The sequence below is a fragment of the Schistocerca piceifrons genome, chromosome 1 (assembly GCF_021461385.2).
Source record: "Schistocerca piceifrons isolate TAMUIC-IGC-003096 chromosome 1, iqSchPice1.1, whole genome shotgun sequence".
Lineage (NCBI taxonomy): Eukaryota > Metazoa > Arthropoda > Insecta > Orthoptera > Acrididae > Schistocerca > Schistocerca piceifrons.
This window is the reverse complement of record NC_060138.1, coordinates 939694898-939839076: the sequence shown is the minus strand read 5'-3', so window position 1 is coordinate 939839076 and position 144179 is coordinate 939694898. Positions and strand designations below refer to the sequence as shown.

Here is a 144179-nt window from a genome sequence, read left to right as displayed (position 1 = left end):
GACTGCAATGGGCACGTGCACAACGACACTGGCGTACTGAGTGGCAAAATACAGTTTTTTCGGACGAGTCTCGCTTCAACTTGTCTTACAGTGATGACCGCATATGGGTTTGACGCCACCACATTGAACTCAATCGCGCAGATTGTACTGTTGAGCGGCATGGCATAAAACGTCAAGTGTGATGATTTGGGGTGCCTTTTCCAATAACACGCGATCTCACCTCGGAAGTGTTGAGGGCAATCTGAACAGCTACCACTACATCAGGGAGGCGTTATGGTGCGAGGCAATGTCCCTGCACACGCCATTCCACACGCCATATTTCAGTAGGTCAACGCCCGGCCGCATGTGGTGAGGAATGTGCAAACATTCTTCGAAGAACGATTCGCCCCCCCTCGAACATGTCTGCAATACGGTCGGCCAGTATCTTGTTTGTTCAGGTCATCCTGGAACCACTGTTGATGATTTCTGGCAGCGCCTGTAATCCGCGTGGCAGATTATGCCCCCGTAGTACATTCAGATGCTCTTTGAATCGTTACGACGGTCTCTAGCTGCTCTCATTGCAGTATGACGTGACGCTACTTCATAGTGAGTTTCCACAATCGCAGTTCATGTACAGGTCTCTAAATATAGCTATTTTTGTCTCGTCATGTCCATAACCGGGCCGGCCGCGGTGGCCGAGTGGTTCTAGGCACTTCAGTCCGGAACCGCGCTCCTGTTACGGCCGCAGGTTCGAATCCTGCCTCGGGCATGGATGTGTGTGATGTCCTTAGATCAGTTAGGTTTAAGTAGTTCTAAGTCTAGGGGACTGATGACCTCAGATGTTAAATCCAATAGTGCTTAGAGCCATTTGAACCATTTTCTCCGTGACCGGCGGAATAAATTTCATTCTCCCCGTCACGATTTTTTACTTTCTCCGAACAATTTTGTGAACACCATTTCAGGCTGCCGTCCACTTCTGAGATCAGCGCTCTTGTCAGTGCGCTGCACTTTGTTATCCGCCCCTTGCTGCCAAGCGCCGCTGCGCGCTGTCTGTGGCGTCAGGCCTCTTACCCGTCTCAGCACCTGATCACATGTTGAGTATAGGCAACGCCTAAAAAAAGTACACCAACTATACATCTACCTACAGCTCCACTGCAGCCCGGCACAGGATAGTGAGCTACTGACTTCCTGACCACTGACAATCCAGTCAAATCTCTTACAAGGTCATCCACTCCCCTCATCTACAATAATGTCATCAGCGAATCTTATCACTGATATTCTTTCACCCTTAATTTTAATATCCCTCCCGAATTTTTCTTTTATTTCCATTATTGTTTCTTCCACGTTGAGTAGACAAAGATATGACAAATGTCAAGGGATCGCGATTTGCTTGTCCACAGATGGCGGTAATATTGCGAACACAAGGTATAACAAGACAGTGCATTGGTGGAACTGTCATTTGTACTCAGGTGCCTCATGTGACTCTCGTGAGAACTTTTCAGATGGGATTATGGCCGCACGAAGGGAATGAACGGACTCTTGGATATTGGAGCTAGATGCAAGGGACATTCCATTTCAGCAAACGTTAGGGACTTGAAAGTTCTGAGACTCACCGTGGCAAGAGTGTGGTGAGAGGTAATGCCTGAAATTCGGTAGTCTCAGCACAGACAACGTAGTGGCCGACGGCCCTCAGTTAACGATCGAGAGCAACGCCGTTTGCATAGAGTTGTCATAGCCAACAGACAAGCAACACTGCGTGAAATAACCTCAGAAATCAATGCGGGACGTACGATGACCGTATTAGGTAGGACAGTACGGAGAAATTTGGCGGTAATGGGGTATGGCTGCAGACGACCGGCGGGAATGACTTTGCTAACAGCGCCTCACCTGCGCTCGTGACCGTATCGGTTGGAGCCTAGGCGACCATAAAACCATGGCCTGGTCATATTAGTACCAATTTCAGTTGGTAAGAGCTGACGGTATGGTTTGCGTATGGCGCAAACCCACTAAATCATAAATACAAGTTGTCAACAAGGCATTGTGCAAGCTGGTAGTGTTTCCATAATGCTGTGGGTTGTGTTTACATGGAATGTGCCCTCTGGTCGATCTGAACAGATCATTGACTGGAAGTGGTTATATTCGGCTGCTTGGAGACAATTTCTAGCCATTCATGGACTTCATGTTCCCAAACGACGATGGAATTTTTATGGATGATAATGCGCCATGTCACCTGATCGCAATTGTTGGCGATTGACTTGAAGAACATTCTGGATAATTCGAGCGTATGATCTGGCCACCCAGATCCCCCAACATGAGTCCCATCGAACTTTTATGGGGCATAATTGAGAGGTCAAATGGTTCAAATGGCTCTGACCACTATGGGACTAAACTTCTGAGTTCATCAGTCCCCTAGAACGTAGAACTACTTAAACCTAACCTAAGAACACCACAGACATCCATGCCCGAGGCAGGATTCGAACCTGCGACGTAGCGGTCGCGTTGTTCCAGACTGAAGCGCCTGGAACCGCTTGGCCTCACCGGCCGGCAATTGAGAGGTCAGTTCGTGCACAAAATCGCGCACTATCAAAACTTTGCAATTATGGACGACCATAGAGGCAACATGACTCAGTATTTCTGCAGGTGACTTCGAACGGCTTAAGTTCTTTCATCGCCGAGTTGCTGCACTACGCCGGGAAAAAGGAGACCGACACATTATTGAGAGATATTCCATGACTTCTGTCACCTCAATGTAAACTATTGTAATGAGTATTTGTACAGTGTGATGTATGTGTTTGGTGAAGACGAGAGAAGGGAGAGCTTAAAACCCTGTGCCAGGACACACCCCAATCCTCACAAGAAAAACAGAGAACAGAATAAACAGTGTATAAAAACACAAATACTTCTTCACTAGAGAAAACACGTTGACGTTTATTGTGATATAAAAATGAAGAGACATGAGCAACGAAAACAGGACACTCCACCCGTCTCTCCCGCACTTTATTACTCTCGCTAAATCCCCCCATCTCGCTATATGAGTTGCAGCTTGGAGAGTAAGTTCTTCTCTTTCCCTACCGCCCCTGCACTAAACATCATCATACAAAAGATCTCCCACAAGGTTTATGTTTTATAAGAGGTCATCATCAAATTAACTTTCCTAGGACCCGGGCAAAGACAGTTGGGAACTGTTGTAATTCTTCCGTATCCATTACGGCACTAAGGTTTACTGAACAGCTTGAAACTCAGAAAAGCTAAAAAAATCAACTTCAGCTTAAAAACGTAAAACAGCATTGTGAAATTAAACAAGGTGACGTTGTTAAACAAACAAGATAATCTTTCTGTCAAAAAAGAGTACTTAAAGGTGATAACACAAGAATACCACCAGCACCTTAGCGCGGAGTGTCGTGTTACGACTGTATAAAACGAATTAACTCGTAATTATCTATTATTTTCTTGTTCCCACATTTGTGATCCCTTATTTGGTGGTCAACCACAATGTTATAAACGTTAATTTTTCGAGTCTCGGTCCGGCACACAGTTTTACTATGCCAGGAAGTTTCATATCAGCGCACTCCGCTGCAGAGTGAAAATCTCATTCTAGATCTTAGAACCACTTCAGAAATTCTAAACATTTTTGTTAGTTGACTGTTAACAGCAGTCAAGTAATTCTTAAAATGCCTATTTGACCCTCATCCGTTTATTTGAAAACCTTAAGAAACCAGTTTCGGTTTGAGACCATCATCAACGACGGTTATCTATCCAAAGGAACGAATACAGATAAATGTAGTACACAATAATATGTTAAGAAATTAAAAAGAAGTACAAAACGAAGTTCATTACTTACCAGATTGAAAGAAACACAACTCTCATGTCGTTATTTAGTAATGGATACATCTCAGGTGCTATAATATGTAATAAATTCCGGTCTATTAAGTTTCACACAGAACATTTACCGGTGCTTTCAGTACTGCTATCAGTTAACAGGGAAGTGTATACATTATGAAAAGATTAGAGACGTACGATTATAACGATAAAAATGCTGAACATTTGGTCAAAACCCTTTACTCATTTTTTTTTTCATTCTATGATTTGACGTCTATCGATCATAAGTTCACAGATGATAGCAGGAGACAGGATTAATTATCTTTGGCAAACTTCTTTGATATTTACTCAAGTAAACAATTGTGTAAAACGAAGTTGTTGTTACGAATATAGGAAAACACCTACCCCACAGCAAGAAGGTACAAATCTCTGCATCTCCAAATGCCAAACAGTAACATAAACATTGCACAGTAATGTATGAGGTGTGTGAAATCATACAACACTCACAACATAAACATAACGTAAATAATGCTCATAACAGAAAATAGGTTGCAAAATAAAGTCCTTAAAATAGGTACAGATTGTCAACTACCATTCATTTACATGGGATATCTACGAAACTAATAGAAGATTTCATCTAATCCAGGAAGGTAACTGTCGAATAGTATATGTAGTTGTAGGTATGTTGACCCAAAAAACATTACAAGGAGCGTAGACCTCCGGCTGCAGTAGACTTATCCAACAAATTTACATCATATCTAATATTATGTGCCGCGATCAATAACGTCAAAACAATGTCTATGAGGAATAAGAGTCCGAAATTTACACATTGTTTAGAGTAACTATGTGACCACATACTGGCCTGTGTACAAGCAAGTGTCGACAATTCAGTGAAATGATGCACCTAATTATTTGACAGTATAGTTCTTATTAGAAAAATATATGCTACATTTTTAATTGAGATACGAAATAAGTGCACCATGGATGACAGCGGCATACGTCATACAAAAGACAACTTCGTGGTTAGAAGTTTAAATCTGAATAAAGAAGATGAATAATCTTTTTGATAACAGTATTGTCAAGTACACGGTATAATTAATGTAAAACCGAGCGAGGTGGCGCAGTAGTTAGCACACTGGACTCGCATTCTGGAGGACGACGGTTCAGTCCCGCGTTCGGCCATCGTAATTTAGGTTTTCCGTGATTTCCCTAAATCGCTCCAGGCAGATGCCGGGATGGTTCCTTTGAAAGGGCACGGCCGACTTCCTTTCCCGTCCTTCCCTAATCTGATGAGACCGATGACCTCGCTGTTTGGTCTCACTCCCCAAACAACTCAACCCAACCCAATTAATGTAAAATTTTAACATTTGTGTTCATACCACCATATATTAATCACATTTTCTCCTTGGACCTATTTCAGCACATTTTCTGAAATGTGCTCCCTTGTTTTACTCATTAATAACATTATATACGTTTGATGGTCTTCACTCTCACTACACACATTTGTTTGATTTTTGTTATTGCTTAGGTCTCTGGTATATGACAGTAGTGTTGTGTTAGCTTTTTGTGTTTATTGAAGTCTATGTCAAAAGAAGTTGGGGTTTTATTGCATATCTGCTAGCTTGTATTCAAAAATTCCAAGATATCTGCTATGGGGCATGGAATTGATGGTTAAGGTTTCATTTAAGGTATAAGTCCGCAGTAGTTCTTATTACATCATAACTTATTTTAATAAAACATAGGCCACTTTTTCTGTTATTTTACAATAATTTTGCTATTTATTTCACAATGCTGTTAAATTTTTTTTCATCTTCACTATCCAGACGTAAACTTTAGTCAATAAGTATGCCTCTATTATCCATGATGCAGTTTCTTTGTATCTTAATGAGTAATATGCTATGTGTTTCTCTAACAGTGTGCCAATTTTCGGCACAATTGTGTTCCGGCCGCGAGTGTTAAGGTCGATACTGGCCTCGCCAGAGATACTGGGGAGCCGAGTTCGTGGCGAGTGGCCCTCTGGCGACGAGTTTTTTGGGCGAAAATACCTACAAGCACATACATTGTTCGACAGTGTTTGGGACTAAAGCGTTACTTGTCAGGCCGTTACTAGTAACAGTTGCTTTCCAAAGGCAACAGTCGGTAGCGGCATTATTATTTCCATGAAGTAACTATGCTACTTTTATTGGTAACGATTTAATAAAAAGTGTCGCTACTTTATCACACGTAAAATGAGTGAATCTTACATTTTAATGCCGTTAGTGCATTTAATCCTGTTCATTTATTTGAAAATTTTATACGCAACAATGAGCATTTACAGTCACATGACATGTAAGAAGTAAACTTCATCCAATCTCCGATTTTGCATTCATTTTCACATCTTTGCAACATGGAGAAGGAAGGAGACACACGAATGCCTTGGCCAGCTTATGATGAATTGCTTGCAATTTTTATGTCGGACAGATAAAATAATTCTTTTCGCTGCAAATTGTGCGCCAATGGGAAAACAGTACAAAGTAGTCGAGGCTATATAGCGAATTTAAAAGATATACAAAGGTTAGTTTTTTTGCATGCTCTTAGCGTAAGCACGTTTACATTGAGCTCAAAACATGTTTTTCAGCATTGTTCGCGGCTGGTACAAGACTTTGATAATATGTTGGCAACACTACATCCGTGGTGTCGACAAGGGAACATTGTACGTAGCCTGCTACTACTAAATGCTGCTACACAGCCGTAGAGTTTGAATTTGCTCTATCTGTAGTGCTGCGTACTATCTTTCCGTGTGTTCCTTTACAAAATGCAGTGGAAAAAGAAGCAAAATTTACGAAGCAGAGCAGTACCTTTGGAATTTTCGAAGTAATAGTTATAAAAATATGAAACAAAAGCCTGAGTCCATACAAAAATTTCTACGTTGCTTGGAATGAGCGGCAGTGAAAGAGATGAAACAATTCAATCGCTCATTCTCAATATCGCAGCAACAACAACAACAACAGGATTTGTTATCTGACTTTGGAAAATTTGTCGTCATTAAGTCACGTGAGCTGCCGCTCTACGAAAAGGTGGTGACTAAAAAATTAAAAAAACAAATACGACACTTTCTATGAAGGAGAAATGAGTGTGTGTAGGAGATAGGTGTCAGTAGGAAACATGAATGGGAAAAGTGATTCGTCAGCGGAAGATTCCCTGATCCTAGAAAATAAAGCTTATTACATGATATCAAGTAAATATATGTTCCAAGGCTATTAATATAACTTAATTACGTTACATAATTCTTCTTCTAAAGCTTCGCTAACTAAAGGATCTATATGCGATACTGCTTGTTTTATATGTGGAATAGATATGCAAGGCTCTGATAGGAATTCCTGTTGCCAAAATGAACGAAGAGTAGCAACAAGTACTAGCATCACATAAATTTCTTTTCTGAAATTTGTGTATTTCTTTGAAACAACTGGCCATGTAATATTCATTAGAATGTCAAAGTTCACCGGCGACGTTCTGGTGGAGTTACTAAAACCAAAACCGTACTCCAAATTCAGTTCACGCACCCTGTAATTCCTGTAGCGTCTCCCATGGTACGTTCATGTCCTCCAGTGACAACTATGCCTTATTCTTCGTCTGCTTATTTCATCTAGTACCATTAATGCAGCATCACATATAATTCATTCTCCCTCTTCACTTGCCATAGTGTAGCTCTTGTTGTGAATACACAACGTGAAATGTTTGCTGCTAGTTCAGCATAGGACACGATGCGAATATTTACGTAGACTTGTTTGTCGCAAGTTTACATGGGGACGCGAACAACGAACAATGTTGTCAACATGTTACGGAACAAAAATGGTTCAAATGGCTCTGAGCACTATGGGACTTAACTGCTGAGGTCATCAGTCCCCTAGAACTTAGTACTACTTAAACCTAACTAACCCAAGGGCATCACACACATCCATGCCCTAGGCAGGATTCGAACCGGCGACCGTAGCGGTCTCGCAGTTCCAGACTGTCGCGCCTAGAACCGCTCGGCCACCCTAGCCGGCTGTTACGGAACAAGTTGCAAACAATGTTAGGAACAGAAACATATTTTTAAACTAGTTTCAAACGCGGATACATATATTTAAGTAAGAGTGTGATTGATACCACTGTTTTATTTAAATACACTGATGGAAAAAAAATCGCAACACCAAAAACTTATGTAGATTGATGATATTTCTGGACTACCTTTGTCTAGGTAACATGATTAAGTGGTTAACATTGCAAGATCGTACATTAATGTAAGAGCGACATAAGCTGTTGCAAATGTGAAATGCTGGGATATGAGTAACCGGTGTTATCGCCAGAATGGTGAAGGCAAACATACTAAGGTGCAGGCATTATGTGGCACAGGAGCCAGATATCAATTTATGGCACGGAGATCCATGCCTGTTGCACTTGGTAGGTCAATACAAGGACGGTTAATGCAGTTTGTGGATGGCACTGGAGTTGTCGTCCGATGATGCCTCATGTGTGTTCGACTGACGACAGATAAACTGATGGAGTAGGCCAAGGGATATGTCTACACACTGTAGAGCATGTTGGAATACAGTATCGGTATGTGGGCGAGCGTTATCCTGCTGACAAACACAACCTGGAATGCCGTTCATCAAACACAGCACAACAGGTCGAATCACCAGACTGACGTACGGTTTTACGGTCAGGGTACAAGGGATAACCACGAAAGTGTTCCTGCTGGCATACGAAGCTGCGCCCCAGAACGTATCTGCAGGTGTCGGTGCAATAACTCAACTGGCCTCCTGGTAACCAACACGTGGCCATCACTGGCACCAAGACGGAACCATCTTTCATCAGAAAACGCAACACGTCTCCACCCCGCCCACCAATGAGCTTTCGCTTGACACCACTGTAGTCGCAAATGACGGTGTTGGGGTCAGTGGAATGCATGCTACAGGCGTTTGGCTCAGAGCTGTCCTTGAAGTAACCGAAATGTAACAGTTCTCTGTAGCACTGTGCTCCCAACTGCTGCAGATGCAGTACGATGCACCAGAGCCATATGCCGAACATTATGGTCTTCCCTCTCGGTAGTTCCACGGGACCGTCCGGAGCTCGGTCTTATTGTGAGCGTACATTCACGTGACCACAACTGCCAGCAATCATGTATAATGGCTACATTCCTGCCAAGTCTTTCTGCAGAATCTTATATCCCTGTTTAACGACCTCATTCAAACACAGTTTGGTCCTGATAATGGTGTCATTATCGCCTTAAGGGCAGTCTTCATTAACATCAACTCACCATGTCCAGTCTCGATGGTATCTAACACTCTCGGCCGTTAGAGCGTGTATTTATATCACACCTGATTTACACCCTCATAGTGGCGCTACTAGTGCCTCTGTTATGCGGTTGACATGAAACGTGATCAGACATCATCTTTCAGGTGTAGAAACATGCCTACCAACTTTTATTTATGTTACGCAATTCATTTCTGGTGTGGCGAGTTTTCCTCCCGCTAGTATAGGAAATATTCTCAACATTTATAGCTATAGACACAAGAAAGCTAATTTATTCAATTCTCGCTTTCGTTTAGAGCAAACATCCACATTTCCTAAAACAAATTGAGGAAACCAGAGCTTAAGGCTCAAAAGATAGTACAGGAATAGCATTACTTGTTCAGCCTTAAGACAAAAAAACTTCACTCTTGGAGCAGCGCTTCTGCTTCATAATATGTAACCCCAAGTATGGTCGATAACGCAGAAATGAACTTTTCATAGGTACTGCTGCCATTTCGCATCTTGTATGTCTGGTTTTGCCAGTCTCTGACAGTTATTTCAAGAAAAAGTACAAGCAAAAGGTTTGAGTGAGGAATTTGAAGTAAGGAAACATCAAATACAAGGTTAACTTGATAATGTGAATATGGTAGCAACCACCCCCAATGTATGTAGTAAAGGCAAAAGGCACTGTCGTAAATGTCTCTATCTTAGATTACATTACTTTTTATTTCATTTATTTACTTTGTCCATTTTATAGTTTAATGTGGATATTAACAAAGTACCCAGTAGCATTCTTTGTGTTTCAAGGTCTGTTCATTGATTTTTCGACTACACCACATCATTATGTTTTAGGAGCTTCATTGGCGTAACTGATCACCTGCTCGATCTGGTCACATTGAAAAGAAAAACGGCAGTGCTGGCAACACATTTTTAGAGTGTCATATACAAAATAATGTACATAGCACCACAGCAGACAATGGCACAAATTTTTGCAAAACTTTTACATTGTTCCAGAGGCCAAATATTACTAATGAACAGTAATACAAGTATATAAATATATTACAGTATATAAATGCCTTCAATATATTAGAATCAGTAAGTGTAATTGAAAGTATTAAAGAGGAGATACCACAGTCACCTCACCACTGTTCCGCAAGTCACAAGTTAGATTTGATTGCCCTGGAAGATTCTAAACATGCACTTGAAATACAAAATTCAAAAGAGTTCAAGGAATTCCTTTGAAAAGTGCTCCAGTATTTGGAAGAAACAGAAACAATCAATACAAGTTTCCGACCATATCAAAGCTACTTGCGGTGACTATGTGTTAACGCCTGTAATTACTATTTGAAATTCAATGCATAACGCTGTCCAGTGCATCTGCAGATTCATGGATAGTGGAATGAAAAAACCGGCAGTTGTACGGATTTTTGTAATTGCCAAGACTTACCTTGAAGATGTTACTTTCCTGAAAGAAAACTGTGAAGTCATGCGTCCACTGCCACAGGCTGTGTATTTGCTACAAGATGAACACATGTTCATGGATTCTTTCTTCCAACTGAGACTGCGTTGAAAGAAAAGCTGAATACTTTATCCACTAAACTGACACTGTGCGGATCTCTACTTGAGGCAGCCCTTCGGGGACTAAGGAAAGGTTTGAACATGCATTTGGAAATAAAGATTTGATCCTATCTGCATGCTTCGACCCAAAATTTAAAACCAGCTGGATGGATCAGCCACATGCCTGTGTAGCGGAAGGTCATACGGTGGAAGCCATGCAGCAAACCACAGGTGTAAGAGACACTACTACGGAAGAAGTGGAAGTACTTGAGGACGGGAGAGACAAAATACGCTTACCTCATACGCTTGAACTATTTTTATTAGCTTCTTCAACAGACATAAAAATCCTCGACATGTTTCGCAGAATCAACACCGCCTTCGTGAAATGTAATATGGGCATTGCACATAGTGCAACTGGAGAGAAAGTTTTCTGTATAGGGAGCAGTGTGTTGGAACCAATAAGGGCAAAATTGCGAGATTAGATTAGATTAGATTAATACTAGTTCCATGGATCATGAATACGATATTTCGTAATGAGGTGGAACGAGTCGAATTTTCCAATACATGACATAATTAGGTTAATTTAACAACATACTTAAGTTAATATAACAACTTCATTTTTTTGTGTTTTTTGTTTTTCTTTATTTTTTATTTTTATTTTTTTATTTATTTTTTAATATTTTTGTTTTTTTTTCTTTTTTTTCTTAAATTATATCTAAAAATTCCTCTATGGAGTAGAAGGAGTTGTCATTCAGAAATTCTTTTAATTTCTTCTTAAATACTTGTTGGTTATCTGTCAGATTTTTGATACTATTTGGTAAGTGACCAAAGACTTTAGTGCCAGTATAATTCACCCCTTTCTGTGCCAAAGTTAGATTTAATCTTGAATAGTGAAGATCGTCCTTTCTCCTAGTATTGTAGTTATGCACACTGCTATTACTTTTGAATTGGGATTGGTTGTTAATAACAAATTTCATAAGAGAGTATATATACTGAGAAGCTACTGTGAATATCCCTAGATCCTTAAATAAATGTCTGCAGGATGATCTTGAGTGGACTCCAGCTATTATTCTGATTACACGCTTTTGTGCAATAAATACTTTATTCCTTAGTGATGAATTACCCCAAAATATGATGCCATATGAAAGCAATGAGTGAAAATAGGCGTAGTAAGCTAATTTACTAAGATGTTTATCACCAAAATTTGCAATGACCCTTATTGCATAAGTAGCTGAACTCAAATGTTTCAGCAGATCATCAATGTGTTTCTTCCAATTTAATCTCTCATCAATGGACATACCTAAAAATTTGGAATATTCTACCTTAGCTATATGCTTTTGATTAAGGTCTATATTTATTAATGGCGTCATACCATTCACTGTATGGAACTGTATGTACTGTGTCTTATCAAAATTCAGTGAGAGTCCGTTTACAAGGAACCACTTAGTAATTTTCTGAAAGACAGTATTGACAATTTCATCAGTTAATTCTTGTTTCTCAGGTGTGATTACTATACTTGTATCATCAGCGAAGAGAACTAACTTTGCCTCTTCATGAATATAGAATGGCAAGTCATTAATATACAATAAGAACAACAAAGGACCCAAGACTGACCCTTGTGGAACCCCATTCTTGATAGTTCCCCAGTTTGAGGAATGTGCTGATCTTTGCATGTTACGAGAACTACTTATTTCAACTTTCTGCACTCTTCCAGTTAGGTACGAATTAAACCATTTGTGCACTGTCCCACTCATGCCACAATACTTGAGCTTGTCTAGCAGAATTTCATGATTTACACAATCAAAAGCCTTTGAGAGATCACAAAAAATCCCAATGGGTGGTGTTCGGTTATTCAGATCATTCAAAATTTGACTGGTGCAAGCATATATGGCATTTTCTGTTGAAAAACCTTTCTGGAAACCAAACTGACATTTTGTTAGTACTTCATTTTTACAGATATGTGAAGCTGCTCTTGAATACATTACTTTCTCAAAAATTTTGGATAAAGCTGTTAGAAGGGAGATTGGACGGTAATTGTTGACATCAGATCTATCCCTCTTTTTATGCAAAGGTATAACAATAGCATATTTCAGTCTATCAGGGAAAATGCCCTGTTCCAGAGAGCTATTACACAGGTGGCTGAGAATCTTACTTATCTGTTGAGAACAAGCTTTTAGTATTTTGCTGGAAATGCCATCAATTCCATGTGAGTTTTTGCTTTTAAGCAAGTTTATTATTTTCCTAATTTCAGAGGGAGAAGTGGGTGAGATTTCAATTGTATCAAATTGCATAGGTATGGCCTCTTCCATTAACAGCCTAGCATCTTCTAATGAACACCTGGATCCTACTATATCCACAACATTTAGAAAATGATTATTAAAAATATTTTCAACTTCTGACTTTTTGTTCATAAAGTTTTCATTCAATTTGATGGTAATACTGTCTTCCTCTGCTCTTGGTTGACCTGTTTCTCTTTTAATAATATTCCAAATTGTTTTAATTTTATTATCAGAGTTGCTGATTTCAGACATGATACACATACTCCTGGATTTTTTAATAACTTTTCTTAATATAACACAGTAGTCTTTATAATTTTTGATAGTTTCTGGGTCACTACTCTTTCTTGCTGTCAGATACATTTCCCTTTTCCGGTTACAAGATATTTTTATACCCTTAGTAAGCAATGGTTTGTTACAAGGTTTCTTACGAGTATATTTAACTATTTTCTTGGGGAAGCAGTTTTCAAATGCATTTACAAAAATGTCATGAAATAAATTATATTTTAAATTGGCATCAGGTTCACGGTACACCTCATCCCAGTCTAACTGCTGTAGGCTTTCCCTGAAATTTGCAATTGTTAAATTGTTGACTGAACGTACTACTTTGGAGGACTGTTTAGTATTGCTGAATGGAGCTATGTCATATATTGTAACTAGCTGTGCACCATGATCAGAAAGACCATTCTCAACAGGCTGAGCATTTATCTGGTTAAACTTATCTTGGTCTATAAAGAAGTTATCTATCAGTGAGCTGCTATCCTTTACCACCCGAGTAGGAAAATCAATAATGGGTGTCAAATTGAAAGAACCGAGTAATACTTCAAGGTCATTTTTCCTATTACCCTCTTTCAGAGAATCTACATTGAAGTCCCCACAAATAATAATTTGCTTCCCCCTGTCTGACAGGTAGCACAACAAGGAGTCCAAATTTTTCAGAAATAGATAAAAATTTCCTGATGGGGACCTATATACAGTTACAATTATAAATGTGCCTTTATTTAATTTAAGCTCACAGGCACATGCTTCTATATGTTTCTCTACACAAAACTTTTTTGTTTCTATACTTTTTGCACAATGATAACTTTTGACATATATGGAAACTCCTCCTTTCTCCATATTTTCTCTCATTACATGTGCAGAGAGCTTATAACCACTTACATTTACCTTATCCATATCAGTAACAATGTGATGCTCAGACAGGCATAGTATATCTATTTCATTCTCAGCTTCTAAATCTTCCAAACAAACCAGAAGCTCATCTACTTTATTCTTTAAACTCCCAACATATTGATGAAATATACTTACATTATTTTTAATTATACTTTTATGAGAACCTTTCCTTATTCTAACATTTGCAGTACTCTCCTGTCTGAGTTTCTCATTGTGCTTAGGCCTAGTTCCTATACCAGTGGTCACATGGTGTTCAGAGAGGCAGATTATGTCAATTGGGTTGGGTGACTTTAGTTCATCAATGCAATTACCTAGGACTGAGATACAACTTGGTGGAGATAAAATTTCTGGTGATTGGTGAAAATTTATAATTGCTAGCTGTGATTGGTGATCCAATGTGCTAGAATTGTGCTGTTGAATTTCTTTCCTAAACTGAAGATTTGTTTCAATCCTGACCTCTCGTAGAACTTGACATCTTTCTGTCTTACCTATCCTAAAAAAGGTGCTGCTCCATCACCTGTAACCACTGGTATTTTACCATTCATGGCAGTGCCTCCCCCCCCTTAAATTTCCTGCTATTACCCCAGCCAGTTTCCCCTTCCCTTTCCTGTTGAGATGTAGGCCGTGCCTGGTATAGTCCCACCTACTGAGATAATCAATAGGAACCACACCAATATGAGCCCCTGCACCCGACACAAGCAGCCGTTCCAACTCCAAATTAACTCTCCCAACAGAAGAGTTCAAATGAGGCCGGTCATGGCGTCTCAGGACAGATACAAATTCAACATTGGTGTGTCTCGATGCCGACGCAATCTTTACCAGGTCACACTCTATACTGTACCCAGGATCTCTGTCGATGCTGTTCCCTGGCCCTCCCACAATAACCACGGTGTCTTCCCTGGTAAATCCTTTACAGAGTGAACCTAAATCCTCTGTCACCTGATCCAGACTAGCACTTGGTTTGAAAAAAATTGTGACCTGGTATTCTGGTCCTAATTCCTCCTGCAGAAGTTGGCCTACACCTCTGGCATGAGAACTGCCTAACAACAAAACTTTCTTCCTTTTCGATGACTTTCCTACATTCTTTTTCAATTTCCTATTGAAAGTTTGTTGTGTCCTGTCTACACCTACCTCTGCTTGAGGCTCATCAGTTTCTAACTGAAGCAACAGGTCAAACTTATTTTTGACATTCACCACAAAACTGTCAGACTTAGTTCTAGGCCTGTTCCTTCTGCTACCTGTTGCCACTTCCCACCTCTCTTTGCCCTTCTCCCTCCTTAACCTGTCCAGATCTTCCCTAGCCTGATCTAGCTCAGCCTGAAGGGCAGCAATTTTCCCCTCCTGTTCCACTATCTTCCTATCTCTGCTGCAAATCCTACATAACCACTGATGAGCCTGATCCACTTTCCCAACACCCACGCCACTGCAGTCCCCCCAGTGAAAAAAACTACTGCATCCATCACACCAAACCCCGGAACTAACAATTCTACGGCAAGTCAGGCACTTCTCACTCATGGCAATAAAACTCACTCGATGGAATGAAAAAAGGGCAATTAAACGAGATACTTTAACTTTGATTCTCCAAAAACGTTACGAGAATAGGCCTATAAACAAAGGCAAGTTTCTGATATAAAGTTACGCTGTTTTTCTGAAATCTGTATTAAAACAATGAAGTTATACGCTATTTACGGTAGTTTACTTATTTGTTACCGAGAAACTAGAATAAATCAATTAAATTACCGAAAATCAAAAAAGACGTTACAAGAATTAAGCCTATTCACAAATGTATATAAGCAAGTTTCTGATTTAAAATTCCGCTGGTTTTCTGAGATCTGTATTAAAACAACGAAGGTATACGCTATTTATTATATATTTCACTCGATGGAATGAAAAAAGGGCAATTAAACGAGATACTTTAACTTTGATTCTCCAAAAACGTTACGAGAATAGGCCTATAAACAAATGTATATAGGCAAGTTTCTGATATAAAGTTACGCTGTTTTCTGAAATCCGTATTAAAACAATGAAGTTATACGCTATTTACGGTAGTTTACTTATTTGTTACCGAGAAACTAGTTAAAATACCTTGAAACAAGAAACAAACACGTTTACAAAATTTAAGCCTAAGCACGACTTCGCGGAGTTACGATCTTTTCGTGTTTTCTGAAAAAATACGCAAATAAAAGTCAAACCTTTAACGGCAAGACTAAACGATACACTAATGCACGTATTTAATTTGTTGTCAGCGTTAAACTAAATTATATTCCTGTCTAAATCACTTAACTTTCTGGAAATGGTTTCTGGCGTCACTTACTCGGCGGCCATCTTGGACCATGTTATGAGTTATCAATCTTTTGACTGGTAGAACCTGCAACCTACGTCCTCAGTTATTTGCCGAATGTATTCCAATCTCTGTGCTCCTCTTCAATTTTTACCCTGTACAGCTCCTTAAGTACCACGAAACTTATTCCCAGATTTCTTGACAAATAGACTACTGTCCTGTCCCTTCGTCTTGTCAGTGTTTTCCACAGATTCTTTTCCTTTCTTACGTTTTCAATCCACCTGATTTTCAGCATTCTTCTGTAGCTCCATATCTCAAATGCTTTGATTCTCTTCTGGTCCGATTTTTCCACAATCCATGTTTTACAATCGTCTATGCTGTGCTCCAAACCTACATTCTCAAAATTTCTTCCTCAAATTAAGGCCTATGTTTGATAGTAGCAGGCATCTCTTGGCCAGGAATGCTGTTTTTGCAAGTGCTAGACTACTCTCAAAGTACACCTTCCTCCGCCAGACATAGGTTATTTTGCAGGTTAGGTAGTAGAAGTCCTTTACTTCATCTACATCGTAATCATCGATTGTGATGTTAAATTCCTCTCTGTTCTTATTTCTACTACTTCTTATTACTTCGGTCTTTCTTCGATTCACTTTCAGCCCATATTCTGTACTCATTAGACTGTACAACCCATTCAGTAGATTCGGTACTTATTTTTCACTTCCACTGAGAAATGCAATGACATCAAAGAATCTTATCATTCCAGAATGAGATTTTCACTCTGCAGCGTAGTGTGCGCTGATATGAAACTTCCTGGCAGATTAAAACTGTGTGCCGGACCGAGACTCGAATTCGGGACCATTGCCTTTCGCGGGCAAGTGCTCTACCAACTTTTCTTTTCTTTTTTTTTCCTGGACCTCTTCCACTTCAGGCGTTGGCCCCTATCAACCATATCACCCCCAAAATCCTATCTAGCCTAAATTTTTTTTAAAAAGAAAATAATAATAATAATAATAATAATAAAGGAACAACCTGTTGCCACCGCCACTTTCACCCTGACTTAACCTACTTTTTTTATTTATTTTTTTATATTTTTTTAAAATAATATGTAAAGGAACTGACTAAATCTTCTTGTCGTGACAAACTGTCCAATACCCGTGAAACAGAAGAACACGAAATCAATCAAGCACTTCTGATTTGTTTTATGTTACGGCTTCTGGCAAAATTTGTTTTCCTGAGGCACTTTGACTTGCTGCATTATAAAAATAAATAAATGCCAACTTAATTATAATGAAGCACAGTTAGTATCGACTCGCTGTAGTGTTGTGCACCAACCAAAACAAATAATTAGCGCTTCATTATGGCAAAGTGTGAAGTAAGAAATTTTGAAACAAAGCTTTGTATTTCCGACTCGTTTTAAGGTTGTGGTGCTCTTCCATTATATACTGTATGTACTCGTCTATACTCGCATGTGTATTCGTAACTGCAAAATATGCAAACTGGCCGATAATCCAAGTGTAGCTATTGTACTTTGTTGCAGGAAAGAAATGCCAGTCTGGTTGAAGTACATCTTTAAGTGTTATAGCAGAGTCTGTGGTTCTAGTAATTATTGCGAGTTTTTTTCTAGTCCAGTTCCATATGTGGTATTGGTTTCGGCAGATGAGAATGTGTGCCAAGGTATCTACAGTATGGCAATGATCGCAGTACGGACTCGTGACTGCAGTATTTTGCGGATTCGGTCCATGTATACGGCAGTGCATTGGTTGTTGATGTCTTTGACGCCCAAACCACCAGCGGCGCGGGTTAACACTACGGTTGGCATGGCGACTTTAAAGATGTTTCCGCTCCATGTGAACCAATACGCTGCAGCTAAAAGCTTTTGCGCTGTATCCTTGGGTACAGGTAACACTGCTGCGATGTGATATATTTTGCTTAGCGCATAGCTGTTAATCAATAGAGCTCTCTGTATCCGATTGAGCGTTCTAGTTTTGTGTTCACGGAGAGTAGCCCTGAATATATGTAGTTTATGGTCCCAGTTGGCTACTGTCATCTCTCTTGGGTTGGCCATTAGAATCATACCTAAGTGGTTCGTCTTCTCTGTTCTTTGTAGCCATGATCTTTGAATGGTCTCCATATGGGGTCCGACAGGTAAAATTTTCGATTTGTGTTCATTGAGTTTGGCTCCGGAAGAAGTGGCGTAAGCGTGGATTATTTGTTGAACGACTTCCATTTCTGAGTGCGTGTTAACTACTACACTGAAGTCATCAGCATAAGCGTGACACACGGTTTTTGTACCCAACACCTGTAGACCTTGTAACCTGTGATGCAGGTTTAACAGTAACGGTTCTACGGCGAGTGCGTATAGTGCTATAGAAAGGGGGCAGCCTTGTCTCACAGATTGCTTGATCGGGACTGGTGAACTTAGCTGACCATTAGTTTTAATTCGAGAGGAAGTTCCGACTATACATTTGCGTATGGTCTGAATAAAATGAGCACTGAATCCCATCCGTTGCATTACGGTTGGTAGAAAGTGGTTTTTGATGCTGTCAAAAGCCTTATCGAAGCCTAAAAACATGAGACTAACATTGCATTTACATAGCCACGACAAATATATTATGTCTCTATATTGACTTATTCAGTCTACAGTTTATGAGACGGGAGAAGATTTTATAGTCGGAATTGAGGAGTGTTAGTGGTCGAAAATCCTTCAGCGTAGCGCTACGTGGTTTTTCGGGGATCATTACAATCATTCCTTCCATAAACTGAGATGGCATCTGCACGTCTCCCAATAATTCATTGCATATTTTGGTGAATTCCGGTTCTATGATGTGCTAAAAACAAGCATAAAATTCTATGGGTAGGCCATCTAAACCAGCAGATTTCTTTGTAGGCGAGTCTTTGATTATGGCACATACTTCTTCCTCAGTTATGTGGGCTACAAGGTCGGCGTTGTCAGTCGGATGGACCGTGGATTGAATGTTGGATAAAAGCGGTTCACTTGCCGTCGCATCAGTCGCCGATGCGGAGTAAAAAGCTGTATGATGTTTCACCACGTAGTTTTTTACTGAGACTTGTTGATCGTATTCGTTCCCCTGTTCATCACTGAGAGTGTGGATTAACTTTTGTTTACCTCTCTTGGCTTACCGTATCACGTGATATACGGACGTATTCTCCTGCGTCAGTTCAATCGGAGGACGCGATCGAACTTTTTTCCCCTCTAGTGATTGTCCTACCAACGCCGTTATTCTTGCTTTAGTGCGTTTTATTCTAGAACTGTTTGGTACTAATTCCATGGGGTCATCATATAGTTCGCGGAGGCAAAGAAAGTGATACTCCAAGGTGGGTTTTCGCCAGTACATTTTCATGCGACCATATCGTGTAATGCATTTTTTTATCTGCGGTTTCGCAGACTGTAGCCACCACATGATGCGTGTTGGATATCTGGATTGCATCCGAAGACAACGCTGCCATGCATCATGGATCTCCTGTTTCAGTACTGCGTCCTCCAAAAGTGACACATTTAGCTACCATACGCCCCTTCCCAGAAATGTTTTTTGTTTAGTATGCTTCGCGGCTATATAAAAATGCGCAGTGATCCGAGAAGTTAAGAGGCCAAATTTCACAGTCAGTTACATTATGGATAAAACCTTTCGTTACATACAGCCTGTCTAGTCTGCTTGCCGAAGTACTGGATACGTACGTGTATCCACAGGTGTGCGGGTGAAGGTGGCACCAAGCATCTATCATATCTAGTCCGTTAATTATCATCAACAGCTCCTCACAAAAGTTGAAGTTCGGGATTTGATCTTCTGGACGCAATACGCAGTCAAAATCTCCACCCAAAATTATGTGCAGTCGAGGATCCGTTATTAATGGGACAATTTCGTCCCGGAACAGGTTGCCCCTTGCTCATTTTCTTCTGGATCCAGAGGGAGCATATACATTAACAAGAAGCAGATCATATATTTGTGCAGTTATGCCTCGTCCAGATTCAAGTATTGCTTTTGCTGTACATGGTATGCCGTGTTTGAACAATATTCCTGTTCCACATTCATTACCTATGTTTAAGATCGCCTCATATCCGTACACATCCGCTATTTTGGTCGTAACTACATCTTGTAACATCGCCATGTCAATGTCGGCGGCATATAAGTAATCCTTCACCGATTGTAACTTTACGTCCGAAACTATTCTGTTTACATTGAGCGTGGCGATTTTATACGCCTGTGTCATTCGGTAGTCCAACTAAGCGCATTCAGTGTCGTCAGACCATGCTGTCCCCGTATCAGTTCCGCAGCGGTCAACAGTTTCCATTGGTTCTTCAATTGGAGGGGCGAGGTTCATCTGTACGTCCTCATTCGGGTTGGGGATGTCTGGTTTTCCGATGTCTACCACGCCTTGCTTTCCGCTTCGATCTGTTTTAAGAATTTTTTTGGTACGGGAGAGTTTTTTCTCCAGTTCTTGAATCTCTTCGGGACTCTGTTTTCGTGTTTGCCGTTTAGGTTTCACCGGCTGCTGTCTGATGTTGTCTTCCTCAGCATTCTTCAAATCTTCTAAGCGGGTGGTGTTTCGAGCTAAATTTTCGACCGTGCTCTTGGTGGATGATGGTGTCAATAGAGAAATCGGTTCACTATGGGGTTGCTCATTCCGGGATGGTTCTTGCATGTCATTCTCAACAGCGGAGGAATCGGAGAATTTGCTGTGGCTCCCAATATCTTTCGGTGTCTGTTGTGTTGAAACCGTTACAGCTGTCACGATTTCCTTAGGTTCGGGTGGTCTAGCTTCTATTGTGTCAGTGGTGCCAATCTGGGCTTCTTCTCGGGATGAATGGTTCTCCGTGTTCACATCAGGGCATGGGGTCAGGACTTGGCCGCGGGCAGCCGTAGCGGAAGTCGCTGGCAGCGCAGTCATAGCCGGCGGTCGCGGCGCCTCGCCAGCCGGCAGCTGCGGCACTCGCCGCTGTAAACATTCCGCGCGGACGTGGCCGGGAGAGTTGCACGCCGCGCACGTCCTCGGCTGGCCGTGGTATGTAACGATACCTCGGTATCCACAGACGCTGATGTATGACGGTACATGTTTGTGCAAATCGACCTTTAATTGTCTCACTCCGTTGGGAACTTGGAATTTGCGCGCGTTGGACCACCGTTCGGCAACATTGCTGAGAACTTTACCGTACGGCGCTATCACTGCGTTTATTTGTTCCGCCGGTACTTCGAATGGTAGTTCGAATATCCTGATAGTTCGTATTCCAAACCCTGCATGCGTTACGGTGACTTCGCCTACGTTTCCATCACAATGTTTAAACTTCATAATTCCTCCGCAAGACTCAACTATTTTGTCACATAAGTTAGCATTCCTCAATTTCACAAATACAACGCTGCTGACTATCGAAAGATGCATTCCAATGACATCCTCTGAATCAACTTTCACTTCGTATTCCAACCAATCTTCGATTTCGTGTAGTTTAGGTCGGGCGTAATTACGATCAAACGAGAATTTCAAAGTATCTTGTCTGTTCAAGTGGGCCATCACGGATTTATATTTCAAATTTCAATATGCGTAGAAGTTCTGCAACGATGCAAGAAGCACTGCGCCTTACCACGCCGAAGCACAGCAGACCGCGGCGCACGAAACTCAGCACACGTCCGCACAGCACGGCTGACGCGGTGAGACTGACTGAGCTACCCAAGCACGACTCATGACCCGTCCTCACAGCCTCACTTGTGCCAGTACCCCTCGTCTCCTACCTTCCAAACTTAACAGAAGCTCTCCTGCTAACCTTGCAGAACTAGCGCTCCTGAAAGAAAGGATGTTGCAGAGACATGACTTAGCCACAGCCTTGGGGGATGTTTCCAGAATGAGATTTTCACTCTGCAAGTTTCATATCAGCGCACACTAGGCTGCAGAGTGAAAATCTCATTCTGGAAACATCCCCCAGGCTCTGGCTAAGCCATGTCTCTGCTGTATCCTTTCTTTCAGGAGTGCTAATACTGCAAGGTTCGCAGGAGAGCTACTGTAAAGTCTGGAATGTAGGAGGCGAGGTTCTGGCAGAAGTAAAGCTGTGAGGACGGGTCGTGAGTCGTGCTTGGGTACCTCAGTTGGTAGAGCACTTGCCCACGAAAGGCAAAGGTCCCGAGTTTGAGTATCTGTCCGGCAAACAGTTTTAATCTGCCAGGAAGTTACAATCTTATCATTGATTTCCTCTCACCTTGAATTTTAATTCCACTGCTGAAGTTTTCCTTTATTTCTATCATTGCTTCTTCGACGTACACAGTGAACAGTAGGGACGAAAGACTACATCCTTCTCTTACACTCTTTTTAATGCGATCACTTTGTTCATGGTTCTATTGTTGCCTCTTGGCTCTGTACATATTATTACCCGTTTTTCCCTGTAGCTTGCCGCTACCTGTGTCAGAATTTCGAACATCGTGCAATATTTGACATTTTCGAACCTTTTCTTTCGGTACAAGAATCCTAAGAACTAGTCTTGATTTGTGGTTAGTTTTGCTTCAATTATGAGCCGCATCGTCAATTGCCTCTCTGGTGCATTTACCTTTCCTAAAACCAAGCTGGTCTTTCATTCTTCTGTATATTATTCTTGTCAGCAACTTGGACACATGAGCTGTTAAGCTGTTTGTGCAGTAATTCTAACTCTTGTCAGCTCTTGCAATCTTCAGAATTTTGTGGATGATATTTTTCCGAAATTAAGATGGTATATCGCCAGACTCATACATTCTACACATCAACGTGAACAGTCGTTTTGTTGCCGCTTCCCCCAATGATTTTAGAAATTCTGATGGGATGTTATCCACTCCTTCTGCCTTATTTCATCTTAAGTCCTCCAAAGGTCTTTTAAATTCTGATTCTAATACTGGATCCCCTACCTTCTCTAAATCGACTCCTATTTTTTCTTCGATCACATCAGACAATCTTCCTCCTCATAGAGGCCTACAATTTATGCTTTCCAGCTATCCACTCTCTCCTCTGCATTTAACTGTGGAATTCCCATTGCGCTCTTAATGTTACCACCCTCGCTTTTAATGTCACCGAAGGCTGTCTCGACTTTTGCATATGCTGAATCAGTCCTTCCAATAAACATTTCTTTTTCTGTTTCTTTACATTATTCATGTAGTCACTTCATATCCTTGCACATCCTAGTTATTTCGTTCATAAACGACTTGTATTTCTTTATTTTTGTACTTCCTTCTTTCATCGATCAACTGAAACATTTCTTCTGTTACCTTCTTTGTACCTTTGCTTTCCATTCCAACTTCTGTGATTTCCCCTTTTAAATGTGTCCATTCCTCCTCAACTGAACTGCCTACTTAGCTATTCTTCATTGCAGTATCTTTAGCCTCGGAGAAATTCAAGCGTATCTCTTCATGCCGTTGTTGTTGTTGTTGTGGTCTCCAGTCCTGAGACTGGTTTGATGCAGCTCTCCATGCTACTCTATCCTGTGCAAGCTTCTTCATCTCCCAGTACCTACTGCAACCTACATCCTTCTGAATCTGCTTAGTGTATTCATCTCTTGGTCTCCCTCTACGATTTTTACCCTCCACGCTGCCCTCCAATACTAAATTGGTGATCCCTTGATGCCTCAAAACATGTCCTACCAACCGATCCCTTCTTCTAGTCAAGTTGTGCCACAAACTTCTCTTCTCCCCAATCCTATTCAATACCTCCTCATTAGTTACGTGATCTACCCACCTTATCTTCAGCATTCTTCTGTAGCACCACATTTCGAAAGCTTCTATTCTCTTCTTGTCCAAACTACTTATCGTCCATGTTTCACTTCCATACATGGCTACACTCCATACGAATACTTTCAGAAACGACTTCCTGACACTTAAATCTATACTCGATGTTAACAAATTTCTCTTCTTCAGAAACGATTTCCTTGCCATTGCCAGTCTACATTTTATATCCTCTCCTCTTCGACCATCATCAGTTATTTTACTCCCTAAATAGCAAATCTCCATTACTACTTTAAGTGTCTCATTTCCCAATCTAATTCCCTCAGCATCACCCGATTTAATTTGACTACATTCCATAATGTTGATGTTGATGTTCATCTTATATCCTCCTTTCAAGACACTGTCCATTCCGTTGTCCTTCGCTGTCTCTGACAGAATTACAATGTCATCGGCGAACCTCAAAGTTTTTATTTCTTCTCCATGAATTTTAATACCTACTCCGAATTTTTCTTTTGTTTCCTTTACTGCTTGCTCAATATACAGATTGAATAACATCGGGGAGAGGCTAAAACCCTGTCTCACTCCTTTCCCAACCACTGCTTCCCTTTCATGCCCCTCGACTCTTATAACTGCCATCTGGTTTCTGTACAAATTGTAAATAGCCTCTCGCTCCCTGTATTTTACACCTGCCACCTTTAGAATTTGAAAGAGAGTATTCCAGTTAACATTGTCAAAAGCTTTCTCTAAGTCTACAAATGCTAGAAACGTAGGTTTGCCTTTCCTTAATCTTTCTTCTAAGATAAGTCGTAAGGTTAGTATTGCCTCACGTGTTCCAACATTTCTACGGAATCCAAACTGATCTTCCCCGAGGTCGGCTTCTACCAGTTTTTCCATTCGTCTGTAGAGAATTCGCGTTAGTAGTTTGCAGCTGTGACTTATTAAACTGATAGTTCGGTAATTTTCACATCTGTCAACACCTGCTTTCTTTGGGATTGGAATTACTATATTCTTCTTGAAGTCTGAGGGTATTTCACCTGTCTCATACATCTTGCTCACCAGATGGTAGAGTTTTGTCATGACTGGCTCTCCCAAGGCCACCAGTAGTTCTAATGGAATGCTGTCTACTCCCGGGGCCTTGTTTCGACTCAGGTCTTTCAGTGCTCTGTCAAACTCTTCACGCAGTACCATATCTCCCATTTCATCTTCATCTACATCCTCTTCCATTTCCATAATATTGTCCTCAAGTACATCGCCCTTGTATAAACCCTCTATATACTCCTTCCACCTTTCTGCCTTCCCTTCTTTGCTTAGAACTGGGTTGCCATCTGAGCTCTTGATATTCATACAAGTGGTTCTCTTCTCTCCAAAGGTCTCTTTAATTTTCTTGTAGGCAATATCTATCTTACCCCTAGTGAGACAAGCCTCTACATCCTTACATTTGGCCTCCAGCCATCCCTGCTTAGCCATTTTGCACTTCCTGTCGATCTCATTTTTGAGACGTTTGTAATCCTTTTTGCCTGCTTCATTCACTGCGTTTTTATATTTTCTCCTTTCATCAATTCAATTCAATATTTCTTCTGTTACCCAAGAATTTCTATTAGCCCTCGTCTTTTTACCTACTTGATCGCCTGCTGCTTCACTACTTCATCCCTCAGAGCTACCCATTCTTTCTTCTACTGTATTTCTTTCCCCCATTCCTGTCAATTGTTCCCTTATGCTCTCCCTGAAACTCTCTACAACCTCTGGTTCTTTCAGTTTATCCAGGTCCCATCTCATTAAATTCCCACTTTTTTTCAGTTTCTTCAGTTTCAATCTGCAGTTCATAACCAGTAGATTGTGGTCAGATTCCACATCTGCCCCTGGAAATGTCTTACAATTTAAAACCTGGTTCCTAAATCTCTGTCTTACCATTATATAATCTATCTGATACCTTGTAGTATCTCCAGGATTCTTCCAGGTATACGACCTTCTTTTATGATTCTTGAACCAAGTGCAAAATTCTACAAGGCGGCTTCCTCTTTCATTTCTTCCCCCCCAATCCATATGCCCTAGTACTTCCATATCACTCTGTTTTGCACACTGATTCTTCCTGACTAATATCTTAAGCTTCAGCCTACTTAATACTAAATTGTGCTCAGTATCTGTATTTGCTCCTCGGCACGCCTTACAATCCAGTATCTGGTCTAGGAATCTCTGCCTGACCATGATGTAATCTAACTAAAATCTTCCCGTTTCTCCTGACCTTTTCAGGTATGCCTCTTGTGATTCTTGAACAAAGTAATCGCTATCACTCGCTGAAATTTATTGCAGAGCTCAATTAGTCTTTCTCCTCTCTCATTCCTAGTAGCAAGCCTATATTCTCCCGTAATACTTTCTTCTACCCCTTCCCGTACTGCCACATTCCAGCTCCTATGTTTACTAGATTTTCATCTCCCTTTATGTGGCTAATTACCCATTCAATATCCTCATATACTTTCTCCATCTCTCCGTATTCGGCTTGCGACGTTGGCATATACACTTGAACTATCGTTTTCGGTGTTGACTCTGATGTGAAATACCTTATCACTGAACACTTCACAGTAGCACACTCTTTGCCTTACCTTCCTAGTCATACAGAATCCCACTCCCGTTATACCATTTTATCTGTTGTACATTACTTTACTCTCATCTAAGCAAAAATCCTTGTTTTCTTTCCATTTCACTTAACTAACCCCTACTATATTTAGATTGAGCCTTAGCATTTCCCTATTCAGATTTTCTAGCTTCGCTCCCCTATTCCAACATCTGATATTCCACACCACGAGTAGGAGTACGTTATCCTTTCGTTAGTTTTTCAATCTTTCTCGTGGTCACTTCCTCCTTGGCAGTCCCGTCTGAGAGATCCAAAGAGGGGACTAAGAGATCCGAATTGGGGACTATTCCTGAATTTTTGGCAATGGAGATACCATCATGACACTTTTTTCAGTTAAAGGCCACATGTCATATAGATAAACATTATGTATCTTTAATGCAGCGGTTTTCATTGCCTTCTTCATTCTCTTGCCGTTGATTATCGCTGATTCTTCGCTTTTTAGGAGCAGTTTCCTACCCCAAGTGCTAGAGAGTGGCCTGAACCTCTGTCGGTTCCTCCGTCCTCTCTATCGAGACCGTTGGCTGAATGAGGATGGCTTGTTATTCCGGAAGTCTTCTTCCGCCAATGTTGATTATTAATCTAACTTTAAACTGTGCCTGATTTTGAACTCAGAATCTAGGATGTTTTGGTTACCAATTAAAGGCGCTGCCCCTAGAACACGGGTGCAAACTTGTACGTGTATAGGTTTATCATTTATTTACAAATGAGTTAAAATTTTAATTTTTAGAGGTAATTTTCAAAGTAACTATAATGATAGCAGTAACTAATACTGCTACCTTTGATGTATAGCAAATATATCTCTGACTAAGTTACTTTTCCTGTTAAGTAACTTCAAATGCAACTTAGTTATTTTCAAATTGTAACTTTCCCAAATCTGCAATTTGACGATTACCTACCTGGGTTAGACGTAATTTTGTACCAGTTTGTAACATATCCTGTGTAAATGAGTGGGTAGATGCCAGTTTGTATCAATATTGAGCATTATATTTTCTAGCCAATTTCTGTTAAGAACACAATTTACAATACGTTTATGTTGCGACTGATGGTTGTTTTCACACACCTCATAGATTATTTTGTAATGATTATTCTAATTTTTGGCGTTTAGATATTGCAGGGATTTGTGCACCTCTCTGTGGGATAGAAATTTTTCTACGTTTGTATCAAATCCGTTTTCCACTCTTTGTTTACGTGACGAACTCAAAAAATGGTTCAAATGGCTCTGAGCACTATGGGCCTTAACATCTATGGCCATCAGTCACCTAGAACTTAGAACTACTTAAACCTAACTAACCTAAGGACATCACACAACACTCAGTCATCACGAGGCAGTGAAAATCCCTGACCCCGCCGGGAATCGAACCCGGGAACCCGGGCGCGGGAAGCGAGAACGCTACCGCATGACCACGAGCTGTGGACGCATGACGAACTACCAAAGAAGTTCGTCAAAGATAATCTAGTCTACTGCAATCATCAGTCACCTCATGATAGACATGATCGATAGATTTTGTGTCATAGAACGAAGAACATTAGTGAAAGTTTCTGATCAAGTGTTTGTGCCATGACGGTAACTACGTCTCTGGTCTTCTCAAAAGTGCATACACTGTCCTGTTAACTGATGTCACTATTGAGTGCACCCTGTAAGTGTCCTGTGTGGAACTTACTAGACTGTAATTTATTGGATATTAAGCATGAGATGTATCCGTCAAATAATGACGTCAGAGATGTACACTACTGGCCATTAAAATCGCTACACAAAGAAGAAATGCAGATGATAAACGGGTATTCATTGGACAAATATACTAGAACCGACATGTGATTACATTTTCACGCCCTGAGAAATCAGTACCCAGAACAACCACCTCCGGCCGTAATAACGGCCTTGATACGCCAGGGCATTGAGTCAAACAGAGCTTGGTTGCCGTGTACAAGTACAGCTGCCCATGCAGCTTCAACACGATACCGCAGTTCATCATGAGCAGTGACTGGCGTATTGTGACGAGCCAGCTACTCGGCCACCATTAACCAGACGCTTTCAGTTGGTGAGTGATCTGGAGAATGTGCTGGCCAGGGCAGCAGTCGAACATTTTCTGTATCCAGAAAGACCCGTACAGAACCTGCAACATGCGGTCGTTCATTATGCTGCTGAAATGTAGGGTTTCGCAGGGATCGAATGAAGGGTAGAGCCACGGGTCGTAACACATCTGAAATGTAACGTCCACTGCTCAAAGTGCCGTCAATGCGAACAAGAGGTGACCCAGACGTGTAACCAATGGCACCCCATACCATCACGCTGGGTGATACGCCAGTATGGCGATGACGAATACACGCTTCCAATGTGCGTTCACCGCGATGTTGCCAAACACGAATGCGACCATCATGATGCTGTAAACAGAACCTGGATTCATCCGAAAAAAATGACGTTTTGCTATTCGTGCACCCAGGTTCGTCGTTGAGTACACCATCGCAGGCACTCCTGTCTGTGATGCAATGTCAAGGGTAACTGCAACCCATGGTCTCCGAGCTGATAGTCCATGCTGCTGCAAACGTCGTCGAACTGTTCATGCTGATTGTTGTTGTCTTGTAAATGTCCGCATCTGTTGACTCAGTGATCGAGACGTGGCTGCACGATCCGTTACAGCCATGCGGATAAGATGCCTGTCATCTCGACTGCTAGTGATACGAGGCCGTTGGGATCGAGCACGGCGTTCCGTATTACCCTCCAGAACCCACCGATTCCATATTCTGCTAACAGTCATTGGATCTCGACCAACGCGAGCAGCAATGTCGCGATCGGATAAACCACAATCGCGATAGGCTACAATCCAACCTTTATCAAAGTCGGAAACGTGGTGGTACGCATTTCTCCTCCTTACACGAGGCATCACAACAACGTTTCACCAGGCAAACTGCTGTTTGTGTATGAGAAATCGGTTGGAAACTTTCCTCATGTCAGCACGTTGTAGGTGTCGCCACCGGCGCCAACCTTGTGTGAATGCTCTGAAAAGCTAATCATTTGCATATCGCAGCATCTTCTTCCTGTCGGTTAAATTTCGCGTCTGTAGCACGTCATCTTCGTGGTGTAGCAATTTTAATGGACAGTGGCGTATTTATGTAAACTGTTTATAACCTTGTAAGTGGTCACGTTCATTTTTCATACCTATTTGTAATTTCTTAACATATAATCGTGTATTACATTTGTCTTATATACTTGTACCTTTGGATAGATATCCGTTGATGAAAGTTTAAAACTGAACCGACTGGCGCTTAAGGTTTTCAATAAAATAAAAAAAATTATCAAATAAGTATTTCATGACTTGGTAAATTGTCCAGGCATGAGTATCTTATCTCTGTGAAGAGTGCTTGAAGAACAACGTTAGTGTTATCACACACACAGAAATCCATGGAAATAAATATTAGTCACCCCTTTAAAAAGCACGCAGGACACTTCACAGCGTCATAGATGTCCAATTGGTACAAGGCAGTCATCTGACTCTCCATCACTGACGGAAATCATTGCAGTGAAGTATAGTGTACGCGCATGTCGGTTGTGTGGGAGCAGCGTAGTAAGATGGGTGGACGTGTAGACGTGTCAGAATGGCAGAAAGGTGGTATCTTGTTTGGAGTGCGTTTGACGACATCGTGTATCAAATAGGACTGGCAGGTTCTCTACAAAGAACGGTGTACGCCCATAGGCATGTGATATAGCGTAAAAACAACGCTAGTAAACCTATGCTTAGCAACAGGGACCGAGGACCACTTTCACCCTTTTTCGATGACAGTCAATTCTTTGTTAGAGGTAAAAGTGTTTATTTTTTTATAAAATATGCCTCGCCAACATTTGATGATTTAAAACACTGCATAGAGTTGAGAGTCTCTCAGTGGGTTTTGTAGGGTTGAAGGTCTACGATGCTCTCATTGCTTTTCGTGGCACACATTTCACACACCCAGAAGAAGATATCAGTTTGAGTTCTTTCAGTGCTCACTTTTTTCTCGGTTTATGCCTTCTCTGTTAAGTTGATAAATTGACATTAAAGGTCCAGTCTTGTAAACTAGAGGGGCCTGAGAAGGACCTCTTGGGGTATCATTCCTCCGTCGACTCTGCCCGAGGGCCGAAGAGCAGCAAACAGTAAATCACGTAAAATTAGACCGTTCCCTTAGGGCATTTAAAGTCGTAAATATTTGCATCTGTTTCGCTGACATATTACGATAAATAAATAGCCAAAAATTCGACTAAGTTAAAATTCATAATTCAGCCATAGAACCTATGGTTATGATATGATTCATCGTCTGTGATGACTCTTTTCCAGCGGACGGTGTTCCCACCACAGTCGGAATCATTAATTGTTCCTGCAAACGTGCCGGTGATTGATGAAATATCAGAAGTTGTCGTAGTGCATTCGTGCACGTATCTTGCTGAGAGCCCTGTGTTCTGCAGAAGTAGGCGCTGGAGACTTCCTGTGTAGTCTTGTTTGGTGGCAATTATTTTCCCCACGTGTAAGTTGTTAGGCACGCCGTCGAGTGCTGGGGGAAGGTGGTCGGAAGACAAATGGGACGAAAGTACAGCGAGGTGTGTGCCACAACAGGCTCAGCAGACTATGAGGGTACTCAGCCGTGGCAGTTGAAGCAGGCACGTCCCCGGGCAATTTGCGCAACACCTCGGCGCTAAGAAAGTTTCGATGTGAACAACTGAAGTCCACTGTTTTAGCCTTGAAGGTAAAATATTTTGAATCAGGACGCTTCATATTTTTAACTTTTTCAGCGCTATATGCTTCGATCCATCCGCGGCAGCCTCTTCAGGACTCCTAGATGGTCTTTTCTATAGATATGGTCTGCAAGATATCCTGTTCAAGTCAACAGACTAATATATCAAGTAGATGAAAACATGGTTACAACATTTCCGAAAAGTATTCGACACTGAACCACACTGCCTGCTGACGGCCAACACACGGTAAATTGGAGTATCTTAAATCATTTTCAAGTTACTGGAAACAACACGCTATATTTGAAAGCCAATTTTCGGGAAAAACGAAAGTAAAAAATCAAGGAATGTTTCTCAAAAATCGTGAAATGACTGTTAATGTTCACATTGTACGTAAACGGTTCATCTACAGGATAATAGTACTTTTAGTTCTTCGCAGAGAGTGCTGTTGTCTGTAGGATAGTATCATTGTTGAATAACTGAAAGCATAGGCAACGTGATATACTGATAGGATGCGGAATGTGTTCCTCGCTAAATAAAAAAAGAAAAAGAGAGAAATAACATGGTAATAAACGCTTACATCATTAGTAGAAAACATATGGGATTCGTCAGATAGTTTAAATGAAGAAGGCTGTAATAGAAATCAATGTAAAATGCAAATAAAAAGATAAATCAGAGTATCAAATGGAAACAACGCACATTTTTTCGAAGGATTATGAATCAGAGGTAAACATGAGTTAATGACATTTCATTCAAGATGTTGGTGCAACGCGGTTCACTGCACCAGTATTTATGTTTATAAGTCGAGCGGGTGAGAGACGTTGAAGAACTTCAGAGCACCAAGAGAAACGCCTTTTCACGAAACAAATTAGCAAATATTATGAGGAAACACAAACGGGAATAGTTGCAAGAGAGATTACGTTGTAGCCTAATCCTTCTGACTGCATCTCTCGGTTATCTCGCACAGTGAAAGTGGAAAGAATATAAGACACATTACGTTGCGTGCTGTGGTATACATTGAACGTTTTCTTGTTCAGTATGGGAACGGATTAGAAAAGGAAGCGGGTGAAATTGGTATAAATTGTCTTCTACCATGCACTGTATAATGACGCGGAGAGTATATACGTTGATGGAGTGGAGTTGCTACTACCTATATATGGCGATTATCATTTGTTATTACTAGCCCTGTAACATTACATCATTTTTTAAAAAAAAAGAACTCAGAAAACAAGTAAACCTCCTGAGAGTGCTGCACAAAAAGCTCCATTTCTGAACGTTACATGTGACCACATATACAGGGCTGTCATAAACGGTCAGAAAACCTTATATAGGTGTTGTAGCATAGCTTGTGATGAGAAATGATTGTCAAAAATATTCGGGGGCGTTGTGCCATATCGAAGTCAATTAGCACTGTAGTTATCCAATCAGGCGTTTTGCGCGAATGATGGCGTTGAAAATTTGTGCCGGACCGGGACTTGCACCCGGGTTTCGGCTACCCATGCACGCTTCGCGGCCAGACCCAGCTTCCACATATCGTCGTCCATGTTTCATTAACTTGCACTCGTACATTTACTGTAATTCCCTTACAGAGGAGATCTTTAATCGAAAGTCGTTAGCCAGGTATCGGCGGGTAAATACGATATTACACTCCATGCGTGCCCGAGGGAACATTGCATAGCATTTCTACTAAAACAGGCGCTGCAATATCGTCTTAGGTAATAGTCTCTCCAACAGTTTAGATTCCGCTTAGGATCTCTTCCAGTGTAGACGACATATCTTGCTAATGCGTAATGTGGGTTGCCAGCTAATTAGGGGCTTTCTATAAGTACGTTTCAGAGTGCTTGGAACAAATTAACTGTCATGAATACTATCTTACACATATAATGAGGACGAAAGTTTGTAAGTGTGTGTGCTAGTATGTTCATTACACTCTCATGCTTGACGGATTTCGATGAAATTTGGAATGAAGATAGTTAATACCCTGAATGAACACATAGGCTACCTTACGTACGGGATGTCGAAGGGATGGGAGTGGGAGTGAAAAAGAAGTGTGCCTACGACGCGCGAGTACCGATACTTCATTCAACCAGTATTTGCGAATGAGAGCTCATAGCGACATGCAACAAACTTCACGTATAACGTCAAAGGGTTAAGGAACTTCTTCTCGCTGAAAGGAAAAAGTGTCGCATGAAGCAGGACGTTTTAATTTATTATTTTTTTCTACTAACTGAATTCGAGAAATATTTTTGCCGAGAATATTTACATATACCACCGAATGTAGCAGCAAAATTATATCGCAGTACGACACATAGTTCAAGAGATATAACGTCATAAACCCATGGAACAATTTCAAAGAAACTTAGTTATAATCTGGAACGTAAGACTGTGGGGGTAAGATTCATCAGCCTATTTTGGGGTGGTGATGATAGAGAAGGGCAAGAAGGAGACGGAGAGAGAGGAGGATGGAAGAGAAGGACACTGATAAAAGGTTAGGAGGATGAGAATAGAGAGAGCGGGGGGACATGATTTGATGGACACGGAGATGAGTGGAGGAAATGGACAAAGAAAGGGACGTAAAGGAGACAGACAGGAAGAGAGAAGGAGATAAACAGAAAAAGGATGAGATGGACAGAAAGAGGGAAAGGAAGAAATGGACAGAAAGAGAGAGAGACGCAGGAGGAGATGGGCATGGAGTGGGGTGTGGAGGAGGTGGACAGAGAGACGGGGTGGAAGTGATGTACAGAAAGGGAGGTCAGGCAGAGAGAGAGTGAAGGAGAAGATGGACTAAAAGAAGACTGCAATAAATAAGAACCCGGGCAACGCTTTGTGCTCAACTGTCTCTACCAATAAATAGATAACAAACCTCAGAACGTCGTTCGCATTAAAGTATTGCAGTGCATTTCTGGCTCGTCACATACAGAGAGAGAGTTATGATCTTTCCCGTGCTAAGGATCTTGCAAACAGTCTTGATATTAAACTTCCTGGTAGATTAAAACTGTGTGCCCGACCGAGACTCGAACTCGGGATCTTTGCCTTTCGCGGGCAAGTGCTCTACCAGCTGAGCTACCGAAGCACGACTCAGGCCCGGTACTCACGCTTCGGTAGCTCAGTTGGTAGAGCACTTGCCCGCGAAAGGCAAAGGTCCCGAGTTCGAGTCTCGGTCGGGCACACAGTTTTAATCTGCCAGGAAGTTTCATATCAGCGCACACTCCGCTGCAGAGTGAAAATCTCATTCTGGAGTCTTGATATTATTTACTCCCTTTTCTGACGCATCTCGTAATTCGCTATTCGGACGCGTAAAAATGTTTTCCGCAAAGTAAACGAATGAATCGTGGCATGAGTCCTAGCAGCTTTTTCCATCGTCCCAAAATTTGGTGTTTTTTTCCGTTGTGGCGTCGTTCTCTAGGCCGCAAATGGCTGCACCGCTTTTCCAAAAGATAACTTTTGTGATGAATATGATTGGTTAGCGAGTTTCGTTTCAGCATTAACAATTTTTTAGGAATTGCTGTTTAACTGCGGGTAGCTCCGCGGGGCGCAGCCAGTACTCAGTAAAGTGGACTGTGTTTTACTAAACCAATGGAAAGGAAAATTGAAGGTGTATTATACGACATCCGGTTTGACTTTAGGAAAGTTAAAGGCACCATACGACAGTTTCAAGTTTGCGCTTCATAGCGAAAGCACGAATTGAAAAATATCATGACACGTACGTAGAATTTGTTGACCTACACAAATCTTTCGACCATATAAAATGGTTTAAGATACACCAAGTTCTCAGGAAAATAGATGAAGGCTACAGGGAAAAACGGGTAATACCCAGTATGTACAAAATCCAAGCTGGAACAATAAGAATGGAAGACCAATAACGAAGTCCTCGGATTAGAAATCGTACTGTCTGTTGTCAATCTATATAACGAAGAAGCCGTTCCGGGAATAAAAGGAAGGTTCAGGACTGAGATGAAAATTCAGCGAGAAAGGGCATTAACGATAACGTTCGCTGAAGACATTTTTATCGTCAGTGAAAGTGGGGAAGAACTGGAGGACTTGTTTAATGGAATTAACGGTCCAGTGGGCACACCTTTGGACTGAGAATAAAGTGAAGAAAAAAGGAAGTAGGTTAACAATAAAATTAGCATCAAAATTAGGGACTGCAAAGTAGACAAGGTAAAGAAATTCTGCTACCATTGAAGCATTGTAGGACGTGATGGTCGAGCTAGGAGTACCTCGTACAAAAAAAGGAGACTAGCATAGGCAAACAAAAGATTTCTGAGCAAAATAAGTCTGTCAGTATCAAACATCAGCTTAACGTGGGGAACATATTTCTTATAACATATGTTTGGAGTATAACACTGAAAGTGAATGAAATATTGACTGAGGGGAAACCGGGACAAAGAGAATCGAAGTAATTGAGATGTGGTACTACAGAAGGATGATCAAAATTATGTAGGTTGATAAGATAATAAATGAGATTCTCCACAGAATGGGCGAAGGAAGGAATGTGCAGAAAGCCCGGCAAGAAAAAAAGGCCCGAATGATAGGACATTACTTGGGACGTCTAGGAATAGAATAGCTTCTGTAGTAACGGAGGGAGTCTTAGAAGGTAAAAATTGCAGGGGAAGATGCAAATTAAGATTTTTTTTTTGGGGCGGGGGGGGGGGGGGGGGTGGCGTCGGTCTTCTGACTGGTTTGATGTAGTCCGCCACGAATTACAGTCCTGCGCCAACCTCTTCGTCTCCGAGTAGCACTTGCAACCTACGTCCTCGATTATATGCTGGATGTATTCCTATCTCTGTCTTCCTCTACTGATTTAAGCTCTATAACTCCCTCTAGTGCCATGAAAGTCATCCCCTGATGTCTTAACTGATGTCCTATCGTTCTGACCTTTCTCCTTGTCAGTTTTTCCACATATTCCTTTTCACTCCGAATCAGCGCAGAACCACCTCATTTCTCATTTTATCAATCCACCTATTTTCAAGATTCGACTGTACCATCAAATCTCAAATTCTTCGATTCTCTTCTGTTCCGGTTTTCTCACAATCCATGTTTCACTGCCATACAACGCTGTGCTCCAAATCTACATTCTCATAAATTTCTTCCTCAGATTAAGGCCTTTGTTCGTTACTAGTAGACTTCTCTTCACCAGGAATGCTCTTTTTGCCTGCATTAGTTTGCTTTTGTTGTTATCCTGGTTCCGTCGGTCATTGCTTATTTTGCTGCCTAGGTAGTAGAATTCATTAATTTCATCTATTTCGTGATCATCAACTCTATGTTAAGTTTCTCTCTGCTCTCATTTCTGCCATTTCTCATTGTTTTCGCCTTTCTTCGATTTACTCTCAATCCGTGTTCTGTACTCATTAGACTATTCATTCCAATCAGGAGACCATGTATAATTTCTTCACTTTCACTCAGGATAGCAATATCATCAGCGAATCGTACCATTGATATCCTTTCACCTTGAATTTTAATACACTCCTGAATCTTTCTTTTACTTCCATCAATGCTTCTCCGATGCACAAATTGAACAGTACGGGCCAAAGACCTTTTTAATCCGAACACTTCGTTCTTGGACGTCCACTCTTATTATTCCCTCTTCGCTCTTGTACATATTGTATAGTACTCGTCTCTCCCTATAGCTTACCCCAATTTTTCTCGGAATTTCAAACATTTTGCACCATTTTACATTTTCGAACGGTGTTCCCAGGTCGACAAATCCTATGAACGTGTCTACATTGATCTTTAATCTTGCATCCATTATCACCCGCAACGCCAGAATTGCCTCACTGGTGCCATTACCTTTCCTAAGCACAAACTGATCGTCGTCTAATACATTCTCAGTTTCTTTTTCCATTCTTCTCTATAATATTTTTGTCAGCAGCCTGTGTGCATGAGCTATTAAGCTGATTGTGCGATAATTCTCGCACTTCTCAGCTCTTCCAGTCTTTGGAATTGTGTGGAGGACATTTTTCCGGAAGTCAGATGATATGTCATCAGATTTATACATCCTACACACCATCGTAGTAATCGTTTTGTTGCCATATCCCCCAATGATTTTAGAAATTCTGATGGAATGTTATTGATTCCTTCAGCCTTATTTGATCTTAAGTTTTCCAAAGCTCTCTTAAATACTGATTCTAGTACTGGATCCCGTATCTCTTCTAAATCGACTCCAATTTATTCTTTTATCACATTAGCCAAATCTTCCCCGTCGTAGAGGCCTTCAATGCACTCTTTCCCCCTATACGCTCTCTCCTCTGCATTTAACAGTGGGATTTCCGTTGCACTCTTAATGTTACCACTCTTGCTTTTAAGCTGAGTCAGTTCAAATGCTCTGAGCACTATGGGACTCAACTGCTGTGGTCATCAGTCCCCTAGAACTCATAACTACTTAAACATAACTAACCTAAGGACATCACACACATCCATGCCCGAGGCAGGATTCGAACCTGCGACCGTAGCAGTCGCACGGTTCCGGACTGCGCGCCTAGTACCGCGAGACCACCGCGGCCGGCGCTGAGTCAGTCCTTCCGACAATCATTTTTTTTTCGGTTTCTTCACATTTTTCATGCAGCCATTTCGTCTTACCTTCCCTGAACTTCCTGTTTACTTCACTCGCCAGCGGCTTGTCTTTCTGTATTCCTGAGTTTCCCTGAATATTTTTCTACTTCCTTCTTTCATCGATCAACTGAAATATTTCTTCTGTTACCCATGGTTTCTTTGCAGTACCTTCTTTGTACCTATGTTTGGAGCTTGGTGTATCAAAAAAAGTCTTAGTAACAATTACATTTGTGTTTTCCTTCGAACAAAGAAAATGCCGTTGACGAGCATCGAATTTCTCCCGAAATCGGTGTTACGTCAGACGAAAATAAAACCACGGTCATATTTTTACCATTGATCAAATAATCGGGTGAGATGGGCGACATCGGTCGTCGGCAGACGGGCCAGTTGTCGGCTGTTACAGTCTTCTCTGCACTATGAAACGGTTCATGGTTAGTGACAGATATCGAGACATCAGTTGTCCATCAACTGGTGAATGGTGAAGGACATATTCCAAAGGTGAAAAACAGAAGGTATTGGTGAGAGTTTACTGTCTGTTGCTAGTGTTCACGAAAACTACAGTCAGTGATGAAGACCTTCCAGAGTGGGTAATTAGCTTCTGACAGCATGAAGCCTAACAAGTTAAAAAGATATTTTGAAATATTCGTAAATGAATGGCAAAAATAAAAGAAAATTGTGAGGTAAAAATGTTTTATTGTCTACCTATAACAACTTTGCTAAAACTTCAAATCTGATTTCTAGGGTCTTTTTGACCTCTTACAAGCTTTCGCATGTTGTTAGTGTTGTTGTTGTTGTTGTTGTTGTTGTGGTCTTCTGTCCGAAGACTGGTTTAATGCAGCTCTCCATGCAACTCTATCCTGTACAAGCTTCTTCATCTCCAAGTAACAAACTGCACCCTACATCCTTCTGAATCTGCTTAGTGTATTCGTCCCTTGGTCTCCCTCTACGATTTCTACCCTCCGCGCTGCCCTCCAATACTAAATTGGTGATCCCTTGATGCCTCAGAACATGTCCTACCAACCAATCCCTTCTTCTACTCAAGTTGTGCCACAAATTCCTCTTCTGCTCAATTCTATTCAGTACCTCCTCATTAGCTACATGACCTATCCATCTAATCTTCAGCACTTTTCTGTAGCACCACATTTCGAAATCTTCTATTCTCTTCCATTTTTCGTCCACGTTTCACATCCATACATGGCTACACTCCATACAAATACTTTCAGAAAAGACTTAAATCATACTCGATGTTAACAAATTTCTCATCTTGAGAAATGCTTTTCTTGCCGTTGCCAATGTACATTTTATATCCTCGCTTCTTCGACCATCATCAGTTATTTTGCTTCCCAAATAGCATAACTCATCTACTACTTTAAGTGTCTCATTATCTAATCTAATTCCCGCAGCATCACCTGATTTGATTAGACTACATTCCATTACCCCGTTTTGCTTTTGTTGATGTTCATCTTATACCCTTCTAACAGGAGACTGCCCATTCCGTTCCACTCGTCTTCCAGGTTCTTTGCTGTCTCTAATAGAATTACAATGTCATCGGCGAACCTCAAAGTTTTTATCTCTTCTCCACGGATTTTAGTTCCTACTCCGAATTTTTCTTTTGTTTCCTTTACTGCTTGCTCAATCTATAGATTGAATAACATCCGGGGTAGGCTACAACCCTGTCTCACTACCTTCCCAACCACTGCTTCCCTTTCACGCCCCTCGACTCTTTACCTGTCATCTGGTTTCTGTACAAATTGTAAATAGTCCTTCGCTCCCTGTATTTTACCCCTGCCACCTTCCGAATTTGAAAGAGAGTATTCCAATCAACATTGTCAAAAGCTTGCGGCCGTGATTTATTAAGCTGATATCGGTAATTTTCTCACATGTCAACAAGTGATTTCTTTGAGGTTGCAATTATTATATTCAACTTGAAGTCTGAGGGTATTTCGCCTGTCTCATACATCTTGCTCACCAGATGGTAGAGTTTTGTCATGGTTGGCTCTCCCAAGACCATCAGTAGCTCTAATGGAAGTTCTCTACTCCCGGGGCCTTGTTTCGACTTAGATCTTTCAGTGCTCTGTCGAATTCTTCACGCAGTATCATATCTCACATTTCATCTTCACTTACGTCCTCTCCCATTTCAAAAATATTGTCCTCAAGTACATCGCGCTTGTACAGACCCCTCTATAAACTCCTTCCATCTTCCTGCTTTCCCTTTTTTGCTTAGAACTGACTTTCTATCTGATATTCATACAAGTGGTTCTCTTTTCTTCAAAGGTCTCTTTAATTTTTCTGTAGGCAGTATCTATCTTACCCCTAGTGATATATGCCTCTACATCCTTACATTTGTCCCCTAGCCGTCCCTGCTTAGCCATTTTGCACTTCTTGTCGATCTCATTTTTGAGACGTTTGTATTCCTTTTTGCCTGCTTTATTTACTGTATTTTTATGTTTTCTTCTTTCATCAATTAAATTCAATATCTCTTCTGTTACCCAAGAATTTCTACTGCTCTCGTCTTTTTATCTACTTGATCATCTACTGCCTTTACAATTTCATCTCTCAAAGCTACCCATTCTTCTTTCCCACTGGATTTCTCTCCCCAGTTCCTGTCATTCGTTCCCTAATGCTCTCTCTTTCAGTTTATCCAGGTACCATCTCCTTAAATTCCCACCTTTCTGCAGTTTCCTCAGTTTTAATCTACAGTTGATAACCAATAGATTGTGGTCAGAGTCCTCTTACAATTTAAAACTGGGTTCCTAAATCTCTGTCTTATCATTATATAATCTATCTGAAACCTTCCATTGTCTCCAGGCCTCTTCCACGTGTACTACCTTCTTTCATGATTCTTAAACCAAGTGTTAGCTATGATTAAGTTATGGTCTGTGCAAAATTCTACCAGGCGGCTTCCACTTTCATTTCTTGCCCCCAGTCTATATTCACCTACTACTTTTCCTTCTCTTCCTTTTCCTACTGTCAAATTCCAGTCCCCCATGACTATTAAATTTTCGTCTCACTTCGCTATCTGGATAGATCCTTTTGTCTAATCATACATTTCTTCAATCTCAATCAAGATTTCGCATAGGACTGCTAAATGCAAGAAACTTCACACGGTTGCACAAACTGGTTTTACCAGCAGCGATTGATAAAGTGTCGAAATTTTTTGACACATTCGCTTACCAGTGAAAGGTATTCCTATATCTAATGATACACTGTGTCGAAGTATTTTAGACATTTCTGAAGATTTACTCATGCAGCTAATCGATAAATTGCGTAACAACTGGTTTGCAATTGAAATGGATGCAGCTACTGAATACACAGATAATTTCTATTTTGGCTGAAGGCACAGTTATGGCATGATGCTGCCTTCATTTGACTGTAATAATTTTTAATTTATTGTTGTACAATCCATTTCCAAGCACAAAACTTTTTGATGTATAAATAAGGTTTTGTACTTGAAAATGGCCTAAGGCCGAAATCTGGACTGTATAGCAGCAAAATAAAAATTATTACAGTCAGATGGTGCCAGCATTATTAAAAAAAAAAACAAATTCATAATGATGGTCATTTGATTGCTTATGTTCGTTTCGTTGATGAGTTTAACATTCGAGAGAAATTGCTTTTCTGTGAACCGATACTAAAAACAGCTACAGCTGGTCTGGGGTGCGATAATCTAAGACTCTCGTTCACTTTTGACATTTCTCGAGGGTCACTGACCAGGGCTCGGTACGAGGACAATGTTATTAGACCAATTACTTTACTGTACTGCAACAGGACGGTAGTGTATTGTTCTAACAGGATAATGCTCTCCCACACACCACCCGTGATCTGTAAGGCGTGTAGCAACTACCATGACCAGCAAAATCTCAGCACTTGTCTCCAATCGAGCACGTCTCTGATGTGATGGGCGAGAAGAGACTCATGCGACTTGTCAACCAACAACTCTTACAGAGCTACGTGAAGTGAACCGGTCGAGCAAGATTGACATAACGTATCCCATGTCAGTATTCGCCATCTATACCACCGACTGAATGCCAGAATCAGCGCCTCCATTGTCGCCCATGGAGGCTACACCACGTGCTAATATGGCTGTTTCGACATGGGATGATACCTGCTACCTCAGAACCTCTTGTGTTATTGACCTGTAAACGTAATCATTTCGTGTACTCTACATGTACTCTACACAATAGGTATTGGATGAATTGGAAAGCTTTGAAAGGCTACATTTCTGTCCGGCACTGTATATACGATTTTAACACATTTTCACAATTCACATATCTGAAACCAGGCCAAATTTGCAATTCAGTTAACCGATTTATGCTGCTTTTGTTTGTGACACATGCACTCTACGAACATTTCCTGAAGCCACATGAGATACTTTGGGGTTAACACTTTGAGAAGTTACAAATGGATAAGCTGCTACGCACCTCCCCAACCAGAGACAACTCTTGCTCATTGGCAACATTGCATCTCTGAGGGTAGGGGCTCACGGGAGATAATTTACACAAATACCATTTATACCAACTACCGGAGTCCAATAATGCGTACAGATATTCCTCTCTGAAACGGGACCAAACATAAGGGATGTACGATCCTGTCGCAGCATGGATACGTGCACGCCAAGGGGTTAACCTTCTCCGACGCGTACAAGTCCTCCTCCTCCATGGAACCAGCTGTTGGGCCTCGGGGTCCTCAAAACCGGACACTCGCATACAAGGTGGTCGCTACCGCCACAGTGAAAACAATGCTTGCACTCGAGTGAATCAAATCTGAGAGGGCGTCTGTCACTCCTGGAAACTGAAGCCACACCTACCCCGTGCTTCTCATCAGAAAAGGTGAGGGCCTCAATAGTGCCTAATAGTTCATGCAGTTCATCAAAGTTGGTGGGACGGCGAGAAAACATAAAACGTGGTCAATCCTCTGGGTGCATGCTCTCTAAGATATTAGAAATGCTATCGGACTCGGTAACGGACATACCAAGGGCTAATACGGCCATGCGAACTCGTTCCACATAATGCTTCTGAGGATGCCTGTACCTGCCAACACTTCCGCTCAAGCTCGTTGACCATACGCGCCGACAGCATTCTGCCTATAGTATGAGCTCAGAGCTGCCCTATAGAATCCTGACGTTTCAGGTTTCCGAAATCATGGTACCCAGCGTCCCTTTAGCTAAATGATAAAGCAACAACACGATCGCGTGGTGCAGTATGCGTAAGGCATCAGCATGAGACCTAAACCGCACAAGAATCCACAAGATGTGCTGCATTTGATTTAAACTATAACAGACAATCCTGAAACGCCGATCAGGAAGCACATAATCGGATTGGGTAGCTTAGCAAAGTGATCAGAGGTCAAACCGGCTAGACTTCGGGCCTCAAAGCGCTTATTGTCGAGATGATTACGGCTTAAAATTTCCTGCCCTGAGCCTACATCCTCGCTTTCTAAGCCCCTGCATGCCGCCCTAACCTACAAGTCCCTTGCTTGATCCCTCAACTGCTTAAATAACAGGGATAAACCTAGGACTTTCAGTTTCTCGTAATAGTTAAGCCTTATCAACCTGTACCCCCTTTTTTGATAAGACGTACCCCAAGAAATAAATGTGGGAATGAGCTAAACTAACTTGCTGTGGTTCCACAGTAATACCCAGCTCTGTTAAATACTGTAATACCTGACTTACATGACCCAAATGTTCTTCTAACAAAGCTCTATGAACGATACTCTCATCTAAATTCAAAATTATGATACACAAATTTTAATTTTGAGCCACCAAATACAGAATCCAACGATTGTGAAAGCACAACCGACCCGAAGGGCACCCTTTGAAACTCATAAAGATTCCAATCTGTACAATATACTGTGGCTGCCTTGGAATCTTTAGTCAAGGGTATTTGATAATATTTCTAGTGTGGATCCAAAACAGGTATACAAATCAGAAGACGGGACTGACTGTGAAATTACCTTATTATTCAACGGTCTATAATCAAATTCTGCTCTAAACTCCTGCCCCTTCACACCCCTCCCTTAGCACCCTCCTGGTTTCGAATACAGGTGAAGCATAGGGGGAATTACATGGCCAAATTACTCCTTTTTCTCACAATTGGTGTACAATCTTTCCCAATTTCTTCGTTTTAGGCGGAGAGAAACTACATGGCATTTGTTTGACTGGTTCCTGATCCGTCGGTTGTATTTAATATTAAATTCTATTATTCATACTCAACCTCTCACTATATTAAACTAGTAACTCATCAAACTCTTTCAGTTGCTGCAGTAATAGTTGCCCTACAGCCACCTGCTCCGATATCACGTTCTGGGCTATCTGTATGTTATGAATCCCATTATTTGTGGTAAGGGTGCAATATATACATCTTTCCTGGATGAAATTTAAATGAAAATTGTCTTATTGCCAAATTACAACTCAGTCCCCACTTTTGCGTCAACTAGTAACCCAATATTAATTCATTAATAAATTATCACCAACAAAGATATTTTCCCGAAACATTCCTGTATATTAATTTTTGCAAAATCTCTCCCATTTTTTTATCTCCGAACCAACTGCTACCTCACACCTCGTTCTGACTTTACATAGGTCTGCTAGCATACACACTCGAACATCCGCATTATACAATTGTGCTCCCATTATAGAAATGGAGCTACGAGAGTTAGTCAGTGCACAAACCGATTCCTCCCTGATCTAAGGCCATGTAAAAGGCGGTCTCTTATTCTTATTCGCTTCGATTTTATTACACTGTCTGACCAGTAATAGGGGTGTTGCTTTTCTTAGCCCATTTTCCTATTCATAATTCCAATCTACCTCCTTGCCTCATCTCTAGACAATCACGCGCCGTATGCCCTCCCTTACATCTGAAACACCTCGTAGTCCCCCCTCACTCAGTAACGTTCAACTGCCTTCCTATTTCTTTAAACTGAACTGTCTTGGGTACTCTAGGTTGATCTACCATTCTAACACTTTAAATTTCTGTGCAGACTATGTTCTAAATTTCTGTAAGACTACGGTCTTCGCCGGCCGGAGTGGCCGAGAAGCTCTAAGCGCCACAGTCTGGAACCGCGCGACCACTATGGTCGCAGGTTCGAATCCTGCCTCTGGCATGTATGTGTGTGATGTCCTTAGGTTAGTTAGGTTTAAGTAGTTCTAAGTTCTAGGGGACTGATGACCCCAGAAGTTAAGTCCCATAGTGCCCAGAGCCATTTTTGAACTATGGTCTTCCCAGAACTATTCTGGATCTATCTTGTGGTTTGATGCTTTCTAAAATATGTTGCAATAATTCCACTCGTTCCACCTTCATGTACAATACCTTAGCCCACTTACTAATTTTACATACATAATTAGATAAGGTCTCATCTTTTTCCTGAACCCAAGAATAGTAAATGTAAACGAAGTTATACATCTTTGGTAGATACTTCCTACTAACCATTTCATGTCTTCCCTCTAAACAAATTACTAAGTGTCCCATTATTCCCATGTTCTTCTGTCAGAACGCTTTATGAAGCTTTTACCTCGCTTTTCAATTTTTATGCTGACTTGTAAAGCGTACACAGGTTGTTAAAGTTCCCTCGAAGAAACGACTTGCAAACATCTGCCATCAGAAGCCGGTAGAAGACGTCGGCAACTTTGGCGTATATTCTTTGCGCCACTTCGCTTCCTCCCCGCGGCGGCGCCATCTCATTTGCTGTAACGAGGCGTCTGGCTCGAGGGCAACGTGCTCCTGGGCTGAGTTTCGCGTTGTGAGCTTTCTGGGCTATTATTTCGAACGAGCAAATCAACTGCGTGCTCACTGAGGTCCTGTCTATAGCAATAACAGCGACTGGGCAATTACAGGAGCAGTAGAGCCATGCCAGTTTTATCCCACTGATTTATTACCTTTATGTAGAGAAACGCCACCTGTAACTTTCAAGGACACCTCACCAGCCATCTCCTGCACCAGTTCAGGCTTCTTTGCCTAGCTTCCTCATGTAAACTTCCAGCTCACTTTTGTTCTTATGTTTATGCAAGTATAATTCATGACAAGATGCTTCTGGCATTATCTTAATTCCTTAATTACTACAATTTATGGACAAAAATGGTGACCACAATGAAAAACTGTAACTTGTGACACAAAAAGACCACCGTCCCCTCCACAAACCAATAGTTTTCTCACCTAACACCACAAGCTGTGTTAGCCATTATCATGAGACATACGCATCATTTATGCTCTCTACATCCTTAAATCACCATGGAGTGACAGCAGTAGCAGAAGAGATTAGTCCGTATTTCCAGGTGGAATAAAAAGAGGAAGAAGACTGTCACATTCGAAAGTAAGTACAATAAATCCCTCTATCTCTCTATCCCTCTATCTCTCTCTCAGTGCTCATTGTTATTCCTTAAATGTGTTTTCATTTATTACTACTGTTTACCCTACAGCACAGTGGGCTCCTAATGATGCAGTGGAACAGCAATTTTTTGCAGTAGCTGTTCACCATAAGCCTACCTTAATTACGGGCTCATGACGCACACCAATGATTCCTGGACTTTGGATTTCAAGTGCCTACACCATCACAGCTATGAATCGATGGCCTATTTGGTTTATTGGATCAGCCTATTCCCGATTTTTTCTCACCAGCATCCGCACCACAGTAGCAGCACCACACTGACAAAATATCAGACATTAGTTGCAGCAGCAGTAAATACAAGAACTCTTCTCCCCAGACTTTGAGTTCCCACTGTCACCGCCATCAGCACAGCTCATTGGGCCATTACTGTATCATACCTCACCTATTAAACTGATGTTATTCTCTATATTGTACAATCTAAATGTGAGTGGGAGTAGATCTGTAACTTGACTTCTAATGATGAGTTCATTGCAGAGGTAGTGGTAATGTTTGAAAATCCCCAATTTAGTGGCAGGAAAGCAATGCTTTCATACTGTGAGTAATAAGAATTATGTAAGAGTTCTAGAAAGATAGTTAAAATGTTCTGTGCTCAAATGGCTATGGTGTTACTGGGCTGCCATACAATATGTATCAGGGATTACCCAAGAATAATTAAAATAGACAATGAAAATAATACCACACAGTGCACGTTCCGTCACTGATAACAATTTATTTGCTCTTTTCTTTAAACTATATTTTCATCATCAATCTACTTCATTTTCAATCAAATTTAGATTTAACTTTCATCTCAGTTTGCGAGTATATTATCACAAAAGGACTTCTCCATAAATCACAGTTGCTGATAGGCAACTGAATACTACTATACCTCTGTATTTTAATGTGTTGCCCTCACATAACACATATAAACTGGTTCATAATTTAACCAATTACTTTAAAATACTGTTGAAATGCTCAATTCAGAATTAATTCTCAAGAGCAGTTGAATATTAAGTGTTTCTCAGTAGCTCAGGTTCCTCCACAAAAAGTCCGTTTTCCCAGCCGTATTTTTATAAAATCAGAAATGACATTCTTCAGAAATTGTGTAAAACTGAACTTGACTTTAAGTGCAAAATTTCAGACTTGAAATTAATTATACCATTTCAAATAATTCAGGTAGTTCTTTGTTCCACATGCTTTCAGCAAACACAATTCGAAGATGACGACTTCATTAAACATTTTCTCTCATGACCAACTGAAGGGAAAGAATGACTCAATCAATGAAAGTCTCAGTACAACGTTAAGGGATTGGATGGGTTTATCAAGTGAATACCTATGGAACGTGACTTGTACGAATCCCTGATGGAAGACATGTATGAAAGAATCCATCGATATGGGTCTGAGATACAATAGCTAACAGAAAGAACAACGCATCACCCCTCCGATAGTACATGCATTGTGTACTGTTTCAAAGTCTGTTTGGCATGCAACACTATGCCAACAGAACGCAGAGTTATTAGTCTCGGAAAACTGTTCGGTCGAAATTACGGCTGTAAAAACTAGGACAGCAGGAAGCGAATCATTCTCTGTCATAAATATTGTAACATTACGGGAAAATTATTTGGAAACGATAAGAGAAATTTTATTTAGAGAGTTAAATAACTTTTATGATGTTTTGGAATATATTATAGGATAAAGGAGGTGTTTAGGCTATCCAAACAGTCATCGTAGCTAATGAAGAAAAATTTGAATACATAGATATAAAAATTTAAAATGTTCTTATGTTCCCTCTTCAAAAGAATTCTTACACCTCTTCAGCGCTGTGGCCATATGTCGGTGTTTCCTTTCATTATTAATGTTGTCTTTGCAAGTCCTCACGATCGTCCAAACATTTATTACGATGTACTTTCATGGACTAATAAATAAATATGCAAAAAGTTTTTTGAAGCTGTCCCGAATATATTTTTATACGCAACCTTGAATTAATACATTCAAAGGGTTAATAATACTTGACGTGCGTACATTATTTACACAAGTCATCATTGCGTCTGGTACATTTCATGTCTCAACACAGACAGACAACTAATAATTAATAGTGCGCTCTGGGTTGCTCATTAATAATCATCTCTGGCATTTCTATCTTTTATCGTTGTCACACACGTTATCGCTATCTAGCTGTCAGAGAGCGCGTCTTTTAATGAACTTAAAAATTACCACCACATCGTACTCTTACTGTGTGATGTTTACAAAGATATATAGCACGCAGTACGTACAGACAATTTATCATTGCCTTTACATAAAGATTTCGGTTATCACAAAAAGTTTACATATAAAATACAAAAGAGGAAGTAGTGTGTGTGTGTGTGTGTGTAATTGTTACTAAGACCATACGGGCAGAGCCTTCATTTTTCGGTCTTTTGTTATCTTAACCTGTTCTCTGGGAACGTATGGTGATATGTTTAATTAATTATGATGGGACCGTCTTTGATTATAACTTAACTCTAAATATTGATTTCTATTACTATGGCAAAAATAAACAAAAGAGAAACATGGATTAACTCCATAAATAGGTTTCCAATCTGGAAGTGTGCTATTTCTTTACAATTTTACACTACACCTTATGCAAATATGAAGAAAAATCCTAATATTATAGTACATAGACATATTTATACATGTAAAATTTTCATTTCACCTTTCTTGGTCAAGTACATAAGTAAAAGGGGTAAATATCATTTTTGTTTTTCGTTCTTTCCTTATTAATTTTTTCAAACCTTGTGATTAATATTGTGAGATTACATAATTCCTTATTGGTTGCAGGTGAAAGGAAAAATTTTTATCGTTTTTGTAGACGCCACTGGTTTGGTACACTTCTGGAGCTGACTGCCATTTGCAGTAACACTGGCCACGTCCACCTGTTGCTCATTGTTTGTGGAGTCTTGGCATTGTCTTTACTCGCACACGGTACCATGCAAGCTCGCACAAGAACTAATCTTGTAACCACGCGGAGTCCGAGACCAGTTCTTCATAATTTTGTCTACGTAATACGCAGACTCCGACGACAGCACGGATGTAAATAGCCTTAAGAACTAACCGGAACATCCACGTCCAACGAATCCATCCCAGTACATGAGGTGAGTACCGCATGCCTTCGCGAAGAAGGCATCGTTCTTCCGCTTGTAAAGCTTTGTGCCTTTACTAAATGGATTCCTTCTCCTGGGTTGCAGATAACATTTGTGCACTCGAAGAGCTTAGTTTTAACGACGCACAGCACGTTGATTTTTCACTGGTGGGTGCCTCACTGGTTTGAGACATGTAACACTTTAATTACGTTGCTCTTTACCACTTTACCGGATCACCTTTTGGACGCTTAATTCATTGCTTCATGATTTTTTTCTGATTCACACGTTTTGATCAGAAATGTTTGCACTTCCACGTAGAACATTTACACACATGTACAAACACACGAAACTTAAGACTTTCACCGCCATGCGCATCATATTTTATGCAGATAGTTTTTTTCTGTTTTCGCCATGTGCATCACATTCGATCAAGCGAGGGTTAGTGAGTATTTGCTTGCCTGTGTTGCATACACGATCACACTTGCGCTGAAATCAAATGGGCATCACGTTATGTGAAGTTGTGAGTTAAGTAGTGTGATGTTGGTTTTGTAGTATTAGTAATGGATGGCAGGCAATTGTTACCTGTTTAAGAAGTAGTGTCAGTATGTGTTCCTTGCTGGCACTGAAATTTTTTTTACGTATGTGCTTGTTTTCAGTAAGATTTTGCGGATGTTTGGTGAAAAATGGATTCACAAGACGAGAGAATCCGTAAATGGTTGGAGGAATCGAGTTTATCTGGTGAACCACTGTTTGAAAGTGGTAGTGATTCCGACCCATATTATCGTGCTCATTCTTTGAGTGAGAGTAGTAGTGACGATGAAGTAATTCCTTTGAAGATACTAAGGGTACACGTCCTAGTTTCTGATAATACATCTGCAAATGGGGCAAACAAAGTTTCATCTTCCACTGACGAAGACAGTGAAAGCGAGCTATAACCTGAAGAAATTTCTTGTGCTGATGTGCTCCATACTTCACGAATAAAGTGGTCTGATGTGTAGGGAAACCTAAATAATTTTGTTTTTTCTGGTAACTGTGGAGTAACCAATGAACTTTTAGACAATCTGCCTGCAAATATTCGCCCCATTAACTTTTACAATTCTTTTCTTGGTGAAGAAATGGGCAATTTCATAGTGAATGAAACAAACCATTATGCTGAGCAAAAGCTTGTTGGTGGAATAACTGCAGAAACATTATCACCATCATCCACATTGACTTTACGGAGTGACATCAGCGTTGATGATTTGAGGAAATTTATGGGGCTTATGTTGTGGATGGGACTTGATCATAAGCCAAGAATGGAGGATTATTGGTGCCGGAATCCGCTTTACAAAAACCGGATGTCTTCTATTATGTCCCGAAATATGTTTGATTTGTTCCTCAGTTGCATACATTTTTGCGACAATGGAAACATAGATGAATATGAGCAGGTGTTCAAAATTAGGAAGCTTGTGAATCGTCTGAATTCAAAATTCCAGGAAGCTTTCATTCCAAGTGAAGCAATTTGTTTCGATTTCTCCATTTCCTGGAAGGTTACGATTTCGTCAGTATATTCCTGGGAAACGTTTTAAATACGGAGTGAAATTATTCAAAGTGTGTGCTATAGGTGGATAGACTTGGAATGTTAAAGTGTATTGTGGAAAAGAAGTTACTGCTATAGAAGTAACAACAGCAACTGTTTTAAAGATAATGGATTCACTTTTGAATTCTGGAAGGACAGTCTTTATAGATAACTTTCACAATTGTATGAACTTGAGGCACATTCTTCTACAAAACCAAACTCATCTGATGTGAACACTTCTCGCAAAAAGAAGGGGAAATCTGAAAACTGTAATCGGAAGAAAGTTGAAGAAGGGGGAAATGATGGTGTCGCGACAAGAGGGACGTCATTTTTTGACAACCAAACACAAACCTGAGCTTATGGCAGTAAAAACAAGGAGAGGTGAAGTGAAAAAAACAAACGCAATTGTGGATTACAATGCAGCCAAACCCCTTATTGATCTTTCAGGTCAAAAGAAAACCTGTAGCTCATGCTTGAGGAAGCCAGTGAAGTGATACGGCAAGTGGCCTTCGATTTACTATCAATACTACTGAATGGCAATCACAAACTGGTTAAAACTCCAGTGACAAGACGTTGCAACAGTTGTTACCACAAACTCTCCAAAGCAGTGGGCGAAAGCGTGTTATCAAATATAGCGAGCAGGTGTCACTGAAATGCCAAATTTGTGTAAAATGTAAGTCCTTTTATTTCGATAATTAAAGCAATTATATAACAGATAGTTGGAACTCTTATTTTTCAATAACAACCTCTTCCTCAGATATATGAGTGTGCAGAGTGATGCACATGACCATATAATGCTTCTAGTTGCATAGTAAGTTTAAAATGGGCCATGTCCATCATATCTGATCACATCCTATTTATCAGGTTAAAACCAATTTTTTACAATTTCATGCATGATCAGATATACTGACTTTAATGTTTTAAAATAGTGTGTAGAAAAAAGTCATGGCCAAAATGAAACATTTACCAAAATGTTGCTGGTGGTCAAAGTGTTAAAAGTAATTGTACAATTGATGGAAAGAAACTTTACATACAGACATTTTTATGAAGGGTTAAATTTTTTAAATCCTACGTAATTTTGACATTTAAATTAGGGGTCACATCCAATATCACCTAACTGGCTAGTTTTGAGGTAAACTCCTTCTTAAAAAGTATTCCTTCTTTCCTTATATTTATTATAGTTTGCTCTTTCAGACTAAGAGAACATGTCACTACAAAAGAGAAAACATCCGACAGCTGAGTCTGAAAATCATGAATATTTGCTGTCATCATACATACAAGAAAGTTTCTACCACACACGAGGAGAGGATAGGAAAGGACTTCATTAAGCAACTTATTAGTAAAGCTATTTGTTAAATTTTGACTATAACTGGCTACCTTCATCTTCAAAAGTCATTCAGCTTTCAATGCATTGAGAAAACGTTAGTGGTGATATATACGTTTTATCATTTTCCTAGGTAAGTACTCTCGTACCTTGGAGTAATAGAATATTCATTAATGCATTTACAGATTGCGTATAATTTAATGTAAAGGGTGAACAAGGATCTTTTGATATTTTCTTTCCAGTGATTTGCACAGTAGCCTAATCATCACTGTATTTGGTTGTCACGGTTTGTGCCATTATTCCATCACACAGGCTGTCATTAGAGCTACTTTGATCCATTCTTTCCCTTTGGAAGCAATACAAGACACTTCAAGCTTACCGCTGCAGTTTAAAAGAAACTTGCCTTGGACAGTTCTCATTACCAGTCATACACAATCACAAACGTGAATACTTATAAACTAATAGAATAGTGGGGCCCCTTCTTGGGTACCTTCCACCTACACTTAGTATTTACTTCCACTGGGTCGTGCACTCGCAAGATACCCTATGCAATATCAATTATTATACAAATTCTTAAACATGCATATCGTCTCCCATAGGCTAGACAACTTTTCCACTCATACATATCGGTACATATAAATTTTTCAGCTATTTACTTCTGCAGATTCCTAAACAACTCTGTTTATTTGCTTTCCTAAGAACAAATCCCTCTATTACCTTTCTGTTTTGAATACTTGACAGTGAATTCATCTGCAGTGATGTGTTTTCAGGATAAAATTTTGACTCGTAACGTTTTTACTTTCTTTTGAACGTGACTTATAACTTGCTTCTACTCACTGGACTGCGTCGAATCAATTCACGTGTATAGTTATCGTATCTTTTGGCGTTTTAGCGTAGTAGTAATTCAGTTAGAAATAATTTTCGCTAGCTGTATTTATTCATTCAAATAGACAGAATATTAGCTCGCTCCGGTGTCAAGTGTTTCACATAACTTTACGTTAAATATGTACATGATCTGGTCCTTACTATTTAGACTACTTATCGCTACTTAACAGTACAGATGAGTGTGTATTTGTTAGCTAGTAAAATTGTAATCACAACACTTACTTTCAAATGAATTAAGAAATCTTTATCCGATTGGTGAGATTAGTTGCGCGTGGTAGCGCTCGCGTCTTCGTAGAAAACTGAACAGCAGTATTTTGCAGTCCTGCTCATACAGAAGATGATCGCTGTAATCTCATGTAATTAACTGAGAAGATGTGTGGGGAGGGGTGAATGACCTTCCATACTGTCCCCTTTTCTGCTGCGCCTTGTGTACACGGCGCAGACGGATATATATATATATATATATATATATATATATATATATATATATATATATATATATGTGTGTGTGTGTGTGTGTGTGTGTGTGTGTGTGTGTACTGTTGATGATGTGTACGTTCAGTGCACAGCTCATTGGGAATGTTTACCTTCTCAAACAGTATTCCAATTATAATTCTCTTATACATTAGTTCCTTTGAAGTCATCTTACTTACCTTACTTTATATTTACACCTTAATCTATATACAAGTAAGTGTTTTCACCTGGCTCCTTAACCTTCTACGAATTTCCATTCTTAAATGTTTCGTGTACATATAAAATTTCAGGACACATCAAGTGAATTTTAACCTTTATTGTCAAATGTCTGTGAAATTTTTCTTTGTTAACAACAACATACATTTGGCACTTAGCTTTGCCTAGATTAATCTTTGCCTGATACTTCCTGAAAAATTCCATGCCTAACAAACAGTTATCTATTAATTTTCCGACTACTAAAAACGTGTAAGTAAATATGTTTTCATTTATGATAGTAGGTAAACAAGTTTGCAGGCTGACAACTTTTGATTTACTAATCAGTGCAGTTATAATGTGACAATTTGGTACTGGTGAAGTAGGCAAATTGAGTTTGTTTCGCAGAGCTAGTCAAGCAGACTTTACTAGATTAAATTCGTCGCTGCACCAGTGTGTAGCACCACCAGTACGTCTGTGATGCCAATTTTGGCATTCTTAACAGATCCTTTATTATTACTCATGTCCTCGTCCTCGTCTGTCTAAAGATCATCCATCATGTCATTTTCCTGACTATATAAAATAACTGTTCAAAAGCCTTATGCCCCCACTTCCGTTCACGATCGTTGGCAGAGGGCCTGACCTGACCAATCGCTGTTTCCCTGTGGCGGAGGTGGGGTGGGGGTGGGTGTGGGGGGTTAATCCCTCGATCCGTCACATCAACTATATGTATCGTGGGTTCAGAACAGTTCCGCGTACGGCCCTGTATTTGACCGGCGGCTGCATGACATTGTTCTGTGTTTCTCCCGCTCCCATAACCACTGTCATTATTGAACTGCTCGGTCGTTGATTATTACTGTTACCAAAATTTTGTTTCGCGTTGCCGTTCGCACTATATGCATTATTCCATCCATATTAGTTATCATGTCACTGAGACCGCGTTACGGCCTCTGTTACTGTTCCTTTGCTTCTTTACCAAATTACTGTTCTAACTATTCCCCTGAGGTGGTGGTTGTGGATGATGTTTGTTGCGCGTTATCATATTGATTTCAGTAGTTGGTGTCATAATTGTTGAGTATTTGTCAACATTGTCATTATTGCCATTATTGTCGCAGTTGTTACAATTTCCATTTCAGCGGGCACCTGACTAATAACGATTGTAATCGTTTGTCTTATGGCTCCTTTCATTAGTGAGATCAGTGACTTGACTACAGACAAAAATTAATCTAAGTCATAAGTTGGAACTGCGACCAGTTTTTCACTTATATGTGTACGTAACCGAGCTTTTAATATTCTTAACACGTCAGCATGTGACATCGGGTTGCTCCAATATCCTGACTTGGTTGAATATTTTTCGAAATATTTTAGCAACTCACCGTGTTTAGTATTTAAAGGTTTCGGGTCAAAGACCTCCATTTTAAGTCTCTATTGCATTCCCTGCGACAAGCATTTCTACAAAAACGCTTGTTCGAAATCTTCGTACGTGCGACAGCTGTCGGCTTCTTCTGTTGCCCATAACCGGCGACACCCTGATCCCTCCTACAACGAATTGGATTTTTTGTTGGTCGGACCAACGTCGGGGTAATATTTTTCTAAATGCTCTCATAAATACCACTGGGTGTGTCTTTTTCGATTCCTGCGAAAAGATTGTAAATTGTCTGTGTTTGAGCAAACCTTCATCAGTAAGGACTGTAGACATTCCTTGTGCTATTTCAACTGTGATGTCGTTCTCCGCCTCTTTGTTGACGACTTAGCAGTGTCCGACAAGGCTGGCACATTCGCGTAATTATTTGTAAATTGTTCCAGTTCGTCTATATTATACTCAGATAGTGGCGAAACCGTGTTCGCGTAGTTATTTTCCATAGCTGACCGATTCTGATTAACTGCTACACTCTATTAGCTCAGAGCGAGTTTTATTTTCGATCGTTTTCATGTTATTGTCAAGTTTAGCAAGTGTTTTTGTTTCACGCTTACTAGTTACTTCCTCTACGGGCTGTGTTCCTGGATACACTAGTCTGCCAGCGTGGTGTCACTGTCGCACAATCCCGTTTCGGCTCTCTCGTTTAATTTCCTTACATCCTTCTTATGCCCTCACATTCGGATGTTAGAAATGTATGACCCAGTTTTAAAAGTCCAACATCTTGCGTGAGTTTGCGTACGTCCTCTGGCAATTCTCCTTGAGTCGATACGAAGTCGGCTATTTTTGTTTGCACAGTTGTGACCAGTTGAGACAGATATTTGTACTCATTTTGCAACGCTTCTTCCGTCTCTACTACCTTTTGTACTTGGTCAGCAACTTTTTTCTGTTCCTTTTCAATGTCTGATAACTTTTAGCTTAACTGCGTATTCATGCTAGAAAACTTCGTGTCGAGCTCGTTAATGGTCCCTGTTGGATGTGTTTTCCAATTATTACGCAAAGTTTCAAGATCACCTAGTAAAGTACTGACTTTTTGTTCTAGCACGCTGACACAATTAGAAAATTTTTAATTGAGATTGTTGACTTCTGTAGCAACATTCTTGATTTTTTATGTTAATTTTGTATCCAAGCTAATGATTTTGTTCGCTATTTTCGTTTTATCTGACCGTACCCATAAAATTACAGTAGTATTTTTTGTGTTATCTGAACGTAATCAGAAATTTCTGTACGTATGATAGATATTTCTGAACTCATTTTTACTTGTTACTTGGTTACTTTCTTTCTCATTCCTACCATTACATATAGATCTAACCTCTTTGCCCGTTCTTGCGAGCTTGCTTCGTTCGCTCAAAATTGAGTCGCGAAAATTTTCGTTGTCAGATCCATTACTTCTTCCTCTATTACTATCGCAAATTTCACCTTCCAACATTGATTGAAGATCTGTCTCAAAAAGTGTAAACCACGTATTACCCCGAAATTCACGTGTGATTCACAAACAATAGTACATTTTAATGGAATATTCTCATTATTTGGTAAACTATCGTCTTGTTGCGATTCATTATTGTTATCTCTTAATGGAAAAGTTGTCAGTACTTCAACATTTTCACTATTATTAATCGTTATTTGTTGCTGGTTGTTGGGTTCTGTTTTTGACAAACACACGTAATATTTGAATACATAAAAATGTTAAATTCTTACTGAAAACTTTTTTTGTATCTTCAGTAACTTACCCGCAACAAGACGATACGTAATTGTGGTACTAAACATAAAAAATTACATAACAATTAAGAATACACATTACAAAGTTGGACTTTGTTGCTTGTTACAAAGGTTGGGAAATTGAACAAAGGATGGGATTGTGGTGGAATTACTCTCACAAGCATAAAATTCAGCAGTACTCTTGACCCTACCTTGAATCTTGTCCTGTTCGCTTTTCCTCGTAATTCGGAATTTTGTAATTTCCAGTACATTTGGATGGTTTAAATGTTTCTTACTGGCAGTAATTATTAACTGGATTTTCCGACTTTCTTCCTCATATACTATAAGTACGCAACAAAATCTAATTATTAGTACAATGTCGATCTCCAATAATGGATTCTAATTTTTATTGTACTTAAACGTAAAATTTTTGGAGATCACTGTCACTGTTCGGTCGCTGTTTGTAAAATTATGGGGAAAGCGTTTTGGAAATGACAAGGGAAATATTTTTTAAACGCTAAAATCATATTTTAAGATTATTCTGGGCTAATTATCGGGTAAAGGAGGGGTTTCTGCTATCCGATCAGTCACCGTATCTAATAAAAAAATTGAACAATAAGATTTCGTTATGAATATATAGATCCCTCCCAGGGGACACCGCCTTGTAGCAGGCACCTTCGATGCCGGGTGGGAGGGCTTGCGTGCTTCTGGGAAGTCAAGAGCTGTGCCGGCGGTAGCGTAGCTACTGGCAGGCTCACCCAAGCCGGATTGGTCTCGACTGAGGAACCAGACGAAGTGTTTCACACAAAATAGGACAGGAAGGTGAAAAGGAACTAAAAAATGTTGTAATTTATCTCAAAGATGCAAGAAGAAAATTTGTTCGACTGTCATACCAGAGGAATACCCTAAAAAAATTTTTTATCATTGAGAGACAAAGGACTAATTTCGAGATTCTTTCATTACTTCTAGTATTAACTACCTTTTTTGTTCTGATGTGCTGGTGTAAAGACGTACTGTATTGTTTCATGTCTATGTGTGTGTTAAATGAAGGTGTTAAATGAGGAAAAATGTGTTTTATAATTTCTGTCAAGATCAAGGTGAATCCCAAACCAATGGAGAACAAACTATTCTGTTAATTCGAGAAAGCGAATTTTAGATGGAGGTGACGATCTTTACGACGGCACTGCTCAACAATTGAGGTACGTGATTGTGCTCATTCGGATCTCCGGGCAGGGACTACTCAAGTGGATGTCGTTATCAGGAGAAACATAACTGGCGTTCTACGGATCGGAGCGTGGAATGTCAGATCCCTTAATCGAGCAGGTAGGTTAGAAAATTTAAAAAGGGAAATGGATAGGTTAAAGTTAGATATAGTGGCAATTAGTGAAGTTCGGTGGCAGGAGGAACAAGACTTTTGGTCAGGTGAATACAGGATAATAAATACAAAATCAAATAGGGGTAATGCAGGAGTAGGTTTAATAATGAATAAAAAAAATAGGAGTGCGGGTAAGCTACTACAAACAGCATAGTGAACGCATTATTGTGGACAAGATAAACACGAAGCCCATGCCTACTACAGTAGTACAAGTTTATATGCCAACTAGCGCTGCAGATGATGAAGAAATTGGTGAAATGCATGATGAGATAAAAGAAATTATTCAGGTAGTGAAGGGAGACGAAAATTTAATAGTCATGGGTGACTGGAATTCGAGAGTAGGAAAAGGGAGAGAAGGAAACATAGTGGGTGAATATGGATTGGGGAGAGAAATGAAAGAAGAAGCCGTCTGGTAGAATTTTGCACAGAGCATAACTTAATCATAGCTAACACTTGGTTCAAGAATAATAAAAGAAGGTTGTATACATGGAAGAATCCTGGAGATACTAGAAGGTATCAGATAGATTATATAATGGTAAGACAGAGATTTTGGAACCAGGTTTTAAATTGTAATACATTTCCAGGGGCAGATGTGGACTCTGACTACAGATTATGAACTGTAGATTAAAACTGAAGAAACTGCAAAAAGGTGAGAATTTAAGGAGATGGGACCTGGATAAACTGAAAGAACCAGAGGTTGTACGGAGTTTCAGGGAGAGCATAAGGGAACAATTGACAGGAATGGGGGAAAGAAATACAGTAGAAGAAGAATGGGTAGCTCTGAGGGATGAAGTAGTGAAGGCAGCAGGGGATCAAGTAGGTAAAAAGACGAGGGCTAATAGAAATCCTTGGGTAACAGAAGCAATATTGAATTTAATTGATGAAAGGAGAAAATATAAAAACGCAGTGAATGAAGCAGGCAAAAAGGATTACAAACGTCTGAAAAATGAGATCGACAGGAAGTGCAAAAAGGCTAAGCCGGGATGGCTAGAGGACAAATGTAAGGATGTAGAGGCTTATTTCACTAGGGGTAAGGTAGATACTGCCTACAGGAAAATTAAAGAGACATTTGGAGAAAGGAGAGCCACTTGTATGAATATCAAGAGCTCAGATGGAAACCCTGTTCTAAGCAAAGAAGGGAAAGCAGAAAGGCGGAAGGAGTATATAGAGGGTCCATACAAGGGCGATGTACTTGAGGACAATATTATGGAAATGGAAGAGGATGTAGATGAAGACGAAATGGGAGATACGATACTGCGTGAAGAGTTTGACGGAGCACTGAAAGCACTGAGTCGTAACAAGGCACCAGGAGTAGACAACATTCCATTGGAACTACTGACTGCCTTGGGAGAGCCAGTCCTGACAAAACTCTACCATCTGGTGAGCAAGATGTATGAGACAGGTGAAATACCCTCAGACTTCAAGATGAATATAATTATTCCAATCCCAAAGAAATCAGTTGTTGACAGATGTGAAAATTACCGAACTATCAGTGTAATAAGTCATAGCTGCAAAATATTAAGCCGATTTCTTTACAGACGAATGGAAAAATTGGTAGAAGCCGACCTCGGGGAAGATCACTTTGGATTCCGCAGAAATGTTGGAACACGTGAGGCAATACTGACCCTACGACTTATCCTAGAAAATAGTTTAAGGAAAGGCAAATCTACGTTTCTAGCATTTGTAGACTTAGAGAAAGTTTTTGACAATGTTGACTGGAATACTCTCTTTCAAATTCTAAGGCTTACAATTTGTATAGCAACCAGATGGCAGTTATAAGAGTCGAAGGACATGAAAGGGAAGCAGTGGTTGGAAAGGGAGTGAGACAGGGTTGTAGTCTCTCCCAGATGTTATTCAATCTGTATATTGAGCAAGCAGTGAAGGAAACAAAAAAAAATTCGGAGTAGGTATTAAAATCCATGGAGAAGAAATAAAAACGTAGAGGTTCGCCTATGACATTGTAATTCTGCCAAAGACAGCAAAGGACTTGGAAGAGCAGTTGAACAGAATGGACATGGTCTTGAAAGGAGGGTATAAGATGAACATCAACAAAAGCAAAACGAGGATAATGGAACGTAGTCGAATTAAGTCGGGTGACGCTGAGGGTATTAGATTAGGAAATGAGACACTTAAAGTAGTAAAGGAGTTTTGCTATTTGGGGAGCAAAATAACTGGCGATGGTCGAAGTAGACTGATGTAGACTGGAAATGGCAAGGAAAGCGTTTCTGAAGAAAAGAAATTTGTTAACATCGAGTATAGATTTAAGTGTCAGGAAGTCGTTTCTGAAAGTATTTGTATGGAGTGTAGCCATGTATGGAAGTGAAACATGGACGATAAATAGTTGGGACAAGAAGAGAATAGAAGCTTTCGAAATGTGGTGCTACAGAAGAATGTTGAAGATTAGATGAGTAGATCACATAACTAATGAGGAGGTATTGAACGGAATTGGGGAGAAGAGGAGTTTGTCGCACAACTTGACAAGAAGAAGGGACCGATTGCTATGACATGTTCTGAGGCATCAAGGGATCACAAATTTAGCATTGGAGGACAGCGTGGAGGGTAAAAATCGTAGAGTGAGATCAAGAGATGAACACACTAAAAGATTTAGAAGGATGTAGATTGCAGTAGGTACTGGGAGATGAAGAAGCTTGCACAGGATAGAGTAGCATGGAGAGCTGCACCAAACCAGTCTCATGACTGAAAACAACAACAACAACAACTGTCCTTTGGTCCCCGCTAAGATTAATTTCGATGTGTTTTTGGCGAGACATTCAGAACCTGCAATATTCCTTTTCCTATAAAAATAGGAGTCCGATTGAAAAAGAAATATTCTTAAATTTAAATAATTGCAATTCTTTTACCCAGGCCACGGGAAATGATAGAAAGTGCGTGCCTCTACCCTGATTGTACGTTCGCAGTCTCCGAGTGTGTTACGACGTAATTATTTTACACAAAAAAATTTAAGATAGATTTTCTCATCAGATCGCAACCACTCGTACGCGAATGTACGTACCCTCTGAATGTGTCTAGTCAGTCGTACGCATTGTTCTGAAGCATTTCTGTTAATATTCTGTTGATTGCATCTCCTCAATTAGTTTTTGTTTATGCCGCAAATCGCACTTCACGCGAAGTATTTATTACGCAAGTTTCAGGTTACATTTAATGTCAAAAAATTCCGAAGTACGGCTGACTAAGCAAACCGCTACAATAAATTCGTATCTCTACAACTACAATAACAAAAAACAATTGCCGGCCCGCGTGGCCGAGCGGTTCTAGGCGCTACAGTCTGGAACCGCGCGACCGCTACGGTTGCAGGTTCGAATCCTGCCTCGGGCATGGATGTGTGTGATGTCCTTAGGTTAGTTGGGTTTAAGTAGTTCTAAGTTCTAGGGGACTGATGAACTTAGAAGTCCCATAGTGCTCAGAGCCATTTTGAAAAAACAATTAAAAAAATAACAAAAAAACAATAATAGAGAGGGTAAGTCACAGAGGGCTCTAGAGGCCTAGTGAAGCCAGCTTCCCTAGGGGGGTAAACCTAAGATAAATCCGGCTCCTGCAGGTTGGGGGTTGGGCATGGGGCTAACAACCCCTCCTAGTGAAAGTATTATACCTTTCCTGAAACACATAAGAGAACAAATCGGACGGACACCTCGTTAACGACCTTCGGCTTGAAAACAAGTACAAGAGTGGCGTTTTGGAATGTAAGAACGATGTTCAAGTCAGGAAACAAACTGGCGATACTTCGACCGAGCGAATCACGATGCAATGGTTTTTGGAGGTTAAGAGATGGGAAGACACTTCAGTATTCATGGAAAGAGGAAAGAGAAGATCTGAAAATGGAGTGGGTATACTACTGACAAGAGAAGCAAGGAGAAGCTTATTAGAGTGGAAGCGAATCTCAGCTCGGATTATTACAGCACAATTCAATACCCGAGTAAGAAATATATATCTTGTGCAGTGTTATACACCCACAGAACAAGCAGACACCCAAGAAAAGGACATCTTCTATGGACGGTTGGGAGAGGTTCTAGCCGGGATCAAAAAGAAAGACATAAAAATTGTGATGGGAGACCTCAATCCCAAGATTGGTTCTAAGAATGAAGAGTTAGAGAAAGTGAAGAAAGAAGAGAAATACAGACCTTGATCAACCAGTGTAGGGACGATGAAGAAAAACAACGGCTTAGGGCAAGGTATAATGCAGTTCATCGACAAGTGAAGTGCTACATATTGTAGAAGAAATCGGGTAGAACTGCTTACAGAAAGTGCTCAAATGGCAACAGAAAGGGGCAGTTCGGAAGAGCTATATAATATCACCAAACAGCTGTCCCAGAAAAGCTTTAAGGAAAGTAAGCCAGTGAAGTCGAAAGATGGTGAACTGTTGACCAACAGCGAGGAACATCTAAACCGATGGAATGAATATTTCAGTAAGGTATTCAACATGACCCTGATCCACCAAGAAGAACAAGAGCAGGAGGAACTAGACCAAAGGAAACACCTGCACTGCAAATCAATACTCACCCTCCCAGCAAGAGTGAAGTTATCGAGGCTCTTAAAAGCTGCAAGAATAACAAGGCACCTGGTGTAGACAATGTTGTGGCGGAAATGCTCAAGGTAGATTATGAAGTAACGGTATATACGTAACTGTCCCTGTTCCAAGAAATCTTGAACACAGAAACCATCCCGGAAGATTGGAGGAAGAAAATCCTTATCAAGTTGCCCAAGGAAGGAAACCTGACAAAGTGCAACAACTGGCATGGCGTCACACCTTTGTCGATACCTAGTAAAGTATTTTCAAGGATTGTTTTAAACTGTCTCAGAGTGTCCATGAATAGTAAGCTCAGGTACGAACAGGCTGGTTTCAGAGAAAGCACAGACCAAATCAACACCCGGAGGATCATTATTGAGCAATCCATGGAAAATCGGTCTCCTTTGTATCTGGCTTTTATTGACTTCGGAAAAGCCTTTGAGAGGGTGCAGCGTGAAGCCATCTGGAAAAGAAAGAAGAGTTACGGACAACCTCCAAAGATCATCAGTATCGGGAAGATGATGTACAGAGAATATACTGTCCAGGTGAAACAAAATGGAAATCCCTCAGAACCATTCACTTTAAGTTCTGGAGTAAGGCAGGGTTGTTTGCTTTCACCGCTGCTGTTTTTGCTGACAATAGGTGGTGTCATGGAGAAGGTAACTCGAAAGAAAAGGAGAGCTATACAGTGGACACTATATGATCGTCCGGAGGACCTGGACTTTCCGGACGACATCTGCCTTCTGTCCCACACTTTCAAGGATATGAGTGAGAAGCTTCAGGAATTGGAAACAGACGCTCAGAGAGTTGGGTTAAAAACAGACACAGGTAACACTAAAGAGCTTAGGATGAACAGTAATAATGCACTAGCTGTGAATGAAGAGGAGATTGAGCAGGTGGGGAGCTTTTGTTATCTGGGAAACATTGTTTCCAAAAACGGAGGGGCCACAGAAGACGTCGAAAGTAGGATGAAAAGGCAAAAGGGGCCTTTGCCCAGCCACGACCAGTTTGGTCGTCTCGTGAAATACTGTTGAAGGTAAAGCTTAAAATATTTGACTCAAATGTAAAATCTGTTCTCTTTTACGGGTGTGAGACGTGGAAGGTGACAGCACAAATTAAAACAAGAGTACAAACCTTCATCAATGAATGTTTGAGGGCTATATTGGGAGTAAGCTGGCCAAATGTTATCTCAAACCAAGCACTATGGCAACGCACCCAACAATGGAAAGCCGTGATAACTGTAAAATACCTGAGAAGAGGCCCGCAATATATTCTAAAGCGGGCTTTAGAATGGAACCCACAAGGAGCAAGGAGGAGAGGCAGTTCGAGGTCGACCGGGCGCAGGACTGTTGAAGCTGAGGTGGCAGCCGCTGGCCACTCCTGGAGTAACATCTTGAAGATGGCAACGAATAGGGTCAGATGGAGAGCTCTAATATGTACCCTATGCTCCACATCGGAGTTAAACGAATTAAGTCAAATAAGTCATGAACACATAGACATAAAAATGAAAAATATTCTTGTGTCCCTTCTTCAAATGAATTCTTATACATCTCCAACGCTGCGGTGGCACGTTGATGTTTTGGTTGAAAATGGCTCTGAGCACTATGAGGACTTAACTTCTAAGGTCATCAGTCCCCTAGAACTTAGAACTGCTTAAACCTAACCTAAGGACATCACACACATCCATGCCCGAGGTAGGATTCGAACCTGCGACCATAGCGGTCGCGCGGTCATAGAACCGCTGGGCCACCCGGCCGGCGTTGATGTTTTCCTCCATTATTCCTGGTGTGCTTGCAGATCCTCAGGATTGTCCAAACCTTTATTACTATGTACCTTCATGGACTAATAAATAAAATCCAAACAACTTTTCAAAACTGTCCAGAATATATTTTCACGCACAACCCTTACGTAATACATTCACAAGATTAGTAATATTTGGCGTGCGTACATTTTTTACACAAGTCGTGATATGCACCTGATCTCTTTCAGATCTCAACACAGACAGACAGCTACTAATTACTCAGTATGTGTTGGATTGCCCATTAGTAATCACTCTGCCCTCGCTATCTTTTGTCGTTGTCACAGATGTTATCGCTGTCTAGCGACAAAGAACGCGTCTTGTAATCAACTCAAAAATTACCGCTACAACATTTAAACCTGTAACTGGAAGTCTTAAAATCTTGCGCCCTCTGATTTTCATATTTTCCGCTCTCTATCGAAAAACCTTCAAGAAATTTCCTTTCCGGATTAGTTCTTCGCCTCAAAACCAATTGATATACAGGGTGTTACAAAAAGGCATGGCCAAACTTTCAGGAAACATTCCTCACGCACAAATAAAGAAAAGATGTTGTGAGGACATGTGTCCGCAAACGCTTAATTTCCATGTTAGAGCTCATTTTAGTTTCGTCAGTATGTACTGTACTTCCTCGATTCACTGCCAGTTGGCCCAATTGAAAGAAGGTAATGTTGACTTCGGTGCTTGTGTTGACATGCGACTCATTGCTCTACAGTACTAGCATCAAGCACATCAGTACGTCGCATCAACAGGTTAGTGTTCATCACGAACGTGATTTTGCAGTCAGCGCAATGTTTAAAAAATGCGGAGTTGGCAGATGCCCATTTGATGTATGGATTAGCACGGGGCAATAGCCGTGGCGCGGTACGTTTGTATCGAGACAGATTTCCAGAACGAAGGTGTCCCGTCAGGAAGACTTTCGAAGCAATTGATCGGCTTCTTAGGGAGCACGGAACATTCCAGCCTATGGCTTGCGGCTGGGGAAGACCTAGAACGACGAGGACACCTACAATGGACGAGGCAATTCTTCGTGGAGTTGACGATAACCCTAATGTCAGCGTCAGAGAAGTTGCTGCTGTACAAGGTAACATTGACCACGTCAGTGTATGGAGAGTGCTACGGGAGAACCAGTCGTTTTCGTACCATGTACAGTGTGTGCAGGCACTATCAGCAGTTGATTGGCCTCCACGGGTACACTTCTGCGAATGGTTAATCCAACAATGTGTCAATCCTCATTTCAGTGCAAATGTTCTCTTTACGGATGAGGCTTCATTCCAACGTGATCAAATTGTAAATTTTCACAATCAACATGTGTGGGCTGACGAGAATCCGCACGCAATTGTGCAATCACGTCATCAACATAGATTTTCTGTGAACGTTTGGACAGGCATTGTTGGTGATGTCTTGATTGGGTCCCATGTTCTTCCACCTACGCTCAATGGAGCACGTTAACGTGATTTCATACGGGATACTCTACCTGTGCTGCTAGAACATGTGCCTTTACAAGTACGACACAACATGTGGTTCATGCACGATGGAGCTCCTGCACATTTCAGTAGAAGTGTTCGTACGCTTCTGAACAACAGATTCGGTGACCGATGGATTTGTAGAGGCGGACCAATTCCATGGCCTCCATGCTCTCCTGACCTCAACCCTCTTGACTTTCATTTATGGAGGCATTTGAAAGCTCTTGTCTACACAACCCCGGTACCAAATGTAGAGACTCTTCGTGCTCGTATTGTGGACGGCTGTGCTACAATACGCCATTCTCCAGGGCTGCATCAGCGCATCAGGGATTCCATGCGACGGAGGGTGGATGCATGTATCCTCGATAACGGAGGACATTTTGAACATTTCCTGTAACAAAGTGTTTGAAGTCACGCTGGTACGTTCTGTTGCTGTGTGTTTCCATTCCATCATTCATGTGATTTGAAGGGAAGTAATAAAATGAGCTCTAACATGGAAAGTAAGCGTTTCCGGACACATGCCCACATAACATATTTTCTTTCTTTGTGTGTGAGGAATGTTTCCTGAAAGTTTGGCCGTACCCTTTTGTAACACCCTGTATACAGTGACGGAATCGAAAAGTTACCACAGCATTGGCAGACTGTTGTAAATGGTGAATGAGAATATATTATTGATGATATACTTTGTTTATTTTTTGTGTTTATTAAACTTGCGGAAAAACTCCACGAACTTACTCTCCAGCCAAATAATTAATGTAAAGTGATTGCAATGAACCGATTCGGATGCCAACTGTCCGTAGCACCGGCAGCTGACGACTCGTGTGTGATTGTCTTTTCGAGAATCTGCTCTCCCCGGCGCCTGCGAGCTGCCCTCCCTTCACGCACCACGCGCCTTCCTGCAGCGACGCCGGCTCCTCTTCCCTGAGCCCTCAGACGGCGGGCGCCGACTTAGCGAGGCGGAGGGGCGCCGGGACGGCGATGGCTGGCTAAAGCCCGCCGCAGAACCCCGCTTCCTGGCTTAGGGAACGGAAATAATTTGGGATATGGCTCACATTTTGCCGATCCCCGCGCCTAGCCCGCCCCCACCCGGGCCTAACACGGAGCAGGAGCAGGGGCATTCAAGAGCACGCGGCGCCGTGGCGTTTACCTGAAGCGATTGCCGGAACAGATACCTGCGGGGATCCCAGGCGAGCATACAGCTGTACGATTGCTTCCCACTGCTGCTTTACATGAAGGAGGAAATTGCCTTCCTCCCTACTGGCTCCACCAAGGATGCATGAGCTGAGAGGTACGTTATACGTTAAAATGTGGAGCACCGTAAACGTCGATATTCATATACCTTGAAACAACGCGTTTACTCTTAGTTGTCGAAATTTATCTTATTTCCACAACTTGTTTCAGAAGTGCATTGAGATCCCCTGCTATACCCGCAGGAGAGGACAGATAGTTTAATTTGTGGAAAGGGGCCAAAAAGAGTGGATGTCAGTTCCACTCGAACGTACTACTTTATTCATTTGACAAACATTACAAGAGTAAAGAAAACATTAAAAACAGAGCAAGCCAAACATTAATTTTAGAAGTTAATTCCTGGCTAAATGCTCCATTCAATCTCACGCCTGAAGGACAGAACAACTTTAATTTAAAACCGCCTGATGGCCAATAATTTAAGGCTCAAAACGGGAATTTGAATTTTAAAAAGCAGAAGTCCTTATCTTAAATCATTTCTCTAAATTAGGCTGACGGCCCAATCAATCTTTCGCCGTAAGGGCAAAACAACTTTAAATTAAAATCGGCTGAAGGCCAATAACTTAAGGCTCAAAACAAGAATTTGAATTTTAAAAGGCAGAGGGCCTTATCCTAAAATTTCCTTAAAGAAGGCGGAAGGCACAAACAATCTCACGCCTTAAGGGGAAAACAACTTTAATTTAAAATCGGCTATAAGCCATACATAAACAAACAACAAGGACAAATAAAAAAAGGCAGCACATCAAACGGCACGCAGAAGTTTCCAAGGGTCGGCCTGGAATTCAAACACCAATTCTCGCTTGGGTGAGACAGGCAGTAGGCCCAAGAATTCTCAATTCGACGGCAACCCAACCGACAGACAGTCAACGGACCAAGCGACAGGATAACTTCCGCTCCACCCGACCAGCACACAACAGGAAGTTCAATGGAACAACGAAGAAGGTATCGGCTCCCTCAAAGAATTACACATTCGGCTATCAAACTACCCGCCGTGTTGGACAGCCACAACACGACGAGGAACATACGGTGCCTAAATTCACGTCAACGGCCAGGGCAGGTAACCGGAACGTTAAAGACCACAAGGCAGAAGATTCCGCTGGTGCACTTCAATTCGAAAATAATCAGGAGGGCGGCTAGAATTTCGCCAACTTGAAAACACACGTTGTTACTCGCAGGAATGTCCCAACAGCCAACAACGAAATTCAAACGACACAATGTGAACAATTGGGGCTGACTTGTAGATTAACTAAAGACTCAATTTTCGTGTGCGGCATCCGTCAGCCACGAACCTCGTAGCAATGGGAACAGCCCCTCACACACCGACCGCGCATGGACCCCGCCAGCGGCGCCGGCCAGACACACGCCACGAAGACTTCCTCGCTGCTCCATGCCAACCGACCAACTGCCCAGGCCAGGAAACAGTGAAAGGGTCAAATATACGTCGGCCGATGAGACGACCAGCCGAACAACCAACCAACGATTGTCCCGCTCCAATCTCCCTCCGTCGGACAGTTCATGTGATCGGTGAGCACTGGTTGTCCCCGATTTCACTGCTGCTGCGTCCCGACTGCATTGCTGGTCCGTCCCGAACTGACCCCCAGACACACTACGACCCGGAAATACTATCGGTCGCTACAGAGATGGTACGACAGTGCACTTACCGAAACGCGCTGCTGCTGCTGCTCACGGAAAATAAGGCAGGAGGTTAGTGACACCAGTAAATGGAATAAGAAAACGAGGCGGCAGTACCGTAATTTAAGACGACAAACAATAAATGGCCTGAACACGAGCCGTGCACGGCTCATACATCAGTAATGAAAATTGAGATGGTCAGCTGTATTTTAATTCAAAAGTTGTTTATTCAAAATACGCTACCAATTTCGACGGCGGAAACGAATAATCTTCAGGCCCCAAGCGTAATCTAGCATCAACTTACGAACCACCACGGCAGAGACCGTCGGAGTCTTCGATAGGAAACAGTGCAACTTATTAAGCATGTTACGCATGCATGTGCGACCATCAGACTCGAGTGCAGAAAGGTCAAAACCAACTGGGTTTCGTAACTGCCAGTAACAAGCCCACCAATGGTCAGACGGGTTGGGCCTTGTCAAAGAGAATGCAGAAGTGGACAGAGCTTTAGGGTGGTCTCCTGCCCCTGTGGTGGGAAACTACTCCTAAAGGTGAAAGAATCAGCAATAATAAACGGAATGAGGAAGTAGAAGGCAACAGATACCACTGCACTAAAAACACATAATGTTTACTTCCCATATATGTGTCCTGTAGTTGAAAAACTGCCATGATGATTTCTCCACTGGCAAAAGACACCGGAATAGTCCCCCTTTCAGATCCACGGAAAGGAGCTGTCAAGGCGTAGGTGACAAATGAAAGAAAATTCAGTAACAAACGAAATGATAACGTTCCACGAGTCGGAGCGGGGAAGGTCAGAAGCTTGAACGTGGCAGGGAAGCTAGAAAGTCTGACAAGGGAAATGCAAAGGCTCAGTCTAGATATAGTGGCGGTCAGTAAAAGTTACATGGAAAGAAGACAAGGATTTCTGGTTAGATGAGCACAGGATAATACCAACAGCAGCAGAAAATGGTATAACGACAATAGAATTCGTTATGAATAGGAAGGTATGGCATAGAGCGTGATACTTGAACAGTTCAGTGATAGGGGTGTTCTTATCAGAATCGACAGCAAACCAACACCGACGACGATTCTTCGCAAACTAAAAATGAAGTGATAGCGAAAGTATATCACGACATTGAACGGGTAATTCAGTATGTAAAGGGAGATGAAAATCTAATAGTCATGGGGTACTGGAATACGGTTGTATTAGAAGAAGTAGAAGAAAGGGTTCGGAAGAATATAGGCTTGCTACTAGGAATGAGAGAAGAGAAAGACTAATTTAGTTCTGCAACAAATTTCTGATCATGATAGAGAATCCTCTGTTCAAGAATCGCAAGAGGAGGAGGTATACTTGGAAAAGGCCGAGAGATACCAGAAGATTTCAGTTACATTGCAGCATGGTCAGACAGAGATTCCGAAATGAGTTAATGGATTCTAAGGCGTATCCAGGATCAAATACAGAATCAGATCGAAATTTAGTTGTTATGGAGAGTAGACTGAAGTTAAACAAACTAGTTAGGAAGCATCAATATCCAAAGAAGTGGGAAACGTAAGCACTAAGGAACGAAGAGATACACTTGAAGTTCTCTAAGGCTATACATACTACAATAAGCAATAGCTCAGTAGCCAGTGCAGCTGAAGAGGAAAGAACATCTCTAAAAAAAGGGCAGTCATAGAAGCTAGAAAGAAAAAGATAGAAGGTAACTGCGAAGAAACCATGGGTAATAGAAGAAATACTTCAGCTGATCGATGAAAGAAGCAAATACAAAAATGTTCAGGGAAATCTACGAATAAAGAAATATAAATCGCTGAGGAATGAAGTAAACAGAAAGTGCAGGGATGCTGCGACGATATGGCTGCATAGTATGGGGCGAGGAGCTGACTTAGAATATAGGGAAGTCGAAACAACATTAAGTAAAATTAAAGGAAAGGGTGGTAACATTAAGAGTGCAACGGGAATTCCCATGTTAAATGCAGAGCAGAAAGCGAATAGGTGGAAAGGGTACACTGAGGGCCTCAATGAGAGAGACGATTTGTCTGATCTGATAGCAGAAACATATGTCAGTTTAGAAGAGATAAGGGATCCAGTATTAGAATCAGAATTTTAAAGAGCTTTGGAAGACTTAAGATCAAATAAGCCAGAAGGATAGACAACTTTCCATCAGAATTTCCAATACCATTCTCATGGATCCAAGTTAATGACAAGAATAATATACAGAAGAATAGAAAAGAAAATTGAGGTCGCCTTAGATGATGATGAGTTTGGTTTTAGGACAGGTAAATGCACCAGAGAGGGAAACTGTGACTTTACGATTGAAATAAGACCAAAGAAAAATTAAGATTCGTTCATAGGATCTCTCGATCTGGAAAAAATGTTCGACCATGTCTAATAGTACAAGATGATCGAAATTCTGAGGAAAATACGGGTAAGCTGTAGGCAGAGACGAGTAATGCACAACATGTACAAGAGCCAAGAAGGGTAATGAGAATGGAAGACTTAGAACGAAGTGCTCGGACTAAAAAGATTGTAAGAAAGAAATGTAGTCTTTCACCAATAGCATTCAATACACTATGTGATCAAAAGTATCAGGACACCCCCAGAAACATACTTTTTCATATTAGGCGGATTGTGCTGCCACCTAATGCGAGGTACTCCATATCAGCGACCTCAGTACTCATTAGACATCGTGAGAGAGCAGAATGGGGCGTCCCGCGGAACTCACGGACTTGGAACGTGGCCAGATGATTGGGTGTCACTTTTGTCACACGTCTCTACTAGAGATTTCCACACTTCTAAATATCCCTAGGTTCACTGTTTCCGATGTGTTAGTGAAGTGAAAACGTGAAGGGACACGTACAGCACAAAAGCGTATAGGCCGGCCTCGTCTGTTGACTGACAGAGACCGCCGACAGTTGAAGAGGATCGTAATGTGTAATAGACAGACATCTATCCATACCGTCACACAGGAATACCAAACTGCATCAGGATCCATTGCAAGTACTATGACAGTTAGGCAGGAGGTGGGAAAACTTAGATTTAATTGTCGAGCGGCTGCTCATAAGCCACACATCACGCCGGTAAATGCCAAACGACGCCTCGCTTGTTGTAAGGACATCTACATCTACATCTACATACATACTCCGCAATCCACCATACGGTGCGTGGCGGAGGGTCCTTCGTACCACAACTAGCATCTTCTCCCCCTGTTCCACTCCCAAACAGAACGAGGGAAAAATGACTGCCTATATGCTTCTGTACGAGTCCTAATCTCTCTTATCTTTGTGGTCTTTCCGCGAAATGTAAGTTGGCGGCAGTAAAATTGTACTGCAGTCAGCCTCAAATGCTGGTTCTCTAAATTTCCTCAGTAGCGATTCACGAGAAGAACGCCTCCTTTCCTCTAGAGACTCCCACCCGAGTTCCTGAAGCATTTCCGTAACACTCGCATGATGATCGAACCTACCAGTAACAAATCTAGCAGCCCGCCTCTGAATTGCTTCTATGTCCTCCCTCAATCCGACCTGACAGGGATCCCAAACGCTGGAGCAGTACTCAAGAATAGGTCGTATTAGTTTTTACAAGCGGTCTCCTTTACAGATGAACCACATCTTCCCAAAATTCTACCAATGAACCCAAGACAACTACCATTACATGCTTGTCCCACTTCATATCGCTCTGCAGTGTTACGCCCAAGCGTTTAATCGACGTGACTGTTTCAAGCGCTACACTATTAATGGAGTATTCAAACATTACAGGATTCTTTTTCCTATTCATCTGCATTAATTTACATTTATCTATATTTAGAGTTAGCTGCAATTCTTTACACCAATCACAAATCCTGTCCAAGTCATCTTGTGTCCTCCTACAGTCACTCAACGACGACATCTTCCCATACACCACAGCAGCATCAGCAAACTGCCGCACATTGCTTCCACCCTATCCAAAAGATCATTTATGTAAATAGAAAACAACAGCGGACCTACCATACTTCCCTGGGGCATTCCAGATGATACCCTCACCTCCAATGAACACTCACCATCGAGGACAACGTACTGGGTTCCATTACTTAACAAGTCTTCGAGCCACTCACATACTTGGGAACCAAACCCATATGCTCCTACCTTAGTTAGGAGTCTGCAGTGGGGCACCGAGTCAAACGGTTTCCGGAAGTCAAGGAGTATGGCATCCGTCTGATACCCTTCATCCATGGTTCACAAGATATCATGTGAAAAAAGGGCGAGTTGCGTTTCACAGGAGCAATACTTTCCAAAGCCGTGCTGATGCATGGACAGAAACTTCTCTGTCATTATATTCAATATATCGGAAATTCATTATATTCGAACTGAGAATCCTGCAACAAACCGATGTTAAGGATATTGGTCTGTAATTTTGAGGATCCGTCCTTCTACCCTTCTTATATACAGGCTTCACCTGCGCTTTTTTCCAGTCGCTCGGGACTTTACGCAGGGCAAGAGATTCGCGATAAATGCAAGCTAAGTAAGGAGCCAATGCAGTAGAGTACTCTCAGTAAACCGAATTGGAATCCTATCAGGACCTGGCGATTTATTTATTTTCAACCCATTCAGCTGCTTCACAACCACAGGGATGTCTAACACTATGCCCACCCTACGGGAATCTGTACGAGACTCAAACGGCGGTATGTTTGTACGATCCTCCTGCGTGGAAGATTTCTCAAATGCTAAATTTAAAATTTCCGCTTTCGTTTTGCTGCCTTCCGTTGCCAGGCCAGACTGATCAGTGAGTGACTTTATGGAAGCCTTCGACCCGATAACCGATTTTGCGTAAGACCAGAATTTCCTTGGGTTTTCAGCAAGATCTTTTGCTAAGGTATGACGGTGATGGTTGAATGCTTCACGCATCGCACTTTTTACAGCAGCACGAATCTCTACTAACTTTTGCCTGTCCTCATTCTCCCGATCTTTCTTCTACCGCGAGTGCAACAGCTTTGCTTCCTGAGCATTCTCCGAACTGCGCTGTTAAACCATGGTGGGTCTTTTCGTCCGTAAGTCACTTTTTCGGCACATACTTGTCCATTGCGTGATTTACGATGTGTTTAAAATTTGCCCATAATTCTTCCACGTCCATCGTACAGGAAGTAAATGAAGTCGATTCATTTGCTAAGTGGGATGCTAACAACTGCTTATCTGCTCTTTCTAGTAAGAATACTCTCCTAGCTTTCTTGACCGACTTTTTAACTTTCGTAACCATAGTCGTAATGACAACATCATGATCACTAATCCCTGTCTCAACACTGACACCGTCGATGAGGTCTGGTCTGTTCTTGGCAACCAGATCTAAAATATTTCCATTACTCTTTGACTGTCGACTTAGCATCTCAAGACAGTTTTCGGATAATATGTTCAAAAGTAATTCACACGACGGCTTGTCTGTACCACCTGTAATGAATCCATAGACATCCCAGTCTATACTAGGTAGGTTGAAGTCGCCTCCGACTAATATAGCATGATCCGGGTACTTCTGCGATACAGAATGTAGACTCCCTCTGAATGATTCTAGAACTGTCACGGTGGAACCTGGGGGCCGGTAATAACACCCCACAATTAACTTTATCTCCCCTAGCCCTGTTAAACGTGTCCAGATAACTTCACAATCACACTCTACTTCGACCTCAGTAGACACAATATTTTAGTCAACTGCAATGAAGACACCACCTCCTACGGTGTCTAATCTGTCTTTCCGATACACGTTCCAACCATCACAAATTATTTCAGAACTTCCTATCTCAGGGTTCAGCCAGTTCTCAGTCCAGAAAATAATTTGCGCGCTACACGCTCCCTGGGCGATTGAACAGGGGAAAAACGTTGTGTGGAGTGACGAATCATAGTACACAATGTGGCGATCAGTGGCAGGGTATGGGTATGGCGAATGCGCGGAGAACGTCATCTACCAGCTTGTGTAGTGCCAGCAGTAAAATTCGGAAGCGATGGTGTTATGGTGTGGTCGTGTTTTTCATGGTGGGTGCATGCACCCTATGTTGCTTTGCGTGGCACATACATTGATGTTTTAAGTACCTTCTGCTTCCCACTGTTGAAGAGAAATTAGGGGATGTCGATCGCAACTTTCAACACGATCGAGCTCCTGCTCATAAGTCACGGCCTGTGGCGGAGTAGTTACGCGGCAATAACATCCGTGTAGTAGACTGCCGTGTACAGAGTCCTGACCTGGATCCTATAGAACACCTTTGGGATGTTTTGGAATGCCGACTTCATGTGAAACCTCACCGACCGACATCGATACCTCTCCTCAGTGCAGCACTCCGTGAAGAATGGGTTGCCATTCCCCTAGAAACTTCCAGCACCTAATTGAAAGTATACCTGCGAGGGTGGAAGCTGTCATCAAGGCTAAGGGTAGGTCAACACCAAACTGAATTCCAGCATTACCGATGGAGAATGCTACGAACTCGTAAGTCATTTCTAGCCAGGTGTCGGGATACTTTTGATCACATAGTGTATGTACATCGAAGAAGCAATGATGGAAATAGAAGAATGGTTCAGTAGTGGAAGTAAAATTCAATGTGAAAGGATATCATGATACAATTCGCTGCTGTCACTGCTATCCAGAGTGAAAGTGAAGAAGACTTACATTATCTGTTGAACGGAATGAACAATTAATGATTAAAGAATATGGACTGAAAATAAATCGGAAAAGGACGAAAGTAATGTGAAGTAGCAGAAGTGAGAACATCGAGAACATCAGTATTGGTGATCACTAAGTAGATGAAGTTAGGGAACACTGCTACCTAAGCAGTAAAACAACCAACGACGGACGGAGCAATGAGGACATCAAAAGCGAACATGCAATGGCGAAAAGGGCATTTTGGAAATTTGTGGTAAGGGCTATGGGACCAAACTGCTGAGGTCATCGATCCCTAGGCAAAAAGTGCATTGATGACCAAGAGAAATCTACTAATATCAAACTTAGCCCTCAATTTAAGGAAGAAATTTCTGAGGATGTACGTTTGGAGCGCTGCATTGTACGGTAGTGAAACAAGGACTGTGTACGTAAAGCGGAACAGAACAGAATCGAAGCATTTGAGGTGTGGTGATATAGATGAACGTTGAAAATTATTTAGACTGATAAGGTAAGGTATGAGGAGTTTGTGTACAGAATCAGAGAGGAAAGATATATGTGGAAATCGCTGGAAAGAAGAAGTGACAGGATGATAGGAAATCTGTTGAGACATCAGGGAATAACTTCCTTGTGACTGGATGGAGCTGCAGATGAATCAAAGTTGTAGAGGAAATGGAATACATCCAGCGAATAATTGAGGACGTAGGTTGCAATTGACAAGTGCTACTCTCTTAGATGAAGAAGCTGACACAGGAGAGGAATTCGTGGCGATCCGCATCAAACCAGAAGACTGATGACTCAAAACAAACTGAATTTTTTCTTTGGCATTAATTTTCGAAAAATTTCAATCAAATGCCATTGCCATGTATGTTCTATCCTCAATCTATTTTATGTTCAATCAAGATTATTTTGAACACACTCACGGAGTCGCAATGGGCAGCCCTGTGTCTTCCTTGGTAACTAACCTTTTTATGGAGGATTTCGATGAGAGAGCGCTTGAATCAGTTGTCCTTGAACCAGCCGTATTTTGGTTGTATGTGGTCTATATTTCCGTAGTGTGACCTCATGGAGGATATAAATTGATGGAGTTTATTCACCATCTCAGCTCCATTCATGATAGCATTCGGTTCACTATGGAAATAGATAAAGATTGTTGTCTGCCTTCCTTGGATGTCTTGGTTAGATGAAACAATGTTGACTCTCTGGGGCATTCAATTTATCGTAAGCCCACTCATACTGATTGTATCTGCAATCGTCAAATTGTCATCGCTCTTCGCAACCTATGAGCGTGCTTAAAATGCTCGTATACACAGTTCACATTGTCATGTATCTAGATAGTTTGCCTAAAGAGCTCGCCGACCTGAAGACAGAGTTAAAACAATTGAAATTGCACTCACAGTGACAAAGAAATAGAAATGGATTAATAGGAGAACACACCGGAAAAGTCTTTAGCTTTTATTCCTTGCGTGGGTAATAATTCGTATAAAAGACCAATAATCCTCTGTAAATTCCAGGTGAAAGTGATTTTCCGCCTACTGTCTAAGATGACGTATTAGTATCGGTGAAAGAGGACTTGCTATTGCGGAAGGCCGCAATTGACAAAGTACCTTGTCATTATGGTATTTCTTACATGCACTTAGAAAGGAAACTCCACAGGGCGTCAATGTCATTCCCGCCATTTGCAACCAAGCAAGTCCGCTATTGCCGAATATTGTATTTCCACTGGACATGCGATGGAGTATGAAAGCATTATGATTATGACCTCAGCATCATCTTTTTGGGCCTTCATTATTAAAGAATTCGAGGAAATACGCCTGGCAGAAAGTATTTTAAACCGTGATAGCGGCTACCAGTTGGACATTATATCCACGATTTGTTCTGATCGAAGACAGTAGAGTGCACCAACGGTCGCCGTGAGCGGTAACGCAGAGGACGGCTGAATTCTCCAGTTATACCATCGAGGGCGAGTGCGCTGGGAAGTGTGGTCCGTCTGTCAACTTGAATTTTGATGCACGCGCGGAATACTCGCAGCGTAATATATATGGCGGAACAGAGATAATCTTCGTCAGCCTTCGATGGCTCACCTGAAGAAGGGTGGCAACTGCTCAATTGAAATATCATGCGATGAGTTGAACGACGACCGGGTACAAGCCCGAAATTTGTTTGAATACGCGCCTGTTAACATTAAAATTGCTGTTTCACTCGACATCAGTAACAGCAATACTAAAGTTAATCTAAGATGTTCTCAATTAATGTCAATTTTCAATTTACACAGCGTATTTATGAAGTTCGTCATTTCAGAACAAAAGCGCGGTTCAGACACATTTGAAAATATTACAGTCTAGTTTATGGTACGCCACATTAAATATTAAGGCGACTCCAGAAAAGAAAACATCGAGCTACACGGTGCACATTCAAGTGGTCGTCTCAGTTATCTCTAGAACGGTTGACAACTTAAAGTCAAGATGCCTCACAGTTAGCAGTCCTCGAGAGAGCAAGTACTTCTTGCATTTTTCCATGAGCCGTATATTGTGTTGTTCGTGCCGTCCTATGTCCGAAAACTTGTCGACGCAGCTCTCCATGCTAATCTATCATGTGCAAGCTTCTTTATCTCCGAAAACTACTGCTACCTCTATCCTTCTGAATCTGCCTACTGTATTCATCTGTTGGTCTCTACAATTTTTACCCTTCATTCTTGCTTCCATTACGAAACTGGTCATCCCTTGATGCTTCAGAAAGTGTCCTATCAACCGATTTCTTATTTTGGTCGCGATACAGATTTTTTTCCTCCCACATTATGTTCATCACCTCCTCGTTAGTTAAGTGTCCTATCCATCTAATATTCAGCATTCTACCGCACCTTACTTTCAGATCCTCTCTTTACACATCGATATAGTGCAGCAACTGTAGACTTCTAAGTGGAACTCTGTACAAATGGAACTCTGTACAAACACTATGGTATCAAAAGTATCCGGACACCCCCAAGAACATACGTTTTTCATATTAGCTGTTTTGTGCTGCCATCTACTGCCAGGTACTCCATATCAGCGACCTCAGTACTCATTAGACATCCTGAGAGAGCAGAATGGGGCGCTCCGCGGAACTCACGGTCTTCGAACGTGGTCAGGCGATTGGGTGCCACTTTTGCCATACGTCTCGAGATTTCCACACTCCTAAACATCCCTAGGTCCACTGTTTCGGTTGTGATAATGAAGTGGAAACGTGAAGAAACACATACAGCACAAAATCGTACAGGCCGACCTCGTCTGCTGACTGACAGAGACCACCGACAGTTGAAGAGTGTCGTAACGTGTAATAGGCAGACATCTATCCAGACTATCATACAGGAATTCCAAACTGCATCAGGATCCACTGCAAGTACTACGATAGTTAGGCAGGAGGTGAGAAAACTTGGATTTCATGGTTGAGGGGCTGCTCATAAACCACACATCAAGACGGTAAATGCCAAACGACGCCTCGCCTGGTGTAAGGAGCGTATATATTGGGCAATGGAAGAGTGGAAAACTTTGTTTTGAGTGATGAATCACGGTACACAATGTGGAGAACCGATGGCAGGACGTGGGTATGGCGAATGCCCAATGAACGTTATCTGCCAGCGTGTTTAGCGCCAACAGTAAAATTCGGAGGCGGTGGTGTTATGGTGTGATCGTGCTTTTCATGGAGGGGCTTGCACCCCTTGTTGTTCTGCGTGGCACTATCACAGCACAGGCCTAAATTCATGTTTCAAGAACCTTTTTACTTCCCACTCTCGAATAGCAATTCGGAGATGACGATTGCATCTTTCAGTACGATCGAGCACGTGTTCATAATGCACGTCCTGTGGCGGAGTGGTTACACGACAATAACATCCCTGTAATTGACTGGCCTGACCTGAATCCTACAGAATACCTTTCGGATGTTTTGGAACGCCGACTTCGTTCCAGACCTCACCGAGCGACACCGATACCTCTTCTCAGTACAGAACTCCGTGAAGAATGGGCTGCCATTCCCCAATAAAGTTCCAGCACCTGATTGAACGTGTGCCCGCTAAAGTGGAAGCTGTCATCAAGGCTAAGAGTGGGCCAACACAATATTGAATACCAGTATTACCGATGCTTGTAAGTCATCACATAGTATATATACCAAGAATTTGAACGACGTGGGTAAAAGGATAAGGAGCATCGAAATTATTCGCTATAATAGGTTAACAAATTGCTAAGTGTAATTAATGGCCGCGCATAGTAGGTTCTGTCTTTTTCCAAGAGTTTACGTGGCAGAGCAAGGCAATAAAGCGTTCGGAGGTGGGATTGCGCTAGTAATGAAGCATATTCCGAACTTATTTTCCTGGAAAGTAGAAACATCATAAGACAGAAGTGACAACTGGTTAACACTGCTATTTACGCACTTCTGACTAATGTTGAATAAAGAATCACATCTGCTTGACACTGACTACAAACATGAATCTGACTAACCTTGATTACTTAGGCACGTACGACTAACGCTTAACACACAAACGCAACGGACTGACCATGAATGCACAACCGCAACGAACTGGCAATAAAAATTCAGGGGGCAGTCGAAGGTATGGAAACTCTAGAAAACACAAAGGGGTAATGCCTAATACGGTGTAGGAATACCATTGGCACTACCCTCAGAATGCTATATACAGGTCCTATATGTTTTTCCAAGGAATATGATACCACTCTTCCTGCAAAATAGAGGCAATATCAGTTAGCTGTGACGGAGGTCGATAGCGATCACGCACGCTTCTCTGCAACGTAGAACACAAAGGCTTAACTGTATTGAGATCCGGTGACAGTGGTGGCCAGGATAGATGCAACAAATCAACTTCATAATCACAAATTCAGTGCCGGACGATATGGCCTGTGTGAACAGGGGCCCTGCCATCTTGGAACACAGCATCACTATTGGGGAACAAAGATTGTACAGTGGAGTGGACCTGATCAAACAAAATGGTGACATAGTCTTCGGTGGTAATGTGACCTCGCAGAGCAACCATGGGGGGCGTGGAACACCACGGTATGGCTGCCCAAATCATTACCGAACCACCACCATGTTTCACTCTTGTGATTTGAACTCGGTCAGAAGTTGGATATAGCGTGAGACAAGACTCACACTCAAGGTTTTATGGTTTAGACACGATATATTCATGTTATGGGCACTTACATCATTGACGAGTGGTTTTGTAATTCCAGCTCACCTTTAACTCCCTGCTTGTGGAGCTCCCTTCGTGTGTTTTGGCGCTGACAGGGTTCACAAGTGCAACATTCTGTTCTCCAATAGCTGTCGCCCCGTCAATTTTCGCCAAGATCCTCTTCAAGGGCAGTCCGTAACGATAACTCAGCACACATTTTCGTCCGCATTGGGACTTTCTGTGTATGCGGTATAAATCTTCGGCATGGTACCTCTTGAAACAGCAAATACTTGTGCTACCTATGTTACGGAAGCCCGCCATACGAGCTGCAACAATTTGCCAATGTTCGATTTTTCTGAGCTCCGCCATAACGCATTCACAACTTGACAGAACTCAGCTCTGACAGCGACTGGCACTTGCAACTTATTGAGGTCATCTCACAGGTGGCGTTCCAGATCAAATACAACAGCGTAGCCCATAGGCTTGCTTATCATCTGCATTTAGTGTCAAGCGTGCTTTTCTCGCGGTTTTGCGTACTTTTGTACAACACCTGTACGTGTAGCTATAATGAATATTTAAAAGCAACGGGATTAATTTACTGCTGTTGAAGAAAACGGTGCTCTTTTGACCTGCTTCTAATGACACTTTAAACATTCTTGCAGGTCTTATGAGCTACTGGACACGTTCCTGCCTACCTAGGATCTTGATTGCCGAGTACTTCATACCAGAACATAAAGTTCAAAAAGGCGATGCTGTGGTACAACTTGTAACCAATAATCATCTAAAGAACTAATTTGATCCTGACGACGTGATTACCGAAAATTTCTGTTAAAAACGTTTTGTACTAACTCACTGGACATAATAATATTCGGACTGAAGTTTCTTTTAGTAAAAAAGAACCGAATCTACGAACATAGGCGGCGTGTGATGTAGAAGTGTGAAACAATCTTTAGTACAGGACAACAAAACACGAGAGGAGGGAAATAGGAGTACATTATTTGCACGCAGAATAATTTATACTACATCTATTTTAAGCTAAAAGCACTTGTGTCAATCACGTCTTGCACATTTTCGCCCCAGGGCAAAGCATTCTGTAATACGTGAACTTCCTAACCAAAACTCAGGTAGTTTATTTTTCATTTAGATTGTGTATTAAACAAAATCTAATGAACAAAAGAAATTACACTATTCATAATGTACAGATGATACTATAAGATCAGGCTCTGTCGCATGCTATACTACTCTCCATCAAAGACTCTTTCTCCCACCGTTAACAAAAGGGAAACACCTCGATGCTGACTCAGACAACCGTGATTTCCGATACGATATGTGAGATACTTCTTATCTCGTAAAGTCGCACGGATTGTGACCTAATTTATCACTGCCTGATATCACAAAGTACCTGGGCTCACTAGCCTCCACGTGGTAAGAAAAATCCCGAAATTACCAAGAATTTCCTCTCCAGGAAGTTACGAGCACCCCACGCATTTCGACACAACCAATTCCCAAATACACTCCTGGAAATTGAAATAAGAACACCGTGAATTCATTGTCCCAGGAAGGGGAAACTTTATTGACACATTCCTGGGGTCAGATACATCACATGATCACACTGACAGAACCACAGGCACATAGACACAGGCAACAGAGCATGCACAACATCGGCACTAGTACAGTGTATATCCACCTTTCGCAGCAATGCAGGCTGCTATTCTCCCATGGAGACGATCGTAGAGATGCTGGATGTAGTCCTGTGGAACGGCTTGCCATGCCATTTCCACCTGGCGCCTCAGTTGGACCAGCGTTCGTGCTGGACGTGCAGACCGCGTGAGACGACGCTTCATCCAGTCCCAAACATGCTCAATGGGGGACAGATCCGGAGATCTTGCTGGCCAGGGTAGTTGACTTACACCTTCTAGAGCACGTTGGGTGGCACGGGATACATGCGGACGTGCATTGTCCTGTTGGAACAGCAAGTTCCCTTGCCGGTCTAGGAATGGTAGAACGATGGGTTCGATGACGGTTTGGATGTACCGTGCACTATTCAGTGTCCCCTCGACGATCACCAGTGGTGTACGGCCAGTGTAGGAGATCGCTCCCCACACCATGATGCTGGGTGTTGGCCCTGTGTGCCTCGGTCGTATGCAGTCCTGATTGTGGCGCTCACCTGCACGGCGCCAAACACGCATACGACCATCATTGGCACCAAGGCAGAAGCGACTCTCATCGCTGAAGACGACACGTCTCCATTCGTCCCTCCATTCACGCCTGTCGCGACACCACTGGAGGCGGGCTGCACGATGTTGGGGCGTGAGCGGAAGACGGCCTAACGGTGTGCGGGACCGTAGCCCAGCTTCATGGAGACGGTTGCGAATGGTCCTCGCCGATACCCCAGGAGCAACAGTGTCCCTAATTTGCTGGGAAGTGGCGGTGCGGTCCCCTACGGCACTGCGTAGGATCCTACGGTCTTGGCGTGCATCCGTGCGTCGCTGCGGTCCGGTCCCAGGTCGACGGGCACGTGCACCTTCCGCCGACCACTGGCGACAACATCGATGTACTGTGGAGACCTCACGCCCCACGTGTTGAGCAATTCGGCGGTACGTCCACCCGGCCTCCCGCATGCCCACTGTACGCCCTCGCTCAAAGTCCGTCAACTGCACATACGGTTCACGTCCACGCTGTCGCGGCATGCTACCAGTGTTAAAGACTGCGATGGAGCTCCGTATGCCACGGCAAACTGGCTGACACTGACGGCGGCGGTGCACAAATGCTGCGCAGCTAGCGCCATTCGACGGCCAACACCGCGGTTCCTGGTGTGTCCGCTGTGCCGTGCGTGTGATCATTGCTTGTACAGCCCTCTCGCATTGTCCGGAGCAAGTATGGTGGGTCTGACACACCGGTGTCAATGTGTTCTTTTTTCCATTTCCAGGAGTGTAGTTACAAAATACGTGACCGAGAAGTAACCACAATAACAATATGTGAATTACCTCGAAGGAATATGGCAAGAGACTCCAAAAACGTCTTCGTACGCTAATTTACTAAACATTGCATGTATGGGAAAACATAAAGCACTGCAAGTCAAAGCCTTTATCAAATAAATGAGCAAGATAATATTAATATTCAGTAGTGACTGAGGGCCACGAAGGCTTTGATGAACCCTCAGTCACGAGAATTTATCAATTTTGTGAATTAAATTATGGAACTGACTGCAGTAATTACTGCGAAGTGATCTACGTAATGAAAAAAACTTAATTCACACACTCTCGTGCAAGTATCACCTCACATAAAGTACTCCAGTGCCCGCAGGGGTGAGATATAATGCAGGTACCGTACCAGGAAGAAGTATCTCCTTGAGAGAATCCACGTGACCGTGTGTTTAACGATTTGCATCTGGACCTTAAGTCAGGGGACGAAGCAGCTGCCGCTGAGGCGGACGCGGAAGGGTAGTCCAACAGCACGAGATACAGGGCCCTCATCACATTGTACGCGTTGGTTAACGAGATTTGCAACTGCAGCACCCTCCGGTGGCAGCTGTCGGCTGCATCTGGCTCGCAAACAGTACTGTTTGTTTATAAAAGTGGGCAAGTGGAAAATTCCTGCATTAGTTCTACTAAAATACTTAATTTGCTCCTTTGTACATATGCTAGTCATGTTATTTCTCTCTGTATTACACACAAATAAAAACTTCAATACTCATAAACATATTATAAGATAAAAAGGAAAGTTCCATATCCACTCAGTAAGGACATCAGATCATAAAAGTTCACAAAATCAAACATTCGCATTCCGAAGAGAGAGCGTATTTACGTTTACATAACATCGAACATTACGGAAAAATTTCTATCAAATTAACAAAGAAGGTCGCACAATCTTTTAGAAAACACAAATGAACAAAAATTATTGGATAAAGCAAGACAAATTGTTGCCATCGGAGATTTTTCTGTTACGTTATACAGCTTTCAGGAATTTAGCTTGCAGTTTTAGTTGCTTTTCTCCAAAACTGCGTTAAATACGGAGTGAACGCAGACCTCGGACTGCAGTACAAGTCTACCTGTTACCACAGTCATTATTTCACACTCACATTCGTTGGCTTTATCGCGCTTTTACGAATGTCTATCGTACGAGGACACGCCTGTAAACTAGAGATCGCATCCAAAGTCTGCAGGGAGGCAAAGCAACTAAATGCTACCGTCTTTCTTCCGTACATGGGCTTTCTGCCGAGCTGAATAGTCTGAATTATGGGAAAACGTCAGGTGTAATGCATTTTATGCCCATCAGCCAAAATTAGACTTTAGGGTGCAGCGTGAAAGACGACCAGATACCCACGACTCTGTAATATACCACATTTCGTGCACAATCAGTCTGTCAAACGGACAGAACCATGAAAGAACGGTTCACTGAACACCAGCGAACACCAGCAACTCATACGTCTAGGGCCACGAGACAGGTAGTCTTTCACAGAAAAGGCTTGACGACTTGGCATTCTTTGACTTTCAACACAAGCAAAGTACCGACGTACACCTCTGCCGTCTGCGACAAAAATCCATTCAAGTTAAAAACATTACAAACGGCGACTCGATATACTTTAGCAAGTCCAGACATCCCACTCTCGACGTGCTTAAAAATAATTTCATGAGTGTTGTGTACTTAGATCTCTTGTGTTTCACCTCGGCACAACGGAATCAAACTGTTAGTTAACGGCAGAAAGATGAATGATGCATCTAGCCCCTATATGGCGCATTTTATTTGTGGGTAGTAGGAACCAACAAGAAATGTCCCGGGAAAACCTTAGAAACGATAGAATAAGTGAATGTATGTCGCCCATGATTGGCTACGTTTTCCACAAAAATGAAAACAAACCAGCTATATTTTGTAAGAGAATGAGTAACTCACTCATAACTATTTTAGCCTCAGTCTTGTTAAAGATTGGGAAGATTTATTAGGTTTTCGTTTCTTGCTTAGAGACATTGGAGGGAGCTTTTTATTTCGCAGAATGTATGATGCGACTAAGTTTGGCAGGTTGGGTATGGTTTCATAGGACTGTGTCTTTAAGTATAATCGGCTACGCAGCAGTACAGACACTAGTGTTATGTAGGTTTCAGATCATCCAGCATTCAAGACCCTAATTTAAGGCTGCCCTAACCGAGAACAGACGACCTTTTACTCCGGCCTTGATTCCATTGCTTCCAGATGCAGCGCATTCGGACGGGCTGTGTCATGGTAAATACAAACGCTCCACGCCATCTTCATGGAATCCGTATAATATCTTACGGACTGCTGCGGACAACTGTGCTCGCCAAGTAACCAGATCTGGTAACACCAATATTTTTACGCACATCGGTAGCATACGTCACTACATTACATCTGCAAAAATACATCTGACCTAATGAACGACAAACATCGTTGAAACACTGGTCCAACAAACAAATTTATACTTACCTTGATTCCCTCACGACAGTTTTTCCAAAGAGGTGACCGTTTCTAATAATTCCTTACTTTCACCTGAGTATTAAGCCTAACAAAATAAAAGGAAACAGAAATAGTTTACTAATCGTTATCAATTCGAAATTATAACGAACGGAGGACAGAGGAACGTTGCAGTAAACAAATAATTATATTGTAAACACTGGTCATAGTATTGTTTAAATTTAACTGTTTCCATAAAACTGGGAGAAAACACAAAATCAACTATAACACTCGAAAATACAAAGAAACTGACTCGAAAGATGTGCATTTAGTAATCATAGCAGCGCCACACGAAACTGCTATGTGTAAGTCCCTAGCGCTACTACAATCTGTATCTGTCTTTGTAGCCAAGATGATTGCTCGAATGGCAGTTGGTGTTTGCAAAGTGATAAAAGGTAAGTTGGAATAAGCAACCCTTATAAGCTTCTCTTTATTTCTTCTACACTAATTCGCATGACACGTTCTTAATCGTCACTATTGTCTGCCATACATCGGACGTCTTCAGAAACCCAATTTATGGTTTCTAAAGATGGTCTACATATGATCGAAATAGGATATATCTACGTTTAAACACAAGTCAATACTTCGCAGCCGACTGTACAGGGCGTAATGGGGAATATGTTGCACCAATATTATCACTTTTCTTTCTTCTTGCTTTCGCATAATGATTGAGGTAAAAATGAGTGTCTAAATTCCTCTTTACATGTCACAATCTGACCTACCTTTTCCTCATGATCCCTGCCCAAGGCATAAAGTGGTGGCAGCGTAGTGATGGCATAGTCATCTTCAAGTACAGTTAAATGTAATGATCCAACGGTATTCCACGAGAACTACACTACGTGATCAAAAGTATCCCGACACCTGGCTGAAAATGACAAGTTCGTGGCGCTCTCCATCGGTAATGCTGGAATTCAATATAGTGTTGACCCACCATTAGCCTTGATGACAGCTTCCACTCTCGCAGGCAGCGTTCAATCACGTGCTGGAAGGTTTCTTGGGAATGGAGGCCCATTCCCTACGGAGTGCTGCACTGAGGAGAGGTAACGATGACGGTTGCTGAGGCCTGGCACAAAGTCGGCGTTCCAAAACATCCCAAAAGTGTTCTGTAGGATTCAGGTCAGGACTACGTGCAGGCCATTCCACTACACGGATATTATTGACGTGTAACCACGCCGCGACAGGCCGTGCATTATGAACAGCAGATCGATCGTGATGAAAGATGCAATCGGTGCCCCCGAATTGCTCTTCAACTGTGGGAAGCAAGAAGGTGCTTAAAACATCAATTTGGCCTCTGCTGTGATAGTGCCACGAAAAACAACAATGGGTGCAAGCCTCATCCATGAAAACCACGTCCACACCATAACACTATCGCTTATGAATTTTATTGTTGGCACAACACACGCTGGCAGATGACGTTCACCGGGCATTCGCCATACCCACACCCTGCCTTCGGTTCGCCACATTGTGTGCCGTGAATCCCTGCCCCACACAACGTTTTTCCACTGTTCAGTCGTCCAATGTTTCCTCTCCTTACACCAAGCTAGGTGTCGTTTGGCATTTACCAGTGTGATGTGTGACTTATGAGCAGCCGCTCGACCATGAAATCCATGTTTTCTCATGTTTTCTCACCTCCTGCCTAGCTGTCATAGTACTTGCAGTGGATCCTGATGCAGTTTTGGATTCCTGTGTGATGGTCTGGATAGAGGTCTGCCTATTACACATTACGACCCTTTTCAACTGTCGACAGTCTCTGTCAGTCAACAGATGAGGTCGGCCTGTATGCTTTTGTGCTGTACGTGTCCCTTCACGTTCCCATCTCACAATCACATCGGGAACAGTGGACCTGGGGATGTTTAGGAGTGTGAAAATCCCGCGTACAAACGTATGACACAATCACCTGACCACGATCGAAGTCCTTGAGTTCCGCAGAGCGCCACATTCTGCTCTCACTCGATGTCTAATGATTATTAAGGTCAATGATGTGAAGTACCTGTCAGTAGATGGCAGCATAATGCACCTAATATGAAAAATGTATGTTTTTGGTGGTGTCCGGATACTTAATCTAACTTAATCATAGCTGACACTTGGTTCAAGAATCATAAAAGAAGGTTGTATACATGGAAGAATCCTGGAGATGCTAGAAGGTATCAGATAGATTATATAATGGTAAGACAGAGATTTTGGAACCAGGTTTTAAATTATAAGACATTTCCAGTGGCAGATGTGGACTCTGACCACAATCTATTGGTTATGAACTGTAGATGAAAACTGAAGAAACTACAAAAAGGTGGGAATTTAAGGGGATGGGATCTGGATAAACTGACTAAATCAGAGGTTGTACAGAGTTTCAAGGAGAGCATAAGGGAACAATTGACAGGAATGGGGGAAAGAAATACAATAGAAGAAGAATGGGTAGCTCTGAGGGATGAAGAAGTCAAGGCAGCAGAGGATCAAGTAGGTAAAAAGACGAGGGCTAGTAGAAATCCTTGGGTAACAGAAGAAGTATTGAATTTAATTGAAAAGGAGAAAATATAAAAAAGCAGTACATGAAGCAGGCAAAAAGGAATACAGACGTCTCAAAAATGAGATCGACAGGAAATGCAAAATGGCTAAGCAGGGATGGCTAGAGGACAAATGTAAGGACGTAGAGGCTTATCTCACTAGGGGGTAGGATAGATACTGCCTACAGGAAAATTAAAGAGACCGTTGGAGAAAGGAGAACTACTTGCATGAATATCAAGAGCTCAGATGGAAACCCAGTTCTAAGCAAAGAAGGGAAAACAGAAAGGTGGAAGGAGTATATAGAGGGTCTATACAAGGGCGATGTACTTGAGGGCAATGTTATGGAAAAGGAAGAGGATGTAGATGAAGATGAAATGGGAGATACGATACTGCATGAAGAGTTTGACAAAGCACTGAAAGACCTAAGTCATAACAAGGCTCCGGGAGTAATAACATTCCATTAGAACTACTGACGGCCTTGGGAGAGCCAGTCCTGACAAACCTCTACCATCTGGTGAGCAAAATGTATGAGACAGGTGAAATACCCTCAGACTTCAAGAATAATATAATAATTGCAATCCCAGGTGTTTACAGATGTGAAAATTACCGAACTATAAGTTTAATAAGTAACAGCTGCAAAATACTAACACGCATTCTGTACAGACGAATGGAAAAACTGGCAGAAGCCGACCTCGGGAATTCCGTAGAAATGTTGGAACACGTGAGACAATACTGGCCTTACGACTTATCTTAGAAGAAACATTAAGGAAAGGCAAACTTACGTTTCTATTATTTCTAGACTCAGAGAAACCTTTTGACAATGTTGAATGGGATACTCCCTTTCAAATTCTAACGGTGGCAGGGGTGAAATACAGGGAGCGAAACGCTATTTACAGTTTGTACAGAAACCAGATGGCAGTTATAAGAGTCGAGGGGCATGAAAGGGAAGCAGTGGTTTGGAATTGAGTGAGACAACGTTGTAGCCTCTCCCCGATTTTATTCAATCTGTATATTGAGCAAGCAGTAAAGGAAACAAAAGAAAAATTCGGAGTAGGTATTAAAATCCATGGAGAAGAAATAAAAACTTTGAGGTTCGCCGATGACATTGTAATTCTTTCAGAGACAGCAAAAGACTTGGAAGAGCAGTTGAACGGAATGAGCTGTGTCTTGAAAGGAGGATATAAGATGAACATCAACAAAAGCAAAACGAGGATAATGGAATGTAGTCGAATTAAGTCGGGTGATGCTAAGGGAATTAGATTAGGAAATGAGACACTTAGAGCAGTAAAGGAGTTTTGCTATTTGGGGAGCAAAATAACTGATAATGGTCGAAGTAGAGAGGATATAAAATGTAGACTGGCAATGGCAAGGAAATCGTTTCTGAAGAATAGAAATTTGTTAACATCGAGTATAGATTTAAGTGTCAGGAAGTCGTTTCTGAAAGTATTTTTGTATGGAGTGTAGTCATGTATGAAAGTGAAACATGGACGATAAATAGTTTGGACAAGAAGAGAATATAAGCTTTTGAAAGGTGGTGCAACAGAACAATGCTGACGATTAGATGGGTAGATCACATAACTAATGAGGAGGTGTTGAATACAATTGGGGAGAAGAGGAGTTTGAGGCACAACTTGACAAGAAGAATTGACCGGTTGGTAGGACATGTTCTGAGGCATCAAGGGATTACAAATTTAGCATTGGAGGGCAGCGTGGAGGGTAAAAATCGTAGAGGAAGACCAAGAGACGAATACACTAAGCAGATTGAGAAGGATGTAGGTTGCAGTAAGTACTGGGAGATGAAGAAGCTTGCAGAGGATAGGGTAGCATGGAAAGCTGCATCAAACCAGTATCAGGACTGAAGACCACAACAACAACAACATGGAGTACCTGGCATTAGATGGCAGTATAATGCACCTAATATGAAGAACGTTTGTTTTTGGGGGTGTCCGGATAATTTTAATCACATAGTGTAATTCGTGTTTCTCGTAATTGTTTCCATTTAAGTTCTCTGAGCATTTCTGTCACAGTTTCATATGGCCTTAAACGACCTCTTACTTTACTAGAAGCCACTCTGAATTTGTTGACTTCTTTTGATATACTTACTTGATAAGGACTCTAAACATTAGAACAATTGCCTATAGTTGGTCACTTTAGCGACTTGTATGCGGATTCCTATACAAATTCACTGTACTCTATCAGAACCCTTTGGGCAAATCCAAGTCTTCCGTAATATTGATTTTATGTGATAGTTCCATTTTCTAACTCTTCTTGGCATTACCCCTAAGCACTATACGATGTGATGTGCTCAGAATGTTCACCACGAAAATTTCTAATTAGATACCATACCAGCTGCACCGTGGGACTCACACCTACAATATCGGCAACACACATTACACCGCAGTGAAGCGGTCAGCTGGCTTTCTAACAGACGACACTCGAGGGCTGCTAAACACCGACACCAAGCGGCAACCTAAAGTCAGCAGAGATCGCCAGCCACTTGACAGGAAGCAAGACCGATTGTGTCCTGGCACCGAGGGCTCTGAGAAGCCAGTTAACTCCGAGTCCCCTTCCTATTAGAGACGGCGAGTGCTGCTGAATTTTCAAAATCACGGGCTCACTACTGACCCATCACCACATCGTCACCGCTTTATATGCCAGCCTTCACATCTCAGAAGCTGCAACGTGACCATCCAGAAGACGTGCTACTGACGTGATGACAGAGCAGAGGACTTGTAATATTTCTGTGAATGTCGTTAAAATCGGCTTCGCCGAACTTCGAAACTTCATCTTTATGAACTTTGACTGATACCATGAGGACTTTGATTCGAAGCTAAGCGTGCGAAAATGTCAATTGACAACTTTTTGTCTTTAACTAATAAAACACCTTTTACATGAAGTACCGCTTTGTGTTAAAACCAGATGAATTCATTTTCTTCACGTTTTAAAATTGATTTCCAAGAGTCGGCCATTGTGGCCGAGCGGTTCTAGGCGCTTCAGTACGGAACCACGCTGCTGCTACGGTTGCGGGTTCGAATCCTGCCTCGAGCATGGATGTGTGTGATGTCCTTATGTTAGTTAGGTTTAAGTAGTTCTAAGTCTAGGGGACTGATGACCTCAGATGTTAAGTCCCATAGTGCTCAGAGCCACTTGAACCATTTCCAAGAAGTAAGACTGTATTCTCTTATCTCCAATAAACATGGTTTTCATTGTATACCTGGGACTTCACTTCTTGACTGCCTGCAGCGGATATTTTAATACAGTTCTTTCTTTTTGTTATAGGCATTATCTTACATTTATCACATTTATAGAGACCTGCCGTCCATTGCACTAAGTGTAACAGTTTTGCAAGTCTTCGTGCAATTCCTTACGTTCGTTCACCAACGGTACTTTCCTGTACATAGCTGTATCGTCAGCTGATTCTGTCTAATGATTCGTTTACAAGTGCTGAGAACATTAGAGGCCCAGATGAAATCTACTCATCCTTCCACTCGGGTGGTTGCTTTCAAGTTCCATGACTTTTCGATGAGTGCCCCTCTCAACGTGTCTGGTGAAGTGTGAGGAATATGCGGGCGTTCTATATTTATACTCTACTACAGTTCGCCGAGCACTGCACCTGGGGCAGGGGTAGGGGGACGCGGCATCCTTTTGGGTACATATATGCATGTTCAGAAACAGTCTGGAAAGCTTGTAAGAGTTTTGCCGGGTAAGCTGTGCTGGGAAATAACTGTTAAGAAAAAAATTCGATACGTTGCGCCACTCCCCGTAAAGTAGCATTGAAGTTAGCCAATCAAGACCTTGCTGAGTAAAATTCAAGTGGGCCGCCAGAGACGTGTCGCCAAACATGTCCTCCGTTAGATTTCATAAAACTGAACATGAGAGCGATACGAAAATTGGACATGGCGCCGTATCAACGATCGAACTCAATCCGAAGGCTAAACGGTCTCGTGATCTATCATCTACGCTATGAGAACAACTGATATTAATCCTTTCTGGCGAGTCGCTTGAATTTGCGCGCGCTACAGCCTGACTTCCAAACTTCAGTGCTAATTAGTACGGAAACGGCACAAGGTAGCGAACTTCCTCTTAACAATTATTTCTCAGGACAACGTACAGTGCAAAATCCTTGCAAGCTTGTCAGACTCGTCCTGATCACCCTGTATATGGGACACTCGCACAATCTCGTCACTTCGCCAGAAGTTGATGACAGTGACACTCATCAAAACGTCGCCGGATTACGACGCAGCCACCCGTATGAAAGCCAGAGAAGATTCCATCAGCAGTATACGCTGGGAGGCCGTATCACACTTCCATGAAGCACATCAGATCCTGCTCTCATTCCCGTGAAACATTCGTCGTCCAGTGTAAACTGAGTCGTTCCTTTAGTCAAATACTCCTCCAACAAATCAAAGATTAGCCAAGACATTCCTCGCAATCCTATCTTAGTTAGCACTGGACGATGTGGTATTTTGTGTAACGCCTAGCAAAAAATCTTGAAATATGTCTGTTCACCTCTATGTATTATTTGCAGAACGTCGTGTGTGAATAAAAAAAGGTGTGTTTGTGATTCAAGGTTTATACTATGACCGTTCCTACACAAAATAACAAGACTTGTGTAAGACATGTTTGCCGGCCTTTGTGGCCGAGCGGTTCTACGCGCTTCAGTCCGGAATCGCGCGACTGCTATCGTCGCAGGTTCGAATCCTGCCTCGGACATGGATGTGTGTGATGTCCCTAGGTTAGTTAGGTTTAAGTAGTTCTAAGTTCTAGGGGACTGATTACCTCAAATGTAAGTCCCATAGTGCTCAGAGTGATTTGAACCATTTGAATACATGTTCCTCCACAGGCAAAATTTTGTTTTGCTTAATAATCCACTTTGTCGAATGGGGTCGTCGTTCGTCTGGTCAACTGCGATGGAGTTCCATTGATACACGCATAAAACTACGAGATAGATATGTGGTTAAATGCTGTACATAGTTTATGACTAACTGTTTTGACAAGAGTTTCAGCATCTAGAAGTTTCAGATAAAGGATGCTACGTATAACAATCAGGTTAGAAGCTACACATGAGAAAGAATACTTATTTTATTCGCTTGTTGTATGTATTTGCTGACATTGATTTTTGACCTGCTGCCTAAGTACCGCTACAGGTCATATTGCATTATTATTATAAACTTTTAACTGATTGCACATGTATTGTGTTACCCAGCTGTGTTGTGTTAATTTGTTGTTAATTTGCCACTACGTTTCTTATACGTTACTCTCTAAGTACATTATATAAATACATAAGAAAGAAAAGAATATAACCATGTCATATGAACTGTAGTCTGCTCTAGCTGTAACTGTCAGTAGGGAGATTTCATCAGTCGCTATACAGAGTAAACTTCTTGGTGATATTTACGCGAAACTACAAATGATACGTACACCGTATTTCACTCAAAATTGACGTAGACTCATCATCTTATATACTGAAATACAGTTGAGTGAAGGACTGTTTTCTTCGCAGATGATTCTCACTTTTGCTTGTAAAGTGAAAGCAGGCTTTGGAGACATGCCACACCTCGCCGTTATCCATCAAACGTCCCTGACAGGAATGGTTTCGGGGAAGAGAGTATCTGCATGTGAGGTGATATGTCTATTGGTGGACAACCAATTCTCCACGTTGAATGGTGGATTGGATACTAATGACATCCTCATATCTGCGAGATATAAAAATACGTATTCGTTATAAAAAAGCTTTAGTTGCCAGTTTTAGTTTCCTACAAACCGATGTCTCATTTCCACGTAATATTCGCTCACTTCTGAGCACTTCGCGTAACGCTGCACTAATTGCTGTAAACCCTTGGCCAAGGAACTGAAACCGTTGATAGTTCCCATCTTCTTCATCTTCAAATCGTTGTCCACCAAGCCGTTCAACTGCTAACAGAAACCGGGGCTGGATCGATAGGTTCCCATTGAAAATGTTGACTTCTATCCTCGGTACGAGCATTGGTGTGTGGACACGCCTTATCGAGGCCGAGGAGTAGCCTAGACGACAGCTTCCCACTCTGGCCATAGTGGATGGCGTGTCTCAGTTTGACGAGCATTTCGCAGTAATGACAGCTGTAATTATTCAGTCAGCCTCTATGAAATCAACCAAATGAACGCTATTTTCGTCCTAGACAATTTTAACAATCAATATTCGTCGTGGGGAACGATACTACTTAAATTATTTTCGGCTATGGTGAAATCGAATGGCACCATTGTATTAAGTGTGGCTTTGATTTCATGTTACTTTAGGAATTCCGCAGCTCAGCGGCCATAAATATATGGGAAAATAGATACACTCCGTTAAGCTGTGTCGTTGGCCTTGTTACCTAAACAAGACAGAATATCCTGCGGGGATGGGCGTATTCTGCGGAAACACGACGTGGAGTTCGTTTCTCTTTTAGAAAATATACAGAATGAGCTTGGTTTCGGTAAGAAGGGCGTCTTTTGCATTTGTGACGTGTCATACACTGGTAAGACCTCAGAATCGTAGATGACCAGTGTATCGAGCATAAGCGCGATACACGCTTACGATTGCCGAACACATCATTCTGCTATTTCAGAACATTGTCTCGACACCAATCATCCTATGGATTGTAAGATCCCAGAGATTGTGGTGTGCACCTTCCGCTACTGGAAAGCAGTTGAGATAAAGTTAAAAAGTGACTTTATAATTAGAGTTGTTGGTTTTTGCTTAAATTCTACTTGGAATCCTGTCCACTCCTTGGTCAAACAGCATAGGGATAGGCTTCATGCTCCTTGCTCATCATATGGTAATAATGCCTATCGATTAACTTCTGACATTGTCCTTCTGTATACGCTGAGCCTACCGAGGATTTGAAACCCCTCGCACAACATTTATGCCATGAAAATAACTGGGTGTGCACCTATCGAAATACCAGTGGTTCCCGAAGACGTCACATGGCTGCAGTCCCGTAAATGGTTCGAAAATTTATCCAAATTGTCGACAGTAGACGATAAGCTTGTTTTCGTCGGTAAGCATTAGCCGTACCCACCTTACATATAATTCGTATTACTTAGCTTACTTAATGGTCCGTTCAGATTGAGAAAAATCATTATTCATATCACCTGTCGTCAATCGTCGATGCGATCGATGTCTTCGGGCCTCGTTTTCCAGATTTTATCAGAGAGAATACAGGGCCCCCCACTGCGCTCTTCATCATTCCAATTAATATGGTCAATTTTGTAGTCTCGACACCATTGTGCAACATTTCCTTCTGATGAATTTGCTCAGTGTCTACACAAAAAATCGTTTTACAAAATGCACTTTGAAACTGGTTTAAACACATTAATATACTGTTCAGAAATTATAAGAAGTTTCCTCCTAGTATACGTCTCAAATATGACATTAAATGAATACGAAGAAACGTACCACACATTTGCTGAAACGCATAGAAAAATATTTAGTTTTAATGCGTATGTTGTCACACATTCGTGACATAAAAATAAAAGCAGCTAGCATAGATTAGTCTGTATGTCCATCTTTTGAGAGATGGTTGTGGTTACTCGGCTTTTCGATGCAGAATGTCAAACTAAACACCTTTCAGCCTTGTAGTTTCCAAACTTACTTTATTTGGCTACCAATTTCAGCGATATACTACGACATCTTCAGGCAGTCGGCAGATGATGGCTGAAGGTATCGATATAGCAAGCAGAAATCTACTAATAACATTACTGCTGGCCCCTGTTTTGATCAGAACCGAGGTGAAATCTTCCTATATCTCGGTCAGGAGCCTGAAGATGGGGTAGTAAATCACTGAAACTGGTTGCCAAATAAAATAAGTTTGGAAACTAGACAGCTGAAAGGTGTTTAATTTGACATCTTCGATTACTCCATTTCTTCCCAAGTGTCTTATGGAATCATTTCTTGGAGTAACTAACCTAGAAACGCGTGTAATACGAACTATTTGTGGTGTGAACTTATTAGACCCTGCTGCATTCGTACAACTTTGTACTGAGTTTTCAACATTTAAATAAAAGAAATGGACTTTTGTTTTTCGAGTACACCTCATAGTTTCATTCTTATATCAGTGCAACATATAATCATTTCATTCTTGAGTACTGGACTACACAATTCTCGTCTCGTCTCGTGATTAAAAACTAGTTCCATCTATATAAAGCTCAGCATTACGACATTTCATTATCCAAATCCCATTGCGGACGACTTCAATGGTCTGCTGACTCTTCCTCGCCCCGATTCAAACATTGAAAGAAGAATGGCATTCAATCCTTATCTATAGTCCTAGGCTATATGTATTATAGCGTCAATAATTCAAATGGCTCTGAGCACTATGGGACTCAACTGCTGAGGTCATTAGTCCCCTAGAACTTAGAAATAGTTAAACCTAACTAACCTAGGGACATCACACACATCCATGCCCGAGGCAGGATTCGAACCTGCGACCGTAGCGGTCTCGCGGTTCCAGACTGCAGCGGCAGAACCGCGCGGCCACTTCGGCCGGCTCGTCAATAATTGCAATATTATATTACTGCTACGTTGAGTAATTACTCTATGTGTTCGATTATGTTATAAAATGAATAATACATGGATGTCTATAAGTCCTTTATTATCATTAACGCTTTCGGTAGTAACCATCATTACATTGCATCTACCAAAAAATGAAACAATCAGAAATGATCGGGGTACTAATTATTATGTAAGACGTCGTTTAACATAATACTAAAGTTCATATGTTATCTACGTAAGATGTCATATCATATCCCAACGGTTTGATGATATAGCACCTTCAAACCTGCTGATCACCCAGAGAACAAATGGGTGTCCGTTCTCAAGACATGTTGTCTTAGCACACTTATAACTAATTGTTAGGTAATTTAAAAAACCAAAGAATAAATGACTATAGACGCATGTTATGAACAACAAATCGAAGCAAAGCTATAGTACTGTCCCGCTGCAATCAGCTTGGAATATTACTGAAATATTTTATAAATTTTGATTTTAAATGTAAGATGCAGGTCATAGTATAAAAGTACAATGAAGAAAGAGGAAACAATGGTAATATCTTAGACCTAGTGCAAGAAAAATGTAAAAAAAAAGTATTATAAAATACATTAGTATGCAGTATTGACATTTAAGACATGTAACAACTATTGAGTTGTGAATAACCACGTGAAATGGTTTTTGAAGAACACTTATCACAGGTAAAATTCACATAATACGTGCAAGACCCATGCAAAGCGTTTGTGTAAAGGTGACACGATGTGTAGGTCATGTGAATGGGGTCATTAGTCGACGAAAATGTTAAAAAATGAAATCACGTAATGCAATATGAACACTATAGACCCTGTATGGATTAACAGCTCGCATACGAACAAGACGTGTGGCACTAAATGGCACGATGCGAAGTGCAGGCGGCGCAATAAACTGCACCCCTACTGCATCGCTGCCCTTCTTCAGCCATTAATAACTCCATAGACACAGTGTAAAAATGCGCTCACCCACCTGTACATGACGATATAGCTGACCTGTAGTACAGTAGACAGAAATAAAGAAGAGTAAAACTAGTCATTGCTAAAAGTGACTGATGAACTCAAACGTTCACAAAAAGAACTGGCGAGGGCACTGATTGTCACAGTGTCAAAGTTTCACGACCACAGAGAAGCCTCCTGATCTCAAACAATCATGCAACATGTGGACAGCACTAAACCGAATACGCTATGGCCATGGTAGAAATACTGACGACGTCTGTGAACGGAAGAGTATACCACTCCAAATTGTGTCTGAGGAGCCGAAAAGCAAATAAACCGATACACAGCTGGAGAATGTACAGAACGCGACTGCAAGGGACTCTTCAGCGATATCCCTGCAGCAACAGATGAGATGATAGGTCATATTCGATACTTAGGTAATTTGCAACTACATTTGTACATGTACACATGAATTATGTTTACTTTGTTATTCTGTGAATATATGTGTATTGTGATGTATGTCATACCATAAATAAATAAAGTCAGTAAGTCCACACAACAATCTTGGTTACAAGCAAGGTACCTGAAAGAGTAAAAAGAAATAACAGTGTAGCAAACATCAGTATTCGCAAGTAAAGACTGTTAATTCGAAGCCAACACAACTAAAAGTATTCACATTAAAAGCAGATAATGGTAATTCGACTGTAAAATTTTGCATTGGTGTTGCAGTCTTTTCTGATTTTTGATGTGATGATTGATCTTCAAAAGCGGTTTCATATTATTATATTTGTTATATGACGTTTTGTGGTTACTGCACGCCAGTTGGTTCAAAAATGGTTCAAATGGCTCTGAGCACTATGGGACTTAACATCTGAGGTCACCAGTCCCCTAGAACGTAGAACTACTTAAACCTAACTAACCTAAGGACATCACACACATCCATGCCCGAGGCAGGATTCGACCCTCCGACCGTAGCGGTCTCGCGGTTCCAGACTGAAACGCCTAGAACTGCTCGGCCACGCCAGTTGGTATTTTCAAATTTATTTATATATTTTCACTATCATCTCTGAAACATTGTTTTCTTTTTTCTCTCTTATACTCCTATAGTACAAAACTGTATTTTTATAGTATATATTCATCCTGTTTCTGTGTGTAGAATAAATTTTTGTAGCATGCTTATTTTCGTTGTTCATAAGACACTTTTATGGTAGTTTACTGTTTAATTTGTTTAAAATTAGCTGATGATCCGTTTTAACAGCGCTTTCACATTTATCACCTCTTCTGTTAAATACTGGAACTTGGCTGCTCTTCTGATGTTCAGCGTTTCTGAAGGGGTCATATTAATGACATTGCCTTAGAGATAAGACATAATACGTAAATAATATTTGAAGTATTATGTTATACGACTTCTTGAATAATTAGTTGCACTCTATGCATTTCCGATTTGTTTATTTCTTTATGTAGACTGTTACTGAGATTGTGGATACTAACCAAAATCGGTAGTGATATTAAGGGACACGATGACAGTTGCATCTGTTGCATATTATAAACCACTTAACAGCTGTTGGCAATATCCTGTGGATACTAACCAAAATCGGTAGTGATATTAAGGGACACGATGACAGTTGCATCTGTTGCATGTTATAAACCACTTAACAGCTGTTGGCAATAGCCTACAAAAATGTTTATTCGATTGCGGCCTGTGTTCTACAATCCCATTACATTTTATCATGTTCAAATGTAACATATTGAATTACTGTCATTTTTGTGATTGTTTTACCCTAACCTCCAGAGATCACATAATTCTGAAGACATTTAGAGCTAGACAAGATTCAGAAACAAAGTGCTGACAGCATGTAAACAAGCAATCAAATTTACCTATTTTGTGTCTGAGCCATTTATTTTCAATATCAGTTTTAGTGGAGATAAAGAAGTATAAGTTGGAACAAAACAAATTTTTGAAGCACTCTGCTGCTCTGGATACTGCCGTGTGTCTGCGTCGAAACAAAGAGGTCGTTACTTGCGTTAAACACAATAACGAAGTATAAAGAGAGCTCTGACCACAGCTATTTAATTTAGAACATCAAACGCCGTTTCACTCAATTAAGAATGCGCAGATATATATGACGAAACCTTCGTGAGTGTTTGAACGTTTTTGTGGCCTGCCAATGGGACTCATTCATTTTATTACGTTTTCCGTTCAATGAAACCAGTGTCGGCATTCTGCGACCGCCTCTTCCGCATTCGAAGTTAGTTCCGCAATCGTAAGTCCCAAGTACACATTGGATTATTGATTCAGCTTTCACTTCGGAGTTTCGACTTTGTTTCCCCTCTGCTTGTGCAAAAAGCCTCTCTAAATTTCTGCAGAGCGAGCGAGGGGGCTCTTCTTTCTTTCGAGAAGCGGCCGCTAGGAAACGGCTGTTTGGCTTCATAGAGAACTTTATAACGATTTGGTCTTCGTGTCTGACCAAACAGTATAAGCACCAAACAGTATAAGTACGCCGGAATTCTTCCTAGTCAAAATTTACTTCTGGCGATAATCTGAAACTTCTATTCCCATTACACAGTTTTTTTCCGGTTTATGGAACTAGACTGTTGAAAGTTTTTATCATCAGTCTTCTAATGTGAATGGAGTTTCTCATCTTTGCCGTGTTACTATTGTATTTGCTTGGATAATCTTATCGAGAAACCTCTTTAACAGATGAAAATTTCTGTTTCAGTTCCAGCCAAAAACATCTCGAGAATCTTTAATGAATTCATATTTTTATTGACTACTTCATCAACAGATTTTTTCTTCAATTAGTTAAGCCCTGAAGCTATGTTCTATAACAAAATGACACACCACAGGTACAGTAAAGCGTAAGAAATCTTAATACGAATTATCGTGTCAAATTTTCATCTGATATTCTGATGACGGGTCACGTCCGAGACAAATTTTAACAGTAAGTGGGTTTTTGTTATTAGCGACAGAAAGCGGTATTAATGACGTTCTCAGTTATTCAAATAATTGTTGCAGCCCTCCTGCGTGACTTTATGTCGCTCATCAAACACGCCTAACCAAAGCTGTAAACACTGGTAGGGAAAAATACTGCGAACGGCGTTTATTTAGGATTTAAGAGAAAAACGTTATAATCAAAAACAAGAATAGTCGTCGTGGATATTCTTATAACTACTGAATTTCAGGAATAAATGTAAGCTGTATCTATGGTAAAGTGCCTATGTTAAAAAGATAAAATGTTCACGTCACGAGAATAAGAAATAAAATGTGATCTTGTTACTGTGGAGAACTGCAGTTATTCAGTAATTCATAAAAATGTTCTTCTTTATACCACGAGGCTATACACCCTTCGTGGTGGTACAGATGCAGATGCCGACCTGCTGTAATTTCTGCAGACTGGTGTACAACTAACTGGATCATCAGAAACGTGCTAGACATTACGCTCATCCAGGTAGTTTGTATCATGGTCCGACTCCTTCCTCGTGCCTTCGTGGTCTCAGTATGGCACTTGTAAATAGCAGCAGTGTTTTCATAATTCATCTGTCGTCTATCTGTCAAAAATCTTCGATGCATCCGTATTTCCCAGCCTCTTTTTCCATTAAAACTCTCATACATGACAAATATTTGCGTCTGCATATAACCCATCGTACTCCAACGAGCAATTGTTGCTATACGGCGGTTCTGCTTCGGTCAAAACGAAATTCGAATCGAAAGCTATTTATTCAACCCGACAACAAAGTAATCACAAAAATGGTTCAAATGGCTCTGAACAGTATGGGACTTAACATCTATGGTCATCAGTCCCCTAGAACTTAGAACTACTTAAACCTAACTAACCTAAGGACATCATACATCACCCAGTCATCACGAGGCAGACAAGTAATTACACTAATCAGTATACAGAATATTGAAGTTCTCCTTCTGAAACGTGTTTGCGAACGGCAGGTAAATCAGATATTTCTTACAGATGGAAAATGAAGCAAGTACGTGGTGATTGTTGTTGTTGTTGTGTGTGTGTGTGTGTGTGTGTGTGTGTGTGCGTGTGTGTGTGTGTGTGTATGTGTAAGGTTACTGGAACTTTTCAGATGGTGATTGCAATATAGCATGCCCAGACGACGTGCGTGTCTTTCAGACTATTAAAAAGGACCAATCATTGTTATGATTCACATGGGGCCATCATGTCGACAGATCGCACATGCAGATGGGTCTGGTTCAATGGCTCATTCATGTTCTGATGTGTTATCTAATGTTTAGCAAAACAAAAACTCGAAATATCATTCTCCAGAAACACTGTGGCACATCGTGAGAATCCTTTGCATCGACATTCTGCACTTTTGCTTGCCTGTTGTGGAATTTCGATTCCCAGCTTGTATGGACAGTCCACGCACAAAACTTGTTGGCAGACAGCTCAACCGCAGCATTCGTCTTACAGCTGGTACGGTCAGACCTGCACCTACTTTCTCGTCTCCCACACTCACCCACACAACACCTAATCCTCTGCGACGGAAAGTGCACTTGTACGAGAGAACAAAAGAAACTAATAAAAATCACCACCTCTCTACCTCTCTGTTCTCGCAGACACTCCAACCATCAGTAAAGGAAGTATTCACCCTCTTCACCCACCACTGGAAACTGACAATAGCTTTAATACTAATGACTACTGAAGACAGACATCGAAGATTAATGCTTCGACGGAACAAGCCACCTGGTTTCGAACTCCCACGCAAGATGTGCTAGATTCTGAATCAGATAAGATCTAACACTGGCAGTGATGCATACTGTCTACACAAATGGAAGAAAATAACTTCTCTAAGTTGTGACTATGATGCTGTAAAGCAGACTGTTCACCACATAGTTCAAGAATGTTCCCTGAAAAGGGGGATCACTAGACTGTATTCGGTCTGGATATTAGTTTGTTATTTGAGATGTTGCCACAGGCAAAATAATAATAATAAGAGTGGCGACTCTGGACAACACGATCTCAAGAAGAGTATGCAGGGACTTCCAGAATGACTTAGCACGAGAAAATCACAAGAGTGTTAGACTATCTCTGATGAAAATAAATATGACAAATGTTGAAATCCGGGAATCATAGGTAGTGTGGGAGCAGATTTCTGGAATCTATGTTGTGATCTCTATTCGCCATGTGTCGTTTCCCGCTGACACCAAACCACAGACAACAGCAACTAGCATGGTGCAGAGCAACAGTCAACTGGGACGATGAATGGCGCTCTGCGGTGTACAGCGATGATTCACACTTCAGTCTGTGGCTATCGACGCTAGTGTGTCCATAGACAACACTGTTTAAGGTCATACAGATCAGCAAATCTCAAGACCCCAATTTCTCCGCCTCCTGGACTCATCTGTGTGGAGTTATGACACCATAAGTGATTTGAGAATTGTTGAAGAATGCTGAATGCTCGTCAATATGTGGCAGTAATGGTAAACCCCTTTGTCATGGCCTTCATGACAAGGTTACCAGTTGAAATATTCCAGAAAGGTAATGGGGGCCCCAGCAACACCCCAATGCAACTCATACCACAGACACCTTGAGGATTTTACGGTCTCCTGATTTTTTAAGCATAGACCATATCTAGGTTGCTAGATCCCTGCCAACAGTCTTGAGGAAGTGACACAAAATGTGTTGCAGGCATGGCAATAAATTCCTCGAGGTGACGTTCGAAGGCTGTTTGCCGCCCTACCACAACATGTGTAGCCGTGCTCATGGGGCTTACACCTCATACTGATGTTGATGAAGGACTTTAGTCCCGAACCATATAATGCACATCATACTTTGATATCTACACAAAGTTTGAAACTACTGGACTGGTGCTTCATGAGCAACACATTCTCTCTCCAAGAGAGTACGTTTAATACATCTTATACTGTATATCTTGACGTTTATCCTCAGAGTCTTTATATGTATTTTACACTGAACCTATGTAAATGGCTGTACAAGAGAGTTAAACACTGTACATTGATACCCATATCTGGTAATTATTGACAAGTGGTGACGTCATGTGATCAATCTCGGGCAATAGCGTCGTATGGGAATGCGACTGCTGCCCACATTAGACTTAATTACTGCAGAGATTCCTTTGTAGAACAGTTATATCAATGAAACAGTAGACGATGTAACCATGGCACTGGCCTGCTCAATGCGGCAACACAGCATAACAGGACATGGCGGCCGGTCGGTTCCGTATAGGCCTTCATAGCATGTTCGGGCGGAATTTTTAATATCCTCGTAGCAGTGACATTTGAGTTTAATACCTAGCCTTGACCAAGTTGTGTACTAATGTGGATATGACAACGTCTACAACAGCATTTTTAATTTCTTTTTGGGTTTGTTGTACGTATCATACAAACATATCTGGTCAATAGGATAATTAGAAATGATACCTGTAAGGATATACAGATCACGTAGTAGCTAATAACAGTCCCTAATAAAACATCGTGGAATCCGGCGATAGCCGGCCGGGATGACCGAGCGGTACTAGGTGCTACAGTCTGGAACCGCGCGACCGCTACGGTCGCAGGTTCGAATCCTGCCTCGGGCATGGACGTGTCTGATGTCCTTAGGTTAGTTAGGTTTAAATAGTTCTAAGTTCTAGGGGACTGATGACCTCAGATGTTAAGTCCCATAGTGCACAGATCCATTTGAGCCAATCCGGCGATAAATATAATTTCTGATTATTAATAAAAAAAAAAGAAGTTGAAGAACAGTACGAACGCAGTACTCGGTAATCATATTGTCACATAATCTTTTGACTGTGCGGTGATTTCATGATGTAGATTTTAAACACTACACAGCTGCAGCAAAATCATCTGACAGTCTGCAGGATTTCGTCGTTTGGCGGCTAGAACACCCAATAAGCAGACAACACATTATCGCATCGTCAACCAGATTGTTTGATAATATGTACACGCAACCGCCGTAACGCAAATTGACTTACAGGGCACGAACATGAAAAATTTTTATCTTTGAAAATTATCTTGAAATTGCAGATTCTTAAATTATACGTAACAAAAATGATCGTGTCCCGATTCATCCACAAGACGAAATCGACAGAAACGGAATGCACCACATTTTAATATATTATACTATTCTCACTACTTTTATGTTCTGATCTCTAAACATCTTTTTTTACATAAGTATTTCGTTTGTATATCAATGACTGAGTTTGGTCGAAACAAATAAATTCATTAATTTTTTTGATTTATTGTTTAGGATTAAAGTATCATAACATCAGTAGTTCAAGCATATGTAACAAAATAGGATTGTATAATGGATGACAATTGTTTTCATTAAAAGTAAAAAAGCATCTGGGAGATTTAAAACGTCCGTGCATATAGCTCCTTTGGATTCTTAAGCGAACAATCACAGATAAAGCTATCGCAAAGTACACGATCTCAATCAGGCACAAACCAAGTCCAAATAAGATAAATCACAGTAGGGCCTACCGAATGAAAAGGTAGCCGGAAGAGTAGCTAAAGTAGGTGAGTAACTGGCGCATCAGATAGTAGATTCCCTTATCTTTCGTCGATGTCATACTACCATGGGCCCCATTTCATTCCAAGTGAGCATCCTCCCAGGTGAGGACACCTCCACCACCGAGCGGTATACGTGATGTCCAGTGGTGCCCTGCTACCGTTGTGTTCCAACGCTCGGCCATTTACCCACCGCTATCTTTTGGGTACGTGTAAGACTTGTGCTGCGCCATCCATCAGTTGCAGGTACACTATGTGATCAAAAGTATCCGGACACCTGAAAAAACATACATTTTGCATATTAGGTACACTGTGCTGCCACCTACTGCCAGGTGCTCCACAGCGAACTCAGTAGTGAAATGGGAACATGAAGGGACACGTACAACACAAATGCGTACAGGCCGACCTCGTTTGTTGACTGACAGAGACGGCCGACAGTTAAAGAGAGTCGTAATGTGTAATAGGCAAACGTCTATCCACACCATCACACAAGAATTCCAAACTGCTTCAGTATACACTGCAAGTACTAGGACAGTTAGGCAGGAGGTGAGAAAACTTGGATTTCATGGTCGAGCGACTGCTCATAAGCCACACGTCACACCGGTAAACGGCAAACGACGCCTCGTTTGGTGTAAGGAGCGTATATATTGAGCGATTAAACAGTGGAAAAACGTTGTGTGGAGTGACGAATCGTAGTACACATCTACATCTACATCTATACTCCGCGAGCCACCTTACGGTGTGTGGCGAAGGGTACTTATTGTACCACTATCTGATCCCCCCTTCCCTGTTCCATTCACGAATTGTGCATGGGAAGAACGACTGCTTGTTAGTCTCCGTATTTGCTCTAATTTCTCGGATCTTTTCGTTGTGATCATTACGCGAGATATACACTCCTGGAAATTGAAATAAGAACACCGTGAATTCATTGTCCCAGGAAGGGGAAACTTTATTGACACATTCCTGGGGTCAGATACATCACATGATCACACTGACAGAACCACAGGCACATAGACACAGGCAACAGAGCATGCACAATGTCGGCACTAGTACAGTGTATATCCACCTTTCGCAGCAATGCAGGCTGCTATTCTCCCATGGAGACGATCGTAGAGATGCTGGATGTAGTCCTGTGGAACGGCTTGCCATGCCATTTCCACCTGGCGCCTCAGTTGGACCAGCGTTCGTGCTGGACGTGCAGAACGCGTGAGACGACGCTTCATCCAGTCCCAAACATGCTCAATGGGGGACAGATCCGGAGATCTTGCTGGCCAGGGTAGTTGACTTACACCTTCTAGAGCACTTTGGGTGGCACGGGATACATGCGGACGTGCATTGTCCTGTTGGAACAGCAAGTTCCCTTGCCGGTCTAGGAATGGTAGAACGATGGGTTCGATGACGGTTTGGATGTACCGTGCACTATTCAGTGTCCCCTCCACGATCACCAGTGGTGTACGGCCAGTGTAGGAGATCGCTCCCCACACCATGATGCCGGGTGTTGGCCCTGTGTGCCTCGGTCGTATGCAGTCCTGATTGTGGCGCTCACCTGCACGGCGCCAAACACGCATACGACCATCATTGGCACCAAGGCAGAAGCGACTCTCATCGCTGAAGACGACACGTCTCCATTCGTCCCTCCATTCACGCCTGTCGCGACACCACTGGAGGCGGGCTGCACGATGTTGGGGCGTGAGCGGAAGACGGCCTAACGGTGCGCGGGACCGTAGCCCAGCTTCATGGAGACGGTTGCTAATGGTCCTCGCCGATACCCCAGGAGCAACAGTGTCCCTAATTTGCTGGGAAGTGGCGGTGCGGTCCCCTACGGCACTGCGTAGGATCCTACGGTCTTGGCGTGCATCCGTGCGTCGCTGCGGTCCGGTCCCAGGTCGACGGGCACGTGCACCTTCCGCCGACCACTGGCGACAACATCGATGTACTGTGGAGACCTCACGCCCCACGTGTTGAGCAATTCGGCGGTGCGTCCACCCGGCCTCCCGCATGCCCACTATACGCCCTCACTCAAAGTCCGTCAACTGCACATACGGTTCACGTCCACGCTGTCGCGGCATGCTACCAGTGTTAAAGACTGCGATGGAGCTCCGTATGCCACGGCAAACTGGCTGACACTGACGGCGGCGGTGCACAAACGCTGCGCAGCTAGCGCCATTCGACGGCCAACACCGCGGTTCCTGGTGTGTCCGCTGTGCCGTGCGTGTGATCATTGCTTGTACAGCCCTCTCGCAGTGTCCGGAGCAAGTATGGTGGGTCTGACACACCGGTGTCAATGTGTTCTTTTTTCCATTTCCAGGAGTGTATGTGGGCGGTAGTAATATGTTGCCCATCTCTTCCCGGAATGTGCTCTCTCGTAATTTCGATAATAAACCTCTCCGTATTGCGTAACGCCTTTCTTGAAGTGTCCGCCACTGGAGCTTGTTCAGCATCTCCGTAACGCTCTCGCGCTGACTAAATGTCCCCATGACGAATCGCGCTGCCTTTCGCTGGATCATGTCTATCTCTTCTATTAATCCAACCTGGTAAGGGTCCCATACTGATGAGCAATACTCAAGAATCGGACGAACAAGCGTTTTGTAAGCTACTTCTTTCGTCGATGAGTCACATTTTCTTAGAATTCTTCCTATGAATCTCAACCTGGCGCCTGCTTTTCCCACTATTTGTTTTATGTGATCATTCCACTTCAGATCGCTCCGGATAGTAACTCCTAAGTATTTTACGGTCGTTACCGCTTCCAATGATTTACCACCTATGGCATAGTCGTACTGGAATGGATTTCTGCCCCTATGTATGCGCATTATATTACATTTATCTACGTTTAGGAAAAGCTGCCAGCTGTCGCACCATGCATTAATCCTCTGCAGGTCCTTCTGGAGTACGTACGAGTCTTCTGATGTTGCTACTTTCTTGTAGACAACCGTGTCATCTGCAAATAGCCTCACGGAGCTACCGATGTCGTCAACTAAGTCATTTATGTATATTGTAAACAATAAAGGTCCTATCACGCTTCCCTGCGGTACTCCCGAAATTACCTCTACATCTGCAGATTTTGAACCGTTAAGAATGACATGTTGTGTTCTTTCGTCTAGGAAATCCTGAATCCAATCACAAACCTGGTCCGATATTCCGTAAGCTCGTATTTTTTTCACTAAACGTAAGTGCGGAACCGTATCAAATGCCTTCCTGAAGTCCAGGAATACGGCATCAATCTGCTCGCCAGTGTCTACGGCACTGTGAATTTCTTGGGCAAATAGGGCGAGCTGAGTTTCACATGATCTCTGTTTGCGGAATCCATGTTGGTTATGATGAAGGAGATTTGTATTATCTAAGAACGTCATAATACGAGAACACAAAACATGTTCCATTATTCTACAACAGATTGACGTAAGCGAAATAGGTCTATAATTATTCGCATCTGATTTAGGACCCTTCTTGAAAATGGGAACGACCTGCGCTTTCTTCCAGTCGCTAGGTACTTTACGTTCTTCCAGCGATCTACGATAAATTGCTGATAGAAAGGGGGCAAGTTCTTTAGCATAATCACTGTAGAATCTTAAGGGTATCTCGTCTGGTCCGGATGCTTTTCCGCTACTAAGTGATAGCAGTTGTTTTTCAATTCCGATATCGTTTATTTCAATATTTTCCATTTTGGCGTCCGTGCGACGGCTGAAGTCAGGGACCGTGTTACGATTTTCCGCAGTGAAGCAGTTTCGGAACACTGAATTCAGTATTTCTGCCTTTCTTCGGTCGTCCTCTGTTTCGGTGCCATCGTGGTCAACGAGTGACTGAATAGGGGATTTAGATCCGCTTACCGATTTTACATATGACCAAAACTTTTTAGGGTTCTTGTTTAGATTGTTTGCCAATGTTTTATGTTCGAATTCGTTGAATGCTTCTCTCATTGCTCTCTTTACGCTCTTTTTCGCTTCGTTCAGCTTTTCCTTATCAGCTATGATTCGACTACTCTTAAACCTATGATGAAGCTTTCTTTGTTTCCGTAGTACCTTTCGTACATGATTGTTATACCACGGTGGATCTTTCCCCTCGCTTTGGACCTTAGTCGGTACGAACTTATCTAAGGCGTACTGGACGATGTTTCTGAATTTTTTCCATTTTTGTTCCACATCCTCTTCCTCAGAAATGAACGTTTGATGGTGGTCACTCAGATATTCTGCGATTTGTGCCCTATCACTCTTGTTAAGCAAATATATTTTCCTTCCTTTCTTTGCATTTCTTATTACACTTGTAGTCATTGATGCAACCACTGACTTATGATCACTGATACCCTCTTCTACATTCACGGAGTCGAAAAGTTCCGGTCTATTTGTTGCTATGAGGTCTAAAACGTTAGCTTCACGAGTTGGTTCTCTAACTATCTGCTCGAAGTAATTCTCGGACAAGGCAGTCAGGATAATGTCACAAGAGTCTCTGTCCCTGGCTCCAGTTCTGATTGTGTGACTATCCCATTCTATACCTGGTAGATTGAAGTCTCCCCCTATTACAATAGTATGATCACGAAACTTCTTCACGACGTTCTGCAGGTTCTCTCTGAGGCGCTCAACTACTACGGTTGCTGATGCAGGTGGTCTATAGAAGCATCCGACTATCATATCCGACCCACCTTTGATACTTAACTTAACCCAGATTATTTCACATTCGCATTCGCTAATAACTTCACTGGATATTATTGAATTCTTTACTGCTATAAATACTCCTCCACCATTGGCGTTTATCCTATCCTTGCGGTATATATTCCATTCTGTGTCTAGGATTTCGTTACTGTTCACTTCCGGTTTTAACCAACTTTCCGTTCCTAATACTATATGCGCACTATTTCCTTCAATAAGAGATACTAATTCAGGAACCTTGCCCTGGATACTCCTGCAGTTTACCAACATTACGTTAACACAATGTGACGATCCGATGGCATGGTGTGGGTAAGGCGAATGCCCGGTAAACGTCATCTTACAATGTGTGTAGTGCCAACAGTAAAATTCGGAGGCGGTGGTGTTATGGCGTGGTCGTGTTTTTCATGGAGTGGGCTTACAACTTTTGATGTTTTGCGTGGTACTATCACAGCACAGGCCAAATTGATATTTTAAGCACCTTCTTGATTCTCACTGTAGAAGAGCAATTCGGGGATGTCGATACCATCTTTCAACACGATCGAGCACCTGTTCATAATGCACGGCCTGTGGCGCAGTGATTACACGACAATAACATTCCTTTAGTGGACTGGCCTGCACAAAGTCCTGACCTAATCCTATAGAACACCTTTGGGACGTTTTGGAACGCCGACTTCCTGCCAGGCCTCACCGAACGACATCGATACTTATCCTCAGTGCAGCACTCCGTGAAAATCGGGCTGCCGTTACCCAAGAAACCTTCCAGCACCTGATTGAACGTGTGCCTGCAAGATTGGATGTTCTCATCAAAGCTAAGATTGTGCCAACACCATATTGAATTCCAGCTTTACCGGTGGAGGTTGCCACGAACTTGTAAGTCATTTTCAGCGAGGTGTTCGAATACTTTTGATCACTTAGTGTGGAAACTCAACTACTGGACTTAACAGTCGAAAATGATTTACATCTAACAAATCTTCGATATTCTTTTCTGTTTTTTCTGCACATTACTTTTGTCAGCAACGTGAATGTGAGAGCAGTGAAGCGGACTGCGCGTAAGTTCCCACATTTATCAGACTTCATTTCTTTCAGGATTATGTGGATTACATTCTTTCGAAAGTCAGATAAAACGTCTCCAGTCTCATAGATTCTACTCAATTACCGGAAAAAAATGTCTGACCACTTCTCTCGGTGATTTGAGAAGCACAGAAGGAAAGTTATCTATCCTTTATTCGTTGTTCGTTCTAAAGTCTTCCAAAGCCCTTACGCAATACAGGTTTAATATTAGATCCCCTACATCACCAAATCGACATCCATTTCTTCTTCTATGATGTTCAAAAATGGTTCAAATGGCTCTGAGCACTATGGGACAACATCTGAGGTCATCACTACCCTAGAACTTAGAACTACTTAAACCTAACTAACTTAAGGCCATCACACACATCCATGCCCGAGGCAGGATTCGAACCTGCAACCGTAGCGGTCGCGCAGGTCCAGACGGAAGCACCTAGAGCCTCTCGGCCACAGCGGCCTTTTATGATGCGAGCGAATTTTTTGCATCCCGTAGAGGCCATCAATGAAATCTGCGAACCTATGTTATATAAAAAACGTGTGCATGTTAATCATGCTCTGCCAGCTCTGTGCAGAACAGGTGCTGTATTGTGGGAAACTTTCTTCATTAACAAGAAGGTAGGAGGACTTACAAAGTTTCACCAAAACCCCACAAAGTTTTGATAGCCATATCGTATACTGCGACAATAGGAGTCTCACTATCACTGTCTGGTGGGAGACAACATATGCACTGATTTGCATAATATGTACGATGTCGTAGATTGATTTTTATTTTTTAGCTGTTAGACTTGTTTCGTAGTGAAAAAACTGTTTTTCGTACACGCTGAGATGGATCTACTGGATGGTCAGAAACATTGTGAAAAGTTTGTAAGGGTTTGCAGGTTGTGTTGAGCCGAGATATAATAGCTAAGAAGAAAATTCGAGCCCGCATCTCGTGGTCGTGCGGTAGCGTTCTCGCGTCCCACGCCCGGGTTCCCGGGTTCGATTCCCGGCGGGGTCAGGGATTTTCTCTGCCTCGTGATGGCTGGGTGTTGTGTGATGTCCTTAGGTTAGTTAGGTTTAAGTAGTTCTAAGTTCTAGGGGACTGATGACCACAGATGTTAAGTCCCATAGTGCTCAGAGCCATTTTTTGAACCAAGAAAATTCGATACGATGCGCCGTTTTCGAGTAAATCAGCATTAAAGTTACCCAATCAGGCAGTTGCGCGCAAAAATTCAAGCGGCCCGCCAGGGCCAATATCGCCAAACGTGTTCTTCGTCTGGTTTCCTAAAACAGAACGGGAGAGCAATACAAAAATTTGAAATGGGACGGTAGTAAGGATCGAACCCTAGCCAAAGGCTGAGCAGTCTCGGGCGCTATCATCTACAATTCTACGTTATGAGCACAACGGATAGCCGGCCGTTGCGGCCGAGCGGTTCTAGGCGCTACAGTCTGGAGCCGCGCGACAGCTACGGTCGCAGGTTCGAATCCTGCCTCGGGCTTGGATGTGTGTGATGTCATGAGGTTAGTTAGGTTTAAGTAGTTCTATGTTCTAGGGGACTGATGACCTCAGAAGTTAAGTCCCATAGTGCTTAGAGCCATTTGAACCATTTTTGAACAACGGATAATGCGACTGGCGGGTCGCTTGAAACTGTGCGCGCAACAGCCTGGCTGGCTAACATCAAAGGTAATTAACTCGGAAACGGCGCAACATATGGGATTCCTTTCTTAACATTTTTTTGGGCAGATCCTACCTGCAACATCCTTACAAGGTTCTCAGACTGTTTCTGACCACCCATATACAGGAATACCTAAACAGCTCTCTTGAATCCATTCCCAGCTGCAGGTTACCTAACTAAAGGCTTCCAGGGATAAAAAATTAGATTTTCAGTATTTCGTGTCCTTATTGCCCCAGTTTAATAATTTGAAATGCTGTCGTAATCTACACTTCGAGAGGTATAACTCTGAGCTAAAATTTTAACATAATAAGACAAGTGTTACAAACCATGTGCGTTTTTCTTCAGTAGCGTAACTGACTGCGCGCAAATACCAGGAATACGAATATCCAGTATATGAGAATGAGAGCACTTAACGGCTTCCAACCAAATTAGCACGTAATTTAGAACCTTTACAAAACTTTTTGTACCTGACAACCCCACAGAATGATGAAAGTAAAAATGTTTACCGCTAACTACGTTTTCGCTGTCCATACAGTCAAATTTCACCAACAGGCATGGCGTTTTAATTTATTATTTCTTTACTCTATTCATAAAACAATTTACAGACACCATCCACATATAACACTAAATGTTCCTGTAAAATATGACACTGCATGACACATAGTTCAGGAGGTTTGACGTTATAAACATTTAGGGCGTGAAAAACTAGATTTTGTTAAAAATGGCGCACCGTAAAATTTTAACATCACGCATAACGTTTTAATCAATTATTTCTTTGCTACTGACTCTATTCGTAGCATACTTTGCAGACAGTATTTATCTACGTCACTGAATGTACCTACAAAATTACACTGAAGAGTCAAAGAAACTGGTACATCTGCCTAAAATCATGTAGGGCCCCCTCGAGCACGCAGAAGTGCCGCAACACGACATGGAATGGTTCAAATGGCTCTGAGCACTATGCTACTGAACTTCTGAGGTCATCAGTCGCCTAGAGATTAGAACTAATTAAACCTAACTAACCTAAGGACATTACACACATCCATGCCCGAGGCAGGATTCGAACCTGCGACCGGAGCGGTCGCTCGGCTCCAGACTGTAGCGCCTAGAACTTCACGGCCACTCAGGCCGGCTACGACATGGAATGAACTCGACTAATGTCTGAAGTAGTGCTGGAGAGAACTGACACCAAAAATACTGCAGGGCTGTCCATAAATCCGTAATACAAGGAAGTGGAGATCTCTTCTGAACAGCATCTGGCAAGGCATCCCAATTATGCTCAATAGTGATCATGTCTGGACAGTTTGGTGGTCAGCGGAAGTGTTTAAACTCGGAAGAGTGTTCCTGGAGCCACCGTGTATCAATTCTGGACGTGTGAGGTGTCACATTGTCCTGCTGGAGTTGCCCAAGTCCGTCGCAATGGACAATAGTCATTAATGTATGCAAGTGATCAGACAGGATGCTTACGTACTGTCATTGTAGTACCTAGACGTATCAGGGATCCCATATTACCCCAACTGCACACGTCCCATACCATTACACAGCCTCCACCAACTTGAACAGTTCCCTGCTGACATGCTGATTCCATGGATTCATGAGGTTGTCTCAGCACCTGTACACGCCCATCCGCTCGATGTAATTTGAAACGAGACTCGCCCGACCAGGCAACATGTTTCTAGTCATCAACAGTCCAATATCGGTGCAAAATGGTTCAAATGGCTCTGAGCACTATGGGACTTAACTTCGGAGGTCATCAGTCCCCTAGAACTTAGAACTACTTAAACCTAACTAACCTAAGGACATCACACACATTCATGCCCGAGGCAGGATTCGAACCTGCGACCGTAGCGGTCGCGCGGTTCCAGACTGAAGTGCCTACAACCGCTCGGCCACTCCGGCCGGCCTCCAATATCGGTGATGATGGGTCCAGGCGAAGTGTAAAGCTTTGTGTCGTACAGTCAGAAAGGATACACGAGTGGGCTTTTGGATCCGAAATCCCATATTGTTGATGTTTCGTTGAATGGTTCAAACGCTGACACTTGTTGATGATTCAGCACTGGAATCTGCAGCAATTTGTGGAGGTGTTGCACTTCTGTCCCGATGAACGATTCTCTTCAGTCGTTGTTGGTCCCGTCCTTGCGGGATCTTTTTCCGGTCGCAACGATGTTTAGGATTTGATGTTTTACCGGATTCCTGATATCGACGGTACATTCATGAAATGGTCGTGCGGAAAAAATCTGGACGTCATCATTATTTCGGAGATGCTGTGTCCCATCGCTCGTGCGCCGACTATAGCACCAAGTACAAACTCACTTAAACTCTTGATAACCTGCCATTGTAGCAGCAGTAACCGATCTAACAACTGAGTCACAACTTGTCGTAGATAGGCATTGCCGACCGCAGCACTGTATTCTACCTGTTTACATATATCTGCCTTTGAAAACGCATTCCTATATCAGTTACTTTGGCGCTTCAGTATACGAAGTATATTTTAGGAGCTATGACTTCATAAACATTGAGAAGCGTGAAAAACTATTTTTTGCTTAAAATGTAGCCCCAATAACCCAGTTATGTTTACCCGCGTTTCATAATAAGAGCAGATAGCGACTTCCAAGAAACTTTAGGCATAATTTCAGACCTTTCATAAACTTTTTTGCTTACTTACCTGCACATACGACATGTCTGATCTACATTTCTGAGGGGACTGTGCCGCGCGGGATTAGCCGAACGGTCTAAGGCGCTGAAGTCGTGGACTGTGCGGCTGGTCCCGACGGAGGTTCGAGTCCTCCCTCGGGCATGGGTGTGTGCGTTTGTCCTTAGGATAATTTAGGTTAAGTAGTGTGTAAGCTTAGGGAGTGATGACCTTAGCAATTAAGTCCCATAACATTTCACACACATTTGAACATTTGAGGGGCTTGTCTCGTAGTAAACCTATAATGTAACTGAGCAGACCAGATTCATTTTAAATTTTAATCTTACAAGCACTACGAAGATCCCACGTATATTTATAAAGTACGTTTATAGTAATCCGTATGTCTCCTTATTTTAAAGTAAGCTAACAGTTTTGAGTAAAGTTTTCTAAACATTTCTCACATTGCATTGACATACATTCTCATTTTATAGTTTTTGTTAACGCGCTTAGTAATAACATCGAATTGAATAGTACCAAGATATTTTAAATAACTCGAATGTATGCACGCCTGAAGGATGGAATAGGAAAACGTGTAAACGCCATTTTGTTTCAAGAACACCATGCGTTTTCGATACTCTGTTTCAATTTCTTGTTCTTGTTCTAAATTCCAAATCACGTAGAAAATGTTTCAATCATTACAGAATGAAAGCAGCGGAGTGGCCGGCGATATAAAACTTCCAAGCAGATTAAAATTGCGTGCCCGACTGAGACTGGAACCATTGCCTTTGACGGGTAATTGATGCACAGACCGTGCTACACAAAAGCACGACTCACGACCCTTCCTCATAGCCTTATTTCTGCCAGTATATGTAAAATTTGGAACGTAGGAGACGAGCTAGAGTCGGTAGAGCACTTGCTCACGAAAGGCAAAGGGCCCGAGTTCGAGTCTCCGTCCGGTACACAGTCTTAATCTTCCAGGAAGCTTCAATAATTACAAGAAGCTGCGTGGTCTTTGTTCTAAACCAGTGTTTCCCTCAGATGTTCCAAGTGCCATTCCAGTGCATACAACTGGCTTATTTGTCCTAAAGATGCCTCTGAAACATTGTTGACAGTGCAGGCCCGTCATATCTCCAAACGCAGTATGATCAAAATCTCTCATGCCCATCCATGTCAAATAGCTACAAAAAATTCTTACTATAAAAGAGAATAACGGAAAATTCCCAATCTATTTAAAAGTGGAATGACCATGGAAGATACATACCATGTCATAATGGATCTGAAAGACCAGTCATGTTCATAAGTTATAAAATAGAAAGACCTGTTGCCATTTTTCCCTCAAAAGCACGGGTAGTTTTACAATGCGCTTTACAACAACAAAAAAATGGCTCTGTGCACTATGGGACTTAACATTTGTGGTCATCAGTACCCTTGAACTTAGAACTACTTAAACCTAACTAACCTAAGGACATCACATACATCCATGCCCGAGGCAGGATTCGAACCTGCAACCGTAGCAGGCGCGCGGTTCCGGACTGAGCGCCTAGAACCGCGAGACCACCGCGGCCGGCGCACTTTACAACATCTGATCCCAAGAATAAATTCGTAGAAACACAAGTCGTACCGAGAGATTGCTTTGTGAATTTGTTATTCTCTTCTAAAAAAAGGTGAAGGAAATGAAAAATGGTTTCTGCTGACTACACACTTACCAGTCAAGTATATTTGTGCTGTATTTCTGTACTTGTAGTACCACAAACAAAGCATAGTTCTTCTGTATTAATGGCGCTTCCATAGTTGCACCTGTCAGTTTCGTGGTATGACACTTAGAACATTATTTTCTAACGTGTCTTTTTTTGCAGTGATGGGGTGGGGCATAATTCTATAGTACCAAAGTAGCTTTTCAATTTTTTGGATACGAATAAGTTATGTAGAAAGAGATACATTGTTTTTCGATTCTCCTCCCAAATATGATATTTGGCAGTTACAACGTTTTGTTCCTCGGTGATAATTTAGTAGACATTCACGTAACACATAGTATGAATGTCATATTCAAACATAGCCGCATGTTTCAATACAATACAACGTTAAGTGGGCCAACCGTCTCCATACTGTTTAACGATTTTTTTGATATGGGAAGCAGTACCTCATTACGGAAAAAAATTGCTCTCCTTGCGCAACGAAAAGGAACTGAACGCAGTCGCTTGGATTAAGATTACAATATAGAACGTAATCATAAAAATGGTTTATTCATTAGTAAATAACTACTGATGTATTGCTGAAAAGCGAAAATATATCGCCAAGTTACATTAACCAACAAAATGAAACTGATTGCAGTATCAGTGGGAGTTCCAGGTACCATTATTTGTATAAAGTGACGGTAAAAGCGTCACATTTATACAATGATTGTAAAGGTATACGATCGATATCTTTGCAACCCAACAATAATATCTCGTGCTCATAGTAGGTTAAAAAATACTTTTATAAGTTGCTGCAGATATGGTAATGGACAGCTGAACGTACGCTTTGACGGCATTGACTGCTTGTTCCAAGGCCTAGATCCAGGAAAGCTAAAATAAAAGCAGGAGAACGTCTGGGTGCTAGGCGCTGCACGAGGCGCAGTGACTTGCCTAGCCCTTTGTCTTCTAAGCGCCTCGTCACAGTTCGTGACTGTCTAGGATCTTTTCACAGCATCTGAAGGACGCCAACCACGCGGTTGGTTCGTGCTCAGTATGAGGCAAGAGAATTTCTTGAAACTGTCTAGCATGTTACAAGCTCTCTACAGTACCCAACCTCGATGGGAACGTGTTTAATCTATGTTGTTACCAAAAATCTCGGAAGTACTTGATCGATTTACTTCATATTTTTACACAATACTCTAATGAACATTCGGGCGGACATAGACTATACATTTTTAACACACATAAATAAAAATATAATATATAAAGAGAAAACTTTGTAAACAAATCTCTGGAAAGTTCTTGACCGATTTAAATCAAATTTTTATACGGTACTCTAATGAACATTCAAATTGACATGGGCTGTATACTTTTAATATGTGTACTATATAAATACGTATATAATATTTAAGGGGGGAATGTAGTTACCAAATATCTTGAGACGTTCTTGAGCAGTTTACTTGAGTTTTTTATGTGATACTGTAATGAACATTCAGACATATAGAGGCTACATATTTTTAATAATTTAATATATTAAAAGTATACGTAATGTGTAAGTGGAAAACAATGTTACCAAAAACCTCGAAAGTTTTTTGACAAACATATTTTAAATTGTTACAAAATAGTCAAATGAACAGTGGTATCGAGATGGGCTATACATTTTTATTGTGTATAATGTATAAATATTTACATGATATATAAAGGGAAAATAACGTTTTCAAAAATCTCGAAAAGTTCTTGACCGATTTACCTCAAATTTTTACACTATTTTCAAGGAAACAGGAGCTTTTTTTTTTGACAGTGTACGGTTGTTCTGTGTTAACTGTCTGTGAGAAATAACATTTTGTGTTGTGAATAAGTGCCGTTTCAATTTCTTTCTCACATTCATTTTCAACTATGATCGAAGGTCACGTAAGGAATGAGATAAATAGCTTGTCTCTCTCTCTCTCTCTCTCTCTCTCTCTCTCTCTCTCTCTCTCTCTATATATATATATATATATATATATATATATATATGTGTGTGTGTGTGTGTATCCTCAAAATCGTATATACAAGAATGTGCTGCCTTGTTTTCTTCCTCGTTTTCGGTTCTACAGAAAGCAGGAAACTTCTATTTATGCACTAGCAGCCTATTATTAGAAAAGACTGCTATGGAATCTGAATCGACTGGAACTTTGTGTTTCTACCCATTCACAGGTTAAAACTATGATGAATATTGTCAGTAAGGCTACTACCCTCAAAAGTCCTGCAGCTTGTGAGGTGTCTCTCACATTCCATATATAAATGATCCCAACCAATTTACCCATGATTTCAAGCGACCAGTTCCCAATCAAGGTTTACTTCGCAATAACAAAAATAAGGTTTAACATCAAAGAGACGGCCAAGACGACAGGTAGAGGGTGGGGTGGAGATGATATATAGAAATAGAGGGGAGGAGGAGAGGTGGGAAAAAAGGATAGCAAGGAGGAGATACGCGGAGAGGATCATGGGAAGCAGTCTAGGATGTATATCCAGTGAAGTGTAATGTAAACAAACAAAGGCATGTTAATTTTAATTTCTTACGAATATAAGAGGTCATGTAATATTTGAAATAATCTGCAACAATAGACGTATTAAACGACATAGCGTTGTTAAAATGGGATGTCACACAAAGCGGAAGGCAGAAATGGAAAGCTCCTCTCTGTTGAATGAACTCATAATATTCTGTTTATTTGATCGTCCATGCTATGTGCAATGAAACGATATTACCACTCTAGCATCATACTCATTTGGTTCCAAATGACTCTCGCTCTGAATAGAGCGAAATAGATTTCTATTTGAGAGATAAAGTAAGAACGTACACTTGTATTCCGAAATATGCCTAGAATGTTTGAGATGGTCCCTGTCATATTACACCACTTCATATAAAGGCCTTATACTTTGTGCCATATACAAGGCTTCAAAAGTGATTGCATATAGAACTTAATGTATATTTAGTTCTTACTAAGTTTGCTAAACTAGCTTTGATGTCTGCTCATGTAAGTTTCCGACCATTATTTCTAGATTTTGTTTCTTGGTCGTCATTCATCAGGCTAGTTTGATGGCGCCCAGAGTGATTTCCTCTCCCGAGCCAATTACTACATTTCAGAGCAGCGTCTACACCAAACGTTCTCACTTATCTGTTAGATATATTCAAATGTAGGAGTATATCTAATCACTAATCATAAAATAGAAATATGGATGAATTAATGTGAAGAGAATAGTGAACTTGTTGTCATATCGAAGGCAGATACAAAGCCAAGGCCTATCACAATAGTGAAACTACATTTACCGTCTATTGTAGCGGATGATGAGATAATAGAAAGCACATTACGAAAGACTAAAATTTAATTTTTATTTGGAGGATGAAGTTTGATAGTAGAAGTAAAAATAGTAGGACAATATGGACTAGGGAAACGAAATGAAAGGCTAAGGATAATAAAATGAATGTTAACACTTTGTATAAGAGCTACGAATGACGTTGCATACTTCGAAGAGAGCTGGAGACATCAGAAAACTGCAGATAGGTTATATACTGGTAAGAGAGAGAATTAATACCGTTTTTAAGACCCATTCTGTATTTTTTCTGGTGGCAGCCATTGGTAAAGGTCTTAGTACATGCAGTGACTAGTGTACTTCGTGAACATTTAACAGAATCTGACACACAATGATAATTTGCCGACGTTTCAATTGGCGTTAAACCGTAGCAAACATCGGATGCTCGAGGAACAAATTGATTTAATTTTTGTGTCTGCTCCCTTGTCATTAAACAACTTTTCTGTCTGCAGAACAACCAGCAGTGGCTCAAAGCTGTACTATCACTTCGTAGTCAGTTCTTGGGACTTTTTCTCACAGTGACGTGCCAAATTTCGATAACTGATTTTATGATAAGCTGAATCTTTATACACTGATAATCCCCACTTTCTTTCTACCTTCCCCAATGCTACAAGCATAATACCGCTAGCAACTTCTCCTCGTTTGTCTTTTCTTATGGCAACCAACTCCAAAATTTATATGATAAACAATCTTAAACAGACATTTCAGCTGAAGACTGAGCTTCAAACACTGACCTTAAACTGCTAAAGACCATAATATCTTCAGTGCAAGCTATATTACCGATATTTCGTAACTATATCGTCTAGATTCACCAGTAATGACATAAAACCAAGTTGGGGGAGCGGGAAACAGCCTGGCTATGAATCCAAGATATAGTAATAGGAGTGACCTGAATAAAATAGGAGCAGAAACTGGGCACACGAATATGGGGTTTGTGGAGGTCTTTCAGCGCCACGATCAGCCCTGGGTAAACACTGCTGTAACGCGTGTTAACACTGAGCTGAATGGGATGCTCCAGACACTGGCAAAGTCTCACATGAGTGTTGTTCCAGTTAATGCTATTGGTAGTTGGGGTTACGCTACACATGGCCTGCACCTTAGTAGGAAGGGAAAAGATAAGTTAGCTTCTCTATTAGCAGATACTGTAAGGGGGACCACAGTCACACAAGGGGTGATCCCTGTGGTTATTGGGACCAGGCAAACAGGTTTTTTAGGTTAAAGCCAAACTCCAGACATACAACAACCAAGGAAAAATAGAAGAAAAGAAACTTCATGCATAGCGAATAGGGATAAAACTAAGGGTGGTATCAACTTTCTTCACCAAAAAATTAGGGGAATAAAAAATAAAGTAGATGAGCTGATAATGTGTTTAGATGATCTCAAAAATAAGAATGAGATTGATATACTTTGTCTGTCTGAGCACCATGCAACTCTTGGGATGGAAAATGTCAGTATAAATGGGTATAATTTAGCATCTTACAATTGTAGATCTAGTATGGATAAAGGTGGAGTTGCAATTTTCATAAAACAAGGGTATAAATATAGACCTGTTGAAGTATCCAAATTATGTGTTGATCAGCACTTTGAGGTTTGTGCATGTGAACTTCAGCTAGATAATGTTGTGTTGACATTAGCAACACTGTACAGGTCTCACCTAGGAGATTGGGAGCTATTCATCAAAAAGTTTGAATCCCTATTATGCTGTCTGTCAGACAAAAAGAAGAAGTTATTAATCTGTGGTGATTTCAATGTTAACTTCCTAAGCAATTCTGATAGGAAAAGTGAACTAGAAGTGTTGTTAACGACATATAACTTAGAATCAGTGCTCAATTTCCCTACACGTATAGTGCAGGACAGTAGTGTCTAACAGATAATGTATTTGTACAGCAAGAGGATGTAGAACAAACACATGCTTTCCCTGTGGTAAATGGATTATCTGATCATGATGCACAACTGATTAACTTACAAAACCTAACAGGATGTACAGTTCAGAAACCATTAAGTAAAAGTGTGAGGGTGCTCAACCCAGTATCTATAGATCACTTCAGAGAAAGTTTCATAAGATACTGGGAAGATGTATATAATGAGCCAAATGCTAATGATAAATGCAGCATATTTCCTGACAAATTTATATCCCTTTTTGAACATTGTTTTCCAAAGAAAATTACTAAATGTAACACCAAAATCTTTTCAAGGAAACCTTGGATTACTACAGGTATTAAAGTGTCTTCAGAAAGAAGAAGAAAACTGTATGAGACAGCAAGAACTAGTAAAGACCCTGAAGTAGTTTTACACTATAAAAATTATTGTACCATACTGAGAAAAGTTGTAATTAAATCAAGAAATATGTATGTTAGAAAAGAAATTAACAACTTCAACAATAAAATAAAATCAATATGGAATGTTGTTAGAAGGGAGACAGGAAAAGTAACCACTGGGGTAAGTAGTATTACTGTTAAAGAGAATGAGACCATCTTAACCAACAGTACACAGGTAGACAGTGTATTTTACAATCACTTCATAAGTGTAGGAAAAAAAATTGGTGAGAATAGTTCAAAAGAAAAAGCCAGGCAGTACATGGAAGAGTCAGTTTTGAAAAATTTTAGTCACATTAAGTTTCATCTAACAACCTCTCGTGAAATAAGGAAAATTATTAAATCTTTGAAAAATAAATGTTATGTTGGAGTAGATAACATCTCTAACAATTTATTAAAACAATGTGGAGCAATTATAGTTGATGTTTTGAGTCACATGTGTAATGCATCACCCTTTTTCCAGACAGGTTAAAATATGCTATTGTCAGGCCTCTCTACAAAAAGCGGGAAACCTCAGATGTCAATAATTACCGGCCAGTATCCTTGCTTACAGGATTTTCAAAAATCTTTGAGGAAGTAATGTACTCAAGAGTGGTTAGCCATCTCAACAGTTAGGGGATACCAATTATAGTTGATGTTTTGAGTCACATGTGTAATGCATCACCCTTTTTCCAGACAGGTTAAAATATGCTATTGTCAGGCCTCTCTACAAAAAGCGGGAAACCTCAGATGTCAATAATTATCGGCCAGTATCCTTGCTTACAGCATTTTCAAAAATCTTTGAGGAAGTAATGTACTCAAGAGTGGTTAGCCATCTCAACAGTTAGGGGATACTTAGTAAATCACAGTTCGGATTTCAGAAATGCTGTTCCACTGAGACAGCAATATGGAATTTCACTGTCCACATAATAGAGTCTTTAAATAGTAAAATGTCACCAGTAGGAATATTCTGTGACTTATCCAAAGTAACTGAGTGTGTGGACCATGACATGTTAGAAATATTACAATTCTATGGTATAAATGGAACAGCATGTGAGTGGTTTAAGTCATATCTACAGAAAAGGAAGCAAAAGGTATCTTTATATGCTTCAAGGGATTCAAAGGAGTTTGCCACTTCATCTAATAGTGGTTAAATTACATTACATGTCCCACAAGGTTCAATCATGGGTCCCCTCCAGTTCTTGATATATGTGAATGACCTCCCTTCTTATGTGGAACAGGATGGTGAACTGACACTGTTTGCTGATGATACAAGCATAATTATTAATCCAGTAAAAGAAAGTCTGATAGAAAATGATACACATAAGGTCTTTGGAAAAGTTATTAATTGGTTTTCTGTGAACCGGCCTGCTCTCAACTTTGAAAAAACACAGTACTTCCAATTTTCTATGGCAAAAAGTATAATTCCTTCAATAAACATAACACATCAAAAGAAGTCAGTATCCAGGGTAGAGTATACTAAGTTTTTGGGTATACATATAGATGAAAATCTTAATTGGAAAATTCATATTTTGGATCTCCTTAAGCGACTAGGTTCAGCAACTTTTGCAATCAGAATAATTGCCAATTTTGAGGATGTAGAAATTAGTAAGCTAACATAATTTGTGTATTTCCACTCGCTGATCTCATACGGGATCATATTCTGGGACAACTCAACACTAAGGCAAAAGGTATTCACTGCTCCAAAGAAAGTAGTAAGAATATTGTATGGGGTCCATAGTCGCACATCTTGTAGGCATCTGTTTAAAAGGTTAGAAATTCTTACAACTGCTTCACAGTACGTTTACTCAGTAATGAAATTTTTTCTCAACAACGTGGACCAGTTTAAAATCAACAGCGACATTCATGACTACAATGCCAGAAAAAAGAAATAGCTACACTGTCCTTTACTCAACCTATCTTTGCCACAGAAAGGGGTAAAATATGCTGCTATAAAATTTTGTGATAAATTACCAGGTGAAATAAAATGTCTGACAGACGACAGTAATAGGTTCAAAAACAAATTGAAATCATATCTCCTAGACAACTCCTGCTGTACCATAGATGAATTCTTGAATATTAGTAAATAAATCTGGAGATATAATATATGCATTTTGTGCCATTTAAGGGAATGGGATACATAATAGAAATATTTAGGTATAACACTGTAATGTAAACAAAAAGAACTTGTTTCCTGTCAGCATTTCTTGTGCATTTGACACATTCCACATCATAGCAGTTCTTCCGTGCTATTGATCAATGGAACACGTAACTAACTAGCATCGTGTTGCGCCTGTTGCATCTCATTTTATTCTCGTAAAGATCAATGATGATGACTCATCATCATCCCAATTCCGCTATTTTGGGTGCTAGATATCTGTCGGAAGGATGGAGAGAGTCCTTCATGACTATTATTCTCATGTGCGGTCATCATCTTCAGACAGTTTTTTGGAATCGTTCTTCAATGTTGCAGACTCCTCCTATTCCCATATGCTACGATGACATCCACATTTTTTTTTCACCATTAAGGCAACAGTACATTCTTTTATTTCTACTACATCGCGCCTGTTGTGATCGACACCGTTTGGCGATGGTCAACACTAGAAAAGTAATCACGTACATGACTGCATATGAGGAAACAATGCTAGTCGAAATGGAACACCTCGACATCCGCTTCTCCGTCACTGCGAAAGATCACTGTGAAAGTATTTGTTTTTCCCACAGATCGGAAAAGAGAGACATAGTAAAATCTTGTAAGATGTTCTATCATAAAGAGTGATGTAATTGGTTAAAGTCTGAATGCAAATAGTTCTCTCAAAACTACACCGATTTTGCTCATTAAACTAACAGAAATCGGATGTATCTATTCATGTGAAATCATGACTTTTTACTATCATCGTCACGACTGCGTGTTTAAAAATAGGTGTCATCACAAGTCCTGTATTATTTCATACTTCATAACCTATTGTTATAAAGTAGACACCACTTGAATTACAGCTCATTGTGGAACCTAGAAATTACATTTTTTTTCTTTCTTGCCGATATGTCAATAGATTGCGTGAAACAGGCTGTGTTGATCAAATTGCTTACAAAACTAAAACACAAAACTCTACTGTATGATAGAAAGTAATCAGACATGTCGACAGAGTGGAGTTTGGAGCAAAAATGTCAAATGTAAGTACGCAGACGGTAATTGTTTTCGATATAACAGATGAGAGAGAGAGAAGAGAGACAGAGAAAGATGTGGTAAAATCTAGTAGTAGGTTCTTTTACAAGACAGACTCACACAATTTGTTTTGTAAATGCCAGCGTGATATAGCATTGTTTTCGTAAAACGGGACTTGCCATAGTGTACGAAACAGCAACGTCCTCTTGAAATATAGCATATTGTTGTCGAGTGTAGGAATGCTTGTTTTTTTTTTTTTCGACGTGTGAGTTAATGACGTGAAAGACTGTATTCTGTAATGTTATTTCACTTGTCTGAAATGTTTGTAATACACATGTACATGACAGTTTATTTACAAACATTGATTAGAATGCGATAGACCCTCACAGGCCGTGTAATTTATCCATAAAGCTGAAAGAAATTGTTTAACATAGATTTTTTCGGAGTTCAATTCTCGTTTTTTCTTTACTCTCATGACGGTTTGGAAATAACGAGGACATTCCGCGATGATCGCTAATTTTAGCAGTAAAATAATGGAAGCTTTCTTCCCCAATTTTCTCAATACCAATTTTGCTCACAAAACTAAAATAAAATCGGCCGTGGCTGTTTTCGTTGAAAGAGGACATTTATTATCATAGCGATTGAGTTCTCCATTTTAATAAATGCTCGATTATGAGAGATGCTTTGACGTCAAATAAAAGCGTTCTCCATCGCAGAACGATATACCTATTGGAGGCTCTGAGGGCGACCCTAGTCTGTGTGTGAGGTTGCTGATGCAGCTACGCCCTGACCTGGGGGAGGAAGAGGGCGTGGAATATGGGATTGGGGCTGTATCGTTATATTTTACACAAACAAGTTGCATTTGGGGCGGACCTCCATTTATCTGCCATTGTTCAGCTGATTACACACGCTTATGTGTTGGCGAAGGACCGTCGCCCCAGGGTGGTCAGTGACCAGCTCACGCCATGCCTTGCAGGCTGCTCTGACCACATCTAAGGAAGGCTGTGCCTCAAGTTACGGTGGGGTCTGCGGTCGCTGTAGGCGGAGGACTTCCTGTTTTCCAACTCGTTGTTGTTCCATGAGGGATCCAGCCTTTCTGAGAAATACGTTTAACAGATTTGTAGAAGTGTCTTGTTCTTGCCTTTTGTAAGTCTGTGATTGATTTCCGCAGACTGTAGACAGTATACCAGTGCCACCAGAAGGATCTGTGGACCATCGGCGGCAAGATTGAACAGGTCTCTAGCCCTGCCTAGTGTGAGGAGAGCGAGGGAGGGATTGACGGATGAGGGGTGGAGGAGGCGGTAAGACTGCCTCCAAATTGGTTAGTTTGTGAGCACCCATTGAGGAGGATACATCTGAAACTGTTGCCCCTCTGCAATCGTCTGGTATCGGTTTTTACGGTAGTACATTGTGAGTGATGGTTTTCTTTTATACAACAATTTCGAAATGTAATTACAACAGTGACGCATTTTTTTTCATCGGTTGTGGTGGCATGTATTGGCTTTCATTAATTGGGCTGCAGAGTGATTGTCGAGCTGGTGTCTGCAGCGATAGGTACAGTTCTTAGCTGAATGATTACAGGTAATACACTTATTAAACTCCTCTCTGTTCGACACCAGCATCTCTTCGTTGATTATAATTCCCAACAAGAAAAAATTAAGATAGTATCTTACACCTCAGCCGTTTTTCCCGCCAGTTTGTTGGTGAAGGGTGGAGATTGAATGCGCCTGTCACTATTTTCGAGTGGCAGTGTGAAATTTTTCCCAGCGGGGTAACACTAGTTGTATGGCATCGTCAATTTTGAGCTGTATTGCGATTTTAGCTAGTCCTTGTGTAGCGCTATGCATATAGTTGTGTAATTAGGACCGATCTGTACGATTAATTACGTAATTAGGACCGATTTTTACTTCAGTTTCCGAGCCAAAATAAATAAAGAACACTAACCTAACTTTCCTCTCCTGCTTCTGGGCAGTTTCCATGTGTTAGGGGGTGCATTTGGGCTCTCCCTCCAGAAGCACCAGGGTTCGAGTTCCTAAATGGGGACCACCACTTTTAAATTGCCACCAATTCCAAGCGCCGCCGGTGGTATAATTGTGTTAGGTGGGTGCACTTGTGCTGGCTGTCCAGGAGTATCTGGTTCGAGTCCCAGAGAGGGCACTCTATTTTTAATTTCCTGCCACGTCACGGGTGGGAGGTGGGGTGGGACATCAATATCAAACTGATATCAATTAAATACCAACTCTGCACCAGCATCGCCAGTACCCTACTACAAGGTCAGTATTGGTTAAGAACAACGTCATGTAACTTGCAAATTGATAACTGGAATATTAAACTTCATTAAATAAAAAGTGAAAATACTGAGAATTAATAATGTCAATAAGTGAACACTTACAGCTGCACCTCAGTTTTGGTACAAAATGACATAGTGCGACTCTTATAAATTGATAGCTGGGATACATGTTTCACCGAATTAAAAGTTCAAAATGAGAGTTGATTATATGCCTGTCAATACATGACACTAAGAGCTGTAAAAACACAAAAAACATCTTTAAAATCCAGAAATCTGCTGCCAGGAACTAGAATATCCGCACACCCTACGCGAAACGACGTGATCGTTCTGTGGTTTGAGGTTAGAACGCTAGGAAGCAGCAGCGATTGAAAACTGAGGCTTTTGACGACAAACCAGTGTCACAAAGTGCCGCGGTATCCCCTGTACTGCACTTCCATATGATGGGTGATCGTTGCAAGTCTTTATGGACGATAAAAACATTTTCCGTGCAGCTCTGCATCTGACATTATCACTGTGTTTTTAATATATACTGCGCATAATCACTACCCTACTTTATTTCCCGATGCCTCACATGTAGAGACGCCACGAAATCAGTGAAGTGCCCACTGATTTATAAGAAATAACTTTTCTGGTGGTAGAGGATCCTAGAAGGAATACTTTAAGATCAACAACTAAAGAACGGAAATAAACACTTTTTTGTTGACATTTGCATCTTAGAACAAAACTTTGTAACAACTGTTCAAAGCAACGGCCATCAGTCTCAACGCACGCTTTACAACGCCGTATATAACATTTGGCTGCACTTTGTCATACATTTCTTTCGTCTGCTGTACAACCATACAGCCAGCTTAGGATCCCACCAACCATTACTTTAGTTTCTTCTCGGATTTTCATTAATCACCTATAGCGGAAGTTTCATCTTTATATTCGTTCGGCTTCCCAGACAGTGCACCCTGCTGCGTTATAGATTAAATGCAAACCTATAGTTTGGGTATCAGTTTATGCTCTACTTCTTTCGCAACTGGCCATGAACAGTAGACAGTGGTAATCTCACTGCAGACGTACGTCAGACGCTTGAGTATTGCTATACACGGTAACAAAATAGGAAGACGGACCTCCGGACAAAGGATGATACGCAGGCTTACCCCCGATTCCACGCATCAGGCCACAGCTTGCGGATGGGAAAACAGGTCACTGGCACCATACTCTGCACAATTAGCCCCGTCTACCTCACATAATGCCCTTCCTTCCACCACAAGATTTTGATTTACAAAGTTGACTTGTGGCGGTCATACCGCCGGTCTCAACCTCCACAGGATAGGCATCACACATACCCCACCTCGTCACATGTTTTAAATGACACATGAATGGTACACTACGTGCAGGAAACTAAACAATCGTCAATTTCCTGCTAATATCACCTGTTGCATCAGGAAATGAAACAACTTAAAAAATCAACAAAAGCTCTTTGAGGTATTTTAACTTGTCGTATTTTAACTTGTCCATATAACTGAAAGTATTTCTATAGAGAGCTCCTGTCCTATATAGTCTGTACATAAAACATCATTCTTTCAAATAACAGACATACTGCTTACGTACAATAATATGCTGCAGCTACATGCTGTGAACACCAAACATGTCTCCGGTCTCATTGCTCGTTCACAGACTGTACCGCGTTAAACATTTTAAGAGCATGGTTTGTGTATCTCAACACACTTGGTTGAGTTCCCCTATTGTGTGCATAAATTGTTTGTTACTTTAGAGATTTAGGACATCCTGTGTACAAACTGTTAAAGATACATATTTATTTATCTTAGGCATGACTAAGAGCAGAGACTCAGAGAAGAGTCAGCATTTATAATAGGCAAATTATAAACCGAACTCATATTCTATCATGTCAAACGGAAAATGTCCAACGTAAATAGAAGACACAACTCATGAGACGAAAAGACTACTCGAAAACAAAAGTTAAATTAAGTGAACATGTCACGTTGCTGATGGTGATGGAAGCAAATCTTTTTTTATCGGTCACTTATTTCTTCTTTCAATAACTAGCTCTGCCCAAAACACATCTTTTCGCTACTTAGAGCTTATTTTGCCTAGTGCGTGAAACCGTACATTATTTGAGAATGCAAAACCAATAGCTTGTAGTGACTTCTTCCTGTCGTTCTGTCATTTTGCACACACACACACACACACACACACACACACACACACACACACACACACACAGAACACACATCATAAACGCACACACACAGCCGCACGTAATAGTCTGCCGTGACGTTAGCCTCGTACCACATCCGTTCTTAAACTTCGCTAGCTGATGTCCACGCAGCAGCTTTTTTACGTACTGTTGGTTTTGCCAACGCTACGCATGCGTTGACTGTTTGACTTTAATCCCAGGTATTTGTTAGAGGGCACAAATTCAAATTCCCTCTCATTAATGCAGGAAAGAGATAATTGATCTCGCACGTAATTTACGTTTGCTAGTTACGGTTCCGCATCATTTCAAACGATTTATGAACAACTGTGTAACACGTGCAGAGATTTTTTTGCTATGGGAGGAAAATGGTACTTTTAAATTAATAACGGAAAACACTTTCGTAGTTCTTTAACTTTGATTTCGCGGCTGCCACAGCCACAAATTTATTGAAACACACTTCCATTTTACAAACTTGACTGTATTATGGTCACAGTTGTACGTTTGACACCATCAGCCGATTTCAGCGATGTACCATTTTGAAATGCTTATTTATATTATATCCTTGTAACTGAAAACGGCCACCCTGTGCGGCTGTATGCAATGTACGTGCTTGCGTCATATAAGTATGTACAACGCCTCAAAGGTGACTGTGTATAGGTACAAGGACGCAATATAATTAAGCGCTTGAAAACGGCTCATCGCCGAAGTCGAACAGGTGACTGTGATCATAATACAACCATGACGTAAAATGAAATAGTCGTTTAATGTTCTGGAAACCTAAATCACACATTGGCTAGCACTGAAATTACTTTTCGCCACTACGTGTATTAAAAATACATTTGACCGGCACATGTAGTACTGTAGATGTAGTAGCTGTGAAACATCGCTTGTGGTGTTACAGCTGTATTCTCTTCCCACAAATATTTCAATGTTATAAGACTGTACTGTGTGACTAGCTATGTCAGTGTAATCCTCCTAAGACTGCATCCTTCTTTAGAGAATGGATATAGAAGTATGAGAATGATATGTGTTGGCTAAATACGTACACTGATAACCACCTAGAAAATTCCTTGACAACAAGTTTTCCTTCCAGTAATTTCGATCTTTTCATGTATGCTGTTCAGTTACTATCATCACCGAATGTCCGTTAAAAGTACGCAATCCCAGCTGCATTTCCATAAATAACGTACAGACAATGTTCAAGGTCGGAGACCGCTATTTTGGTGTTATATTTGGACTGAAACCCAGTAGTTAACGTTCTTTACTTGATAGCTCAGATACAGTTAAGGAAAGAGCACATTGCTTTTTGTCACGTTCATTAGTTGATATACTGGTTATTTATTGTCATACAGAAAGATTGACAAATACTTGTTGTTGGTTTCTTAACTTTTATAAAATTATATCAGTGAAGCGAACGGTAAAAGAAGCAAACAAATGGTTCTGTTAGATAAAGACCTGCTCCAACCAACATACCATACATATCTCTTGCAACATGTGAAATGTGCATTTGGGCAATTAATTAGGTTCACCAAGATCAAACCGTATTGACATAATCCCTTCAGTTATAACAAGTGTACAACCATGACTTTTGGGTCAAGACCACAATAATCTGTACTAAGTTGTACACATAGATATTAGAATAAAACAGGGTGACTGACTCAGGAACCTCGCTAAAAGCATGTATTATAATGATGCAAGCCTGAAAGTGGATTCAATCGATTTCTGAACAGGAATAATGTCTACGATACCTAATGCAGAGATAATAAAATTTCATGAAATCGAGGCTTTGCCTTGCATTAATTTAAATTAAAAAGCCTACCAATGGATTCGTCCTTTCCAGTCTGCAACAACTGCATCGCCGTACTATAATACTATTATATTTCAACTGAAAAGTATGAATATATCAAACATAGACACCAGTTTAAAGTAAGCTGGAGATGTAATGGAAACAGTAGCAGCGGATATCTGGAATCATTTCCATCTACGGCCAAAGTTATATTAAAAATAGCGTATAACCAGATAAAAAGGTGTGTATACTGGGAAACCAAATTAACATGGACATGTCGTCGTGTAGCGGTGACGCCAGTCCGTCCTGTCCATTGCTGACGCTTTAATCAAAGAAAGCTCCTGCTGAATATTTTTTATTACGCCGTCCCAAGCTGAGATGAAAGCTGCTGTCTGTGTCGACTTTATTTTCATGGATTCTTACTTCTCTCGTTTCCTTGATCGTGGAATCGAGGAAATATTTAGCCCGACGTACCTCTTTGCATCTTCAAAGATGAAAGCGTATCCTTCGAAGGTACAATGTTACACTGCTGCAGACTTGTCTGCGTTACTGATGAGAGCGTTCCTCGCCATTTCTTTACCACTCTCTGAGATGCAACGTTGCTTTGGCCATCTACATCTACATCTACATACATACTTCGAAATCCACCATACGGTGCGTGGCGGAGGGTACCTCGTACCACAACTAGCATCTTCTCTGCCTGTTCCACTCCCAAACAGAACGAGGGAAAAATGACTGCCTACATGCCTCTGTACGAGCCCTAATCTCTCTTATCTTATATTTGTGGTCTTTCCGCGAAATATAAGTTGGCAGCAGTAAAACTGTATTGCAGTCAGCCTCAAATGCTGGTTCACTAAATTTCCTCTGTAGCGGTTCACGAAAAGAACGCCTCCTTTCCTCCAGAGACTCCCACCCGAGTTCCTGAAGCATTTCCGTAACACTCGCGTGATGATCAAACCTTCCAGTAACAAATCTAGCAGCCCGCCTCTGAATTGCTTCTATATCCTCCCTCAATCCCACCTGATAGGGATCCCAAACGCTCGAGCAGTACTCAAGAATAGGTCGTATTAGTGTTTTATAAGCGGTCTCCTTTACAGATGAACCACATCTTGGCAAAATTCTACCAATGAACCGAAAACGACTATCCGCATTCTCCACAACTGCCATTACATGCTTGTCCCACTTCATATCGCTCTGCAATGTTACGCCCAAATATTTAATCGACGTGACTGTGTCAAGCGCTACACTACTAACGGAGTACTCAAACATTACGGGATTCTTTTTTCTATTCATCTGCATTAATTTACATTTGTCTATATTTAGAGTTAGCTGCCATTCTTTACACCAATCACAAATCATGTCCAAGTCATTTTGTGTCCTCCTACAGTCACTCAACGACGACACTTTCCCGTACACCACAACATCATCTGCAAACACTGCACATTGCTATCCACCCTATCCAAAAGATCATTCATGTAAATAGAAAGCCGGCCGAAGTGGCCGTGCTGATAAAGGCGCTGCAGTCTGGAACCGCAAGACCGCTACGGTCGCAGGTTCGATTCCTGCCTCGGGCATGGATGTTTGTGATGTCCTTAGGTTAGTTAGGTTTAACTAGTTCTAAGTTCTAGGGGCCGGCCGCGGTGGTCTAGCGGTTCTGGCGCTGCAGTCCGGAACCGCGGGACTGCTACGGTCGCAGGTTCGAATCCTGCCTCGGGCATGGGTGTGTGTGATGTCCTTAGGTTAGTTAGGTTTAAGTAGTTCTAAGTTCTAGGGGACTTATGACCTAAGATGTTGAGTCCCATAGTGCTCAGAGCCATTTTTAAGTTCTAGGGGACTAATGACCTCAGTAGTTGAGTCCCACAGTGCTCAGAGCCATTTGAAACATTTTTGTAAATAGAAAACAACAGTGGACCTACCACACTTTCCTTGGGCGCTCCAGATGATACCCTCACCTCCGATGAACACTCACCATCGAGGACAACGTATTGGGTTCTATTATTTAAGAAGTCTTCGAGCCACTCACATATTTGGGAACTAATCCCATATGCTCGTACCTTAGTTAGGAGTCTGCAGTGGGGCACCGAGTCAAACGCTTTCCGGAAGTCAAGGAATATGGCATCCGTCTGATACCCTTCATCCATGGTTCGAAAGATATCATGTGAAAAAAGGGCGAGTTGCGTTTCGCAGGAGCGATGCTTTCTAAAGCCGTATTGAATCATGGACAGCAACTTCTCTGTCTCAAGGAAATTCATTATTTTCGAACTGAGAATCCTGCAACAAACCGATGTTAAGGATACTGTTCTGTAATTTTGAGGATCCGTCCTTCTACCCTTCTTATATACAGGCGTCACCTGCGCTTTTTCCAGTCGCTCGGGACTTTACGTTGAGCAAGTGATTCGCGATAAATGCAAGCTAAGTAAGGAGCCAATGCAGTAGAGTACTCTCTGTAAAACCGATTGGAATCCCATCAGGACCTAGCGATTTATTTATTTTCAACCCTTTCAGCTGGTTCACAACCCCAGGGACGTCTATCACTATGTCCTCCATACGGGAATCTGTACGAGACTCAAACGGTGGTATGTTTGTACGATCCTCCTGCGTGGAAGATTTCTCAAATGCTAAATTTAAAATTGCAGCTTTCGTTTTGCTGTCTTCCGTTGCCAGGACAGACTGATCAGTGAGTGACTGGATGGAAGCCTTCGACCAGCTTACTGATTTTACGTAAGACCAGAATTTCCTTGGGTTATCAGCAAGATCTTTTGCTAAGGTATGATGGAGGTAGTGGTTGTATGCTTCGCGCATCGGCCTTTTTTCACCAGCACAAATCTCTACTAACTTTTGCCTGTTCTTATTCTCCCTATTTGTATCTTAAAAATAGGGCATACCTCGAAGGCTTCCAACCTATACTAGGTTTACAATAATTCATAATGCATGTGACTTTTTTTTTCTTTATTGTTATTTTTAAACCTGTTTACAGGCAGGCCAGCAGCAGCATACTACGCCGCTCTTTGGCCTCAGAGAAACACAAAAGATACAAATGAAGACATTCAGAGAAAAAATTATGCTGGACATATAAACGGAGACAAACACTTTTTAAAACACAGGGAGCCGTTCACGGGCATAGAGTCCAAGCTAAAATTTGTTCAGACACCTGGACACATACATTGACGAAAATTGTCACACGTGAACGTAAGTGGACAAAACGAATAACGCTGAACCACTTAAGCACAAAACGACAGCACACACAGAAACACTAGGCGTTGATCTCCGGCGCGCAAAAGGTCACTAACCGTGTACGAGTCCGTGGACCTGTCAAGAGAGGAGGAGGGGGGGTGGGAGAGGGAGAGGGGAGAGCAGATGCCATGGGCAGGGGAGATAGGGGAAAGGGAGGAAGGGGGAGGGGAAGCCCGGGGGAAGAGGGGTGGAGGAATGGGATGGGGAAAAGGAAAGAGAAGGGAGGGAAGGTGCCTAAAGGAAAGGACACAGAAATTGGTGGGGGGAGGATCGAAGTTGATAGGAGGGGTAGATGGAGGGGAGGAGGACATCATCAGGGAGGGGGAGCTGGCAGAAGCCACCTTGGGAGAGGGTAAGGAGGATGGAGAGATGGAGACCGGGTGAGACGTGGGAATACAGGTGCAGCACCAGGTGGGGGTGGGAGAGGATGGGCGAGACAAGCAGGTGAGGAGGATTGAGTTTGCGGGAGGTGTACAGGATGCGTATCCTTTCAAGGAAAAGGAGGAGGTGGGGGGGAATGGAATGAGATCGTACAGGATCCGCATGGGGGAGGGAAGACGGATGCGATAGGCGAGGCGGAGAGCATGCCGTTCAAGATTTTTAAGGGATTTATAAAAGGTAGGGGGGGTCGGAGATCCAGGCCGGATGGGCATAACAAAGGATAGGGCGGATGAGGGATTTATAGGTGTGGACGGTGGTGGAGGCGTCCAGACCCCACGTACGGATGGAAAGGAGCTTGAGGAGATGGAGCCGGGAGCGTGCATTGGCTTGGATTGTCCAGAGACGGGGGGTCCAGGAGAGTCGACGATCGAGGGTGACGCCAAGGTACTTAAGGGTGGGGGTGAGGACGATAGGACGGCCATAGATGGTGAGATAGAAATCAAGGAGGCGGAAGGAAGGGGTGGTTTTGCCTACAATGATCGCCTGGGTTTTGGAGGGATTGACCTTGAGCAACCACTGGTTGCACCAAGCAGTGAACCGGTGAAGATGGGAGTGGAGAAGGTGTTGGGAGTGCTGCAGGGTGGGGGCAAGGGCAAGGAAGGCGGTGTCATCGGCAAATTGGAGAAGGTGGACAGGGGGTGACGGCGGTGGCATGTCCGCCATATATAAAAGATACAGAAGGGGAGAGAGGACGGAGCCTTGGGGCACACCAGTGGAGGGAAAAAAGGTCTAGGAATCCGTGTTATGGATGGTGACGTAGGAAGGACGGTGGGAGAGAAAGGAGCCGATCAGACGGACGTAGTTAATGGGAAGGGCGAAGGTTTGGAGCTTGAAGAGGAGACCGGAATGCCATACGCGGTGTGGAGGACAGGGAGATGGTCGCTACCAATAGGCTCCATGACATCCACCGTTATGTGGCCAAGGAGGTAGGGGAGGAAAGGATAACATCGGGAGTGAAGTTGGATTCAGGACGGGTGTGCTGGGGAATGGGGATGAGGTCGCCTTGAAGGGAGGAGAGGAACCAATGCCACCGCCGTAACTGGGCGGCGGAACGACTATGGATGTTGAGGTCTGCGGCGATCATGTAGGAGGAGAAAATACGGTCAATGTGGGAGAGGAAGTCGAAGGGAAGAGGGGCGTTAGGCAGTGGCGCAGGTGACGGTAAGGCCAGGGAAGAAGAGACTAAGCATCAGGTGTGCAGTGGGGTCGAGAAGGAGAGGTTGGAGCCGAACTGGGATCCGGCAGTGGTGACCAATGGCAACTCCGCCACACGCAATCGGGAGGGGATTATCGGAGCAGTGAAGGAGGTAGAGCAAAGTGTGGATGTTATGGTGGGGTTGGAGGAAGGTTTAATTGAGGAGGAAGGCATCCACGTGGTGGGTGGCAAGGGTGTGCAGGAAGAGGTTCTTGTTGGCAGGAAGGGAGCGGATGTTGTTGAAAAGGATACGGTGCTGTCGCACCATGACAGGGATTTAGACAAGGGTGTCAAGACGGAAGGTGAAATGGGCCTGGCTGTTGGAGTAGGTGGCACACATTTTTAAGTGGAAAACGGAACGTGTGGCGAGGGATATCTGTTGGAGGGTGTGGGGGCGCTGGAACGGGTGAACCTTTTGGAGGACGATGGTGAGGAATCTGATGATGTCCTCAGCGGTAGGGGGTGGGCAAAGGGAATTGCCGGGAGGGGTGGGGGCGTCCAGAGGGCAGACAGGAACAGTGAGTTCAGGAGTGGTAGAAGGGGGTCAGGCCTTACGTTTCTGGGAATAAGTAGGATGAGGGAGGTTACAGGTATTACAGGAGGGGGGGACTGGAGATTGGGGCACTGCCATAAAAAGTGGGCTTGCCTACAGTGCGGGCAGGTGGGGGCCTCGCGGCACTCAGATGTCGGGTGTGCATTATACTGCAAGCACCTTTGGCAGTGGAGGGATTGAGGAGGGGAATGGGAAGGGTCAGCTTGGTAGCGTTGGTGAAAGAGAAGGGCACCCTCCTTCAGGAGACGGTCTATGGAAGGGGCGTGTTTGGAAAAGACCCACATAAGGCGGGTGGGGCCGGCTGAGTTATGGATGTGGTGAACCGCACACACCTCCAGATGGGGATGCACCTTGAGCTCTGCCAACACCTCCTCCTCCATGATCGCCAGACTAAGCTGAGTGATCATGGCAGTAAGGGTCGGTGGGCGACGCGGGGGTTGGGGTTGGTGGGAGGGAGGCGGGGAAGGAGCAGGGGTGAGGGAGGCATTAGGGCCAAAGCGGGTGACAGGGATGTGGGAAAGGAGATCTGTGTGGATGGTAGGGCTGGGGGAGGAGATGAGGACCGAATCACAGTGAGGAGTGAGGAGGGAGATGAGGAAACCAGGAAAATTCTGGCGAAGGAAGAGGGTGAGGTTCCGGGCCTCAAGATGGGAGGGATCAGGACGGGAGAAGAGGTAACAGTAGGAGGAGGGGGTGGAGGAGGACAAGAGGGAGGGGACAGGGACAGGTGGGGAGATATCCATGGCATCATGGGCTGAGGTTGGGGGACGAGGCAGAGCCTTTTTGGGAGTAGAGGAGGCAGGGGTGCCACTGGGGCGCTTGACAGCGGTGGAGGAGGTGTGAGAGATGGGAGAGACTGGAATGTGGCGGGGAGTGGCAGATCCTGGTGCTGGAGTCAGCGCCGGAGATGGTGAGGACGATGGCAAAGGCGATGGTGATGATGATGATGATGATGATGAAGGCGAAGGGGAGAGTTGAGCATGGGCGACCACCCTAGTGGGGGCCGCAGAAACGGAAGGAGCAGAGGGAGGGAGTGGAGGGAAGGGATCAGAGGAGGCACGGGAGGGAGGAGCCGGGGATGGGACGACAAATAGTGAAGGAGATGGGAGTGTGAGGAGTGGGGGGATGGATTGAGGGGGCGGTGATGGGGCACACCACGTGATAGCAGTGGCGGCGGTGGATGGGGATGTGTATATGATGGCAGTGGTGGTGGCAGTAGTGGTGGTGGTGGGGGTCGACATTACGATAAGGGGAATGACACAGGACAGGACAAAGAAGCAAACGAGGGATGGACAAGGCGACGAGAGACACAAAGTAAAAGGGACAGAGAATGATGAAGGAGACTGGGGCCGAAGCCCCATTCTGCTGCTGCTGGCGGGGGAGGCGACCCAGCTGGCTGGCCGGTGTGGACGCTGGTTGCTGCTGCTGCTGCTGCTGGCTGGGAACGCTGCTGGATGCTGGACGCTGGCTGCCGGCTGGAACTGCCGCTGGCCACTGGCAGGAACCGCTGCTGGCTGCTGGCTGGACGGCTGCTGGACGCTGGCTGGGACCGCTGCTGGACGCTGGCTGCAGGGTGCTGGCTGCTGGCCACTGGCAGGAACCGCTGCTGGCTGCTGGACGCTGGCTGGGACCGCTGCTGGACGCTGGCTGCAGTCTGCTGGCTGCTGGCTGGACGGCTCCTGCAATATACTTAACACTTCGATTAGAACCGAAAGGCCAATCGAAGGGCGGCATCCTTCCAATTACCGCCGGAGATGTGCATGTGAGCTCACAGTTTCTGTAATAATAGATCTTTTCCTACAGATGTTCGTACGAGATTTGTTGGTCAGTTTAGAAAGCTCTGTAGTAGAATGTAAAACGTAGTCATGCTGGATACTGTAATTAACTTACAATAGTAAAATATAAAACTAATTCATAGCAAAAAGGTTATCTGACGCATCCGTAGTAAGAGTTTCACTCTATGCGTCTTGCGCATGCGCGCCACCCTCTGTGGGGCAGACCGCGAAGCCCTCGCGGTCCGCAGTTTCTAGTCACACGACAAGGCCCATACAACGGGCTTAAAGTGAATTTATACAGTTGGTTTAATAGAAATGACAAAACCTTATGATTATGCATCAACTTTTATGAAGTTGACTTAGGGCAAGGCCTGTTTTAGGCAAACATTTAAATAATAATTTATGTAAGTACTATACGTTGCATCCTTTAGGATGACCATATCTAATATAATTTACTAGCGCATTATAATATTAACTTGTTGCAGGTTCTGAAGAAGACGTTATTAATAACGTTGAAACCTAGGTAAGTGAAAAGTTTACTTGCAACTGTAGGCTGTATATTCTAATATAAACAATATCAGTTGCTGTCGCTGCATAAAAATGTTAAAAATTATGAAATTCGTGCCAGCCGAGGCCCAGAAAGCAGCTAATAAGTATGTAGATGTTATGCATAAGATCTGCAAACAGGTATGGCCATCACTTTTATTAAACAATGTAAATTTTGCAACGTAATCCCGGAATTTGTTAATGGTTTTTAAACAGTAAAATGTGCAATAAGTCGTCTATTTTTTTAAACGGAAATTGATACAGCAAATATTTGTTGAAAGAACGGTGGAACTTTACATGAAAAAAGATAACCTCAACGCTGAATCATATGACCTCCAATTATTTTTGTCTAAAACCTTTAGAGATAACTCCAATTTTCAGATAGATGGCTTCTGGTTACATGTCAACTTGTGGTTAGATAATCGTAAAATGGAAATTGCTCAGCGACATGACAAAAAGTTTAAGAAATTAATTAGTCGAGTTAATTCCGGTGTATCCCAAAATGCGCGTAAAAGGGAGGCTGCCCAGTCTGTGTTTCATCAACACGTTGTAAATAAAACAGATATCATTTTCACAGAGGACGAAAATAAATTAAGTAAAGGTTTCAAATATAATATAGGACCTAGTTTGACCCCTCAAAATCTTCGGAAGTTGGTAGTGGATCTTAAGGTTGGCCTTGATAGCGGTAAAGTAGATAAAAGTATCAAAACGAGGCTTGCTTACGATGCTTGTAAAATAACACAGAAAGAGTGTCTAGGCAGTAATACGTTCACGAAAGATATGTGCAATGTTAAAAACATTAACGAAAAACTAAGAAATAATAAAGCCTAATAACTAAGGCCGATAAGGGGAATACGATTATCGTTTCTACTAAAAAAGGAATATATTCAGGAAACGGAAATGTTCTTTGAAGAGAATGGCATCGTACCACTAGAGGTAGACCCAACGCCCACCATACAGAGGGATATTAGAGCGAGTCTTAGCAATACTAAGAAGTTGATCGGAGAATATAGAAAAAAAGGCATTGATAAACATGAACCCCAAGCCCCCGACGCTAAGGAGTCAATTTAGGCTCCACAAAATTTCCCATCCGCTCCGCCCTATTGTCGATAGTACCAATAGTGCTTATCATAAATTAGCGAGACATTTACATTATAAAATTAAAGAATATTTCGTGTTTCAAAATAATTTTTGATTAAAAATTCAGTGGAACTAGCCAACAGACTTAAAACCGTAACATGTTCCGAAAACACCAAATTGGTGTCATTTGACATCATTAGCTTGTACACAAATGTACCGGTGGATCAAACCTTGAACATTATAGAACAAAACTTAAGGTACCACAAAAAATTATCCACCATAGAAATTGATGAGCTAATGTTACTTCTTAGAGCTGCTCTTAAATACAATTATTTTTCATTCAATAAAAAATTATATTCACAGCCATGTGGCTTAGCTATGGGGAGTCCACATGCATGTATCATGTCCGAAATTTTTATAATTTCTCTCGAATTGGTTTTTTTCCAAAATTACCCGGAATTAGTGAACATCATCATATTTTATGCGAGATACGTGGATGACATTCTTCTATTGGTTAATAATTCTCCAGAAGGAATAGAGCAAATTTTCCCAACGTTTAACAATCTACATGAAAAAATAATTGGAATCAGCTGACAGATCACTAAATTATCTTGATTTAACGTTGACTATTAAAGATGCTAAAATAGAGTTCAACATATTCCGGAAGGCAACTTATTCAGACAACATCATTCCGGCCGATTCAACCCACCCCCAAGCGCATAAAATGGCGTTTTTCTATTCTAGTATCCATCGGGCGATTTCTATTCCGTTGTCAGATGTCAACCTCGAAAAAGAATTACAACTTCTCGAGAGTATTGCACAGAATAATGGCTATGATCCAAAGATAGTGAGGCAGTTATATCATAAGAAAACGCGAAAAAGGACAACGACTTTAGTAAACACAAATACTCAAACCCAAGATCAGACCAAGAAATGGTTGTCGGCTCCTTATATAGGTAATGTCTCCTACAAGATAGGGCGGCTGTTGAAAAATTCAGGTTTTAAAATTTCCTACTCGACGAGTAATAGTTTAAAGCAAAATTTGGTTCATTCCCTTGAAAAAGACGGTTACAAGTCAGCGAAATCAGGCATTTACAAGATTATGTGTGATGATTGCCCATGTTATTACATAGGTCAAACAGGCAGAGCTATAGCAGTAAAGTTTAAAGAACATCTTCCAACAAAGGGCGTAGGAACACGGGGATCAGCCTTTGCGGAACATCTGGTGCAAATGGCTCATACACCTAAATCATTACGTGACATAGAGCTACTACATCATGAAGTTAAGGGATATAGACTCGACACGCTTGAGGAACTACAAATTTATGCACACCTAATTTCAGATAGAGGCAATTTACTGAACGATCAACTGTATCTAAAAAATGGGGCATACTTCGAAGGCTTCCAACCTATACTAGGTTAACAATAATTCATAATGCACGTGACCTCACAGTTTCTGTAATAATACATCCTTTCCTACAGATGTTCATACGAGATTTGTTGGTCAGTTTAGAAAGCTGTGTAGTAGAATGTAAAACGTAGTCATGCTGGATGCTGTAATTAACTTACAATAGTAAAATATAAAATTAATTCATAGCAAAAAGGTTATCTGACGCGTGCGTAGTAAAAGTTTCACTCTACACATCTTGCGCATGCGTGCCGCCCTCTGTGGGGCAGACCACAAAGCCCTCGTGGTCCGCAGTCTCTGGTCACACAACAAGGCCCATACAACAGGCTTAAAGTGAATTTATACAGTTGGTTTAATAGAAGTGACAAAACCTTATGGTTATGCATCAAGTTTTATGAAGTTGACTTAGGACATGGCCTGTTTTAGGCAAACATTTAAATAATAATTTATGTAAGTACTATACATTGCATCCTGTAGGATGACCATACCTAATATAATTTACTAACGCATTATAATATTAACTTGTTGCAGGTTCTGACGAACATCTCCGGCGGTACTCCGCAAGGATACCGCCCTTTGATTGTGCCATTCCAGCACTAATCGAAGCGCTAGGTTTTCAGGTGCCAGCCAGCCAGCCAGCCAGCCAGCCAGCCAAGCAGCAGCGGTCCAGCCGAGCAGCAGCGGTCCAGCCGAGCAGCAGCGGTCCAGCCGAGCAGCAGCGGTCCAGCCGAGCAGCAGCAGCAGCAGCAGCAGCAGCAGCGGTTCCGGCCAGCAGCAGCGGTCTAGCCAGCCATCCCTCCAGCAGCAGCAGTCCAGCCAGCCAGCCAGCCAGCCAGCCAGTCAGCCCTCCAGCAGCAGCAGCAGCTGCAGCGGCAGCAGCAGCTGCAGCGGCAGCAGCAGCAGCAGTGGCCCTGGCCCCGGCCCCGGCCGTGCCAGCAGCAGCAGCAGCAGCTGCGGCATTCCTGCCAGCCGTCGTCGGCGTCAGCGCCAGCGCCAGCAGCGTGGGACTCTGGTCTTCATCCGTCTTCGTCTTCATCCGTCTTCGTCTTCATCCGTCTTCGTCTTCGTCTTCGTCTTCGTCTTCATCTGTCCCCAGTTTTTTCCTTTCCTTTTCGTCCTGTGCATTTTTGTTTATCCCTGTCGTCATGTCAGCCCCCACCACCACTACCACCGCAGTCATAGTTTATACTTCCCCCTCCGCCGCCACCACCACCATTACATGGTGTGCCCAGTCACACCCCCCTCTTTCCATTCCTCCTCTCCTCACTCCCCTTCGCCTTCGCTCTTTGTCGCCCCCTCTCCAGCTTCTTCCTCCCGCTCCTCTCCCTCTGATCTTTTCCCCCCACTCCCCCAGCCTGTCACTGCAGCTCCTGCTAGGGTGGCGGCCCATCGGGCCACTGCCCATGCCCAACTCTCCCCATCGCCTTCGCCATCACCGCCACCACCGTCGCCGTCGCCGTCGCCTTCACCGTCTCCGGCGCCAACTGCTGCGTCCACGCCGGGACCTGCCCCTTGCCG

General features: G+C 41.9%; 1 protein-coding gene across 1 annotated transcript; it reads left to right on the top strand.

The window, feature by feature from the left end:
• Window positions 1-63352: 63352 nt before the first annotated feature.
• LOC124776711 lies at window positions 63353-143447 on the top strand. Its single transcript, XM_047251828.1, has 3 exons — window positions 63353-63662; window positions 143193-143214; window positions 143282-143447. Exons 1-3 carry the CDS (start codon window positions 63353-63355, stop codon window positions 143445-143447), a joined length of 498 nt encoding a protein of 165 aa, XP_047107784.1.
• The last annotated feature ends 732 nt before the right edge of the window (window positions 143448-144179 follow it).

Coding starts and splice junctions, on each gene's coding strand:
- LOC124776711 (XM_047251828.1), top strand. CDS start 63,353: ATGATGTACAGAGAATATACTGTCCAGGTGAAACAAAATGGAAATCCC. Junction 63,663..143,192: donor TGGGTTAAAAACAGACACAG/GTAACACTAAAG, acceptor AACTTGTTGCAG/GTTCTGACGAACATCTCCGG. Junction 143,215..143,281: donor TCTGACGAACATCTCCGGCG/GTACTCCGCAAG, acceptor CTAGGTTTTCAG/GTGCCAGCCAGCCAGCCAGC.